Consider the following 144179-nt stretch of genomic DNA (forward strand, 5'->3'; position numbering starts at 1 on the left):
TTTACGAAGAATATGTCCATGAGAAACATTTTAACAGCAACTTATTGGAGGTGCAATTCAGTATTTGCATCCCACTATTTAAAGGATGTTAGAATAACATACGATAAATGTTTCGCTCTTGGACCTTATGTATCAGCGGATACTATGCTGGGAAATGGAGCAGACGCTGATCCTTAAAATTTGTTTTTAATATTTTTAATAATTAGTTTTAATATTGTTGTTGAGTTGTGGGTTGCTTGAAAGGATGTTCGGGGATGACTCCTTTCAATCGTAGTACTAACCCCAATGAGGATCAGGTGATCGGGATTAGTGTCGTGCTCTATGATCATGCAATAGGCAAGGTGTGTGTCATGTAAGTGGATAGACCCCATTGACAAAGATCCTAAGGTTCTGAAGCGTAAGTGGGTAAGACCCCGTTAACAGACCACCAAGAACTCTTAGCATGAGGTCACTACCTCTCGAGGCTCTTGAAGCGATACGGGCTCCTAGGCAGTAGCCATGAAGTCTTTCGCTAACACAGGTAGGAATCAAGGTTTTAATTTTATTACCTACAACATATGTTGTTTCCTGTCTATTTCAGTAGATTAGCTGTCTCTTACCCTCGCCAAAGGTGCCAATCAGCTAAGTATATATCTGACAGGTAAGTTGAATGCATAAAAAATGTTATTGTCATGATACAATAAAGTTTTATGCATACTTACTGGCAGATATATACGGTGTATGGCCCACCCGACCTCCCCTCAGGAGACAGGTGGAAGAGAAAAATCTGTCTTAGAAAACGGGAATGATTCCTATTCCCGCCACCAGCGGCGGGGCGGTAGATCACTGACCTACCTGTAGAGTGTGCCGCGAAATTCGAATTTCTATCTGGGACGACGGAGTCTATAGCTAAGTATATATCTGCCAGGTAAGTATGCATAAAACTTTATTGTATCATGACAATAACATTTTTATGCTCGGTGGTTCTAGCCGAACGCATTCCTTCGTGGAAAGGATTACTTGGCAACTCAGGATGACGAGTCAGCGACAGCTACTGCGTATTGAATTGCCCGAGGCATTTCAGTATCAGCTGCCGCTTTGAGATAGACGGTTGTTTATGTCTTTCTCACCTGCTTTGATTGAATAACAACCGTATCTCTGCCCAACAATCACGGACTTAAGTCTCTGATTAACGGGGATTCTCTCATACATGAATGACCATCTACTGCTGTGAAACGCTAGTATTCATCGTCTTCGGTATTGCGAGAATTTTAAACAGAGATATCTATTCGACTCTCATCTTTCTGTTTACCACCGCATGGTAACAGAATTCTGTAATAGTCTCTTGCTGCATCGTATCCCGATAATGCGAATGATTTTTGCGGAATGTGAGTTTGTCCTCAAAATATCTTGTATTCGGAGGTGTACAATTGTTCATTGTTCACCCCGGATTAGCAGATGTATTGAAGACATCGCCTACTCCCACACCTGCCAGCTCTACTTCCAAACGTTCAGCCCATGAGAAGCAGTTCTTCAAGCGGCTCTCCCCTGTGTTTCATTACTGAAGAACGCCCCGCTTTCATTGCACAACGGACAGCAATGAAATGGCGGTTAGCGTTTTCAGTCATTTGTAAGCACAGGTTTAGAATCTTGAGATTCCTTCTCTCGATTCAGCTGGAAGACGTAGGTTGCATTCATTTGCCTACCTTCGTCTTCAACGTCACATAGTGTTGTTTTCTCCTTAAGCTGAGATTCAACGTCTATGAGATTTTCTTGCCATCAGGGACCTCGGTCTTTTGAAGGCAATTGACTTCGCCTTTTGAGCTTATGCATTAAGAGAATCATCGCCGCGCGTCCGGCATCGGTGACTAACAAATATTTTTATTTGTTTGGTCTCTCAGCATAACTCTTTAAAGGGCGAAGGTCACGTGACTTACCCGGATGCTTGGACAACTTGCCTCTACTGATTCCGAACCAGTCAGTCGGCAGCTGTCGAGAGCGCCCGAGTCAGTTTACGAACTAGCTGTGTGGACTTAGTTCGGTTGTTCCAGAGCAATCATTACTTCGTCTTAATAGCTTGTCAGTATGAGTACTGTACATAACCAAAGTCGAGAAGAGGGATAGGTCATACGACTATTCCCTTCTTTTCGTCTTAGGTAACTGCATGACTTCTCTTGAGTCAAGTCAAGCAAAGGGATGGGGATTTGTGACGCTCTATTTCGTACCGATCTTCGTAGCGAAGACTCAGAACCCTTCGGTAACTGACGATTGGTTCGAGTCCTTCACAATACCCTCCCTAATGGACTTCACCGCCTCCGATACGAAGGCTATGCTGCTTTGTCCTGTGAAGGTGCGACGGAGCTGTCTGAAGAAACTCGACACCCAGGATGAGTGTGGACGCCTCTTCATCATTCTCTCGCGTTCCGCAAGAACTTCTCCGTGGCGCAGGTAATGAAGGCAGGCGCCTGGTCCAACCGGACCGCATGCACCTCCTTCTACCTTCAGGATATTGCCCACAGTTCCTTGGATCTTTTTCCTTGGGAACCGTGGTGGTTGCTCAACACGTTGTGTAGTTAACCCAGACCCTCGCAGGCTGAACAGCATCGAGTCCTGGTGTGACCGTAAGAAATGGATGAGGAATGAGTGTGTGACTGGCTCCTCTTCCCATCTTTTTCTTCCCTCTACCTTTGGGTAGAGGGACACGGTCGTCACCCTACTGGGTAAGGACGAGATGCAGGTGAGCTACTCAATAGAGACATCCTATCCCTTTCAGTAGGGATAGGAGTAAATATCCACCACTTCCTCCAACAAGGGGGAGGAAGTGGATGCCAAATTGAGACAAACCCATCATTTTATGATTGTCTCTTGCAAACAGGAACAAGTTCTTGCTTGCTGGTACGAAGAGATACGCCTTGCCTCTTCTCTTAGTACTTGGCCCAGAGGTCTGACCATTGATCCTGCGTGCACACCCCGATCAATCGGACAGAGGTTTGGATCCCTCCCTTGCTCTTACGACCAGGGAGGCACTCCAGGGTTGGACGAACACCAGTCTGTTCACCAAAAAAGACTCAGATTCCTCCACCAAGAAGTGAGTCTTCCTATTGTTAAGGACCGAGGGTTTGTATTACGTATCGAACAAATGACAATTTGTCGAAAATTGCATTTTTCCTAACTATATAAACCTGAGGTCCTTTACATATAGTCCCACCTCATGCCACCCCTCACTCTGCAACTTTTTGCATGGGCCTAAAGCAAAAGTGATTCTTCACCTCTCGGGCGCGCGGGCGCGCGCACGATCGGACAAGCAGTTAACTACCGTCTCCCCACCCCCTTGTTCGAAGCTTACGACCGTCCCAGCTGCCGCTAGTTACCTTCCTATGTTAAAGGACCTCAGGTTTGTATAGTTAGGAAAAATGCAATTTTCGACAAATTGTCATTTTCATTTTAGGATACGCAGGTAAGTGAAAATTTATTAAAGTAAAAAAAAATGCATAAAATTAATAAACTAAAATCCTCCAAAGTCGTTCTCCGTGTCCGTATCATCAAATACTGCTCTGAATTCTTTGCCATCAAGGCAGTCATCATATTCGTCATCTTCCAGATCTTTGATCATTTCATCTTCATCTCCTGCATCTTCATATAGGACATCGTCAATTCATATGGAAGGCATAGTCTTGTCACCGTGGCGAGCTCCCTGGCGTGGCTTTTAAAGATCTGCCCTTATGCTAATTCTACAACAACAACTGCCCGTGTGTGACAGACCTTTGAATGTCCTTGAGACAAACCCCGAGGCTATAATTATAAGATTATAAGGGGTTTTCATTCCCAGGTACTTTAATCTCCTTCCTAGTTGGCCCTGCTCTCTCTCTCTCTCTCTCTCTCTCTCTCTCTCTCTCTCTCTCTCTCTCTCTCTCTCTCTCTCGAAATCTTACAGCTGTCCGAGCGGAGAGCTTTTTTTATGGGACAACATAGGGCCCTGATTTCGCTTTTTCCATACCTATTTATTTTGTATACGATTGCCCTTTTCTCAGCTGTGAAGTTGATGTCTATCCATGGCTGTGAGGAATAACTTGTAAGTCGGTGTCAAAGTCACTCCACACTTCAGTCAGGCCAAAACTTTGCCATATCGCATTCAAGCAATATTCAAGTCATTGTTTTCCTATCTATTATTTTCTCAGAGAGAGAGAGAGAGAGAGAGAAGAGAGAGAGAGAGAGAGAGAGAGAGAGAGAGAGGAGAGAGAGTCTGTCTGTATACGATTATTTTCTCACTCGTCAAACTTACTGTTATGCTTTATTTCATATTTCCTTGCATCAACCAATTTATTCTATACCCCTACGGGATTATTAAGGGAAAATTCCAAGATATGTGTAGAAGGGAGAACTGCCTCCAGACTGTACAGTCAGTATGGATTTAAATGCACGTGGAACTGGTTGAAATATTCGCAGCAGCACCAAAATGAGATGCCCTGTTGATAGAAATCTGACCTCCGTTTTCTGTTATTGCATGAAAAAAACCTTATCAATCGTGAACCTACGTAATTTATTTAGAATTCTGCGCAACGGAAAAGACAATATTTGATATCTGTAATGGGAGAAATGGTTTTATCTCTGTTGTTGTTATAAATTTGGCAGATATGCGATCAAACAAGCGGGTGGACCAAAACAGCCCAGCCAGAGAGCTCCGCTCATTTTGTAAATACTATTGTTTGGCGTGCTAGGCTTACCCGGTTCATTTGGGTGTGCGCGCTGCAGCTACTGCTACTGGTACTCAAATAATCGCATTTTTCTTACTAATCCAAGAGTTGACCATGGAAAATCCAAGATTAACCAAAAATCCCAAGATAATAAAATAATTGACATATGCCAAGCTTTGGAGTCCTAAAATATTTACTCTGTCTATCAAGAAAAGATACTGATAAATTGAATTGACGGTATCTTTCCTAAGAGAGAGAGAGAGAGAGAGAGGAGAGAGAGAGAGAGAGAGAGAGAGAGAGAGAGAGAGGTATTCTCATGTAATCAGTAAAATACACTAATCAAAACAAAAACTACGTTACTGTATGCAAAGCACACACATCATCGTTAGCTTCCCGTGTGTTACGTGTAAACGTTCATTCTAAGAAATTCACAGAGTAGTATAACTAACACCTGATTGGCTGGTTGGTTAGCCATGGAGATCTGTTATCCAATGACTGCCCTCTCGCTTCTGTTCTATTTATAGATATATGCCATGGATGACACTAGGTTTGAACGTTACCATGTTCGTGATTTTCTGACTGCTGACGGCAAAAATTACTCGATAATTTTCTTAATATAATTATTTCTTCGTGAAAACAATAATATAACGTGATCATTTTAACTTTATTGTATAGTGATATGAAAAATACCAGTGTGTCGTAGCGATGCGTCATCAATATAGTGGTATGAAAATACCACATGGTGTTGTAGCGATACGTAATCACAAAGTACAAATCCTTTTCCGGGACCATCCTCAAAATTTTACGACTCTTCAACTGCAGATCGATATGGTGATATATATTATATAGTCATACTTATTGTTGAAATTCACAATTGAACTGCTGAACATTATTAGATTTTGATTATGTACATATATTTTTTGCGTTTACGGAATGTTTGTTTTGAAAATAATAGCTATTAGTGAACATATGATATTCATTGTCCCACTATTTTATTATAGGTGATCTTAATTATCTCATATTCATGTAACAGTATTATATTAATATTTATTTAAATAAACTGTAATTAATAAATAACAATAATGAAAAACATAAAGGAAAAAAATGTTTTTGCTGCAGTAGTGATGTTTGTTTGATTATGCATCTGACGTTGACCTCACATTTCCGAAATTGAAAAATTCCAAAAACCTAACATCGGAATGTGTGTGTACTGCACATTTTTGTAAACACGCACACAATGTCTACACATTTACTGATAACCCGTTGGTGAAAGACTCAAATTACAGTATTTATTTCTGAGAGAGAGAGAGAGAGAGAGAGAGAGAGAGAGATGATTTAGGACTCCAAGGTGTGTTATTTTTACAATTATTTTATTACTTGGATTCTTTTTTAATCTTGAGATCTTCTATTCAATTCTCGAGATTAGTAAGAAAATTACCGTAACTTCACTAGCAGCAGCACACATCTGAACGACTCGGCCATTAGCACGCTAAACCACCAACCTTATGAACTGACCTCGGAAAAGGAACTCGCATGATACATGAGATACATGACAAAACCACTGTTTATTGGTGAAAATTTTGGGGTCGCATGATATGCGAGATCGCACGTTACTCGAGTATATACGGTAGTTAAACATCAATATTTTACAAATTTATGATTATTAATTTGAAAATATTCGTTATTGAAAAAGTAACTCTATTCCGACTCAAATTTACTAAGTACTAATTATTTTTTGGAATTAGAACGTTCGTTTAAGTCCTGTATTATGACGTCACGACATCTTGGCTTTCGTACCTATTGTAAATAATTGCTTTACTCAACTTTCTTGCAGAACAGTTTATCAGTTATTCATGCAGAGTATCAGCTATTCATTTAATTGTTATAATCGTAATGCGCATAGTATATATCTTTATTATTTACTTTTTGGATATATGAAGATGTTTTACTGCCGGATTATCGCCGTAGTGTGACGCAATCACTTTCGGTCCCTGGGCCTCTGTTTTCGCACCATGAGAAATTATGGGGCCGAATTTGCAATGACCAGAAAGTCGTTAAAAGAGGAAAGTTAGCATTGAGGGGCATATGTTTTGATTGAGAAAAATACAATTGTTCCGATACGTTATACAAACCCTCGGTCCTTTAACAATAGGAGTTCCTTCTCTCTCTTTCCCAGAAAGATTGTGGACGCTGCAGTGAAGCAACGGTGCACTGACGAAAGTGACCGTTTAGTCCACCAGGCAGTCTCGAAGATGGCTGGGCAACCTCGAATGACTGCGGCTAAGCCCAAGAGTTAAGCTAGTGCTTCCTTTGCGGCTAAGACGATCGCTTCGTCGAAGCCGAGAGGAAAGACTCTGCCTTCGACTTCAACTGTAAGGAGTGACCGTAACCAGCCCTCCTCCCAGTCCTCCTCTTGAGGAGGAACCGGAAAGAAGTTGAAGAGAGGAGGGAAATGCTAGGGATGGCGTTCCCCCTCACCTGCTGCCGGAAGGTGGGGGGGTTGCCTAGCGAGCCATTGGGCAACATGGCAACGCTACGGAGCGGAGACCTGGATAGTGAACGTCCTTCGGGAGGGATATTTGCTACCCTTCAAGTCTTGGCCACCCCTCACCTCCAACCCGGTCCATCATCATCAGACGTACATTCCTGGTTCAGCCAAGGACATGGTGCTTCGGCAGGAAGTAAAAACCATGCTGAGCAAATGAGTTGTGGAGATCGTATGGGATCAGTCGCCGGGCTTCTACAGTCGACTTTTCCTGGTGGAGAAGTCCTCGGGGAGCTGGCGCCCAGTGATAGATCTCTCTCCCTTGAACCGATTTGTTCGCCAGACTCGGTTCACGATGGAAACAGCACGGTCAGTGCTAGATTCCATCAGGGAGAACGACTCCATGCTTTCTGTGGATCTGAAGGACGTGTATTTCCAGATACCCATCCACCAATCCTCCAGGAAGTACCTCCGCTTCATCCTCGACGGAACGGTGTACCAATTCAGGGCACTTTGTTTCGGTCTCTCAACCGCCCCACAGGTGTTCACGCGAGTGTTCACTGGTGTCGGCTTGGGCCCACTCGGTAGGGTTACGTCTTCTGAGGTATTTCGATGATTGGTTAGTCCTGGCGAGCTCCGCTCACAGTTGCTACAGGACAGAGATCGACTCCTCGAATTCTGCCGTGATCTGGGGATCGTAGTGAATTACGAGAAGTCAGATCTCGAGCCCAAGCAGAGGATGAAGTACCTAGTCATGCTGATCGATGCGGTAGCAGGGTGAGTCTTCCCCGCAGATTTGCGGATCAGCAGGTTCAGGGAGGCAGCAAGACTGTTCCTGTCCCAACAGGAGCAGCCAGCTCAGCAGTGGCTGGTCGTGATTGGTCACCTGTCGTCTCTCGAGAAGCTAGTCCTTCATGGGCATCTTCACCTGCGGTCTCTTCAATGGAGACTAAAGGAGTGTTGGTCACAGGCAAGATACCCACCTTTCTTCCCCGTGTCCTCACGGAGGAGGTGAGGCAGGACCTAGCCTAGTGGCTGGACGACGGGAACCTCGTAAGAGGAGTGCATCTTCGCACTCCCCCCCCAGAGATGTTGCTGTTCTCAGACGCATTGACCGAGGGATGGGGTGCACACCTGGAGGAGTTGCTGGCTGCTGGTGTGTGTAACCATCATGACAAGCACCTTCACATCAACATCCTGGAGCTCAAGGCGGCGTTTCTCGCTCTCCAAGAGTTTCAAGATCGTCTGGTGGGACACTCAGTGGTGTTGATGAGCGACAACACCACGGTAGTGGCGTACCTCAACAAACAGGGGCCTAGTGTCCCTCCCGTTGCATCAGATGACGTTGCAGCACGAGTGGGCCGAGGCACACTCGGAGAGCTGTCAGACCGCTACATTCCAGGCAAGAGGAATGTGGTGGCGGACAAGCTCAGCCGCCAGGATCAGGTGATAGAAACAGAGTGGTCCCTCCACCCAGACGTGGCAGAAAGGCTCTTCAACCTGTGGGGGCATCCAGTCGTGGATCTGTTTGCCACCCGGCGTAACAGAAAACTCCAGGTTTTCTACTCAGCTGTGCCGGACCCATGGGCAGCTGCAGAGGATGCTCTTCAACACTCGTGGGACAACCTCATCGTGTACGCTTTTTCCCCGTTCTGTCTGATTCGTAAGGTGATCAGCAGGGCGCTGGTCACCCCAAATCTTCGGATGATCCTGGTGGCACCCAAATGGCCTCAGGCCGTTTGGTACCCGGACCTGTTGGCTGTGCTCGCCGAAGCACCGAGAGAGATTCCCCCCTGGCACAACCTCCTATGTCAGCAACACGTAGAACAGTACCACTGGTCGTTTCAGTCCCTGTGTCTTCACGGCTGGCTGTTATCCACCATCTCTTGCGACCAAGAGGCTTTTCTTGCAGCACAGCAACAGAGATGGCTGGGTACCTCAGACAGTCCTCTGCAGGTGTATACCAGGGAAAGTGGTCCGTCTTCTATGGATGGTGTCGTGGACGGGGTCTCTCTCCTCTCAGAGCCACTGTTCAGCAGGTAGCGGATTTCCTCGTTTTCCTTCGCCGAGAGAAGCTCCTCTCCGTCTCCGCAGTTAAGGGATACAGAGCCGCCCTGGCCCTAGTCCTTAAACTGCGAGGAGTGGATATCTCCTCCTCCTTCGAGATCTCCCTCCTTATGAAGAGCTTTGAGAGGTCTTGCCCATCCAGGGAACTCAGGCCTCAGGGATGGGACGTGACTCTCGTCCTTAGGAGTTTGACTCGAAGACCCTTCGAGCCACTCTAAGAGTCGTCAGACAGGGATCTGACCCTCAAGACCCTCTTCCTGCTGGCCCTGGCATCAGCGAAGAGAGTAGGGGAACTTCATGGTCTTTTCTTCGACGTTAAGCATTCTAGGGGATGGGGATCCATGACACTCTATTTCGTCCCGACCTTCATAGCGAACTCAGAATCCTTCGGTCCCTGAATACCGGTTCGACTCTCGCACGATCCCCTCCCTGAAGGACTTCACTGATAATGATGCAGAAGAGATGCTGCTTTGTCCTGTGAGGGCGCTACGGCGCTACCTGAAGAGAACTCGACACCTCAGCCCTGAGTGCCGACGCCTCTTCGTTAGCACCGGGGTTACCAAGAAAGAGGTTTCCAAGAACACTTTCTTTCTGGCTGCGTGAGGTGATCAGGAGGGCGTACGACGCGGATGGTAGTGACGACACTCGTACCCTTCGTCCGAGAGCTCACGAAGTCAGAGGTATTGGTCCAATCCTTGCGGAACTTCTCCATGGCGCAGGTTCTGAAGGCAGGGGTTTGGGCCAACCAGACCACCTTTACTTCCTACTACCTTCGGGATATTACCCACAGGTCCTTGGACACCTTTTCCTTGGGACCCGTGGTGGCTGCTCAATAAGTTGTGTAGCCTACCCAGCACCCGAGCGGACAGAACAGCATCGCATCCTTGTGGGACTGCATGAATGGACGAGTGAAAGAGAGTGTGACTGGCTTCTCTTCCTCCTTCGTTCTTCCTCCTCTACCTGTGGGCAGAGGGCTGCGGTCATCACTACGCTGAACAGGAAGCAGATGCAGGTAAGCTACACGACTGAGCTCCATCCTATCCCTTTCAGTAGGGATAGGAGTGTTTATCCACCACTCCCCAACAAGTGGGGGGAGTGGAAGCCGGCAAGAGACAAACCCATGACTTCATTTTGGCTCTTGAAGTAGAAACTAGTTCTTGTGTATTTGCTATTTATAAGAGGTATGCTTGCCTCCCTCTTATAAATTTGGTCCAGAGGTCTGACCACTGATCCTGCGGTGCACACCCCAATCAGCTGGGCAGAGGCTAGGATCCCTCCCTTTGCTCTTATGACCAGGGAGGGAACCAAGGTCGGACGAACACCAGTCTGTTCATAAGACTCGGATTCCACCCACCAATAAGTGAGTCTTCCTATTGTTAAAGGACCGAGGGTTTGTATATGTATCAGAACAAATAACAATTTGTCGAAAATTGTATTTTTCCTTTCTATACAAACCTGAGGTCCTTTGCACATAGTCCCACCTCATGCCACCCCTCACTGCATTTCCTGGGCCTAAAGCAAAGTGACTCCTCTCCTCGGAGCCGAGCTGACCGCCAACTGCCGGACAAGTAGTTAACTACCGAACCCCCTTGTTCGAAGTTTACGACTGGTTCAATTGCTGCTAAGTACCTTCCTGTTATTAAAGGACCTCAGGTTTTTCATAGTTAGGAAAAATACAATTTGTTCATGAAACTTACCTGTCAGATATATATATAGCTGTATTTTCTGAAGTCCGACAGAATTTTAAAAACTTCCGACACACGCAGTGGTCGGCCAGGTGGTTAGTACCCATTCCCGCCGCTGGGAGGCGGGTATCAGGAACCATTCCCATTTTCTATTCATAATTTTTCTGTGCGCTGGTGCTGAAAACACCTGTTTTCAGTACCTCCGTCTTAGGATTTTGGAAACTTCATTGCCCTAAGTATCCTAATTGTCTTTTGATTATTTACTTGGATTTGTGGCTAGGCATACGCTATCTTAAATTCATTTGAATTTGATTCATTTTTGCATAAAATATCTGAATCTAGTTAGGCTAGTTTCAGACGGGGTTGTCTGCAAAGATAGGGTGTGGCTACCGAAAGCTTCGGTAGATCCGCACTTGGTATGTACGAGGGGTATGGGTCTTGCTTCTTTGTTGAGATTTGTCATGTAAGGAGTGTGAGACTTTGTCTATTCCGTAAGGAAGACGTTATGATTCGTATGTACGCAATAATCAGTAAACATGTCTAATTCCGTAAGGAAGACGTATGATTCGTATGTACGCAATTAATCAGTAAACATGTCTAATTCCGTAAGGAAGACGTATGATTCGTATGTACGCAATTAATCAGTAAACATGTCTAATTCCGTAAGGAAGAACGTATGATTCGTATGTACGTACAATTAATCAGTAACAAAAGTCAGGGTAGTGAACCTGCTAACCTTCCTGTAGACTTTATTTTGCCTAACCCCTGTAGTATGGCCTACGGGCTATGAATATGTCTACGAGAGGTGCTCGCTCTCCTTCATTGCTGGGAAGTGCTACTTCTGTAATGTTATCCTAACCCTGCAGTGTTGCCTTCGGGCCCTAAGCAGTGTCTGTAGTAGGAATTGCCCTTTCTCTGATACTCTTTCGATTCGTATCTTAGAATCGAAAGTGCTTGCTTTAGAGAGTAAAAGTGAAGTGCAGAAGTGCAGTGATACCCCTTGTGTAGTGGAGGGTGCGTCAGATCGGCCTCGTTTCGCCTCTAGGCCGGGACCTCTGCTTGACTCCCAGGGGACCCGGGGAGGGAGCATGTCGAAAGCCTAAGGAGGGTTACAAGGAAACCCCCACGATCTGGCGTGCCTTCGGCAGTTTCTGATGAAAATCCCCAGACTGCCAAAGTGCGTGCTGCCGTGCACGAATCCTGAAAGATTGCTTCTCGTCCTCGAAGCGTCCTCCCCATGCAGGGGTTGGAGCTTTCGGAAGGACTCGCGCCCTCTAAATAGAAGCTTATAGAAGAGGACGCTTCACGTCCTCTCTCTCTCTCTCGTTATGCGTTTCAGTGAGAAGTAAGAAGGCGAACGTCGCCTGAATCGTGTCCGTCTTTCCACCGAGAAATACGTAAGAGAAGTCATAGTAGCAGGAAGCTTTGAGAGCGGACGCCCAGGGACGCTCGGATGGACTCCAGGCGCGCGCGGGTGCACGCCAAGTGCGCGCCAGTGGACGCCAAGTGCGCGCCAGTGGACGCCAAGTGCGCGCCAGTGGACGCCGAGCGCGCTCCAGTGGACGCCGAGCGCGCTCCAGTGGACGCCGAGCGCGCTCCAGTGGACGCCGAGCGTGCACCAGCGCACGCCAGGTGTGTCGCCTGGCTGAACGTTTCTGTTGAACTCTTCAAGCTCTTGTTTTCAGATATGGGCCTAAAGAATGTTTATCTCTACCTCCGGTGATACCTTCTACCTCACTGCAAAGAATGTGAAGTAGGCAGTGCTTCGGAGGAAGTTTAAAGTGAACAGACAACTTCTTCTTCGAAACCCAGCAAGACATCGGGTTTCGTGAATTCAAGAGGTCTCTGTCAATTAATATTGCTTTTCGCATAGGTGGATGGAGTTAAGGAAAGCTCAAGGGAAGATCTCGTTTGCTCTACCGCAACCTTTGCCATTCTGCCAATAAATTTAAGTTGCCACTACCGCAGTCAAGACTTTGCGATAAGGCAGTTACGGGTTATGTAAGGCTCGATGTCCTGCACGTCAGGACTCTCGGCAACGTTCAGTGGGATTCTTGCAAAGGCACTCATCAAAAGGACGCTCTTCAGGAAAGCGCAAGACAGGACTTCCTTTGCCATACTGCCAATAAATTTTAAGCTTTAGCAGGCATTAGTTGTGATACGGGAGAGGAAGCTGGTTGGAGAGTTTCTTCCTCTTCCCAGGATAATTTTGCAAGCTTTTTAGCCCATCTGAAAGGGTTTTTCAGATGATAGATTTTGTTAGTTTCTAGTTGGTACTACGCTGCCGAATTGAACATCGTCGTTCTACCTGCCGTAAGCCCAGTCTCTTAACAGGATTCTTGCCCCTTCCTCGTTGAGACGGGAATCGAAAAAAATTAAATGCTTGACTCCCTGGATTACGTTTTGTCAATTCAGTGACTTTCCCCCATTGACAATATACTTTCGTTTTGTCAAGTAAGTGGGTATCCCCTCATTGACAAAAATATCTCTTTGTCCCGTAAATGGGTTAGTTCTCATTGACAAACATCTCATTAACTTGATATTGCGTAAGCGAATAAGCTCTTATTGACAAGATTCGGAAGAGCTCTCATTCGTCATTCGCAGACTCGTACAAGAAATAGACTTGTAGACTACGTCAATGAACGCTTATGTCCAGTAACATAAGAAGCTTGAGCTGACTGCTTCGATTCTCTTAAGTTTTGTTCATGAAACTTGCCTGTCAGATATGTATGTAGCTGTATTTCCGAATTCAGCTATATATATGTCTGCCAGGTAAGTATGAACAAACTTTATTGTGATATAATTTCATATTTTGCCTTGCGTTATTTTACTTCTGGTTGGTTCAAGTCATATACGCTTGCTGTAGTTACTTCTTCGGATGGCAACCGAGAGGTCTATTGTCTATTTTAAGGACTTTAATCGTTACTCCCTGCAGCCTTCCAGGAGTTTCCGATTTATCTTTTACCGTTGTATGGTAGTGTTCTGACGACACAAACGCATCTATATATTTAGCGTTTTCTGTTTCGCTTAAATAACCAGCTTGAGAGTCTTTCTGCTAAAAAAATAACGGACCTATTTCTTCGTAGAATAGGGTAGCTGGCAACCCAGACATAAAGTTGAGACGACGTTCGTAAGCTGCTGGCTGCTGCTGTCACGTTCTGTCCTCCAGTCCAACCGAGCCAGTAACAGATCGTGCGCTGTCATGCGCGTTAGATTACGTCTCTCTCTCCTGCGGGATTGACTGACTAACCGTATCTCTGTGCTGGCGGTTACGTCTCTCCTGCGGGATTGACTGACTAACTGTATCTCTGCCCTACAATCACGGACTTTAGCCTAAGATTGAGGGGATTTCTTACGTGAATGAATAAACGTTGCATTCGTTTTGCCTTACTATGTTCAACAGAGTTATCTCTTAATCCTTTCGGTGCTCGTTACCGCACGGTATAGAACTACGAGTCTACCGCAACATTGCACTTTTATATGCTCTCCTGCTTAGGCAAAGCGCAGCCTTATTAGGGAAGTAAGCATACTCGGGGAGGGAATGGATGAGCTTGCTGGGGACCATTTCCTTCCTGAAGAAGTTTGTTTCCCCGAATAGACTGCAATTCAGACCACAGTTTTCTCCTACCGGGAAACTGAAATATTATTCAAGATCTAGGAATGATTCTGAACATCTCTCAGTGCGTTTATCACCTGAGGTGATAGAAAGAAGGTGCCGGACATCTGGATAGGGTTTCAGATGTCTTGGATCTTAATCTGAAAGAAGTAAAAGCGATTCGGTAGTCCCTCCAGTCCTCGTAACGAGTTTTGGGAACCAGTGGTCCAGATCAACTCTGATATTCCACAGCTCTCTCATATCTTAAGAAGTATCTTCTCGGTCCCTGTTCGAGTTTACGAGAAAGCCTATTATAACAACAGGCGTAGAATGTAACGATCCTCTAGAGGTTCGTTACAGGATTGCAAAAGTCCGTACGAATCGTCTAGATCGACGGCAGCAACTATTGACTTCCGAGTGGAATCTTTCTTTAGAAGTAAGTTGAGAGTTGTGGAGACTTTAGGGACGCCCTTTCATTCTTCTCTTCGATATGTTGAGGACGAAGAGGCTTCTTTTCTGCTCCCTTATTCTCGATCCGGGATCGGTACCATTAAACGCCATCCTATGATATTGAACGGGGATGGATATTTAGTCTCTTTTCCCCTTTTTTCAATCTCTTAGGAAATGTAATAAGAGGATTTATGACGTCACAGGGAGCGACAATGATGCTGATCGCCCCATGTTGGCCTTCAGGATCCTGGATTCACAGAGGTCCACATACTTCCTAGTTCACTTTCCAAGGACCTTTTCCGAGAGAGTCGGTCTACTCTAACTCGAAAGGTACTATAACTACCTATATACATCTCCGCTCTGAGTCTGACTACGTTCAGGCTATCGAGATGTTGACAGGAATAAGATTACCGTCTTCCATTTCCGTCTGAAGAATGGGATAAGCTGGCAGTCACAACTATTAAAGAATACGCAAATATGTTGTTGACGGCCTTTGGGCTCAGAGATTTGCGTCTGTCAAACAACAAAGCCTTCACGATCTTTGAGTTCTGTGGAATCTCGAACCTCGCTCATCATCTACTTTTTGTCTCACCTGTTTTCTCGGAGTCAGCACTCGTGCGAGATCAGGCGACATAGTAGCCCTGAGTTTCTTGTTGACGAAGTCGGTTGCGTTTATACACCCCCGATGATCGTGTAACATGAGACCAGGTTGGACTGTCAGGCATTCTTCCTTCGGGACTGAATCGCCTTTTTGCTCCTCGCTCCTTTCTCCTGGCACCAGAGCTCGAGTCAGGAGTTGATTTCGCTGACGACGTTGGGTTGCGTTGATACACCCCCAAGGTTTGCTTAGATTGAATCGCCCAGGCAGTCCAGACACTCATCCTTCAGCGAAGATAGTGTGCCTTATGGTCTTCAGGGTACAGCCTTGCTGTCCTTGATTCGTCTGACTGGTCAACTGGTCGGTCACCTGACTTTAGTACAGACGGACTGACTGTGCATGTCCAGATCGAAGCTTTCAATATGGAACTTAGACGTAGTCTGAAGTTCTTGATGTCAAAGCATTCGAACCTCTCCTACCTGTTAACTTCTTGCATGTGATCAGGAAGGCCTTCTTCTAACCACCCTAGATACGACAAAGAGGGTTAGTGAGATTTTAAGCCATCGTCACAAGTTTTGGCTTTAGAGAACACAAGGCGGTGTGCTCTCTAACCCTTAACGTTGGTGGCCTAAGAATGGTAACCCAGTTTTTGTCCTTGGGCCAGAGCTTGGAAGCAAGGATGGCACAAGTTAGTGGGCAGGAGCCAGAGAGAGTCCTGTGCCCTGTCGGGTCTCTCAAGTTTTATCTACATAAAACTCAAGAAAGTCGAAGTCATTCGGGCAATCTGCAGTGTTCCGAAAAAGACCAGACTTGCCCATATCGAAGAACAGCCTGGCTTTAGTGTTAAGGAGTTCTTTCAAAAATGCTCCTTCATTGTGTTTGCACAAAGATTTGAAATCTTATCTGAATGCTCACGAGGTGAGGGCGCGGCCTCGGAAGCATTTCAACAGAGCATGGCACTCAGCAACATCCTGAGTACCATGTTTTAGCGAAGCAACTCTGTGTTCACTTCACACTCCCTGCGAGATGTGAAGATGGCATATGAGATCTGCTGCTCGCTAGGGCCATACGTGTCTGCAGACACAATCTTGGGGGCAAGAAGTACCACTCATCCTATCCTGTAGAAAATGGTTAGGAAGAGCTCTTAATTTAGTTGTTGAGTCGCCGACAACGGCGACTTCTTAACTCTTAAGCCTTAGTTAACACACCTTAACTTTGGCTAGGTTGGTCAGGTGGTGATATATATATTTATATATATATATATATATTTTACTTCTTAGCCCTCATGGTTATGGTCCAATATGGTCTAGTCACGTCGTGGTCTCGCCCCTGTTGACAGATCATCTGGAGTGCACCAGCTATATAGGTCTCTACCATCGCTGGCAAACTCTAGTAGCACAAGCAGACTTACGTGGCAGTAACCACGAAGCCAGCTATGCTAACAGGTGGAACCAAGATGTAAATCATCTGCATGCATTTGTTTCCCAAAATCCTTCTATTCTGTCCCTTCCCACCTCCAAAGGTGGGATTCAGCTATATATATATCTGACAGGTAAGTTTCATGAACAAAATGATATTGTTATGATACAATAAAGTTTGTTCATACTTACTGGCAGATATATATAATCAAGTACCCACCCACCTCCCCTCAGGGACAGTGGAAATAAAAATTATTGAATAGAAAATGGGAATGGTTCCTGATACCCGCCTCCCAGCGGCGGGAATGGGTACTAACACCTGGCCGACCACTGCGTGTGTCGGAAGTTTTTAAAATTCTGTCGGACTTCAGAAAATACAGCTATATATATATATCTGCCAGGTAAGTATGAACAAACTTTATTGTATCATAACAATATCATTTTTCGACAAATTGTTATATTTCCTTTCATAATAGGTTTCCTTAGCCAGTCCCTTCTGGAACATGCAGCTCCCATATGCCTTGCGTATGCATGAAACCATTCCGGAGTGACGATCACTGCAACATGTTCGTTCTCTCGCCCTATTTTACCACCCAAAATCTCCCATTCCCAAAGGGTCCCCGATAAAGATATGAGGTTAATAATAATTGATCGACAATAAACAGCAGCACCTTCTTTCATCAGTAACACTAAAAGTATAGGAACAATCAATTTCCAAGGTAATATTCCGTGCGGAGTTGTTTTATAGTTTTACCCAGGTTAGGGCATAGAGTCCAGAGTTAGGTTAGTTACAGGTAATTTTGGTTACATCATATCCCCGCTTAAATATCTGGGCCTGCTACACAAATGTGAACTACGGTAGCTCTTAGCCCACACTCCATTTGCTCCCAAAATTGCACTCTTACAAAAGTATTCAACTGTCAAGTTTGACTTGTCAGTAGAATTAGGCTATGAACCCCCAAAAAACCATGTATTGTAATGGGACAGAAAGAAACAATATGCAAGCCAATGGCCTATTTGGACTTGTTCCATTTGAATAGGATGCGTCTTCTGAATAGTAATAGTAATCATCTGGAAAACAATTTGAGAAATATTTACCTGATATCTTGTGCTTTGTACCGACACAACTAAAGTTCAATCATAATTTATGTAAACTTTATTATCATAAGAAGCTTGTAGGCCCATTCCCTTTAATAGTACAATGTTTTTTGTAATGAAAAGTTTTCTCTTTTTCAGGGTCCAACTGAGGGCTTGCTGTTGACAGCAGTATTGCCATATGTGATTATGATTGTTTTGCTACCAATTGCCAGCTTTTTCTTTTCCAAGTCCTTCATTTTTCAAGGTAAGATTGTTTATTAACCCTTAAACGCCGACTGGACGTATTTTACGTCGACATTTTTTGTCTCTCGGGTGCCGACTGGACGTATTTTACGTCGACATACAAAAGTTTTTTTAAAAATTCGCGGAAAAATACTTTTAGGCCTACCAGCCGAAAACTCTTGAATCACGCGCCTTGGGGGATGCTGGGAGTTCACGAATCAAGGTGTTGTTTTGTTTACAATCGTTACGCAGGCGCGCAAGCGCGAATTTCTTTCTTGCCGCACTAAAAAGTATCTGTGACACATCTCGGAAATTATTTCGTCACTTTGACATAATTTTTTTATCATTTTAAATTAGCCGTTACATGGAGTATTATATATGAAAATGTGCGCATTTTTATTTAAAATACAACAAAAAAATACTCATGATTGTAGCTTTTATCAGTTTTGAGATATTTTCATATAAATAACGATAAGTGCCAAAATTTCAACCTTTGGTCAACTTTGACTCTACCGAAATGGTCGAAAAACGCAATTGTAAGCTAAAACTCTTATATTTTAGTAATATTCAATCATTTACCTTAATTTTGAAACTAATTGGAAGTCTCTAGCACAATATTTCGATTTATGGTGAATTTATGAAAAAACTTTTTCCTTACGTCCGCACGGTAACTCTTCCGAAAAAAATCATACATGCGATTGTGGTAATGTTTGCACCATTTTAAATTAGCCGTTCATGCACAATACAACTAAAAACAACCCATGGTTGTAGCTTTTATCAATTTTGAAATATTTTCATATAAAAAATGATAAGTGACAAATTTTCAACCTTTGGTCAACTTTGACTCTACCGAAATGGTCGAAAAACGCAATTGTAAGCTAAAACGCTTATATTCTAGTAATATTCAAGCATTTACCTTCATTGTGCAACAAATTGGAAGTCTCAAGCACAATATTTCGATTTATGGTGAAATTATAAAAAAAATTACATTTTCTTTACGTCCGCGCGGTAACTCTTCCGAAAAAAATCATACGTGCGATTGTGGTAATGCTTGCACCATTTTAAATTAGCCGTTACATAAAGTTTTATATATGAAAATGTGCGCAATTTCATGTATAATACAACAAAAAATAGTTGAAGGTTGTAGCTTTTCTCATTTTTGAAATATTTGCATATGAATCACGATAAATACAAAAAAAACCACGTTCGGTCAAATTTGACTCTACCGAAATGGTCGAAAAACGCAATTGTAAGATAAAACTCTTACAGTCTAGTAATATTTAATCATTTTTCTTCATTCTGAAAGAAATTGGAAGTCTCTAGGACAATATTTATATTTATGGTGAATTTTTGAAAAAAATATTTGTTTACGTCCGCACGTTACGAATTCATGCATTATTTTGTGATAATATTTTCTCTGTGTTGCTTTTATCGTTTTACAATGTGTTATATACCAAAATGATCACAATTTAGTGTACATTACAACGAAAAAAAAAGTAACTTGTTATCTTTAACCGTTTAGCGCACGGCGTGATTTAAATACAATTATATATGAAATTTCGTTTTTGCGCTATCATATATCGCATTATTTATATATGATAATGATAATTTTTTTCATTTCTGATGGTTGCATACTAAACTTCAGGCAATGACAAAAAAAGGAGCCAAAAATGAACTCTTAATCTTAAAAACTAAGCGCGCTATGATTTTTTGAAAAAAATATTTTTTCCACTTCCGCGCTCACTCTGAAACTTCTCCGGCACACGGGAGACATTTTTTTTTTTACCGCTTCGGCGTTTAAGGGTTAATGAAAATGAAATAGTTTTCAATTTTAAACTTAAGTTTTCATGTATTTCATTTGATTTTCTAAAATACAAGTTGAAAACCTTGGAAGTGTGTTGTTACGCTAATAGAATCGAAAGATCAGAGATGAGTTTTAGTCTTGAAGTGATTAACTGGTAATTTTCATAGCAGTGCCTGCGAACTTCTATAAAGCAAATGTGAATATTAACATGCTTTTATTTATCTACATATGTCTCCCACACAGACATCTTGAGTTACAACGAGACCACATCCAACGTATACAGCGCCATATGTGCGGTCGTCATCTTGCACATCCTCCTAGCTTTGTTCATATTAAAAGCGTTCAAGGAGACTCCTGTCAAAGGAGCAAAGCAGGATTAAGGCAAGTGTGTGCAGGGTGTTGAGTAAAATGTTGGGTTCAATATTTGTTGGCAGATGTTACTTAAAGAAATTTTTGCTCAGTGCACAGATGTTCATTGAGGTTCTGAAGAAAACTTTTTTTGTAAATTTTTATGATTTTGTCATCAATGTACAATCTACTTTGAAACTAGTGGATTTAGGTTATTAGTATTTGTAAATTATCTTTCTGCCACTCCAGTTGCAGAACAGATGACATTCTTATGAACTTGGAACTGTATTTATAAATTTACAATTTCATCTGTACGTGTATGCCTTTTTCATCCTTATACAGTACGTACACTTGCATTTTACTTGACATGTTGCTTCTTCAAGCCATCATATTAATTTGGGTACCATTGGCATTTTTATATAGTAGATACTGGTCAAACTAATTCAATATACCTCATGTATATACCCCAGGTTGTGTAAAATATGAAGTAGCTACTGGTCGAACTAATTCAATACGTAATATCTCATGTATATATCTTAAGTTGTGTAAAATATGAAATAGCTACTGGTCAGGCTAATTCAATATACCTCGTGTATATATCCCAGGTTGTGTAAGATATGAAGTGGTAATATAACCTCAAAGTAAAAGGCTTGTGTAGGTAAAACATCCGTTAAATATTGGTTTATCTGTGGTGTTCTATTTAGAACAAGTGTTTTAAATTTTGATGTTTTTTTGGGGTTAAATAAAAAAAATTTAGTTTACTTGAAATTTTATCGTATTAAATGAAGAACATGCCTACACAAAATACAATGCTGCTTATAGAAAACCTGCTTGAAACTTCAAGGTACCTCTCAATAAAGGAAAGGAAGATGCAGATAAAATGACCAAATTGCAGCTGATATGACAAGATCAAATATTTATATATTCCTGTCAAAGTTTTCTTTCACTGAAACTCACCACCTTCAGTAACTAATTATATCCCCACTGTCAGATTTTTCTGCTCTTCAGTCACATTTGTTTGTGTCATGGGTATTCAAATAGCCCATATACCCCGGTCTCAGAATGCAGGAAAAAAAAAAACCTACTAAAATAAGACATAAATAATATATTGATATTTTGTTTTGAACCAACAGGGATTGTGAGGCATTGGATATGTCTTTGAAATTTTATCTAGATCTTCAATTCTTGAAGATTTAGATAATTGTGAAATTTTCTAGTTGTAATTTATCAAAGATTGCCTGTGAGTTTAAATTTCATGTATAAGTATTTTGAGTCATATTTTTGTAATTTATCTTGATATTTTCAGGTCCTGTTCGCAATCATATACTACAACACCACAATCGCATCCTAGGTTTAAGGCACAAAATTATCATCATGGAGTTTCTAGCTGAGACAGAGCAGTCGGTTATGACAATTGAACAGATTTTGGTAAGTGTGTGATCAGTAATTTTAATACATTTCTCCTTTATTACCTCACCAAGTGTGGGGATCCACATGAATAGGAAAAATAATTGTATGCAAAATTGAATATTTACTGTTTGAGAAAGGATATGAAGTGTAGTGTGTCTACAAAAAGTACACGTTTATGTAAGACACAGCTAAGCTAAGCATTAAAAGACTGACAGTGTCAAGTTTTAAGTTGATCTTGCTGGAGTACTTAATTTTCCTCAAGGTAAAACAAGGCATATTACTAGCCAAGAAGCCAACATTATTAAAGAAAGCTACTCTGGGCTACATGTAACAGGATGTATGGATATATAATTTAGTTTTCAAAGTCAGCCATGTAGAATGAATATTTAACTAATACAGAACAAATGTAGATGCCCATGTTGTAATTATCATACTTTCCAAATGTTGCTATGTCTGCTTTTGCCTCCTCTTCACTCTCGTGTCCCATTCATTTTCTGTTAGATTCCTTAGCTTTTGTCTCTGCTACCTTTCTGACATTTGCTCCTCACCCCTTCTTGTTAGTATCCTAACCAGGCGCATATTTTGTAGAGCTACATTTTAGGGAAAAGCACTATTTATAGGTGTTTCTTTTTCTTCAATTTTAGGAATTAGGCGACAACAGTCTGGGCATGAAGGTAATTGTGAATACAAAGTACAATGCTTTGATGGGGGTAATCAGTTGCGTGCTTACAGCCAGGCGGCTCTTAACAATAGAAAAGGTTTGTATTACTTGGATTTTTTTTTATTTGTCACCCGTTATGGTTGGTTGTTGGAATGAGGCTTTATCAAAGAATTGCAATTTTTAAGTATTTACAATATGAGTTAGACTCATCTGTATGGAGTGGTGATAACACTATGGCTAAAAGATAAAAGTTATTTCAAGTTGTTGATCTGTAGTCATGTTTCCTTCTACTTTCTATATTTATATTTTATTTTTTCATACATTCAACTTACCTGTCAGATATATACTTAGATATAGACTCCGTTGTCCCCGACAGAAATTCGAATTTCGTGGCACACGCTACAGGTAGGTAGGTCAGGTGATCTACTGTCCTGCTGCTGGGTGGCAGGAATAGGAACCATTACCTTCTAGAACCAGATTTTCTCTGTCGGCCATATTGTAAACATACATTGTTCCGATTACGTAATAACAAACCCTCGGTCCTTTAACAATAGGAAGGTAACTAGCGGCAGCTGGGACTTGGTCGTAAGCTTCGAACAAGGGAGAACGGTAGTTAACTGCTTGTCCGGTCGTGCGCGCCGCGCGCGGGCGGTGAAGATCCACTTTTGCTTTCGGCCGTGGTGTGACAGGACGTGTTCGTCATCGCTCTGCCCGCTATTTTCGTCGTGTGCTTTGGATGTTACAATTTCTTCTGACTGGTTTGTGTGTGGTCTTGAATGAAATTGTAAGTACTTTGTTTTCATTTTTCATTGAGTGAAGATTAATTAATCATGGATCAAGAAGAGCTTTCGCCGCGCCCACCAACTGCCCGTAGAGTGTGTCCCGTTGGAGGGCGTAAATGCGGCGGATTCCGCTCTTCACCCAGATATCGATCCTCATGAGTTATGTTATGGTGTCGGGGGCGCGAATGCTCCCGAACCGAAACCATGTGATGTATGTGTAAATTGGTCCGAGGCGCAGTGGGTGCTGTACGAGGGTAGGAAGAGGCGTAGGTTGACCAAGGAGTCGTCGGAAAGCTCTCCACGACTCCTTTGGTTACGGATACCTCGTCATCCTTCCTGCCTCCAGCTCAGCCCCCACGATTTGCGCCTTCCCTGCGGGGGGGGTGGGGGGGGTTTCGGAGTCCTTCTCCTCACTCGATCCGTCGAGTGTGGAGGAGGGTGCACCGATACCCGGATGTGCAATTGTATTCGGGGTCTTCCGTCCGCTCTGGGTGGGGTTCGTCCTCCCCCAGGCGTAGAGGTGCCCCTCTAACTGACCCGACTGTTCCTCCCTCAGGTGTGCCTTCTGTGAGTGACGACCTTGGACAGGTGTGGGCGTCGTTGGGACTGCAGGGCGCCCCCAGTATCCAGGGCTTGATTCAACGGCTAGCGGGGTCGGCAGTGGTAACTCATGGTGTGGTTACAACTACGACCAATACGGTGTCAACACCAGCGTACGCCGCCCCTCCTCATGTGGTGTATACGCAACACATTGCGTCAGTGACTCCAACGGCGTCAATTCAAATGCCGATCGCTGCCGTGCCTAAGAGGGGCGTGCCGCCGCCACCTGGGTTTTATGTGCTGCCGACGCCCGACTTTCGCTGCCCCAAAAAGTTCGCCCCTGGATCTACCGCCCGTTCCAATGATGAGTTTGGCTGAGATGGAGAGGTCTGTGACGCCGGACTATGCTGCCGTACCTGCCGTACCTGCAGCGAGTGTTGCTGGCCAGCCCCTCGCGCCGCTCCTACGAAGCGCGCGGTGCGGGACTAATGTTGATGTTGCGCTGGTGCTGGTCCTGCTGGTGCTGGTCCTATTGGTGCTGGTCCTGCTGCTGCTGGTCCTGCTGGTGCTTGGTCCTGCTGGTGCTGGTCCTGATGGTGCTGGTCCTGCTGCTGATGTTCCTGCCGCTCCTGCCGTGCCTGCCCCTGCCCACGTCGCGTCTCGTCATGGAGGTCGCTGCACCGGTCTCAGGTCTTTGTTTCCGGACAGGATCAGTCGGGGCGTGTTGCTTCGGCAATTGGCCGACTTTTCGTGGATGGAAGACCTGACGTCCGTCCTGAAGAGAGCTGACGAAGAAGAGGAGGAAGAAGAGGAAGATGTCGTCGTCGTCTTCATCGTCTTCTTCGTCGTCTGTTGCCGCCTCTTCCCCTTCGACTTCTAAGGCTTCCAAGCCTGAAGAAGAAGAAGGCTGCCTCCTCCCCCCCTAAGAAGGCTCCTACGGGAGGACCTTCGAAGGGCCCGTCTCGCTCTGGCTGACGGGGGGTGTTTCTGCTGGTCCTCCTGTTCCTCGGGAAACGGGGGACCCGTCTCCTCTTCTGAGAAGAAGAAGAAGACGGGGACCAAGGATGTGCTGGCTACTGCTGGTGCATCCGCGCCTGGTCTTAGTAGCACTGCTGCTAAGTCAGGTACCGGCTCGACTTCTCGTTCGCGAGAAGGTCCGAGTGTACGGTCTCCTTCGGGCGACCGTGCAGCCAACGTCAAGACGCCTGAGCTTGCTCACCGTCACGACAGAGGCACGGAGCAGAAGACTGTCGAGAGTCGCGCAAGTGACGCTCGCCAGGCCAGCGGCCGCTCTCGTAGCGACCAGCCGGTACCTCGGGTGGACGTGACGGTCTCTGACCGGCCACGGGTTGAGGCTGAGAAGAGGTCCCCTCGACCAACGGCACCAGCTTCGGCTGGTACCAGCGGTTTGACGTGCCGTGAGGACGCCTCACCGGTCTCACCGCGAAAGCGAGCTGCAGATCACCTGACCGCCGCTCCCACCAGGGACCGGACGGAGACGGTGGCCAGCAGCAGCTCGTCTGACGCACGAGATCGGGGTCGACGTGCTCAGTCGAGCCGCTCGCCACAGGTGAGCGGCACGACCAGGCCTGCAGTACGATCCCCACCGCGGGTTGGTGATCGGCTGCAGCCCCCCACGTACGCTGGTCCTGCCAGCGAACGGGGGGTTGGAGCGTCAGGTCTGTCTCTCCTATACCTTCAACTTCCTCGGGCTACACCGGGAAGAGCGAGGTACCTAGGAGTGATCGTGAGAGGTGCGCCGCTCACGATCCCGCCACGACGCCGCACGAACCAGGCATGGTTGTAGGACCAGCCAGGTCGTACGCGCAAGTGGTTGGAGGCGACCGTCAGGGGTCTGTTGCTGTTCCTCCTTCTGAAGGAGGAGGGTCTCGAGAGCTGCTCCTGTTGGAGGGACTGGACGGTCCTTACTCCTCAGGACGCTGTAACTCCTGAGATCCCAGAGGAACTTTGCCCAGGTTATTGCGCTGATTCGTCAGCACAACGACCTGGGGGAAGGATCGCCGCTACCACCATCTGAGCCCACGTCCCGGCTCGAGTCATTTGGGGCCCGAAGAGGGAACCCAAATTGACGGTGGGACTGCCGCGATCGGAGCTTGCAGACTCAGTCCTTGACCAGGTGGAGAATTTCGTCTCAGGACGAGGAGGACTCACTTAAAACGGTCAGGACGGTCTTCCAAGCTACTTCCTCCTCCTCTGCAGCGACAGCGGAAGTTCTACGTGCCATCAGTAGATCCAATACCGCCCAAACAGGTTAACCCGGAGCTAGCTAGGCTAACTCCAGGTGTGTCCCTGCAGCAGCTCCTGTCAGAGAACCTATGGTTCTCGCAGCAGGAGGCACTGGGCCTGGAAGCTACCGCTATGGCAGCTTTCCAGGCAGTCTCTTGGTTGGATCTGTGGTCCCTCACAGTATCCAAGGTCGCGGCCGACGCCGGGGGCGCTGCCCTCGAAGACGACCCCGACTTCAGGAGACTGTGCCAGTCTGGAGGTAGGGCCATCTCCTACCTCGCCCATCAGACGGCAAACCTGTGGGCCAACTTGGTTCTCCGTCGTAGGGACGCTGTCCTTACACGAGTAGCCAAGGGGCCGGGCGTGAAGCGGTAAATGGACTACGTAACGGACCAATGAAGAGTTCCTCCGCTCTCTTTCCCGGAGAGATGGTGGACGCTGCGGTGGAAAGACGGCGCACTGATGACAGTGACCGTCTGGTTCACCAGGCAGTTACGAAGGTTTCTGGGCAACCTCGTACATCTCGGCTAAGCCTAAGAGTTTAGCTAGCGCTTCCTCGGCTGCTAAGACGGCTGCTCCATCGAAGCCCCGAGGAAAGACTCTTCCTGCTTCAACTTCTAGTAAAGGAGGCCGTAACCAGCCCTCCTCCCAGCCCTCCTTTCCCCGAGGAGGGTGCTGGGAAGAAGTCGAAGCGAGGTGGGAAACGCTAGGGACGGCGTTCCCCTCACCAGCTGCCGGAAGTGGGGGGGTGCCTGGCGAGCCATTGGGCAACTTGGCAGCGCTACGGTGCCGAGACCTGGATAGTAGACGTCCTTCGGGAGGGATATCTACTACCCTTCGAATCTCGGCCACCCCTCACCTCCAACCCGGTCCATCTGCAGACATAGTTCTGGGATCCTCAAAGGACGACGCTCTTCGGCCAGGAGATCAAGACCATGCTGACCAAACGAGCTGTAGAAGTCGTAGTGGATCGGTCACCGGGCTTTTACAGCCGCCTTTTCTTAGTGGAAAAGGCATCGGGGGGCTGGCGCCCGGTGATAGATCTCTCTCCCCTGAACCGATTTGTTCGCCATACTCGGTTCAAGATGGAGACGACGTTCCGTGCTGGACTCATCAGGGAGAACGACTTCATTTTTGCTTTCAGTGGACCTGAAGGATGCGTATTTCCAAATACCCATCCATCAGTCCTCCAGAAAGTACCTCCGCTTCATCTTCGACGGGACGGTGTACCAATCAGGGCACTCTGCTTCGGTCTCTCAACCGCCCCACAGGTGTTCACGAGAGTGTTCACGCTGGTGTCTGCTTGGGCCCATTCGCACGGGATACGTCTTCTGAGGTATCTCGACGATTGGCTGGTCCTGGCGAGCTCCCGCTCGCAGTTGCTGCAGGACAGGGATCGACTTCTAAAGTTTTGTCGCGATCTGGGGAGGGATCGTGATAAACTACGAGAAGTCCGATCTCGAACCCAAGCAGAAGATGAAGTACCTGGGTATGCTGATCGATACGGTAGCAGCTCAAGTCCGCCCCGCCGCAGACTTGAGGAATCAGCAAATTCAGGGAGGCAGCCGGCCGGTTCCTGTCTCGGCAGGAACAGGCAGCTCAGCAATGGCAAGTTCGTGATCGGCCACCTGTCGTCTCGAGAAGTTAGTTCCTCACGGACGTCTTCACCTGCGGTCTCTCCAGTGGAGACTAAGGGAGAGTTGGTCACAGGTAAAGGATCCACCTTACTTCCCCGTGCCATCACGGAGAAGGTGAGGCAGGACCTAGCCTGGTGGTGGCTCGACGACAGGGAACCTCTTAAGAGGAGTGCCCCTACGCACTCCCCCCCCGGAGATGCTGCTGTTCTCCAGACGCATCGGAACCGAGGGATGGGGCGCACACCTGGAGGAGTTGCTGGCTGCAGGTGTGTGGGACCATATCACGACAAGCCCACCTTCACATCAATGTCCTGGAACTCAAGGCGGCGTTTTACGCTCTCCAAGAGTTCCAAGACCGCTTGATGGGACACTCAGTGGTGTGATGTCGACAACACCACGGTAGTGGCATACGTCAACAAGCAGGGGGGGCCTAGTGTCTCTCCCGCTACACCAGTTGACGGTTGCAGGTGCACGAGTGGGCCACGGCTCATTCGATAGAGCTGTCAGCAAGCTACATTCCAGGCAAGAGGAATGTAGTAGCGGACAAGCTCAGCCGTCGGGATCAGGTAATAGGGACCGAGTGGTCCCTACACCCAGAAGTGGCGGAAAGGCTCTTCAACCTGTGGGTGGGGGCGTCCGGTCATAGACCTGTTCGCCACCCGGCACAACAAAAAACTTCAAGTTTTTTGCTCAGCCGTGCCGGACCCATGGGCAGCTGCAGAGGACGCTCTTCCAACCACCCCTGGGACAACCTCTTCGTCTACGCCTTTCCTCCCTTTTGTCTGATTCGGAAAGTGATCAGCCGAGCGCTGGTCACTCCCAATCTCAGGATGATCCTGGTGGCTCCCAAACGACCTCAAGCCGTTTGGTATCCGGACCTGCTGGCTCTTCTTGCAGAAGAACCGAGAGAGATGCCCCACTGGCACAACCTTCTAGCCCAGCCACACGTAGAGCGGTACCACCGAGCAGTCCAGTCCCTACAAACTTCACGGGCTGGCTGTTATCCACATCTCTTGCGAACGAGAGGCTTTTCTCGCAGCGCAGCAACAGAGATGGCTGGACACGTCAGACAGTCCTCTGCAGCTGTGTACCAGGGGAAGTGGGCCGTCTTCTGTGGTTGGTGTCGTAGACGGGGTCTATCTCCTCTCAGAGCCACTCTTCAGCAGGTAGCGGATTTCCTCGTATTTCTTCGCCGAGAGAAGCTCCTCTCAGTACCCACAGTTAAAGGATATAGAGCTGCACTGGCACTCGTCCTAAAACTGAGGGGACTGGACATCTCGAACTCGTTCGATATCTCCTTGCTAATGAGGAGCTTCGAAAGGTCTTGCCACCCAGGGAGCTCAGGCCACCTGAGTGGGATGTGACTCTCGTCCTTAGGAGTTTGACTCGAAGACCATTCGAGCCACTCCGAGAGTCGTCAGACAGTGATCTGGACCCTCAAGACCCTCTTCTTGCTGGCCCTGGCATCGGCGAAGAGAGTAGGGGGAACTTCATGGTCTGTCCTTCAATGTTAAACATTCCAGGGGCTGGGGATCTGTGACGCTCGATTTCGTCCCGAATTTCGTAGCTAAGACTCAGAATCCGTCGATCCCTGACGACAGGTTCGAGTCTTTCACAATCCCCTCCCTAATGGATTTCACCGACAACGATAAGGATGAGATGCTGCTTTGTCCTGTGAGGGCGCTACGGCGCTATCTGAAAGAAAAACTCGACACCTCAGGCCTGAGTGTCGACGCCTCTTCGTTAGCACTGGGGTTACCAAGAAAGAAGTATCCAAGAACACGCTTTCTTTCTGGCTGCGTGAGGTGATCAGGAGAGCGTACGAGGCTGATGGTAGTGACGGACATCCGTACGCTCCGACCGAGAGCCACGAAGTCAGACGGTATTGGACCCTCTTTGGCGTTCCGCAAGAACTTCTCCGTGGCGCAGGTCCTGAAGGCAGGTGTCTGGACCAACCAGACTACCTTCACGTCCTTCTACCTTCGGATATTGCCCACAAGTCCTTGGATACTTTTTTCCTTGGGACCTGTGGGTGGCTGCTCAACACGTTGTGTAAGCTTACCCAGCACCCGAGCAGGCAGAACAGCATCGATTCCTGGTGTGACTGTAGGAATGAATGGTTGAATGAGAGTGCGACTGGCTTCTCTTCTCCATCTTTTCTCTCTCTCTACCTGTGGGCAGAGGGTCACGGTCGTCACCATGCTGGAAAGGAATCCGATGCAGGTAAGCTACTCAACCGAGCCCCAATCTATCCCTTTAGTTAGGGATAGAAGCAAATATCCTCCACTCCCCCTCCAACAAGGGGGAAGGAGTGGATGCCTACTTGAGACAAACCCATAACTTTATGTTGGCTCCTGTACAGGAACAAGTTCTTGCAATGCTGGTACGAAGAGATACGCTTGCCTCTCTCTTAGTACTTGGCTCAGAGGTCTGACCATTGATCCTGCGGTGCACACCCCGATCAATCGGACAGAGGTTTGGATCCCTCCCTTGCTCTTACGACCAGGGAGGCATTCCAAGGTTGGACGAACACCAGTCTGTTCACCAAAAAGACTCAGATTCCACCCACCAAGAAGTGAGTCTCCTATTGTTAAAGGACCGAGGGGTTTGTATTACGTATCGGAAACAAATGACAATTTGTCGAAAATTGCATTTTTCCTAACTATACAAACCTGAGGTCCTTTACATATAGTCCCACCTCATACCACCCCTCACTCTGCAACTTTTTGCATGGGCCTAAAGCAAAAGTGATTCTTCACCGCCCGGGCGCGCGGCGCGCGCACGACCGGACAAGCAGTTAACTACCGTTCTCCCCTTGTTCGAAGCTTACGACCGTCCCAGCTGCCGCTAGTTACCTTCCTATTGTTAAAGGACCTCAGGTTTGTATAGTTAGGAAAAATGCAATTTTCGACAAATTGTCATTTTGCGGTACCTCCTGACTTGATTTTCGTGTTTCATCGCCATCGATCTTCTGGGCTGTCTTTTGCAGGGAAGTACTGGGTCTTTGGTTCGGCATACGCTTTTATTAACTTTTTAATGAATTTGACTTCGAAAATTTCGAAGAATATATGACGTGTAACTACCGAAGTTTTGGTAGACACTCACATAGTTTGCAAGAAAGGGAAATATTAATTTTGTTCATGAAACTTACCTGACAGATATATATATATAGCTGTATTCTCCGAAGTCCGACAGAATTTCAAAATTCGCGCACACGCAGTGGGCGGCCAGGTGGTGGTACCCATGTCCCGCCGCTGGGAGGCGGATATCAGGAACTATTCCCATTTTCTATTCATATTTTTTTCTGTCGCCGGTCGGTAAACAACTGTTTACAGACCTCCGCCTAGGATTTTGAAACTTCATTAGCCGCTTAAGTATCCTAATTATTCTTACGATTATTGACTTGGATTTGTGGCTAGGCATACGCTATCGTAAATTTTTCATTGCATTTGATGTCTGAGGCTAGTTAGCCTAGTTTCAGATTTTGTTGTCTGCATGGGGGATGGTGAAGCTACCGGAACTTTCGGTAGACACTCGCTAGTGTATATGGCGTTTTACTTGTTTTCTTGCATAAGTTCAATGTAATTAGTGTAATGCTGTGACTGATTACGGAAGAAGTAGGATTCATGTACGCATTTTAGAGCGTGTTAGAATCAGGAGTTTTCCTCCACAGTAAACAGAAGTTAGAAATAATGAACCTTCTAACCTCCTGTAGATTTTATTTTGCCTAACCCTGTGGTATGGCTTACGGGCCTAGAAGAAGTGTCTGCTAGAGGATTACATCAAGTAATCTTAGACTAAAGTGCTCGCTCTCCAATCAGTGTTTGTGAAGTGTAGTGCCCCTTGTGTTGTGGAGGGGGGCGTCAGATCGGCCCCATAATGCCTCTAGGCCTGGACCTCTGTCGGACTCCCAGGACTCAGGGAGAGGGCATGTCGAAAGCGCAAGAGGGTTACGGGGGGCTCCCCACCGATCTGGCGTCCCTTCGGCAGAACCTGTTGACGCTTCCCAGGCTGCTAAAAGATCGTGCACGCGCACGAATCTTGAAGGATTGCTTCTCGTCCTCCGAGGCGTCCTCCCCGCGCAAGGGTTGGAGCTCTCGGAAGGACTCGCGCCCCTCTAAGAAGCTTTAGAGAAGAGGACGCTTCACGTCCTCTCTCTCGTTAGGAGGGAACGTCAGATCGGCCCCATAACGCCTCTAGGCCCTAGACCTCTGTTTCGGACTCCCAGAAAACCAGGGAGGAGGGCATGTCAAAAGCCGAAGGAGGGAGGGTTTAACGGGTTTTGGTTTTCATGCTGATCTGGCTTCCTTTCGGCAGGTCCTGTTGTCGCTTCCCAGGCTGCCGAAGATCGAGCACGTGCACGAAGCTTCAAGGGTTGTTTCTCGGCCTCCGAGGCATCCTCCCCACACAGGGGTTGGGGCTCTCGGAAGGACTCGCACCCCTAAAGAAGCTTTAGAGAAGAGGACGCTTCACTCCTCTCTCTCGTCACGAGAGGATGAGGAGTAAAGAGACCAACATTTACCTTTTAGAAGAATGCACTGGCTCTTTTTCTAAGGGACATTTAAGGAGGGCTCATTCATCTGCCAGAAGAGTATTTGAGCCTCCTGCGAGGTGAACGTCATGTATATATCATTTATACATTATTAAGGGGAGGCTCATTCATCTTTCCAGAAGAGTGATTTGAGCCTCCTGCGAGTGACCGCTCATGTTACATCATTTATACATTATTAAGGAGGCTCATTCATCTTGCCAGAAGAGTGATTTGAGCCCCCTGAGAGTGAACGCTCATGTATACATCATTTTATACATTATTAAAGAGGCTCATTCATCTGCCAGAAGAGTGATTTGTAGCCTCCTGCGGCCCAGTGAACGCTCATGTATATGAACGCTCATTGTAATATATCACTTGTACATTATTAGGAGGTTCATTCATCTTGCCAGAAGAGTGATTTGAGCCTCCTGCGAGTGAACGCTCATGAAGTTAGAGCTGTTTCAACCTCGCTAGCATTCCAAAAGAATTTGGTAATCAAGGACATTCTTGATTCCACCTTTTGGAGGAGCAACTCAGTATTCGTCTCCTCTCCTCATGGCGCTCCGTATACGTTATGTAACGTTCGCTTTACTTCGAAAAGCAAGCTGATAAGTTTGACGGCCGGCAAGCTGCTTTGCACAGTCAAACAACTTATGTCTCTGGTCGGCATAAGAAGGGCAATTTAGACGTGAGGAAGCTTTTGGAGGTGCTCGACGTCCTATAAGTAGAGACATTCTCCAGGACGCTTCGGCAAGCACCCTTGCGGAAGAGACGAAAGCCATACGTCTTCCTTTAGTGTTCTCACACTTCAGGAGCAGCGGCTGCAGGCTCTCCATGGAGAACTCGCCTGAGGACGTCCCTTAAAAATATTCAACGTCATACGCAAAACGCGGGTTGGTTCGTCATAACATTGAGATGTTGGCAAGGTCGCTAGCCAGGACGCCTCTTGGCGGGCCTTGCATGCATCAAGGCGCTCAACGAGTTCCTCTCTGAAACGTCGTTCAGAAGACTTGGTGTTCTCTGCTCAGACACGGCTCGTAGCTAAGCAGGACGTTTTTTTTGAGGGACGCTCAGCAGGACGCTAAGCAGGACGCTTTTGAGAGCTCTCGGCAGACGCTGTGAGGACGCTCGGCAGGAGCGTCTTTTGAGGACGCATCAGCAGGACGCTTTCCAGGACGCTTTTGAGGACGCTTTTGTGCACATTCGCCAGGACGCTTCGGTGGAAGCTCGGTCAGGACGCCTTTGCGAGAGAAAAGACTTGTAAGGAAAGGCGTTTTATTTGCTGTTCAGGACGTTTCTTAGGACGCTTGACGCTTTATAAACGCTCGTCAAGAGGAGGTTTTTTCAGGACTCTCCACAGGACATTCCTTTACAGAAATTTTTAAAAAGGATTCGGAGTTTAGCGGAGAGACACGACCCGAATTTTTTCTTTGATCCCTCTTTCCTCTTCATCGATTTCTCTGAGAATCGGGAAGATTATATACTCGGATTCCTGGGTGACTTTCCGTCATGTTAAAGGGTTTTCCCCTATTAGCAAAGTGCTAATAGTTTTGTCTAGTAAGGACGTTTTCCCCATTGTCAAGATACTAAACGTTTTGTCATTTAAGTGGGGGACCCCTCATAAATGGGGTAGTTCTCATTGACATAGATTTTAACGTTTTTATCGTTTAAGCGGATAAACTCATTAACAAATTTCGAAGAGCTCTCATTCATTTTTCAGAGGCTCATCCGGGGAGTAAGAAAAAGACTTGTAGACTAGATCCAGAAGTCTTATGTTTCCCATATGAATAAGAACTTTGAACGGTCCTTTTCGAATCCTCGTTTTCCTTTCTTTCTGATGATCTCTATTCGAATATTACTCCCTCTTCTTGGCAGAGTCAAGGAGTTCTTTTAAAAAGTCTCATTCATTAGAACGTGGACAGTCCGTTTTCCTTTCTTTCTCTCTTTCCTCGTCGAGGAAGATGTAGTAGAGAATTAGATGTTCAAATTACTACAATACTTACGTAGTTTATCTTTGCGTCATTTGCTAACGCATGGGTCAAGTCATATACGCATATAGTATTTACCTCTGCGGATAGAAGCCGAAAGAACTGTTGTTCTAATGTATTTATTTGACACTCCCTTCAACCTTCCAAGAAGTTTTTGGAGTAAGAATAACTATTCAGGTATTGTTACGACAACACCAACTCAGATTCTGTATTTAGCGAATTTTGTTTCGTTTAAATATGCCTGCTTGAGAGTTTCCTTTTGCTCGATAATTTCATACCTATCCCTTCGTAAAGGAGTAGCTGGCAACTCAGGCAGATAGTGCGAGACGATGAACAAGGCTGCTGTTACTGTGATGTGATCTACGCAGTACCGGCTAGCTCGGTGTCATGCGCGTTTTGGATTGCGTCTCTCTGCAATACAATCATGGATTTTAGCCTCGGGTTGAGGAAATTTCTAGTAATCATGAATGAACATGCCTTCCGTTTACTTAGAAAATTTCAACAAGATATCTCTTATACTTGTTCGGTGCGGGTTTACCGCACGGTAACAGATCTCTGTACGAATCTACCGCGGCATAGCACTATAATAATGCTCTCCTGCTTATGCAAAGTGCAGCCTTATTTAGGGAAGGAAGCAGGCTGAGTGAGGGAATGGATGAGTTTGCTGGGGACCATTTCCTCGCTGGAGAAGCTTGTTTTCCCTGAATAAACAGCAATTCAGACCTCTACAATTTTTCCTCACGAAGAAATTGGAATAACATCAAAGATCTTGTAATAATTCTAATTTTTCTCAACGGCTTGAGGATCACCTCGGGTGATAGCGTAGGAGGGTGCCAGACATCCGAACAGAGGAACAGATGTTCTGGCACATTGTCTGAAGAATTGGAAGCCAAATTGGTCGGCTCTCCAGTTCCTCGAAGGGTGAGTTTGGATCGAGTGGCCCAAATCATCTCGGATAATTTCTCAGCTCTTTCACAGCTCAAGAACAGAGAATTGGTTATGGGCTTGGCACGGAACGTAACGGTCCTCAAGAGGTTCGTTAAACTAGTGCACGTCCGTGCGGGTCTTCTCGATCGAAGGCAACAACTACTGACGTCTGAGTAATCCTCACTTAGAAGTATTTCGAAAGTGAGGAGAGACTGAGGGCGTCCTTTCGTTAAGTTTTTCGTAATTTTGAAGACGAAGGAGCTTCCTCTTAAGTTGTTCCTTATTCATGATCCTAGAGGATTAGCTTTAGTCGCCACAATGTTGGCCTCTAAGAGGTTGGATTCACAGAGGTCAGGTAATTCAGAGAATTGTCCAAAGACCCTTCCCGAGAGAATCGGTGTAATCTAACTTCGTCACTTAGTGAAGTATCTAATATCTCTCCTCTCTGAGTCTGAAGGCGTTCAGACTATCGAGAAGCGATAAGATCTTCTAGATTAATGGCAGTCTCTTGGCCAAGGCAAAGCAGTGCTGCCTATTTTCAGTGTTCAATCGTGAGGCGGGCCGTTTCTGGATAGTGAAAGGGAAATGACTGTTCCTCCAACTCGACCTCTGTGAATTTCTTTATGGTTCTATCTTTCCGTATGAAGTACGAGATAAGATAGAAGTCCTAACTATTGTAGAATATGCAAATATGTTGTTGACGGCCTCTAGGCTCAGAGATTCGGTTCTGTCAAACAAACAAAGCTTTCACGATCTTTGAGGTCTGGGGAGATCTTGAAATTCTCTGGATCGCAGGTTCCGGCATGGAACTTAGACGTAGTCTGAGTTTCTGATGCCAAAAGCATTTCGAACCTATCCTTTCTGCGAACTTAATACACGTGACCAGAAAGGCTAACATTCTAACCGCTCTAGCCACGGCAAAGAGGGTTAGTGAGCTTTTAGCTATCATCAGAGGTTTTAGCTTTAAAGGACATAATGCGGTCTGTCCTCTAAGCCTTCCGTTCTTGATAAGAACGAAAACCTGTCTAACCCTTGACCCGAAGGTTTGGAGACCAAGGGTATGGCACAAATTATTGGGCAAAGGCATTAGAGAGTCCTGTGCCCTGTCGGGTCTCTCAAGTTTTATCTTAATAAAAAACTATAGTAAGTCGAGGTCAACGGACAATCTGCGGTGTTCCGTAAAGACCAGACTGGTTCATGTCCAAGAACACCCTGGCATTATAGTCAAGGAGTTCTTTTAAGAAGTCTCATTCATTATGTTTGCATAAAGATTTGAGATTTTTTCTTAATATGAATGCTCAAGAGGTGAGGGTGGCGCGGCCTCGGAAGCATTTCAACACAGAGCAATGACACTCAGTAACATCCTGAGTGCCACGCTTTAGCGAAGCAACTCTGTGTTCGCTTCACACTCCCGACGGGATGTGAAGACGACAATTTGAGATCTGTAAGTCGCTAGGACCATACATATCCGTAGATATATTATTGGGGGCAGCAAGCAACCCACGAATCCTAATTCCTATAAAAAGGGAAAAGGGATTTAGGTGGCTGTTAACTTTTGGGAAGGGTTGGGCTCGGCTTGAGGCCGCGTTCCTTTTCGATTTAGCCTAGAAGTTATGGAACTAACTTTTAATAGGTTAGGTCAGGTTGGTGGTGGTTTTAGCTTCGTTAGCCCTCAGAAGTATGGTCATCTGGGTCTAGTCACCATTGTGGTCACGCCCCTGTTGACAGATCATCTAGAGCGCACCAGCATTACAGGTCTCTACCTCGCTGGCAACTCTAGTAACGCAGAAGCAGACTTTAGAGACAGTAATCACGAAGTCGGCTATGCTAACAGGTGAGGAACCAAGATGTATATCATCAACTTAATTTAGTTTCCCAAAAATCCTATTCTGTCTCTTCCCACCATCCGAAGGTGGGATTCAGCTATATATATATCTGTCAGGTAAGTTTCATGAACAAAATGTTATTGTTATAATACAATTAAGTTTGTTCATACTTACCTGGCAGATATATATAATTAAAGTGCCCACCCACCTCCCCTCAGGAGACAGTGGCAACTTGATTAAAAATATGGAATAGAAAATGGGTGAATAGTTCCTGATGATCCCGCCTCCCTCGGCGGTGGGAATGGGTAACCACCACCTGGCGCCCACCACTGCGTGTGCCGCGAATTTTGAAATTCTGTCGGACTTCGGAGAATACAGCTATATATATATCTGCCAGGTAAGTATGAACAAACTTAATTGTATTATAACAATAACATATTTATTCATTAATACGTGTAGGAAGTGTTAGAACTTGATTGAGGAAATATAAAACTCTAACTTCCTACTTTAGGAAGTCAGTAAAGCATATATAAAGAACTTGATTGAGGAAATATAAAACTCTAACTTCCTACTTTAGGAAGTCAGTAAAGCATATAACTTTTTACGCTTCCTTTAGAAGCTTTAATAGCTCTCGTGCTAACGATCAGTTAGAGTATTAACAGTAATAGTAGTTTTTGCATCCTCATCACCTTCTTACTCCACAGAATCTACAAATTCATAATTTGAAGATAAATGGATGTAGCTCAAAATGCGAGCTCTTATAAGGTAAGAAGTGAATTTAGTGCAGTGGAGGGTGCGTTCTGATCGGCCCAGAGGAGAAGGAATGTCGAAAGCCTTACGGAGGTTATGGAGAATCCCCACCGATCAGGCGTCCCCTCGGCAGATTCTGTAGAACGTCCCAGACTGCCAAGTTCGCCATTGGAAAGGCGTCCTAAAATAGTGAAGGGTGCGTTCAATCGGCTCTGTCTCGCTCTCAGGCCTAGACCTCTTCCAAGCTCACAAGCCCAGAGGAGAAGGAATGTCGAAAGCCGCACGGAGGTTTCAGAGAATCCCCAGCGGTCGGGCGTCCCCTCGGCAGGTTCTGTAGTTGCGTCCCAGACTGCCAAGGATAGCCGTTGGAAAGGCATCCTAAAACAGTGCTTTTCGTCATCCGATTCTTCTTCAAAGAAAGGATGGAGTTCGGACAGGCTGTCGAGACCTTCTAAGAGATCATGGAAGTCGCCAGCTTTGGATTCCAGCCCAGAAGAATATCCTCCGAAAAAGAAGAGAAAGGAGGTATTTTCATCAGATGCTCCTTCCCCTACATCGGAAGTGGAAAGAGAAGACGCAGCTACGAAGATCTTGGAACAGATGCAACAGCAGATATCTTCTTTAGTAGGAGTTTTGAAGAAGGATCCTCCCAGAAGAAAGGATAGATTCCTTCCAGTAAAAAGATCCCTTCCGATGGTAGTCTCTGAGAGCTCGGACGAGGCGCCTGCCAGGAGTCTGGCGCCAGCCGGGCTCCAGGCTCCTGTCAGCGCCTACTAGGCAAGAGGATTCTAAAGAAAGGCGCAAAGCGCCTGAAACTCCTACTAGGCGCAAAGCGCCTGGAACGAGGCGCAAAGCGCCTGAAGCTAGGGGCAAAGCGCCCGAATCTCCTTTTTCATTGGACATGGAGTTAGAAGTGGACCGGGAGGCTCCTCTTTGGGACTTTTTGCAGGATCAGTTTTTTCCTGACAGGGTCTCTAGATGTCGCACAGGCGGCCGTAGCCCTTGTCAGGATGTGGCTGGTTCTGTGAGAGGTTTTAAGCATTAAAGACTTTCTCCTGATGGGGACGTTAGTTGTCGCACAGGCGGCCGTCGTCCTTATCAGGATAGTCTTAATGCAAGTAAAGGCAAAGAGCAAGATCGGCCTTCTCCTGGCGGGCACTCAAGATGTCACACAGGTGGCCATAGCCCTTGTCAGGTTAGAGTCGGTACTGCTAAAAGCCCTTCACCTTACGAAAGGAGGCGCTCTCCTCCGGTTGCTCATTCTTCTCCCAACTTGATGGACAGGAAATGGAAAATAGATCGGAATTGGAAGCCAATAAGGGAGCAGGTCTCTCAATTTATAAGACCTTAGCGACCTTTTTTATTGAGAGAATTAGTTCATTACTAGTAAGAGGATATTAAAATCATCCTCCTTCTAAAATAATGCAACCAACCATTTACAGAAAGAGTGGCAATCGTTTGGAAATTGAACAAGATTCGTACGAGCTCTCATTCATTGATTGGAGGCTCTTCCAGATAATAGAGGCGTAGAATACGGCCTTATCTCCAAGAGAATAAAAGCTTGAGAGATTCTCTTCGATCCTCGGTTTTCATTTGCGATCTCTTTCGACTAATACTAATTCGGGTTTATTGATGAAAAGAACGAAGAGAGTAAGATTTCCATTTCTCTGCATCGGAGAGGAAAGAATGTAGTAAGAAGATTTGGTGTATACGACTACTGAATGACAAGTCATATACGCATACCATAGTTGCCTTTGTGGTTCGCTACGGAATTATCTATATCCTTACTGGAATTTCCTAGTAAGGACTTCGCTTAAAAAGTTTGTTACGACAATACCTACTCAGCTTCGGTATTTAACAAAGGTTGTTTGGCTTAAATATGCATTATTGAGAGCTTCCTTAGGCTCGAGAGTAATTTTAAGATATTCCTTCATTGAATGGAGTAACTGGCAACTCAGGAAGAATGCAGCCAGGCAGCGAACGAGACGGCTGTCATTGTAAGCCAATACAGTACCATCCAGTTCTCGGTCATGAGCAGTTGGTTACATCTCTCTCTCCTACGGGATCGAATGGTTAACCGTATATTCCCCCTACAATCATGGACTTAGCCTCGAATTGAGGGGATTTATAGGCAAACATGAATAACATGTTATTCGTTTTGCTAAGGAGTTTTCAATAAAAGATACCTTGTATCCTTGCGGTAATGTTTACCGCAATGTAACAGGATTATAGGAATGAGACAACAATATGAATTTAACACAGTAGAGCTATATATATTATTTGATGCTCTCATGCTTACAGAAGCAAAATAATGGACTTGCTAACTTTTCGATATAGCGAGTTATTAATCGAAGGGTTCAGTAGCCTCTCTGACAGCAGGCTCGGTAACGGCACGGTTCGTTCCTGATTTCGTTACCCATTTAATCGGAAAGGGGTCGCTTACAAGGAACGATGAAATGATTTATTTTAATCACTTAGGCCATTTCCACGACTCTCTCATATCGCAAAGAGCATCGAGAATCTCTTTTTTTCGCCCCTGTTCGCGTTAACAAAAGAGAACCTATTTGGAAAACAGACACGGAACGTAACGATCCTTAAGAGGTTCGATGCAAGATTTTGTAGGTCCGTGAGGACCTTCTCGATCGACGATAATAACTGTTAACGTATGTCTAACATTTATTGGAAAGAGTTGTAAGAACCTGCGGAAAGTCTTCTTCATAGATCTCTTCGCAAGGTAGAAGACGAACAGGCTTCCTATAGACGGCTTCCTTTTCCTCGAACCAAGAGAGGTAGCAATATACGCCATCTTTAATTTAAAAAAGGGGAATAAACTTTAGTCTTTTTTCCCCTAGTTATAAATTCTTAACAGATATTAAGATAAATGGGCATCAAGGAAGAGAGGATGAATGCCTCATTTTGGCCTTAGAGAGGTTGGATTCACAGAGGTCACGTTCTTCTCTCAGCATGTTTCGGAAGGTTTTTCCAAGAGAGTCTGGATATTCTATCAGAATCTATTTTAAATAGACCTAAAAAACCTCTCCACTCTGAGTCTGTCTGGGTGCAGACTGACCAGAAGTAAACATGAATGAGAGGATTCTTCAAGGTAAAGGACAAGAGTCATGCAAAAGGCATAGAATTGCTGCAGATCGTGCCAGATGGAATGGGGAAACTGTCCTCTTCCGATACCTCTGTGAACCACATTGCGGTATTTCTTCCCTTTCAGGGGGAAGAATCACCTTTGTATTTTTCTGCTATCAATGAACCCAGTAAAAGGCTATACTCTGTCTCTACAAGGAGAATTAGAATTAGCAGAGAATTAAGATCTTCGGGATCTTATACGATACCTCTATACGACAAGAGTAGAATATCATTTACTTTGAATGGGATCCTATTTTGGGCCTCAGATTCCGTGTTCCATCAAGATGGAACTGCTCCTCATCAGACTTCTTTGAGAAAGTTTTATGAGGGAATTCTTTGTTTCTCTTGTTCCTAAACGTCCAAGAAGACAAGTGAATTTTTATGCATTGGAATCTCGAATCAGATTCTATGGAGACTCAGCAATGGATTCTTGCCAGCGTAGTATGTCTGGCAAAAGAACTAAAACCCTCTATTCCTGACTCAACGCTTTCAGATAGAGGTTTCGTTGTCCAGGCAGGGTGCTTACGTTTTCATCAACACAGGAAGAAATGGTTTATACGTTTGCCTAAAGAGTCTTTGAAATGCGATGAGGGCTCGAAATGCTTCCCAGAAAGTGTTCAGAGGGATACTATAGAGAGCTAGAAATCAGGAGTTCCCCCAATTTCAGCTCGGAGTCTCCTTCAACTTCCAGGCTCCTTACCTTCCTTCAGGCAAGAAAAGGGAACATTCTGCAACGAGAAACCTCATCAACATGTAAGAAGAGATCTCGTTAGCAACGAAAGTATTCAAGAAGGATCCTCCTTGGAGGAAGACTATATCTCGTACTGTTAGATATCCTATCCTCTATTGGATGTAGCTGACTACAGTCATCTCCCCTTGCCGGAGAGGCCAAAAGCTCAAAGTGGAAGAATTTCTTCCACCCTTCTCCTAGTCTACTGATAAACTATTGAGGTTGTTCAGCACTTTCGGACAATGTAGCGCCAACCAGGCGCCAAATGCCAAAACAGGCGAAAGAACGCCAGAGGCAGACAGTTCCAAGGAACACTGTCATTGTCTGATGCGGAGAAAGAGCGGGCCTACAACCTAGCGCAGATGCGCTAGAGGCGAACAAATCGCACAGATTGTGTCCGATATGGACATCGCCAGACAGCCTCGAGAGACTACCAAGCTTGAAGCTCCAGCAAGTGGGGAGGAACCAGTCAGGCTCCAGGCGCTAATAAGAGCAAACCAGGAGCCAGACACGAAGAGCCTTCCAGGCGTGAGGTGCCAGCCAGGCGCCTTCCAAGCGCGAGACGCCAGCCAGGCTCTAGGTGCCATCCAGGCGCCTACCAGCCTCGAAGCACCAGCTAGGCTCCAGGCTTCATCCAGAAGAGATCCTTTTCAAGGAAGGCCCTGGTCTTCTTTGAATCAAGTATGATCTCTAAAGCACTTCAAGAGTGTCTTGATGATTCCTTCAAACAGCTGAGTATTAAAAGCGCATGAAGTGTGAGCTTTTATGAATTCTTGTTTGTTCCATTACAATATGTCATAAAGGACATATGAGCTGTCACGTATGGGAGATGCAACTTTGGGTTGACCTCCCATTACACGAAGGATGTCTTTTTAACCTATGAGAGATCGTTCTCTCTTGGTTATACGTGTCCGCGGATACATTGCTGGGATAGGGAGCCGACACTGATCCTTAACTAGTGAGTTAATTTGTAGTTTAACTTAGTGATTTTTATTGGGGTTTTTGAAAGGAGTTTGGGGATAACTCTTTTCCAATTAAGCAATAACCCTCGTTTTAGGATCAGGTGATCGGGATCGGTGTTGTGCTCCTTAATTATGCCAATAGGCATAGGTATATTGTCATATAAGTGGATTAGCACCCATTGACAAATGCCAGTAAGGCTCTGCCGAGTAAGTGGAGACCCACAAGAACTCTTGGCCACAGATCACTATCTTGCTAAGGCTCTTGAGACGAAGCAGACTCCTATGCAATGGCTAGGAAGTCAACCCTTCGTCTAGACAGAGAGGAACCAAGGTCTATAAATACCTACAACGTAAGTTGTTTACCTGTCTAATCAGTAATTAGCTGTCTCTTACCCTCCACCAAAGGGTGTCAATCAGCTAAGTATATATCTGACAGGTAAGTTGAATGTATGAAAATGATATTGTTATAATACAATAAAGTTTCATACGTACTTACCTGGCAGATATATACGATTGATGGCCCTCCCAGCCTCCCCGCAGGAGACAGGTGGAAGAGAGAAAATCTGGTTCTAGAAGGTAATGGTTCCTATTCCTGCCACCCAGCGGCGGGACGGTAGATCACCTGACCTACCTACCTGTAGCATGTGCCGCGAAATTCGAATTTCTGTCGGGGACGACGGAGTCTATAGCTAAGTATATATCTGCCAGGTAAGTATGTATGAAACTTTATTGTATTATAACAATATCATGTATAGTGAATTGTCATATTTATTTAGTGCAAGGTAAAGTCCTTGGGTATCCATATTATTTACCGGTGTTGTTTTTAAATAATTTCAGTTATCCGACCCTAAAACTGGAAAGAAATCAATGGGCATGCGGCATTTTCATTTTTCTGAGATTACGAGCGTGGTCGTCATTGGAGTTAACAAGAAGTTCCGTGAAGTGCTCATGAAGGTTTGTGTGTGTGTGTGTTTTCTCTCTCTCTCTCTCTCTCTCTCCATGGCACAACTTTGAGGCTTTCTTCTTCCTGCTACACCTTTCAAACCTTTGTACTCTGATATCCTTTCACTGCTAATTGACCTCATGTTCCATTCCATTCCATTCCATGTACTGTAAGTGCAAGGGATTTAGACATGTTTAAGTAGAATACTGAATGATTTTGGTAATCCCTCAATTTCCCAGACCCCATTATGAAGAAATTTAGTCAGTGTTTAAGCTAAGTCTGGAAAATTTGAAGATATTAGTTTTGAAGATATTAAAACTGGATGCAAATTGAGCCAGTGGATAGTTGTACTTGTTGAGACATAACTAACAGGTCTGAGTTAAGTTGAAAAGGGGCTAAGGGCACTGATCATAAATTTGTGGATGTTTGGTGTCTAATCACAGCCCTGTCCCTTGTTTGTGCTGTACATTACTAACCTTTTAAACTATAATTCAATGTGTGTGGTATTGGAGTTGAATCTTAGATTAAGGGACACTTGACAACTAGGCCACTTCTTTTAATTGGAAATAACAGAAATGGTGTTCTAAAAGGGGCAGTAATTTTTTTTTCATATTGGACAGTAGTATTTTGAAAAATACTAATAAATATTCACGTTGTTAGGATATATATCAGGAAGATAAAAGAGGAAAGCAGCTGTTGATGAAGAAGTTGGTTCCTCCCCATCTTGCTGAGCGGAAAGAGGAGTGTGAGATAGATGAAGATCTATTGCTTGGCCGTGTTGGACACAGTCCTGTGGACCAAAATGGAAGGCAGAATGACGCAAAGCTATCACCACCTCCCCCTCCTCCACCGAAGATACAGCGGCCAGAGAAATGGATCATCATCGATTCCTTAGGCGATGCCTTCAAGAAAGCAGTGAGCATAATTCCCCGGTGGTTAATTACTATTATTCAAATGCCTAAAGTTCTTTACTTGTAATACATAAATTAGATTTACATTTTGCCATTTTATTGTGCAAAGTTGCAGTTATAAAATCTTGTTTTGGCCTTGTAATTATAAGTGAGGCTAGACTCCATTGTTTTTATTTGGAACAGTTTTAAATTAATTATATCAAAGGAACATTTTAAATTAATTTTATCAGAGGAACAGCTTTGAATTGATTTTTTCAGAGGCAAATGATATTTGTAGAACTAGAGTTTAGAAGCTTGCGCAAATAAATGTGTAGCAGATATACATAACTTCTGTTTCTCTATTGGAAAATATATTTGACAGCAATTTATTAACAATTAAAAGTTAAGATTAGAAGCAACTCATGTGTGGTTTAACTAAATTATGACATCAACAACAATACACTGACAAAACAGTGTTTTTTTTATAACAGTAATAATTGTGCATATTCTAATGATTCCTCATTTTTCAGATTGATGTCATTCATTCAGAAAAAGATGTATCTGTAGCAGTTGAAGGGAAGGGCATTGGGCGGTCAGGAACATTAGCTTGGCTAAGCATTGCAACGTCGAGCATCATATTTCTTTTTGACATGGTGAAAATAGGACCATCCAAAGCTTTTGAGGCTGGGCTCAGAGAAGTGCTCGCTGACGGAAGTCTCTTGAAGATCTTGCACGATTGCCGACCTGTTGAAGACATGCTGCACCATCAGTTTCAAATCAACCTCAATAATGTCTTTGATACTCAGGTAAGCATTGTGGCACATAAAAAGATCAAAGGTGTTGGTATTATTCTGGAATAAAGTAGCATGAATTTCAAACTTTTATGGTTGATTAGATTCACTTTTTGCTCTATAAACAATGATTGAAAGAAAATTTGTAGTAATAATCATTCTTTTGGGAAGGTCATCTGACCATGCACTACAATGTATTGTTGTTTACTGTGTTCATGGACTGCTATTTCCCATCAGGGTTCTTACACTCATATTCACTTAACAGATCTATTCATTGCTTTAGAAGTAGTGGCTATGTGTAACATTTTTCCTTCAAAATTTTTTGTGTAGGTAATTTTGTCACAGCAAAACAATCGTGGGTAATGAGGAGAACTGCACACATGCCCCAACCCACCAGGAGTAGGATGTCTTAATCTTTACTACCTTCGCTCTGATGCGAGTTCATGCAGATGCATGCATAGGCTAAAGTATAAGTACAGTACTAATTGGGTTTATGTTCTTTGCAGGCTGCGGAAGTGTACCTTTACATGATAAATCACAAGGAAAGTGCCCCGGTGTTTGCCTCGGGGTTACCAAGTCTTCTAGTTCATTACTTGAACCTCCCCCAGCACCACATCTTTTTCTCCCGTGTTCGGGAAGAGTGTTTAGACGTAAGTATTGTCGTTAGTCATAATAACTTTGTAAATACAATGTAGTACTTTTCTTACTGGGTGAAATTTTAGGTGGCTTGTAGTTATGAAGAAACCTAGAGTCAAAATAGCTTTTTAAACATGGAAAAATTAATTTAACTTCTAATACACAATTTGTAGTTGTTCAGAATTAACTTAAGATTCTTAACTTGAAGGTTAATTATTATTATTAGTTTATCAACAAGGTCCGAGTCTTGTAATTGTTAAACTGGTGCTATAGGCGTAACCAATGCTGTAAGTGTTTAGTGTTAAAAAGGCATAAAAGACTTCGTAATGTAACGAAGATACTTCCTAATAAAGTAGTATGCATAACAAAGGGAATTCTTATAAAATACATGTACTCTAATTATTATTCAGAACATGAACTCTTTACGCATGGCCTTTGGCTTGAAATTCAAACATCCAATGAATAAGGTGATCATTTGAAAAAAAGTAAGGTAGGAAATGCCAGAGGAAGAGATCAGTTACAAGAAAAGAAAAAAACATTAACAAATAAATAAATACATGGAGGTGGAGTAAATTATATAAACAAAGACTTTCTGATGAATTTACTTTTCCTACAGAACTGTGAACTGAATTGATTTGGTGTATTTGTCCTACAGGATGACGAATCAATTTGGTTTGAACGCCCCCTCCCGAATCCCTTGTGCGAAGGTCTGGCCCGCTGTGTGATGTACCTGCGCGAACTACGTTTAATCCTCATGAAATTTATGATGGTCGACCTGGTTCAAATTACAAACTTGTACTTAGGAGCGTTGCGAGACAAGGACTCTGCAACGGTCGGCACCGTTGAGCTACATGTCGTTCCTACTGAGGTGCAGAGGCTCCGTCGCCACCGTCTCAACAACTGCATTAGTGTCCACGACCCATACATCTCGTGTTCTAAGGACACTTTCACGATACTCCCGAGAAGAAAGAGTAAGTAGGAAGTTGTGATGTGGTAGTCTTACTTTTGAATGATATATAGAAACTCCTAGGGTTGCAAGTTGATTTTCTTTATTTAAAGATTCAGCATCTTTGCCAACTTGGCCATTTTAGATTTGTATTCATGGAGCTGTATATAATGCCTTAAAAAGTTCTCTTCTACTGAATCTGGTGTTAGGTCTTGCTTTCAGACATTTGTAACTATTTTTCTAGCCCGTGGGTGGCTTGTAAAACAAATTCAAAGTGGTCTTAAGAGGGTGAGATAATTTAAACTGCAATTTTTGCTTCTTTGTAATTCGTAAGATGGATTCATTGATGTTGCAAATTTTCTATTGAAGTAAGTTATTTTTTCAGCTAAAGTAATAATACGTAAGTAACAATAGGATCATTTACAGTCCTTCACTATTACTGGATGGAAGATAAGGTAGTTTTATTGTCGTGATTTGGATAACGACAGGCAATCAATTCATTTAGTGGAATATTTTATTAAGTACTTGAAATTAATGAAATGGAATATTTTATTTAGCAAGTACTTGACCAATTCATTTAATGGAATATTTGTAAAAACTTGAGAATGTAAATCCATTTTGATAGATTGGCTCATGTTGTAAGAAATTTAACTTCATTTTTATTTTTGGATTTTAAAAAATTTTCTTGGGCATTAGTTAGAATGTGTATGGCACTGCTAGTCTCCAGAATATTTTATGTTTTTCATACCATTATAATACAGGTGGTGTTTGTAAGTTTGCCCCTTTTTTTTGGTAAACAACCTTAGAATTTTGTGATGAGTTGTGAGAGAACTTTATTTTTCTTCTCAAGATTTGATTATTAATAATTTTCGTATTTCTAATGTCAGCTGCTGTAATTATATCGTGTTCTACAAAAGCTGTCACTTATGATTCATATATATAGCGTTTATAGGACATGTCATATTTTAATTTTTATCTTTTAATAATTAAAAGTGTGTTGGTTTTTGTTTATAAAAGTTGTCAAATTTTGTTTTATTATATATATTTTTTGTACATAATTTTTGATGTTTGATAATTTGATATGTTAAATAATTTTTGTTATAATTGGGAAGGATAGTACATGGTTCCTTCAAGTATTTCCAGTAAGTTTTAAAACAAGAATGAGAATTGATTTTAAGATTGCATCTTGCATTGTTGCCATTATCATGCTAATGGTCATGAGATTTAGATCATAAAAGTGCTCAGAAACCATCATTAATTACATTGTACATGTTGAAACAGTGTGTAGTTGGCAACATTTAATTTGTGATTTTTTTTTTATTTTGTCAATTTTTTGTTGCACAAAGTACAAATACATTGTTGCATTTTTTCTTCAGGACAGTTTTTGGTTTTGATTTATTTTTCTTTTTGTTAGATTATAGTGTGTGTTCTACAAAAAATGTCACTTGGCATTTAAAGGATGTCATATTTTGAATTTTTATCTAGTATTAATTAACTGAGTTGGTTTTGTTTATATATATTTTTTTGTACATAAAGTGTAAATGTTTGATATTTTTTGTTATAATTGGGAAATATACATGGTTCTTTCAAGTGTAACATCAAAGTTTTATTGAACCTTTCTAGTAAGTTTTAAATTTAGGAAGTTTTGAAACAAAGGTGAAAACTGTTTTGTTGTTTGACACCATTTATTCAGTTAGTAAAATAGACTTTATTAATGATGTACTGCTTGTTTTGCATTTCCACATCATTGTGACATTTCATATAGTGAAGAAACCTTGCACATTTGTAAATTTTTGTGTGAGATTGAGCTTCAAGATGGAATTACTCTCCATAGAGAACAAGTCTTGTACCCAGTTGAAGTATTCCACCCGTTGAAAAGCAACCTGTTTGCTGAATCTTTATGCTTGGCTTGCATCAGAATGAATTTTCTGCTTTCACCTCTCCTTCGCCGAGTCTTCTGGTAACAGTTACCCATTTAAGCTGCTTTCAACCAAAGGCTACTATGAGTAACTAAACAGTTGTAGTGTTAAACACGAGGTATGGGACACCATAGAAAGGACCTTATTTCCTTGAAGAGCTTGGGAAAAGGTCTGGATTAACAAGAGGTAGAGCCATTGTGGAAGAAAACCCTAAGAAGGAGGATGCACCCAAATTTCAGATCATCAGTCCTGGTAGTGGTGGCAGTCAACTTTTACCTCTAAGTCATGTACATAGTAGGTCCTTCCCTAAAAAGTCAGAATCCATAAGGAGACGATTGTAGGGGTTTTGTTCCGATACGTAATACAAACCATCGGTCCTTTAACAATAGGAAGTAGCTAGCGGCAGCTGGAACGGTCGTAAGCTTCGAACAAGGGGAGAACGGTAGTTAACTGCTTGTCCGATCGTCGCGCGGCCGTGTGAGGATAGGACGTGCTCGTCATCGCTCTGCCCGCTTTGTCGTTTGCTTTGAGTATCAGCCCTCTTTTTCCTAGTGTAATTGAGAGTATATGATTGTAAGTACTTTTACATTTCTTTTGTCATTTGCAATATGAGTGATCAAGAAATGGAGATTTCGCCGCGCCCCCCAGTCGCCCGTAGAGTGTGTCCCGGGCTGGAGGGGCGTAGATGCGGCGGATTTAGATCATTCGTGGATGTAGATCCACATGAGGTTTGTACTCGTTGTCGGGGGCGAGAATGCTCCCGCAACGAGCCATGTATAACGTGTATGAATTGGTCCGAGGCGCAGTGGGTTCTGTACGAGGGCAGGAAGAGACTTAGGCCGCCAAAGAAGTCATCGGAAAGCTCTCCAGTGACTCCTTTGGTAACTGACACTTCGTCTTCTTTCCTGCCTCCCGGTCAGCCCCCACGTTTCGCGCCTTCCCCTGCGGGGGGGGTAGCGGAGTCCTTCTCCTCTCTCGATCCGTCGAGTGTGGAGGAGGGCGCCCGCTACCCGGACGTCCAGTTGTATTCGGGGTCTTCCGTCCGCTCTGGGTGGGGTTCTTCTCCCCCCAGGCGCGAGGAAACCCCTCTGACTAACCCGACTGTTGCTTCCGCAGATGTGCCACCAGCGAAGGACGACCTGGGACAGGTGTGGGAGTCGCTGGGACTGCAGGGAGTGCCTAGTATCCAGGGGTTGATTCAGCGGTTGGCGGGGTCGGCAGTGGTCACTCATGGTACGGTAACCACTACCACTACCACCATATCTACACCAGCGTATGACATGCCGCCGCATGTAATGACGGTGACACCCACGGCTGCAATACACAAACCTATTACTGCCGTACCAAAGAGGATGGTGCCACCGCCACCTGGGTTCTTTGTGTTGCCGACCCCGGACTTCCGCTGCCCTAAGAGTACCCCCCTAGACCTGCCGCCAGTGCCGAGAATGACGGTAGCTGCCGACAGGACGCCTGGCTCTCCTGTGGTTCCTGCCGTGCCTGCCGTACCTGTTGCTGTCCCTGCTGCTCCTTCCTTTTCAGATGCTGTACATGCTGTTCCTGCTGTTCCTGGACCTGTTCCTGTCGTTCCTGCTGTTGGTGGTGCTGCTACAGTCTCAGGTTCTTCCGGACAGGTGCAGTCGGGCCCTGTTGCTTCAGCAACTGCCCCGGCTCCCTCCTGGATGGAAGACCTGACGTCTGTCCTGCGGAGCCTGGCGAAGAAGAAGAGGAAGAAGAGGAAGGTGTCGTCGTCGTCTTCTTCGTCGTCTGCTGCCTCCTCTTCCCCTTCGACTTCTAAGGCTAACAGCCGAAGAAGAAAAGAAGGCTGCCTCCTCCCCCCCTAAGAAGACTCCTTCGGGATCTTCTAAGGGCCCGTCTCGCTCAGGCGAGTCGGGGAGCTCTTCTGCTGGTCCTCCTGTTCCTTCGGGAACGGGGCCCGTCTCTTCCTCTGCAAAGAAGAAGACGACGGGGACCAGAGGTGTACCAGCCTCGGCTGGTACGTCCTCACCTGGTGTTAGCGGTCCTGCCGCTAAATCAGGTTCCGTCTCGGCCGCTTCTCGTTCGCGAGAAGTACCGAGTGGACGCTCTTCCACGGGAGACCGTCCAGCCAAAGTTTTGACGCCCGAGCTCGCTCGCCGTCAAGACCGCGGCGCGGAGCAGAAGACTGGCGAGAGTCGTGCACACGACTCCTCGCCAGGCCAGTGGACGCTCTCGCCAGCGACCAACTGGCTGCCCTCGGGTTGGACGGTGACGGGTCGCTGACCAGCCACGGGTTGAGGCGAGGAAGGGGTCCCCGCGGCCGTCGGTACCAGCGGCTCGACGCGCCGAGAGGACGCTGGCCGGTCTCGCCGCGACAGAGAGCCTAGCAGGTCAACCAGCAACAGCTCGCCTGACGCTAGAGATCAGCGTCAACGTTCTCAGCCGAGCCGCTCGCCCCAGGCGAGCGGCAAGGCTAGGCCTGCTGCTCGATCGCCACCGCGGGTTGTTGACGATCAGCAGCAGCCCTCCACGCACGCTGGTCCTGCGAGCGAGGGGGGAGCGTCAGGTCTGCCTCTCCCGTACCTTCAACCTCCTCGGGCTCACCGGGAGGAGCGAGGTACCGAGGAGTGATCACGAGAGGTGCGCCGCTCGCGATCCCGCTATGACGCCGTATGGCTCAGGCACGGTTCTAGGACCGACCAGAACATACGCGCAAGTAGTTGGAGGTGACCGTCAGGGGTCTGCCGCTGTTCCTCCTTCTGAAGGAGGAGTATCACGGGATCTGTTCTTGCTGGAGGGACTGGACGGTCCTACTCCACAGGACGCAGTCACTCCCGAGATACAGAGGAGCTTTGCAGAGGTCCATTAAGCTGATTCGTCAGCATAATGACCTTGCGGAAGGATCGCCGCTACCACCGGCAGAGCCCACGTCCCGGCTCGAGTCATTTTGGGGTCCTAAGAGGGAACCCAAAATGATGGTGGGGTTACCGCGATCAGAGCTTGCAGACTCAGTCCTGGATCAAGTTGAGAATCTCGTCTCAGGACGGGAGGATTCGCTGAAATCCGGACGGTCTTCTAAGCTGCTTTCCTCCTCCTCTACAGCGTCAGAGGCGATTTTACGTGCCTTCGGAAGACCCGATACTGCCGAAACAGGTTAACCCGGAGTTAGCGAGGCTGACTCCAGGTGTGTTTCCCTGCAGCAGCTCCTGTCGGAGAACCTCTGGTTCTCGCAGCAGGAGGCACTTGCCCTGAAATCTACCGCTATGGCAGCATTCCAGGCAGTCTCTTGGCTGGATTTGTGGTCCCTCACAATATCCAAAGTAGCGGCCGGCTCTGGGAGTTTCTGCTCTCGAAGACGACGCTTCTTTCAGGAGACTGTGCCAGTCTGGAGGAAGAGCGATCTCTTACCTCGCCCATCAGACTGCTAACCTGTGGGCCAACTTGGTTCTTCGACGTAGGGACGCAGTCCTTCCCGAGTGGACCAAGGGGCCGGGCGTGAGGCGGCACTCGGGCTTCGCAATGGACCAATTAGGAGTTCCCCAGCTCTCTTTCCCGGAGAGATGGTGGACGCTGCGGTGAAAGGCGGCGCACTGATGACCGTGACCGCTTAGTTCACCAGGCAGTCTCGAAGGTTACTGGGCAATCTTGAGCGACTGCGGCCAAGCCAAAGAGCTTGGCTAGCGCTTCCACGGCGGCGAAGACGGTTTTCTGCACCCTCGTCCAAACCCCGGTGCGAAGACTCCCGCTGTTTCGACGTCTGCTAAAGGAGGCCGTAACCAGCCCTCCTCCCAGCCCTCCTTTCCCCGAGGAGGTGGTGGGAAGAAGTCGAAACGAGGAGGGAAACGCTAGGGACGGCGTTCCCCCTCACCTGCTGCCAGGAAGTGGGGGTGTGCCTGGCGAGCCATTGGGCAACTTGGCAGCGCTACGGCGCAGAGAACTGGATAGTAGACGTCCTTCGGGAGGGATATCTACTACCCTTCGAGTCTCGGGGCCCCCCCTCATAACAAACCGGTCCAAACCGGTCCACCTACAAACCTATGTCCGGGGATCATCAAAGGACAACGCTCTTCGACAGGAGATCAAGACCATGCTGGCGAAACGAGCTGTAGAAATCGTGGAGGACCAATCACCGGGCTTTTACAGCCGCCTCTTCCTAGTGGAGAAGGCATCCGGTGATAGACCTCTCTCCCCTGAACCGCTTCGTTCGCACGACGCGGTTCACGATGGAGTCGGCACGCTCGGTGCTCGACTCGATCAGGGGGAACGATTTCATGCTTTCAGTGGACTTGAAGGACGCGTATTTTCAAATACCCATCCATCAGTCCTCCAGAAAGTACCTCCGCTTCATCTTCGACGGGACGGTGTACCAATTCAGGGCACTTTGTTTCGGTCTGTCAAACCGCCCCACAGGTACGTTCAGCGAGTGTTCACTCTGGTGTCAGCTTGGACCCCATTCGCACGGGATACGTCTCCTGAGGTATCTCGACGATTGGCTGGTCCTGGCGAGCTCCCGCTCGCAGTTGCTGCAGGACAGAGATCGACTCCTCAAGTTTTGTCGCGATCTGGGGATCGTGATAAACTACGAGAAGTCCGATCTCGAACCCAAGCAGAAGATGAAGTACCTGGTATGCTGATAGACACGGTAGCAGGGCAGGTCTTTCCCGCAGACTTGTGTATCAGCAAATTCAGGGAGGCAGCCGGCCGGTTCCTGTCTCGGCAGGAACAGGCAGCACAGCAATGGCAAGTCGTGATCGGCCATCTGTCGTCACTCGAGAAGTTAGTCCCTCACGGGCGTCTTCACCTGCGGTCTCTCCAGTGGAGGCTAAGGGAGAGTTGGTCTCAGGCCAAGGATCCTCCTTACTTTCCCGTGGCTCTCACGGACAAGGTGAGGCAGGACCTAGCCTGGTGGCTCGACGACAAGAACCTCTTAAGAGGAGTGCCAATACGCACTCCCCCCCCGGAGATGCTTCTGTTCTCAGACGCATCGACCGAGGGATGGGGCGCACACCTGGAGGAGTTGCTGACTGCAGGTGTGTGGGACCATCACGAAAAAGCACCTTCACATCAATGTCCTGGAACTCAAGGCGGCGTTCAACGCTCTCAGAGAATTTCAGGACCGCTTGGTGGGACACTCGGTGGTGTTGATGTGCGACAACACCACAGTAGTGGCATATGTCAACAAGCAGGGGGGGCTAGTGTCTCTTCCGCTCCATCAGTTGACGGTGCAGGTGCACGAGTGGGCCACGGCTCACTCGATAGAGCTGCGGCACGCTACCATTTACCCAGGCAAGAGGAATGTAGTAGCGGACAAGCTCAGCCGTCGGGATCAGGTGATAGGGACCGAATGGTCCCTACACCAGGACGTGGCGGAAAGGGGCTCTTCAACCTGTGGGGGCGACCGGTCGTAGACCTGTTCGCCACCCGGCACAACAGAAAACTTCAGGTTTTCTTTTCAGCCGTGCCGGACCCATGGGCAGCTGCAGAGGACGCTCTCCAACACCCCTGGGACAACCTCTTCGCCTACGCCTTTCCTCCCTTCTGTCTGATTCGGAAAGTGATCAGTCGAGCGCTGGTCACTCCCAATCTCAGAATGATCCTGGTGGCTCCCAAACGGCCTCAAGCCGTTTGGTATCCGGACCTGCTGGCTCTTCTTGCGGACGCACCGAGAGAGCTACCCAATTGGCACAACCTTCTAGCCCAGCCACACGTAGAACGGTACCACCTAGCAGTCCAGTCCCTTCAACTTCACGCGGCTGGCTGTTATCCACCATCTCTTGCGAACGAGAGGCTTTTCTCGCAGCGCAGCAACAGAGATGGCTGGACACGTCCGACAGTCCTCTGCAGCTGTGTACCAGGGAAGTGGGCCGTCTTCTGTGGTTGTGTCGTAGACAGGGTCTGTCTCCTCTGCAGAGCCCCACTCTTCAGCAGGTAGCGGATTGTTTCCTCGTGTTTCTTCTTCGCCGAGAGAAGCTCCTCTCAGTACCCACAGTTAAAAGGATATAGAGCAGCACTGGCGCTCGTCCTAAAACTGAGGGGACTGGACATCTCGAACTCGTTCGAGATTTCCTTGCTAATGAGGAGCTTCGAAAGGTCTTGCCCACCCAGGGAACTCAGGCCCCCTGCGTGGGATGTGACTCTCGTCCTTAGGAGTTTGACTCGAAGACCCTTCGAGCCACTCCGAGAGTCGTCAGACAGGGATCTGACCCTCAAGACCCTCTTCTTGCTGGCCCTGGCATCGGCGAAGAGAGTAGGGGAACTACATGGTCTTTCTTATGATGTTAAACACACCAGAGGCTGGGGATCTGTGACGCTCGATTTCGTCCCGAACTTCGTAGCCAAGACTCAGAATCCGTCGATCCCTGACGACAGGGTTCGAGTCTTTCACGATTTCCCTCCCATTCTGGACTTCACCGATAACAATGCGGATGAGATGCTGCTTTGTCCTGTGAGGGCGCTACGGCGCTATCTGAAGAGAACTCGACACCTCAGGCCTGAGTGTCGACGCCTCTTCGTTAGCACTGGGGTTACCAAGAAAGAAGTTTCCAAGAACACGCTTTCTTTCTGGCTACGTGAGTGATCAGGAGAGCGTACGAGGCTGATGGTAGCGACGACATCCGTACGCTCCGACCGAGAGCCCACGGAAAAGTCGAGGTATCGGACCCTCCTTAGCGTTCCGTAAGAACTTCTCCATGGCGCAGGTCCTGAAGGCAGGTGTCTGGCCAACCAGACCACCTTCACGTCCTTCTACCTTCGGGATATTGCCCACAAGTCCTTGGGATACTTTTTTCTTGGGGACCTGTGGTGGCTGCTCAACACGTTGTGTAAGCTTACCCAGCACCCGAGCAGGCAGAACAGCATCGATTCCCTGTATGACTGGGAGAATGAATGTTGCGAATGAGTGTGTGACTGGCTTCTCTTCACCACTTTCTCTACCTCTACCTGTGGGCAGAGGATACGGTCGTTACCACGCTGGAAGGGAGTCAGATGCAGGTAAGCTACTCGACCGAGCTCCATCCTATCCTTTTAATTAGGGATAGGAGTGTATATCCACCACTTTCTCCTACAAGGGGGAGGAAGTGGATGCCTACATGAGACAAACCCATGACTTTATATTTGCTCATGTACAGGAAAAAGTTCTTACAAATCTGGTACGAAGAGATACGCTTGCCTCTCTCTTAGTACTCGGCCCAGAGGTCTGACCATTGATCCTGCGGTGCACACCCCGATCAATCGGACAGAGGCTTGGATCCCTCCCTCGCTCTTACGACCAGGGAGGCATTCCAGGGATGGACGAAACACCAGTCTGTTCATCTAAAAGACTCAGATTCCTCCCACCAAGAAGTGAGTCTTCCTATTGTTAAAGGACCGATGGTTTGTATTACGTATCGGAACAAATGACAATTTGTCGAAAATTGCATTTTTCCTAACTATACAAACCTGAGGTCCTTTACATATAGTCCCTCCTCATGCCACCCCTCACTCTGCGTATTTTGCATGGGCCAAAAGCAAAAGTGATTTGTTTACCTCCCAGCCGCGCGACGATCGGACAAGCAGTTAACTACCGTTCTCCCCTTGTTCGAAGCTTACGACCGTTCCAGCTGCCGCTAGCTACTTCCTATTGTTAAAGGACCTCAGGTTTGTATAGTTAGGCAAAATGCAATTTTCGACAAATTGTCATTTTCTATATTTTTGCCAGCAAAATGAACAAAAATCATGAAAAATTTTTGGCAATGGAATGTAAAATCCTGCACTGCAGTAGCTAATGCTGAAACTGGCAAGAAAAATGACTTTCATAAAAAAACACATTTAGTTAAAACAAGAAAATGCTACATATACCAGGCCCAGAAGTGATAACAAGCAGCCTTCGAAAAATAAATGGCTTGAAATTTCTGAAACAAAGTTCTTGCTGTAACATTACAATGATAAGTGATACGTCAAACCTGGAAGGCAAAAAGCACTTACAAAAGTCAAAGTCACGCCTTGAAGCATCACAGAAGAATGGTGCCTTGTGAGACAGCAGTGTGGGGGCTAGTGAAGAAATATGGGTTGCACTGTATAGGCTCATATGAACTAAAAAAATACTTGGCTGTAAAGAAAAGGAAATGTTTTAAGACCTAAATCTATGGCTTCAGAAAGTGAAAACTGCCCATTTATAAATTTTATTGGTTTCATTTAGACTTTACACTACACACATGATAAAAAGACAAACACATGTATTATATATAATATATATCTGAAATACTGTTTGCTCTCTATACTCCCTTGATATAAATGCATATGTAATGCATATTTGCATAATATCAGCAATTACAATATGAAAAATATGTAGTTATACATTTTTTGTGGAAATCTGTTGTCAGAAGATAGTAGCCCAGTTAAGGTTAATTTCAAATAGTATTGCACAATCAATCACATATTTTTTTTTTAGGATATGTTACAAAACACCAAAGCCTTAAAGCGGTACACGATTTGCACATCGTAAGATGTATACAAGCGCTTGATACACTGTATACCACTTCTGACATTAGCTTTTTTTTATAAGTTCTGAAGCAAGAAAGAAATCTTAATAATATAAAACATTAAATCAATAATCTTTCCTTGCGGAAACAAACCTCTTCATCTATCTAAACCTGAGTCCCTGATTAAAATTAAAATAGCACTTTGAATGTGTTTTTTTTTCAATTGCTAAAGCTGGTAGATAAATGATAAAACCTTCCCCACTCAACGGCCCCTTCATCTTGTAGTGCATTCTTGACTAACCGACCTGATATTTCATTCACACTGGGGATTATAATCAGGTCATGTTATTAGGCATTCATAACTTTGATGGTCTCTTGTCTTACCTCCTCCAATATCACTGTATGGACGAGAATTTGAAAAGCTATAAGCAATATACTGTAGTCATGTTTCACTTTATAAAGCTCAAATTTCTTAAACCAAGACCCAACAGTAGGATTCTCTTTTGGGAATAATTGTGCAAAATGGCTTTCTGAGCAACTTTTTTTCTTTCATCTTTCTGGTGTCCGTTCATAATTGTGCTTCCTTGATTTAATAGTCTTTGAGCAATCATCCAGACAGTTTCCTTAAGCTTGAGAGACTGTGGAGCATAAAGTATGTCTTGTAGATTCTTTTGTGCCAGGGATATTATACTATGCACTTTGTAGATTCTTCTGTGCCAAGGATATTATACTATGCACTTTGTTCCTTTCCTGACCTTGTTACATGGAAATTCTTGACTTCACTAAGACCATGCTGACTGAAGTCGTGTTGGATTTAAATATTTGTGTGTTCCTTTCACAGTTTGCTACATTATCAGCATCTCTTATCTCTTTTCCACTTTTTGGTGGTCCCAAACTCCAAAAATCGACTCCAAAAATCTTTTAAATAAATTTAGCACCTTTGTTATCAAGGCTTCTGCAATACCCAAGTATAATTGTTTCTTCTGCAGCTGGTTAGACTTCCGAATTACTAACGGGTGTTTGGAGCGTCCAAACTTCAGTTTTTTTCTCCTTCCATTCCTACTTGCTTCTTTTATCTTGCCATCCAACCTTTCTAACTTACATCATTAATGCAACTGTGTAGCTTTCTTTCAGTTTAACCTTCATAACCTTGTTCTTCATCGGATTTATTTTCTGGCTATTTTTCATCTTGGTATCCAGCCAACAATCTTTACAATTCCTCAAGTGCTGAAAGTGTCCCAATGCTTGGCTCATACCCGAAATGTAATTTAAACATAATTCATAATGCAGATGTTTTTGATGTTGATGTTGCTTCCTTCATGCCACATCAAGGCTCTCAATGCTCAGAAGAAAACCAGAGAACAGGATCCAGAACAAAGTTTGGTCATGTCACCGGAAGAGCCTGAACTGTCTGATTCTCAGATATAAAAGTGAGAATTTACACGTTCCTTTAACCAACACCTCTGTTGGTATTGTCTACTTGGATACTTGCCTTCTAGATAGACTGACCAAACAGTACAGCTCAGCAGAGACAATCTTACCACATTCCTCATCCTTATCTCAAGGGGAAAACACAAAGTACAGAAATATAAATGTCCTGAAAATGAGGGTAATTAATATGTGACATTGGCAACATGAAGATGGCACATACATCAGTTATTTCTACTTGAAAAAAGTATTGAAATCATAAAATTTGTAGTCATCTTGTGTTAACTGACATAGTTTTACCTGAATGAAAAAATGAATACTAAGCTTACTTTTAACTATAAAATGCACCGTCAATAATATAAAAAAAAAAATTAACATTTATACCATACTTTACGATAAAAACACAAAGGTAACGAAGTCATTCTTTTGTGTGCAAAATGAAATGTTTACTAATGAAAAAATTACTTAACATTTACAATACTTTACAATAAAAACACAATGGTAACAAAGTCATTCTTTTGTGTGCAAAATTAACAGTTTACCAAAGGCTAGTTGAGTAACCCTTAACAGAACAAGACTTGAGGAACGGACAAAAATATAAAAGTACAAACTTCTGTTTAACATGACAACAATTCACTGCATAAAATGGAAATGGCAAATCAAAAGCTCAAAATACCTTTTACTTTTGATCCATTCCATTTGGTCTTCCTACTGATGTATAAAATTTCTTTGTCTTTTTAAAATTCTCACAAATCATTTGAGAACCAATCCTTTGTGCAAAGCATCATGGGAACCTTATGTGACTCAGTAGTCTTATCAATACTCTGTTCACAAATCTTTACAAAATGGAAAACATTTCTACAAATGTGGAACTAGACTGGCAATATATATTTGGGCTTTTTACATGAGGGGAGGTATGTCATTAATCTCCCAGCTACCGCAGCATTCAGGTATAGACAAGAAGCAAGAGAGATTGTATTCACAGACTAATATGTATACATATAATTCAGCTTAAATATTCATAACAATCATAAATCTTTTGTAAGTCCTTATGCTGTTTATGAGTAAAAAAATAATCATCAATATGTAAAATACCTCTTAAAATCCACAACTGTAATATTGTACGCAGCGACACATTATAATCATGAAGTTATAGGTGTGACACCACTACTCATGTGACCTAGCCTACTGTCAGTTAGTTATTATATAGCCAGACTTATATAACACAGCCAAATGCTACATGGATATACAGTCTGTTACCCTGCTCTCGTTAAATCCATATTACACGACGGTATGCACGTCAACAACCTGGGCCGTTTCGTAACTTTCGAGTGGAAGGAGCCGTCCCTCATTAATAATGACTAGATTTGGGCTCCGCATTCAGTTTTATACAGCACTCCTTGAATGTGAAATATACAGGGAGTCCCCGGGTTTCGACGTTCAGAGGTTAAGGCGCTTTTCAATTATATTCATCAGAAATTCTTTCCTGGGTTATGACGCCTACAACGCTCATCTGGTAGAAGAAATATGACACCAAAAATGCTAAATAATCAATATTTGAAGGCTTTTTGGATAAAAATGCAATAAGAAAGCAGTTTACATAGTTTTGAATGCACCCAAAGCATTAAATGTAAGGTTTTCTTAGGATTTTTGAAGATGTTCTGTCTTATGACGATTTTCGGGTTACAACGCGTCTCAAGAACTGAATTCCCGTCGTAACCCGGGGACTGCTTGTACACAAACATAGTATGTGATGAAATATCTTTTTGATAGAGAGAGCTCTGGTTTAGTATACGTCAAAACACTGAAGATACACTGTAGCTAAATAGGAGTAACAAAATATTTTAACGTAAGATCGTAGCAATACAGCTGAACAGTTTTTCATGCAAAATGAGACAAGAGTATCTTTGCAGAACATATTGTAAATATCTAAAACAAAAAACATTGTACATACAATTTACCTTTCTTTCTTAGGAACTCTAATCACTTTTTCTTAGGAACTAAGTCAGTATCAAATCTGATTACAACAATGCCAGTGAAGTTGTGTGTGATAAACTGAACAGCAAAAAAAAAAAAAAAAAAAAAAAAGTATACATAGATAACTGTACATATTTAGCACCACAAAAAATTGAATTTTTTTTAATCAAACAACCTATTTCAACTGGCCAGTAACTAAATTTACTGATAGATAACCTAATCATAGTCTGGAATGTATTGCAAAAGGGCTGTATTGGTAAAATTACAAAATGTATTCATTACAGAGCAATTATGAAAGGTGTTCAGAAAATGAGAGACATACTCTAGAGAGATATCTGCAACTATGAAATAAGGTCTACAGTATAACCTTCATTTCCTTGTTAGCCTCATTTCATTACAGCTACTTAAAATCTTAGACAACGATATGACGTGGATATGGTCGCTTGGATGCATGAGAATAGAACATTAAGATACAAAATTTCACCTGGTATGCATTCCCTAAAATACTGTATTTTTATAATCATTTCCAGCTCTTTACCACATATATTGCAATTCAGTTTTAAATAACAGAGATGGCTACACAGAACCCACACTGCTTTCCCATTATAGTGGCTTTTATGAAAAATAGCATAGGAAATGAAAACTGCATAATGGCCATTTCTACAAAACATTTTGAAATAATTTCAGCATGGCAGTATTGCTGACTGAAATTTAAACCTGTTTGTGTGTTCTGACGGGAAACTATACAAAGAAAAATTGCATTAGAGGTTTACACTGACCTTGAACATGACCTCCTTATAAGGCGTTCTAAATTCAGAAAATCTGGTCTTCCTAATAGATTTATATTAATGTACTGAATAAATCTCTAATATATATTAGTAGTACAAAAAAGTAATGTTCCTCTCTCTAGTAGTTTTCCTTCCAGCAAGTGCATGAATGTATGTGTTTAACTTGGTAATAATAAGCGATTATAAACATATGATTCTTCTGTCTTACAGTTAAAATATTTAAATTACAGAAGCTTATCATGTGGAAACTGGACCCCAATTACTTTTATCTAAATAAAACTGTAAATGGTAATGCCAACAGATTTCCAGCTGTCAAAATATTGAGATATGTGCAGAGAAGATAGTTGGTTTAAGATTATATATTTATGACTTGACTAAAATGGTAATTATCGTATATAGTAGGCCCTTCTCTGAGAGGGAATTTTGAGTTTGTACACTTAAGACGTGCAGTGTATACTTATAAATAGCCGTGTGGTTATGACATAAAATAGCTGCGAATACTATAAATTAGATAAACATACAAGAAGCCAACACCATTGTGAATAGAAACTGTCATTCTACTTGAAATGTAATGTACAAAATTACAAATTGTACATTTTTTTTCTGCAGTATTTTTAATGTAAATGGTTGTGATGCTTCTTTCATTACTTAACAATAAAATATTTTAATGTTAATCATTGTGCACAAAGGTTGCTTGTGGCAAAATTCTAATTTTACAACAACACCAATTGTGCTTCTTGTTATGTGTATGGTGTAATTGTTGGTGAAATAACCTGTCCAATTCCATCAGGTGATAAATGCACTCAAGACAGATTTATACTGACAGTACATTATAGTGCATGGCTGCCTCCCAGTATTCATACAGGATATATCTGGAGGAAGATTCTTCGATTCATGAACTCTTTAGTTGTAACATCACTACATCCCAAAGTTTATCAGGGGTAAAAAAAAATATTACCTAACCTCAAAAGACCTACCTGACATGTTTTAAAAGAATGCTTGGTGTTCCATTTTACATACATACTATTACCATTTTGTGAGTTATAAACATTGTTCATGGTCAAGGTATAAAGTGTTAGTAAGTGTTGTACTCATGTTGCACACAGTTTTAAAGTGTCTATGCAGTGCAGTGCACACCATTGCTCTACATTTTATCTGTGCCAGTCTCAGCAAACTGAGTCAAGTCAAGAATACAATTGACCACATGAGTGGTCTTCCTATCTGTAAAATCAGTCTCATTGCAAGTCTTTTTTTCCTCTCTTGCTTGTCATTCATATTCCTTCTCATTTCTACAACTTGCTTTCAATTATTACAGAGCAATACCTTCAGACTTCATTTTCTTACAATAATGACAGTATATTTACTAAGGTACTTTCACAATAATTACATCTATAAGTGAAAGTAATACCCTTCATAACAAAATGAAAATAACTGTGCTTATAAAAATAGCTTCTATCCGTTCTCTGATGGCAACTATATTTTTATATTAAAAAGTGTTTATTTCTCCATTTAAAATCTGGTTTATCAGAGAAACTTGAAGTCTTACAAGGAGTCATCCTTTTTTGTGTATAAAAAAAACTGCAATTATATATTTTGTGCACCATTCCCCAAGGAAACTAAGTGGTTAAGTACAAGTTCATTTCACAACACTTACTCAAAAGTATGAACTGATCATTCATCTCGTGCTGATGGCACTCTACCAGTTCTGAACTATCCTTCGGTAATTTGGCCTCTGAAAATACAAACGTATGGACGATAAGTATTCAAAATACAATGGGTACTCTTTATTATGTCCAAAAGTGTACTCTTATGCCCAAATTTTTCCAAAATGTCATGTACAACATATAATTCTTGAGGGTTCCCAAGGACAAAAAGTGCCTGTTACCTGAAGACTATTAAATCTACTGTGTTTTGGTATTGGAAAATCATGGCTTCTATAAGTCTGTTGGGTCATCTCAATAATCCTATAAAAAATTTAAATGTGAAGTAACCGTTGCTGTTTTTACAGTGAAATAAAAAAATGACCCATAATAATACTGATGGCAGTCCACAGTCTGCAGAAAGGAATACTATGCTGGACATTTGTCTGTTTGTAACAAACTGTTCTCATCATGATTGATAAATCCTCCTATATTCATCCTACCAATGCTAAAATTTAAAATGAATAGGCAGCTCAAGCAAATCTGCTCACATTACCAGTCAACTTGGACAAACATAGAATCAAATATCGATAAGGGAGAAATCTGACTGGGTGATGTTATCAGTCATTTGCACAAGTATCCACAGAAGAGAGAGGCTAGTCTACTTTTTCAAATGCACTTGCATTCAGATAAAACTTTCTAGCTATGGAACACAAGGCCCAAATGCAATGAACATACTATTATATAAACGCCTACCACTTTTCCCGCTAGCAACATAATGCCATAATCTGATCTAGGCTGAAATAGACCTGCAGAAAATGAACTTGTAAGTGCATAACAAATTCAAATATTCTTACATATTTTAACGATAATCTTCTTTATCAAAAAATTAAAAATTCTGGTGAATTTTTTTCCCAAGGGGACAATTTCTAACTCAGATTTAAACCCTCTTAAACCTGTTACCACTTCTGCTTTACTAATAAATGCCTCTCGGAACGCAAACCTTGATAAATACACATATAAATCATTTGTGCAAGGTATACATATGCATAAATATAATGCAAATGTATAGTAGGGACCCAGTACCATGAGGTCTTTAAAAGTTGGAAAAAAAAAAAAAAAAGTGCAAGTGAACAACCTCTATTATTATGTTTAATGTCATTATGTTTCGAGAGCAATCACTACAGGTGAATGCACCAATTCTACTTGTTTGTCTGTCATACAATGAAACTGTGGCAACATTGTCAAACAAATACTGTATTTTACTTCCAAGATAATTCACTGTAAAACAGTTAGTCTCACTACAACTGTGTCTAGGAAACAACAGACAATAAATTCTTCAGAGAGCCATAAACAACAGTGTTAAAACGATGGATTTATCTTTCACTTCTCTGTAATGGATTTATTCATTCAGTTCTTCAAGAAAACAAAGATTGTACAAAATATAGCAAAAATTACTAATTGTAATAAATGCAAAGAAAAATTATTATATGAATCGAGTTAATTGTCCTTTCTACTGAACTAAATATCAAAAGTAGTGTACACTGAAGTGAATAATACATAAAAACTTAAATAAAAATATTCCTAAGCAGCTAGAGAAAACCAGGACTAATCGTCTATAGCAACAAGTAAAAAAATATGAATAAAGTTCCAGTAATGAAACAGACTTAATCCTATTCTTACTTAACCAAATTGAGTGAAGTAAATGTACAGTGTATTATATACAAAACAACCTACACATGGACATGTATTTATAAAAAGCACATATTTCAATATTTGCCAAGCTCAAAACTATATTTTCCTAGTCATGAGTACTTCTGTTATATTTATCTTCTTTCAAGTATTCCAATACAACTAGTCATTTTCATAGTTTTGTGAGATGGTATTTGGAAGAATTGTGACCTCAAGTTACTGGGGTACTATACACTTTATATATAAATATATATATATATTTATATGATACACACATATACACCTTTATACGTATTTGTAATCATTCACGCATTTGCTTAGTAATGTGCGATATCTTATTATCTACTCAAAATAATCAATGACAACATTAGCAGTAAAGCAGAGTTTTGGAGAAAGCTTGTGAGATTTTTAAAAAATTTCTGCTACAAAACGTCCAAAACTATTCAAGAACAGTGTCTGTGAGCAGGACCTCGTCTTCGGTGGTCTGCCGGCGAAAATGGGGGTTCGACGTAAGGTAGACCACCATTCCGGCAAAAAAGAGCAAGAGCAGCCCAATCACATTCACGAGAATCCCTTCTGATGGGAACTCACTGTATTTTGGTCCAGGACCGAAGCTGTGAGGAGAGAGAGAGAGAAAAAAAAAAGTTATGTACGTACTACACGAAGAAAGAGGCCGAGTTTGTATAATGGGAAATTAACAGCTTTAAGACTCTCGCTAAGGGGGCCTAAGGGACACTGCAAAGAACTTAAAGTACTGCCTACAATACACTGCACGAAGTGCCTGCATGTCATTACCCTCTATGGGAAACTATTTCAGTACAACTCTTATAATTCATCCTTAAATATATTCAGGGAATACTACTGCTTATATCTTATGTAATAATATGTTAGCTGTATTTGTAATTTTGCAACAAAATATATTAGACAGAACTTCTTGATAAAATTAGCTGTTATTTTTATAAGAAACCCTATGCAGGGTTAGAAATATTCACTTTCAACATTATGTGGCAGGTCCCGAAAATTTTTTAGAATTTTTTTCTTATACCATGGGCAGTTGCTGACCTCCTTACCACTGATGTAATTTGAAAAAAACTTTGGCCCAACTTTAAAGTTCGCCAGGTCTTGCTGTTTTGTTTATGTATATTTAGCCCGTCCTGTGAGGGTTTAAGAGCAAGTAAGTGGTTTAAGCACTCTATCCATAAACAAAAAACCCAAAACAGCGTGAAAAATTCTACAACCTGAAGATACTTACTTCAAGGCAAATATTGCCTTCTCTGTAAGGCCTAAAAGACTAGCACATATTGCGCCCATGAAGATGAGCAGGCCAAAAAACTGATGAACAGGTAAATAGGCTGCCCGGACAGAAGGCCTAAGTCCAGGAAACAGGAATGTTAACAAACCAAACACCCACTGGAAGAACAGAAGAGATAATTTCAGTAAATAATTGAAACAGGTGATTAATCTAACATACTAGAATATACATGGCAGGTATCGTAATTACAGACTGTCTGTCCAAAAATGCAAAACTTGATGACGAAGTCTGCCATTTCCAAATAAGTACATTAGTTCAGGTAAGTGCCCAGTCAATACTGTACACGATTTTGTACAAAGTTAAGTATATCTTAGCTTTACCAGACCACTGAGCTGATTAACAGCTCTCCTAGGCCTGGCCCGAAGGATTAGATATTTTTACGAGGCTAGGAACCAATCGGTCACCTAGCAACGGGACCTACAGCTTATTGTGGGATCCGAACCACACTATATATCGAGAAATGAATTTCTATCGCCAGAAATTAATTCCTCTGATTCTGCGTTGGCCGAGCTGGGAAAACCACTCGTCCAGCGAGGAACTAGATGATTTTGTTCTGACATATAACGTTATTGTCAGGTGAAGTTACTGATAATTTTTGTAAAATGATCATGAAAGGTAATCTCAAAATTCTCAATTAATTATAAACAATTGCAAATTGAAATCACACTCACCTGACACGCAAACAAAATGACAACACTCAAGCCTAGCCAAGAGTGTAAACTGTACATATTGGCAATTGGCTTTTCAGCTAAGTTGTGGGAGTCAAAAGCAGCTACTAATCCTATAACAGAAAATATAAAGGCTCCTAAGTGCATCAGCATGTGAATAATCTTCAACTTCTTCTTTCTCTCGGACCGGAAGCCACGGTATATTAACGCTCCTGAAAAGATACGCACAATAACAGTATATACCGTACTTTATGTCATCAAAAAAACACAGATGTGTAAATACAGTACGTACTATATTTTATTTGTCATCCGAAAAACTCACAGGTAAGCATAGACACAGTGCCATACTTATATCTGTCACATTGCTGACCTGACTTTGAAAAGGATTTTGCTTAACATTTACTCGGCTTCACTCACCATTAGCATAAAGGAAGACAAGGCCAAGGACCATAAGAAATGGATGCCAGTTAAATTCTTTTCCAGGATTACTGCGCCAGGCAAAACCTCCCCTGAACACACCGATCCACACGCCAATTAATGACACGCACAAGATACCTGAGAGGAAAAAGGCACCAAATACGACATATCAGGATATTGCACATTGCTGAAGAATCTGACTTACTTGTGAGTGTAAATGTATAGTGCCTGCATAATGTATCAACATGAGTGATTTTCCACAAAAGTACTATACATAGTACAGTAAAATGGTTAAAATACTGTGTATCATCAAAGCCAAATCTGTAATACAACACAAAAATATAGCAATAAAGCCTTTAAAACTGGTGCCATTAAACAGTTAAAAAGCAGTAATACTGGAGAGGTTTATATAATATAAACCTCTCCAGTATTACTGCTATAGTATTTCAGAGTATTTCACTAAATAAGACACTAAACAAAATAAACTTGAACATTGTAAAATATTAAACACAATGAACATCAAGCCTTATTATGTCCTAGTAGGTTAGAACTTGGAAGTTTTCCAGAAGTACATAGACTCCATCTGAAGGTTCCTTCAAGACTCACCTAACATCTGAGTGAGGGTATAGAGCTTACTGAAGAACGACAAGTTCTGGGCTTCATTCTCCATCTCGTCTATGATCCCTCTTCCGATTAGCGACCCTTCCTCCCCGGACTCCCAGTCACGTCTGAAAAATAAGAGAATATTTAGCGCACACATATATATTACAATTAAATATATCATATATAAATACAGAATCTACGGGTCACATTTTTGGATACACTTGTTATTACAAATCTTAAGATACAAACAGAGAAATTCTAACATACGTGTGTTATGGAAAATAAAGAGAATTATCATTTCAATTTGGCTTGCCCTGTTCTCTTTTGTCATTAGAGAAAAACACAAAGAAATACAACGCCGAGAGTTGGGTATGTGTGTGTGTGTGTATGTCTGCATGCAGAAAGGCACATTTCCTTGACTCATAATCAGTGTTCTTCTAAAAATAATGACGGGGCGTCTTGGGAAATTATATATCTTCCCAGATGTACTCCATTGTGGAGTTACCTTGGATAATGAATGCACAGCTTTGAATTAAAACTTTTGATAACCAAACTGACTGTATCGTTACCATTACAGGGAGCCTGTGATATAAAAGGACACCCTGTTTACTTACCGGAAATACCGAACATTGAAAAGATGTTTGGTTATAAACCCTGGCTATTTATTGTGTTCAAAAATACTGCATATGGGGACTCGAGTTGTACTACTGTCTAATTAAAGATGGTTAAGAATATACTGACCAAAATTAGTGTCATATTTGTTTCGAGAAATGGGCTTGGCTGATATCAGCTTCATTTCAGAGGTTACTAGAGCGGAGCACATGCATATATTAACATGTATGAAAACAAAAATTAGACAAAAATACACATACCGGGAAACTATTAAAAATATAGTAGTGCATTATGCTATATGCTTACCACCTAAACAAGCATGCATAGTTTTGTAAAAAGTTTAATCGTACAAGTGTTATATTTATACGTATACAAGTGGTTCAGTTAAAACTAAATGGTGCTGGGTGCAGACTCTATACAGCATGTTTACGTCATCACTGGTATATCTAAAAAAATGAAGCTTTTCATCGGTTATATATTGTAAAATTATATGCTATAAAAGACATTAAAAGTCCTTCTAAAGCCATCCTATAGAGGACACTTACCTCGGCTGTTTGGGAGAGGCCAACATCCTATGCACCAATTTCAACCCAAAAATTTTTCGTTCGCTTATTCTTTTTCAAGCCACAGAAAGACAAGTCACTTAAGATTCACTTGCTTTGGGTTCAGTGCTTCACGAAGTGACTGAAAATATACCTTTGTAGTGGATATAAAGACAAAAACACACATGGAAACACAATTCAAAATATGAGAGACATTACTCTTTTTGGTAAATTGAAAAGTAAAAAAAAATGTACGCGTGACGTCACAAGGCATGTTAGTGACGTCACTATGTGTGCAAGCGGGAACTCCCAATTAGTCCTAAACTCGACACACATAACACTCAGACCTGGACTCTCTCTCTCTCTCTCTCTCTCTCTCTCTCTCTCTCTCTCTTCTGGAATCAATAATTCTCTCTCTCAAAACACACATCACGATTCACGAAGTATGTCAAGCATAGACGTACGCCATTACGCTACATGATTTAGAACGAGTGAGCGCATTCCACAACGTTAAATTCTCTCTCTCTCTCTCTCTCTCTCTCTCTCTCTCTCTCTCTCTCTCTCTCTCTCTCTCTACGCACTTCCAAGCCATACCTTCCAAGAAGGTACGATCGATAGGCCATTAAACACTTGCTTGGGGCTCGCAATTAAGGATTCAAATGTTATCCTTACGTGCTGTGGTACAGCTTAGAGAGAGAGAGAGAGAGAGAGAGAGAGAGAGAGAGAGAGAGAGAGAGAGAGAGAGAGAGAGAGAACATTTACGGAAACGGAAAAAAAATTAATCAAAAATGACAATATACTTTATATTTTCGTTTATAGGACTAAAGGATTTTATAGAGGAGTTTGATTTTCCCAGAGGGTCAAATTCAAAATCTAATTACACCGAATCAAGGACTTCCCCGGCTTCACGACCAAATTACCACAGGAAGGAGAGAGAGAGAGAGAGAGAGAGAGAGAGAGAGAGAGAGAGAGAGAGAGAGAGCACTTGACTCAGTGTGGCACTATACTCGATCGGGAAATCAAGTGTTTGGGCAAGTGCTAGGTCACACGAGACGTTGGGGCTAATGAATGAAGAGAGAATGAGAGAGAGAGAGAGAGAGAGAGAGAGAGAGAGGAGAGAGAGAGGATTGGCTTCATCATCGGAGTTCGACGAATCCACTATTATCACAGGAGCACCACTCCCGCCACGCCATCCCACCCCAGAGTCATCCAACCCCCCCCCACCCCCCCTCCCCCTCCGACAGACTGTGGGACCGTTGAGCAGCAGCGTGATTATTTTTCTTCTTCTTCTTCTTATCTTTTCGACAAGTAATTGGGCGAGGAAAGAAAGAGGAGGACGATAAAATGAGTAGATAACAAGGAATAATAGATGTACTTCTAGTACTACTGAAGAATAATTTATATATACTTCTAGTACTACTGAAGAATAATTATATATACTTCTAGTACTAGTGCAGAATAATTTTATACTTCTAGTACTATTGTAGAATAATTATATATTTCTAGTATTACTGCACAATAATTGTATATACTTCTATTATAAATTTCTAGTACTACTGCAGAATAATTTTATATACATCTAGTACTACTGAAGAATAATTATAGTAATACGGAATAATTATACATCTAGTACTACTGAAGAATAATTATATATTTTTAGTAATACTGCAGAATAATTATATATTTCTAGTAATACTGCAAAATAATTATGTATACTTTTAGTACTACTGCAGAATAATTGTATATAATTCTAGTACTACTGACGAATAATTATATATTTCTAGTACTATTGCAGAATAATTTTATACTTCTAATACTACTAGCAGAGAGAGAGAGAGAGAGAGAGAGAGAGAGAGAGAGAGAGAGAGAGAGAAACTTTGCAGAGGAGAGCCAGGAACCGCACACATATAGACCAACTGCTCCACCCCTCCAAAAAAAAAAAAAAAAGAGAAAAGAATCAAATACAATAAAAGTTTCAAAATAAACTTTTATACAAAAGTGACGTCCGCAGGCCACCAATGGAATTACTTCATAAAACGCCTGGAAATTGACTTAAGAGTGACCGAGACACGAGCCGGATATAATAAACCTGAAGGGGACGAAGGGAGTTCATGTCCTAAGGGAACGAGGGATGATCACAACGTGTTCAGACACGGTCAATATCAGTGACCTGACATTTGGCTGGATTATCTCTCTCTCTCTCTCTCTCTCTCTCTCTCTCTCTCTCTCTCTACTGCCTGTACAAGGGCTAGCTACTGTCTCCTCGCGAAAATACATTCGTTTTCCTATATATAAAACTACACGTAAGTCCCTTTAAAAAAAAAAAAAAAAAACGAATCACAAAGTTCTCTAAATTTCCAAAAACAAAATAGGTTCGTTTCCCCTAAAGACAAATGTATGATAGGTTCGTTTCCCCTACAACAAAATAGGTTCGTTTTCCAAAACAAAATACGTTCGTTTCCAAAAACAAAATAGGTCCTTTTCCATCTAACAAAATAGGTACATTTCAAAATCAAAATAGGTTCGTTTCCCTTGACAAAATAGGTGCATTTCCGAAATCAAAATAGGTTCGTTATCCCTTAACAAATTGGGTACATTTCCAAAAACAAAATAGGTTCGTTTCCCCTAACAAAATAGGTATATTTTCCAAAATAAAATATGTTTGCTTTTCCTTAATAAAATAGGTTCATTTCCAAAAACAAAATAGGTTTGTTTTCCTTAACAAAATAGGTGCATTTCCCAAATCAAAATAGGTTCGTTTCCCATAACAAAATAGGTACATTTCCAAAAACAAAATAGGTTCATTTCCCGTAATAAAATAGGTATATTTCCCGAAATAAAATATGTTCCCTTTTTCCCTAACAAAATAGGTTCATTTCCCCTAACAAAATAGGTAAATTTCAAAATCAAAATAGGTGCATTTTCCAAATGAAAATAGGTTCGTTTCCCCTAACAAAATAGGTATATTTCCAAAAAAAAAATAGGTTCGTTTCCCCTAACAAAAAAGGTATATTTCCAAAAAAATAGGTTCGTTTCCCCTAACAAAATAGGTATATTTCCAAAAACAAAATAGGTTCATTTCCCCTAACAAAATAGGTATATTTCCAAAAACAAAATAGGTTCGCTTTTCCCTAACAAAATAGTCCCTCGTTTCCCTAAACATTGTATAAGTTCGTCTCCCATAAAAATAAACCTCGTGGTGAAGGACAACCGCACGTATATAAAATCCTCACCTCCCCACCCTCAAAGTATACATCAGTTCTCCTTCTTTAAAAAAAAATACATAAATAACTCCCCCAAAAGTCCCTTCCAGGTGGGGGCTTACTAAGGGGGGGGGGGGGGTTAGGTCGCAGATTGGAAAAAGCAAGGCGGGAGTTAATTAGGTCACAAATCACACGAAGGGGACTGGGGGGAGAGGGAGTGGGTCCCCCACATAATCCCTTCAGGGACTTTGGGGAAGAACAAAGAGGAATTGCTAGGGGGGGGGGGGGAGAGGGCGAGGATTACAATGAAGCTCAAGGGGTGGAATAGGGCGAGAATGGAATGGGAGGAACGAAATTGGAATGGGGATACACGGACGATGATGAATGGGTGACGAAGGGTGATGCAATATAATAAATTCTGTTTTAAACAACAATTGAAAAAAAATTGCACTAAACCAGAAATATTTAAAAAATTCTCAAACTACAATTAAAAAACTGGTGTATTAAACAACAAATATTTAATATTTGTTGTTTAATACACCAGCAATATTAACAAAATTTATTAAACCATTAATAGTTTTCAAAATCATTTGTATTAAACCACAATTAAAATAACTTTTATTAACCCAATTAAAATACTTTTGTATTAAACCAGCAATATTTAAAAAAATTATTAAACCATGATTAGTTTTAAAATCATTTGTATTAAACCACAAATAAACTAAAATTGGTATTAAACCAAATAGTTTTAAAATATTTTGTATTAAACCACAATTAAATAAATTTTGGTATTAAACCATTGTTTTTTTTTAATTTGGTATTGAACCACAAAGTTTTAAAATAATTTGTATTAAACCACAATGAAATAAACTGTGGATTAAACCATTATATTTATAATAATTCTAAAAAGTATACTTCTTTTTGTCAGCAATGACTTAAACCGTACTGCTGCGAGCAAATATATACATAGCTCTTGACGCACGCACGCCTTCCTGATTAACTCGCACATAACTAAAACATAAGTAAACCACTACCGCAAACCAGGGCGGATCCTGAAATAAACCTCCAGTACACAACTGGACTTGATACTAAAACTTCATAATTATGCGTCTACATTGCCTCAGAGTCAAGGCGAAAGGTCTTGTATTCAGCGGTTTCACTTTCCTTGTGGCCACTCTCTCTCTCTCTCTCTCTCTCTCTCTCTCTCTCTCTCTCTCTCTCTCTCTCTCTCTCTCTCAGTTAATCGTCCTGTGGATTCTGGGGCATATGTTTGCAGTCTAAAAATAACCTTCCGTCTAAAACTCTTGGACCTCTCTAAAGGAGATGTACTGTTGCAGTGCTTGCCGGTGACGTCACTGAAAAGAGACTACAATGTACCTGGTGACGTCACTGAAAAGGCACCACAATATACCTGGGAGCTTTTACCCGAGGACTGTAAAAAAAATAAAAGCTAAAAATACAAAAAGAAAGCCAAGAAGCTCGGACGTTCACAAACACGTCGAAGCTTGGAAACAGTAGAGAGCATGTGAGAGAAAAAAAAAACGGTCTTTTAGTTGAAGCCTTACAAGGTGTTAAGTTAAAATGCCTATTACGTTGGTTTGGCAAGACCTAAGACCTAAGAGAGCTTCACCAGTATTCGTTTTCATCTCGACACCTTAATATCAGTCCGAGGGTAGGCCCTATACCTCCTATCAACTACCTAAAATGAGAAATAACCTGGTAACAAGCACTTGTGAGTCTAGGCTTTTTGGCCGCCAAGTCCTGAGGTGAGCACCAGGCCTCTACTTCACCTTATTAACTTAAAATCTGTTCGAGTATGGGCCATTGCTTTGTTGTACCATGAATACAGTACGCCAACTTTGCAAGCATTCAGCACCTGTCACAATGAGTCTGACTATAGATTTTTCCACACGTGAGTAGCTGGGGGTGTAACTTGTGTAACTTGATGCCGAAGCGCTACGGCCTCTGTCGCTTATACACTGTTCAGCGGAGGCCATAGCACAGTTATCTATTAGACCAACGACACCTTTCGGACTCTCTCTCACTCAACCACGGCCCTGGCCCCCCCCCCCCCCCCCCCCCCCCCCCCCCCCCCCCCCCCCCCCCCCTCAGTGCTAGTTGGTAACAACGTGTGAGCATTGCCATTACGTTAAAGTCATAAAGATCTTCCTCTCTACGAGTTATATGAACGATTTACCACCTGTAGGCCCGTTTTCTTTGGCTTGTACATTGCAATCAACCCTTCATTCTACATTTTCAGTTCTCTCCTTCAGGAAATCTTCGAAAGCTCTACTCGCAAGGGCGCCTAAGTTCAGCAACCCTATTGAGCCTGGTCTATCTGCAAAACGAAGCACTGGTGAGTCTAGGTTAGTTTGGAGAGATCTGAAGTCGGCACCAGCAGACCTCGATGTTCACCTCAATACCTTACAATTAGAATAACTTCCAGCAGACAGCCTTGCTAGTGTAAATCGCCAAAAAGCGAGAAATCATCTTCAGGACTAGCTTCCAAAAGGCCTTTTTAGCCAACAAATGATCACTGTCCAGTTTTCAGAACTCAACCGGCATTCTCGCTCGCACTTGGAATACCCACGTGTTGCCAAGAGAGGGCGAATGAAACGTAAACCAGCATTATTGAGAGAGAGAGAGAGAGAGAGAGAGAGAGAGAGAGAGAGAGAGAGAGAGAGAGAATAGCATCCACGCACTCCAGTTTCAAATTCTGGGGGTTACTATATAAAGGCGTGCCTTCATTTCTTCTCAAGTTTCGCGGGTAAGAGTTGGACCTCCACATTCAACAAGACAGGTCGTAGAATAAAAACCACGGAGGGGGGGGGGGGTGTTTACTAAACCTTACGACATCTATAACCATGGACTTCAAATGAACCACAGTTAAAAGAAAGCTCCCAAAAGAAGTCCTCTGTCATATTCCTAAGTTCTGGAAATCAACCGTATTTTCAATCAACCAAGGTAATTCACAAAAAAGCGTTCTATGTCCTATATCCTATTTAAGAGCAGAAATTTGTCTTTACAGAGTAAAGAAACACTTATAGTTCCATCGGTGGCCTTCAAACAATAATAATAATAATAATAATAATAATAATAATAATAATAATAATAATAAAATCACGGCCATATTATATATATATATATATATATATATATATATATATATATATAAATAAAGACATCCTTTATTTTGTTATGACTACCGGTTTCGGAGTAACTGTCTCCATCAACAGGTCTATACAAAAACACAGAAAGAAAAAAAATCACTAAATTACAATCGATCCTTAGAATGATGAAGTAATGTTACACAAAGGTTACATTGTATATATAATATAAAAAAAAGAGTAATGTACAAGCATAAAAAAAGGAAAGGAAGCAATATTAAAAAAAAAGTAAATACCTGCATCATGAAGGCATACAAACATACACACTAAAAATTTAAAAACACAACATCTCCGTGGACCTCACGTTGTTACTGAAGGAAGGTTTCAACTTTAGTGTAAAGAGTAGACTTTCTACTACTATTGCCAGCTCCATGGGGGCCACTCGACTACAGAGAATGGAAAATGAATCTAACCTTAGAAGGTGATCACTATTTTCTGCGTGATCCCGTATGGCACTGAATGATGGTTTTGTTAAAAGCCTGTTTGTCCTAACTGATCTTCCTAAGGCCCCGTCCACACGGCCGAGCTTTGCTCGACGAACTTTGTTCGATGTGACGTCAGAAGCGGAGAAAATGCGGTAAAGTTCTGACTTTTCCCGCTGTTTCTCCGCTTCTGACGTGACATCGGACAAAGTTCGTCGACCAAAGCTCGACCGTATGGACGGGGCTAAGTATTCAAACCATCGTACACGTGCTTGGCGCATTGTCTTTCCCACGTAAATTTGATTACAGCAACTGCACTCGTATTTATAAACAACACGAGACAATGGTACACTTAGGCTTGAACACTACCCTAACATTAACTTGGATAAAATTCTCTTAATTTTTAGTAGTCTATTTTTAACAGAAAAACTCTTATTACCATAGAAAAGCATGTTTAGTGTGTATGTTTGTAAGCCTTCATGATGCAGGTATTTACTTCTTTTAATATTGCTTCCTTTCCTTTTTTTATGCTTGTACATTACTCTTTTTTTTTTTAATTATATATACAATGTAACCTTTGCGTAACATTACTTCATCATTCTGAGGATCGTTTGTAATTTAGTGTTTTTTTTCTTTCTGTGTTTTGGTATAGACCTGATGATGGAGACAGTTACTCCGAAACCGGTAGTCATAACAAAATAAAGGATGTCTTATGTACAAGTGCTGGTTTTACCCTTTCTATCAAGACTCCGTTTTCCAAGGGATAGATCAGTTGCAGATATATTATATATATATATATTATATATATATATATATATATATATAATATATAAATATTATAACATCAAAATAGATAAATGATGTATTAACACATGCATACATGCAAACACATATATGTAAATATATATTATATATATTTTTAACATCAAAATAGACAAATGCAAAATAAATTTATATACATATAATATATATATATATATATATATATATATATATATATATATATATGTGTGTGTGTGTGTGTGTGTATGTATACATGCGTGTGCGTATGTACGTATTATCACACCATACAATTAACATCGTAATAGAAAAATGCAAACAGTGAGCGTAATCGGCCCATAACCATTTACATGAAAATTAACAAACTACTTTTAACTTATGAAGACAGTCACTACACTTGAAATGTCTGCACTAGTAAAAAAAAAAATAAAATGACACTTGTGACAACACAAAAACAACCCTGGTTCGTCATTTTCTTTTGCAAAGTAAACACAAACACACGAACACAGAAGCAAATTCCGTAAACGAATTAAATATCCATCAGGGTTCTCGAGGTGTAACCATATGTCAATAGCCGCGTAGTCTCTTGAGAGTAACTTGGAAGATTTCCTCGATTTCTCTCAACAATTCAAGGGAACAGACTTCGGGGATTTACAACTGAAAGGATTATATATGTACAGCAAAACAGCCCCGGCCGGGAATTATCCGACGAGCGAGAGAGAAATAGAGGGAGGGAGAGAGTGAGAGAGACAGAGAGAGAGGGCTCTTGACTCCCTGACGTCTGATAACCAACTGACTGCTGGGAGCCTGGGACTCAGGCCTCAGCACGGGACCAGGGACTGGACTAGAGGCGGAGCGACAAGACACAAGAGTCAGTCACTGGAATGGGTTCGTCCCGGTGTGGGGTCGGACTTTCAGGTCTGTGGTTCGGATGGAGAAGGAGGAGGAGGATGAATAATTCAATTTTCATTCGGAGGACTTAAAAACTTGATAAACAAAGAAACTTTTTTGTTTTTCACGACGACATATCTCAGCCAAATTAAACTTTTGTTTTTTCTGTCACAACTGAACTGATTCGTTGGATACTTTAACGAATGATTTGACTGAGGTGCTCATCTCAATTCAAAATATACCTGTCTACATCACCATGCAGAATCTGACGAATTTTGGAGTGAGCCACTGGTCTTAATCGTCCAAATAACTTAAGAAAATTTAAAAGTAACCAACTGGTCTCAATCAACCAAATAACTTAATTAATTCAAAAGTAACCCACTGGTCTCAATCAACCAAATAACTTAATTAATTCAAAAGTAACCCACTGGTCTCAATCATCCAACTAACTTTTAAGAGAATTGAAAAGTAATTCAAAAGTAACCCACTGGTCTCAATCGTCCAACTAACTTAGAGAATTGAAAAGTAATTCAAAAGTAACCCACTGGTCTCAATCGTCCAACTAACTTAAGAGACTGCAAAAGTAATTCAAAAATAACCCACTGGTCTTAATCGTCCAACTAACTTAGAGAATTTAAAAGTAATTCAAACTTAACCCACTGGTCTCAATCGTCCAACTAACTCTTAAACGCCTATTGGACGTACTTTACGTCGAGATAAATTGTCTGTCGGGTGCCGATTTAACGTATTTTACGTCGACATAGAAAAGTTTTTTTTTTAAATTAGCGAAGAAATACTTATAGGCCTACTAGCCAAAAGCTTTTGAATCACGCGTCTTGGGGGATGCTGGGAGTTCACGAATCAAGGTGTTGATTTGTTTACAATCGTTACGCAGGCGCGCAAGCGTGAATTTCTTTCTTATCGCACTAAAAAGTATCAGTGACACATCTCGGAAATTATTTCGTCACTTTGACATAATTTTTGCACCATTTTAAATTAGCCGTTACATGGATTATTATATATGAAAATGTGCGCAATTTCATGTAGAATACAACAACAAAATACTCATGATTGTAGCTTTCATCAATTTTGAAATATTTTCATATAAATAACGATGTGCCAAAATTTCAACCTTTGGTCAACTTTGACTCTACCGAAATGGTCGAAAAACGAAATTGTAAGCTAAAACTCTTATATTTTAGTAATATTCAATCATTTACCTTCATTTTGCAACAAATTGGAAGTCTCTAGCACAATATTTCGATTTATGGTGAATTTATGAAAAAAAAACTTTTTCCTTACGTCCGCGCGGTAACTCTTCCGAAAAAAATCATACGTGCTATTGTCGTAATGTTTGGACCATTTTAAATTAGCCGTTACATAAAGTTTTATATATGGAAATGTGCGCAATTTCATGCACAATACAACTAAATACAACCCATGGTTGTAGCTTTTATCAGTTTTGAAATATTTTCATATAAATAACGATAAGTGCCAAAATTTCAACCTTCGGTCAACTTTGACTCTACCGAAATGGTCGAAAAACGCAATTGTAAACTAAAACTCTTATATTTTAGTAATATTCAATAATTTACCTTCATTTTTGCAACAAATTGGAAGTCTCTGGCACAATATTTCGATTTATGGTGAATTTATGAAGAAGAAAAAAAAAAACATTTTCCTTACGTCAGCGCGGTAACTCTTCCGAAAAAATCATACGTGCAATTGTCGTAATGTTTGCAGTTTGCACCATTTCAAATTTGCCTTTACATAAAGTTTTATATATGAAAATGTGCGCAATTTCATGTAGAATATAACAAAATGTAATGTAAGGTTGTAGCTTTTATCATTTTCGAAATATTTGCATATAAATCACGATAAATAAAAAAAAAACCACGTTCGGTCAACTTTGACTCTACCGAAATGGTAAAAAAACGCAATCGTAAGCTAAAATTCTTACAGTCTAGTAATATTCAGTCATTTATCTTCATTTTGAAACAAATTTGAAGTCTCTACCACAATATTTAGATTTATGGTGAATTTAAAAAAAAACTTTCCTTCCCTCCGAGCGCGGATTCTCCGCCGCAAATCTCCGAAATGCGAACGTCGCATTCTCGGAATATTTGCTCCGTTTCATATTAGGCGATTCAAAGAGTTTTATATATGAAACTGTGCGCAATTTCATGTAGAATACAACAAAAAATAATTGAAGATTGTGGCTTTTTTCATTTTCGAAATTGTTTGCATATAAAAAAATATATAAAAAAATTCGACATTCGGTCAACTTTAACTCGTCCGAAATGGTCGAAAACTGCAATTGTAAGCTAAAACTCTTACAGTATAGTAATAATCAATCACTTATCTTCATTTTGAAACAAATTTGAAGTCTCTAGAACAAAATTTAGATTTATGGTGAATTTTTGAAAAAAAAACATTTTTTTACGTCGGCGCGTTACGAATTCATGCATCATTTTGTGAAAATATTTTCTCTGCGTTGCTTTGATCGTTTTACAATGTGTTATATACCAAAATGATCGCAATTTAGTGTAAAATAAAACGAAAAAAAAAATAACTCGTTAGCTTTAACCGTTATGCTCAGAGCGCAATTTGAATACAATTATATATGAAATTTGGTTTTCGCGCTATCATTTATCGCATTATTTATATATGATAATTATATTTTTTCCATTTCTGATGATTGCATACTAGACTTCAGGCAATGGCAAAAAAAAAAGGTCCAAAAATGAACTCTTAATCTTGAAAACTAAGCGCGGTGATATTTTTTGAAAAAAATATTTTTTCCGCTACCGCGCTCACTCTGAGACCCCCAGGCATACGGGAGACGATTTTTAATATACTGCTTAGGTGTTTAAGGGCTAACTTAAGAGAATTCAAAAGTAATTAAAAAATAACCCACTGGTCTCAATCATTCAACTTACTTAGAGAATTTAAAAGTAATTCAAACTTAACCCAATGGTCTCAATCGTCCAACTAACTTACGAGAATTTAAAAGTAATTCAAAAGTAACCCACTGGACTCAATCGTCCAACTAACTTACGAGAATTTGAAAGTAATTCAAAAGTAACCCACTGGTCTTAATCATCCAACTAACTTACGAGAATTTAAAAGTAATTCAAAAGTAACCCACTGGACTCAATCGTCCAACTAACTTAAGAGAATTTAAAAGTTAATTAAAAAGTAACCCCAATTGGCGTTCCTTAAAACGTCCAAACCTTACTAAGAAGGAAGAATTTTTGAAAGTAATTCAAAAGTAACCCACTGGTCTTAATCGTCCAACTAACTTAGAAGAATTTGAAAGTAATTCAAAAGTAACCCACTGGTCTTAATCGGTCCAACGAACTACGAAGAATAAAAGTTTTAAAAATTCAAAAAAACCCACAAAAAAACTGGACTCCCCAATCGTTCCAACTAACTTAAGAGAATTTGCCAAGTAATCAACAAAAGTAACCCACTGGTCTCAATCGTCCAACTAACTTACGAGAATTTGAAAGTAATTCAAAAGTAACCCACTGGACTCAATCGTCCAACTAACTTAAGAGAATTTAAAAGTAATTCAAAAGTAACCCACTGGACTCAATCGTCCAACTAACTTAAGAGAATTAAAAGTAAATTCAAAAGAACCCACTGGTACCTTAAATCTTCCAACTTAATTAGAAGAATTTGAAAGTTAATTCAAACGTAACCCACTGGTCTCAATTTCGGTTCCAAAAAAAAAAAAAAACTACAACTTAAAGAAGAATTTAAAAAGTTAATTCAAAAGTAAACCCACCTGGTCTTAATGTCAATAATTAGAAGAATTGAAAAGTAATTCAAAAAGTCATACCCACTGGGACTCCAACGCCCAACTAACTTAGAGAATTGAAAGTAATTCAAAAAGAACCCACTAGGTCCAACGTTTCCAAACACTAACTTAAAGAGAATTGAAAAGTAATCAAAAAGTTAACCCATGGTCTAATCGGTCCAACTAACTTAAGAGAATGAAAAGAATTCCAAAAGTAAAAAGGAACCCAATAGTCTCAATCGTTCAAACTATACTTAAGAGAATTTAAAAGTTAATTAAAAAGTAACCCCACTGGTCTCAATCATCAACTAACTTATGAGAATTTAAAAGTAATTCAAAAGTAACCAACTTGGTTCTTAATCGTCCAACAACTTAAGAGAATTAAAAGTAATTCAAAGTAACCCACCTGGTTCAATCGTCCAACTAACTTAAGAGAAATTTAAAAAGTAAATTCAAAAGTTTAAACCCATGGTTTCTTAATCCAACTAACTTAAGTGAATTTGAAAAGAATAATTAAAAGTTAACCCACTGGTCTAATCTCCAACTTAACAAGAGAATTTGAAAAGTAATTCAAAAGTAACCACTGGTTCTTAATCGTCCAAACCAACTTAAGAAGAATTTTAAAAGTAATTCAAAAGTAACCCACTGGTCTTAATCGTCCAACTAATTTAAGAGAATTGAAAAGTAATTCAAAAGTAACCCACTGGTCTTAATCGTCCAACTAACTTAAGAGAATTTAAAAGTAATTCAAAAGTAACCCAGGTCCGCAATCGTTCCAACTAACTTAAGAGAAGAAAAAGTAATTCAAAAGAACCCACTGGTTCTTAATCGTTTCCAACTAAACTTAAGGGAATTTGAAAAGTAATTCAAAAAGAAACCCACTGGTCTAATCGTCCAACTAACTTAAGGAAGGAAAAGTAATTCAAAAAGTTAAACCCACTGGTCTTAACGTCCAAACTAACTTAAAGAAGAATAAAAGTAATTCAAAAGTTAACCCACTGGTCTTAATCGTTCCAACTAACAAGCGGGAATTAAAAGTAATTCAAAAGTAAACCCATTGGGTTAATCGTCCAAACTAACTTAGAAATTTAAAAGTAAATTCAAAAGTACCCCTGGTCAAATTCGTCCAACTAACTTAAGAGGAATTGAAAATAATTCAAAGAAAAAACCCACTGGGTTCTTAAGTCCAACCTAACTTTGAAGGGAATTTGAAAGTAATTAAAAGTAACCCACTGGTCTTAATCGTCCAAAATAACTTAGGGAATTTAAAAGTAAATTCAAAACCCGGTAAACACCCACTGGACAACAAAACGTCCCAAACTAACTTAAAGAAGAATTGAAAAAGAATTCAAAAAGTAACCCTCCGCCGTCTTAATCGTTCCAACAATTCAAGAGAAATTTTAAAAGTAATTCCAAAAAGTTAACCCACCTGGGTCCTTAAATCGTCCAACTAACTTATGAGAATTTAAAAGTAATTCAAAAGTAACCCACTGGTCTCAATCGTCCAACTAACTTATGAGAATTTAAAAGTAATTCAAAATAACAGTAACAAAACAATTGTCTCCCAATCATCACTAACTTGGGAAAGAAAATAAAAGTAATCAAGTAACAACTTGGTTTCTATCGTCCAACTAACTTAAGAGAATTGAAAAGTAATTCAAAAGTAACCCACTGGTCTTAATCGTCCAACTAACTTAAAACGAATGAAGTAATCAAAAAGTAAAAGAATTGTCTAATCGCCAACTAATTCAAAGAAGAATTGAAAAAGTAATTCAAAAGTAACCCACTGGTCTCAATCATCCAACTAACTTATGAGAATTTAAAAGTAATTCAAAAGTAACCCACTGGTCTCAATCGTCCAACTAACTTAAGAGAATTTAAAAGTAATTCAAAAGTAACCCACTGGTCTCAATCATCCAACTAACTTATGAGAATTTAAAAGTAATTCAAAAGTAACCCACTGGTCTCAATTGTCAAACTAACTTAAGAGAATATAAAACCAGCGTCCGGAAGAAACTGCATTACACCAAAAATCAGACAAGGAACAGAAAAGTCCGCTCTGAGAGAGAGAGAGAGAGAGAGAGAGAGAGAGAGAGAGAGAGAGAGAGAGAGAGATTCCAAGTGCGGTGCCACCTCGGAATGCAATAAGCGAAATACCAGGGATGATTGAACGGGTACCACCAGACATGCCCAGCACCTTAAACGATTTCTCGAAAATTCCTATAGGGGTGATTTTTCCCACCTTGGGAGGGGGAGGTTGGGGGAAGGGATGGGGTAGGTACATAGTAGGAAATGGATAGGGGGTGGGTGGGGGTAGGGGGGAAGTGAACAGCTTCCTACTCACTTTCGTGCCCATTGATAAAGAATTTCTCAAATGACGTTCTTGGATGGGGGAGGGATAGATAGAAAGGAGTTGGAAGGGGGGAGAGGGGGTAAGGGAGAGAGAGAGAGAAAGAGAGAGAGGGGGGGGGTGTCTGCCCTTCGATAAAGCGAGGTCTCTCTCTCTCGCGATACTTGGGCCGTCAAGAGATGATGGAGGAAATTTGACGATATCGGTAAAATCATCGACTTTCCTCATTTTCGTTCGATCTTGGGATCTCAACAGCTGGGCGGGGAGAGGGTAACAATACCCACTGACACACCAAGACCATACGCGTGTATACATAAATACACAAGCGTATAAACACACACACACATAAATGTCATCTGCAAACCACAGAGAACCCCACAAAGGGCATAAATGATCCACCACTAACCGTTGTCTAGTTTTCACGAAAGGCTGGAACTGACAGGAACAAGCGCTTGTCAAGCCTTCCAGAATTTCCTTGCAGAGATCTACTGACGCCACAAACTGACACAAACGCTTACAGTCTGAATATACTGTTTGTGCTTTAATAGCGAGATTATTATAATTATTATTATCATTATATTATCCAGAAGACTTACAGAACGAACGAACCCACCAAAGAGACCAGTGACTTGAAATTCAAGCTTCCAGAGACTATGTTTGGTGTCAGTTTGAAAGAAGATACAGAAAATAAAAGAAGAAATCGGCTGTTGGAGAATGAAAAGAAAAGATAAAATGTCAAATGAATCAATGAATCGATAAGAGTATGGATTTATTATAGAAATACAAGGTAAATTGTCTCTGGGAGACTTCCAGTCCAAAAAGACCCCTGGAACTGGTTTTTCTCAGATCCAGAGAGAGCACCATACACCAATTTGTGCGCGCCAGTCTGTTGGGGGTAACCTCGGTAAGAGCGGATGGTTTTCGCTTACTCGGGGAGTAAGCCTACAAACTACTTTGCTGTTGTTGTTCGGGCAGGGGGTGGGATAGGCCTATGGAAGAGCCTATAAAAAAAAATGTCTGAAAAAGGTGTTTCGCGTTGAGTTAAAGATACGGGAGTTTTAGGATAGGATGTTTATGATTTATTTATTAGAATGAAAATGCAAACATTAAATCATGTGCGTGTTTAACAGCACAGAACAATTATTTCTAATAAAATACAGCATATTTATTTTAATGTACGTTGGTGAAAGAATGCTCTATTTGACCGTGGATTTTAGCACGTTTTAATTTATGTTAAAAGTTACGAATATAATGTTTACAACTTATGCAAGAGGGGAAAAAATTCTTGCACGCGCCCAGAGTGAGCTGGAGGTCGCATCACGCCTCGTTTTTTTCCCCTCTGGCAAAAAAGCAACCATCACATTGGAAGGACGTCCTTTTTATAATCACTTAATTAAATCAGAGTACTTGCAATGGCTCCATGTCCAACAAACTCTTCCTTTTTATCTTTTAATTACTCACTTTCATCTCGTGATTATTAAGAAACTTCAAGGGAAGTTGCCATCTTGAAAGTGACATATCTATGGGATGGGAAAATTCCCTATTTATTAGATTAGAGTCCTGGAGATGATGATGATGATGATGATGATGATGATGATGATGACAACTTAAACTTCCAAGAGAGAACTTGACAGGAACCTATCGATGAATGTTTCGTATAAGTTACAATCTCCTACCGCCCACAATTACTATGCAAACATACTTATTCCTTCGGGGAATTCACGACTAGAGATCTTTTTAAACCAATTCACAACAAACAAACAGTGTCAACCTACCACTGGATAACAACACTCCACACGTGTGACAAGATCTGAGCGGCGTCCAGATACACAGCTGTTGTGGCACAGAGTGCAACACCAGAAATAAACACAAACGTACAAGTGCACTTCTCGGCCTGATCAAGTTGCCAAATGTTGCCACACGTCTCCAAAATCTCCTTTTCGGCTTCCAGCTTGGAGGATGTACTTACCAGAGAGAGAGAGAGAGAGAGAGAGAGAGAGAGAGAGAGAGAGAGAGAGAGAGAGATACAAGGATTAGGATGTCTCAAAGACTTGTTCGTCCATCCTAAGAGGAGACATCGTGTGCACACTTATCTGTAGGAGCAGGTTTTACTGTGCATTCACGGTGTCCTAATGATTTCGTCTAGCTTTCTTTTAAACTCTTCTACGCTGTTGCTGTTTACAACTTCCGGTGGCAGTTTATTCCACGATTCGCATATCTTGTACGTAAAGAAGTTCCCACAATGGGATGTGTAGTATCTCTTCAGTTCTAGTTTCCATCCATTAATCTTCGTAAAAAAAAATGTGATAAAACTGGACTTCCAACTAACAGGAAAGATAAAAAAAAAAACTCTGCTCAGAACATCTGGCTTCACATGACAGGTGGTGCTGGCTGATTCTAATTAGCAATGGATGCTGCTCAAAATGTTGGATTGCTCAGCTAAGCCCCCTTCCTGTTGCTCATCAGATTGTGCTATTCATTCCTGGGCAATTTCATGATTGAGCATAATTACCAAGGCACAAAAAACGACGAATAGAATGCCTTGCCTGCAATAGCATCTGTATAGCCACTAAGGTATAAGACGTCAATCAATTATAAGGACTTATGGAGGTCATATTCGTATCGTTGTCTAACATAAGCCGCAATTTTATTACTGTTATTATTACTGACGACGTGATGCCATGGCTGTCTGCCTACCTACCAGGGAAGCTTCGAAGAATGTGTCCATTCGTGAGTCAGGAAGATCTGCCTTAAGGAAAGTAATTAAATTGTAAAATTTACGAAAAGAAACGAAGAATGGAAAAGGGGATATTTCCTTCCAGAAATGCTGGAAAATTCCAAATCAACAAAGGTATGGGAGCATGAAATTCTCTCTCCTCTCTCTCTCTCTCTCTCTCTCTCTGTGACAATGAAACTCACTCCTAGCTTGCAACTTGCGTCACAATTTTCTCTCTCTCTCTCCTCTCTCTCTCTCTCACACGCACAAACACACGCTCTCTCTCTCTCTCTCTCTCTCACTCTCTCTCTTATAAAGAAACCTGCTCTTAGCCATCATCAAACGGCAGCGTAAAATCCAGAGTAGAAAAGAGAGATCACATGATCAATGTGATTCCACAGTAATCCTTGGCTCCCTTTGAGACAACACGGTTCCTCCCCTACAATCCTCGAGGATCCTTTTTTTGTAAGTCGGGCATACACGGAAAGGTTACAAAAGGAGCTTTCAAAAAGAACGTATAGTACAGGGGCTCTATAAGCCCTACCTGTTCCAAGGTGTGATCACGAGTGAATACTATAAACACACACACATACATATGTATATATATACATACATACACATACATATATGTATGTATATATATATATATATATATATATAATTGTTGACAACCTTCAACCTCTGGAAAAAGGGAAACATAAGTAGGTAGACAATTCCAGAGCTTGGTAGAAAAGGGAACGAAACAGCCAGTAACCTTTGCTAATGCTAAGAACGAATCTTCCCGGAGGACTGACTGAACTAATACCTGTAAAAAAAAAATGAGCAGAAAAGCAGCTCTTACGCTCATCAGAAAACCATACACCATCACGATCTACCATAATACATCTCTCAGTAACTACAGGAGGGTCAATACATCCTGAATACAGCTTGAGTCACCCTAAATGCTATCTCTACCAGATAACGTATCAGTGGCCGACTCGCTAAATAGCAAGCAGTGGATGTTAGAGATTATCCTCTGCTCAATGTCACAGATGTTAGGGTAAATCAACAGTGTATTAGGTTATAATATTTACCCAATCTGAGCACCATTTCCCCAACATTAAACTGATGCCTTCCGAGGCTACCTCTATTTTTTTGAGGTTAAGAAAAAGCATACTCTATATCTCTCTCTCTAGTTTAGACGCAGCCGGCCTATGCCATAAGGAATGCTGGTGTACCAGACTTCATGACTCTGTCCAAACCCAGAGGTATAAGGGGTTATCGTAACCTGACAGTAAGCTGCACTGGGAGCTTAAAAACACGAGTAGAATTGTTCTACTTCTGAATACTTTGATATAATTTTTCAGGCTTAGTCCTGACGTGAATATCTGAAAAGGGTATAGAGCCAGCATTCTCTCTGTGTCACTCTCTCAAGATATGTAACAAGTAGAATAAACTGCCACCAGAAGTTGTAAACAGCAACAGTGTGGAAGAGTTTAAAAGAAAGCTGGACAAAATCATTTGGACACTGTGAATGCACAGTAACAACTGCTCCTACAGATAAGTGAGCACACGATGTCTCCTCTTAGGATGGACTAACAAGTCTTTGAGACATCCTAACTAATTCTTTGTAACTCCTTGTAACTCACTTTCTGCATCCTTCCTTCATCCACTGTCACACAATTTTAACCTTTCTCTCTCTCTCTCCTTTTTTCTCGCCTTCAACACCATTTGTCGTAAAAACAAGTACAGAAGAAGAAGAAGAAGAAGAAAAAGAAGAAGAAGAAGAAGAAGAAGAAGAAGAAGAAGAAGAAGAAGAAAAAGAAGAAGAAGAGAGAGAGAGAGAGAGAGAGAGAGAGAGAGAGAGAGAGAGAGCGCCTACATAAATGCATCCTTAGTCCGGAATCTGAAGGATCATGGTACACAGTGAACCCTTTCTTCTGCCACAGTTGAATCACTGTGTCATTACTCTCTCTCTCTCTCTCTCTCTCTCTCTCTCTCTCTCTCTCTCTCTCTCCGTTTACTTCACGGGTATCTTTCTCCCTGACCATAGCCTCTTTCTCTCCTAAGCTGCATACACAACACCTTTGCCTTACACCCACTTTCACATCAAACCAGTCACTCACCTTAACACATATACTTAAACATTTCATTTTTATTGAAAGTAAAAAAAATTTTTTTACACACGTATATAAAGAGAGAGAGAGAGAGAGAGAGAGAGAGAGAGAGAGAGAGAGAGAGAGAGAGAGAGAGCACCATATGCTATTCTCTACAACCCTCCATCCGTGCAATAACTACACTCGACTACCCATCAGGTACATATAGTCCACTACCTAAGTCAATACTGGGATGCGGTAGCTAGTCCCACGCCCTGACAGAAGCATCTACAGTAGTATCTATGTATTGGTGGTCCTCCATTCAGGAACTGACCATCCCCAACATTGAATAGTTTTGCACCTATGATATGTATATATAATATATTTAAATTTTATAATATATATAATTATAGTCTGACCACTTGATTTAAATAATTCCATATTTACCCTAAAGGAGGATCTCTCTCTCTCTCTCTCTCTCTCTCTCTCTCTCTCTCTCTCTCTCTCTCCTCTCTCCTCTCTCTCTCTCTCTATATACTATATATATATATATATATATATATATATATATATATATATATGTGTGTGTGTGTGTGTGTGTGTGTGTGTGTGGTGTGTCTCACCACTTGACATTTACCTAATTCCATATTTACTTTAAAAGATATATAATCTTACCTGTTTCAGGCAAATATATTACAGTTTCTAGAAGCAGAAGGCCATAATAGGTCAATAATTATCCCAGACGACAGGTATAATAATAATAATAATAATCTCCACCAAGAACAGGTGTGAATGCCAGCAGCACCAGGTGCAACCATATGGCAGGCACCGCTTCCCGACCAAAACATGAGAGAATATTTTAGCACAGGGACGGAAATTCAAAGACACATCTACCACCAAAAAAAGGTCTGGTTCGAACCGAGGTCAACCTGCATGTAGGTCGTGGGAACCAACGAGCTCGTTTATTTACCGTGGTCGATGAACGCCTTCTTGGAGGTCAAGAAGAAGAAGAAGAACTCGGAACTACTCAGGCACTTGTTGAAGCCGGGGCAAAGGTACTTGCACTGTGCCAGTCTAAAACATATATCGATGAGAACCGCGTGTATGTGTGTGTGACAACTCCCGTCAGCCAATGGCGGGGCGAGACGTTATTTCCCGGCCAATGAGGGCGGCCGTAACATTTCAAACGGGCCAATGGGAGCGTCGCGCGGGAAACTTTGCCGGCAAATGAGAGCCCAAGCTGAGGGAATATTGATCTTCCGTGTATATGTACGTCGTATGCGCGCATCTTCTGCGGGGGAGGAGGATGCAACTTGACATTCTCCTTATCAACTAGTCTGCCGTACGGACAAGAAGGATGCCAGGGGTGCCACGTACGGTGCAGGATCTCATAGGACCTCGCGGCAACGAGGCAAGTGGTGGGGAGTCCCGTGACATGATCCTACGCAGGATGAACCCGCCCCCTCCTAAAAAAAAGGCTCGCTCGCCCGTCCAAGAGAACCAGGAGATAAAATGACGATCCACACTGATATAATATTTTCCTGTCTTTGGCGGAAGCCAGCTGTGAATTGTGAATTCAAGGAGAGAGAGAGAGAGAGAAGAGAGGATAGGAGAGACTTTTCGAGATGGAAGAAAGACGAGAGAGGAGACGAGGGACGAGAGGAGACGATGATGAGAGAGAGAGAGAGAGAGAGAGAGAGAGAGAGAGAGAAACTACTCTTCCGGGACGATATTCAAATCAACTTGAAAACATTCCAGAATGACCTTTGCTTTCAGCTTTCAGCTCCTGCCAAAAGCGTCATGTAGTTACGAGTTACCGTAAAAGAGAGAGAGAGACCTTACCTTACCTTACAGACCTTACATCTTGTTCGGGTTGCCCCAGGTCCCTCAGTGTGAGGCACCTCTAATGTCTACCAGAGAGTTGCTAGTACATCTTCCGGTATATTTTGCATCTTCCAATCTTGGATGGTCTGGGATGCAGTTTAGATATTTGTCGAGCTTATTCTTAAACACATCTACGCTCACTCCTGATATATTCCTCAGATGAGCTGGCAACGCATTGAATAGACGCTGCATTATCGATGCTGGTGCGTAGTGGATTAATGTCCTGTGTGCTTTCCTTATTTTTCCTGGTATAGTTTTGGGCACTATTAATCTACCTCTGCTTGCTCTTTCTGATATTTTTAGTTCCATGATATTTTCTGCTATTCCTTCTATCTGTTTCCATGCCTGAATTATCATGTAGCGTTCTCTTCTCCTTTCTAGACTATATAATTTTAAGAATTGTAGTCTTTCCCAGTAGTCTAGGTCCTTAACTTCTTCTATTCTAGCTGTAAAGGACCTTTGTACACTCTCTATTTGTGCAATATCCTTTTGATAGTGTGGGTACCATATCATATTGCAATATTCAAGTGGACTACGAACATATGTTTTATAAAGCATAATCATGTGTTCAGCTTTTCTTGTTTTGAAGTGCCGTAACAACATTCCCATTTTTGCTTTACATTTTGCCAACAGAGTTGCTATTTGATCATTGCATAACATGTTCCTATTCATCATCACACCAAGGTCTTTAACTGCTTCCTTATTTGTGATGGTCTCATTATTAGGTCCCTTATATGCATATAGCTTTCTTTCTCTGTCTCCATAATTTATTGATTCAAATTTATCAGAGTTAAATACCATCCTATTTACCTCTGCCCAATCATATACTTTGTTAAGGTCTCTTTGTAGAGCGTTCCTATCTTCATCACAAGTAATTTCTCTACTTATTCTTGTGTCATCTGCGAAACTACTCACTCTTGCGGCACACCGGATATTACCTTGGCTTCATCCGATTTCTCGTCGTTTGCAATAACTATCTGTTTTCTGTTGTGTAAAAATTCTTTTAACCATCTTCCTACTTTATCCACGATATTGTGTTTTCTAATTTTCTTCGCTAAATATATTATGGTCTACTTTATCAAAAGCTTTTGCAAAGTCTAAATAAACCACATCTGTTTCATTTCCGCTTTTCATATTTTTGAATATGTTCTCACGGTGGACTAACAGTTGGGTTTGTGTACTTTTTCCGGGTACGAAACCATGTTGTCCTTTATTAAACAAATTATTTTTTATTAAATGTTTCATAATATTTTTCTTCATTACCCTTTCATACACTTTCATAATATGTGATGTTAGACTCACAGGCCTATAATTACTTGCCTCTAGTCTTGATCCACTTTTGAAAGTAGGGGTAATATATGCTAATTTGTGCTCATCATAAATCTTGCCTGTATCTACACTTTGTCTTAATAATATTGCAAGTGGCTTTGCGATAGAATGAACTACTTTCTTTAACAAAATAGCAGGAATTTCCCATCAGGCCCGGCAGCAGCTCCATTTTTAATTTCATTAATAGCCTGCACAATATCAGCTTCATTAATATCTATGTCAGCTAAATATTCACTATTTTCATCCCTTACTTCTATATCATTATCTTCATTATCTATTCTAGGGGTGAATTCTCTTCTTATATCGTTCTGCCAGTATGTTGCAAATTTCCTTTTTTTCATTCGTTAATCTCCCTTCAATTCTCAGAGGGCCTATTTCTCTATTCTTCTTTTATTCATCTTCTTCGCATATGAGTATAATAGTTTGGGGTTTTGCTTGATATTTAATAGGGTTTTTTTCTTCCAAGTCCCGTTTTTCATTTTCTTTTGATTGTATAATCTTTTGTTCTGCATTTTCTATCTTACTTTTTAGTTCTATAACTTTCCATGCATTTTTTTCTTTTGCAAGACCTTTTTTCCACTTTCTGATTTTCTGGAACAAGATTCCTTCTGTCTCTTGGTATGCATGAATGATGTTTACTTTTCTTCTTCGGTAAATATTTTTCCACTATTTTCTCCAATATTATATAATATCTCCGTATTTACCCTTATGTAATCACTTACGAAAATGTTATCCCAATCTTTGTTTAATTCTTCATTAATTTCTGACCATTTTATACTGTAGAAGTTGTATTTTCCATATCCTTCCCACTTTTTCATTTCTTGCTTATCTCTATTTTCACTTGCTTTGGAATGAACTGTTAATTCTATGACATTATGGTCTGAAATACTCGCATTATAAACTATTATTTCTTTAACATAAATTCATCTCGTTCACAAATACTAGGTCTAAAGTATTTTCCTTTCTTGTTGGCAGGTGATTTATTTGTTGAATGTTGTATTCTAGTAGCATATCTAATAGCTTTTCAAATTGCCTCTTATTCTTCTGCACTACTATTACTCTCTTTTTTATATGTATAAGTACAACCACAATCTCCTATTCGTTCTTTCCATTCTACGAAAGGAAAGTTGAAGTCACCAGATAGGAGAATAGTCCAGTCCTTGTGATTTCTACATATATCATCCAATTTTTCAATTATTAAGTCAAACTCTTTAGTATTAGGAGGTCTATATATTACTATGTTCATCAATTTTTCAGATTCAAATTCTACCGCTATTAGTTCACATTCTGAGTTACTATATTTCTCATATATTTTCCTTGTTTTTTGTCTTTCCCATATATTGCGGTTCCCCTTGATTCCTATTTTTTCTATCTGATCTATAAGTTTGGAACCCTTTTATTTGATCATCATTCCCAGTCTCTTGGGAATACCAGGTTTCACTTATATTCATTATATCTATTTTCTTTTCATTTTGGGTTAGTTTTCTTCTAAGTACTCTATTTTTCTTTTTGAGTTACTCGTACTAAACCCTGCGCATTCATCACTATGATGGTTTGCGTGTTTTCTCCTTCATTTAATACTGGTAGTAATAAGGATTTTCCCATGTCTCTTTCCTGTTCTGGTATGTTGTTCTTTTTTTCATTTCCAGAAATTCTGACATTAAAAAATCCAATTTTTCCAATTTTCCATAATATTTGATCTTCCTTCATCATAATTATTCATTTTGTGTCTGAATCTGCAATTTTCTCCGTTTCTGCAATATCCTCTTGCATAATAAATACAGTTATTATCTCTTGAGTAGAATTTCGAGCTGATGCTTTGAATTTTTTTTGCTGACACCTCTGCATATCTCATTGGTGGTTTGCTTTCTCTTTTACCTGATATTCTTGATTTCTCTCTTTATTTGTTTCTTTCTTATTTTGGATTTTATTACTTGGTTGGTTATTTATTTGATTATGATTCATGGCTACAGGGTGCATATATGCATTTTTTGTCGAACTTACATCCTTTTCCTTCTTTTAGGTTTTACATATTTTTGGATGCAGATCTCTGCAATCATCCCCATAAATCCCTCTAAGTATGGCACAGTTTACCATATATTTCATAGTTTTGACATATCTTAGGATGTTTGTAGTAACATCTTTCTCCAAATCTGCAATTCCCTCTTTTCAAAAGGTTGCAGATTTTGTCTTTCTTGTCTATTTTTTCCTCTTTCCCGTCATTGTATAGATCTGGGTAGAGCCTCTTCGGGATTTGCTTTTCTGTTGTCATATCGTAATTTATTTCTTCGTAGGTATGCTGCTTTATTGCCTCATATGTAGTATCAATGAGTATCTCTGCATCCAGAGAGAGAGAGAGAGTAAATGATCAAATTAAAAACAATTTGGCGTAGAAATTTAAGAAAAGCCGCGTGCTATAAGCCTAATCCTCCACACGAGAAAAAAAGAATCACAGATTGAAATCCGAGAAGAGTTAACCGCAGACATCCACCTTTTGCTGGAAGACTGACCTTCAGAAATCTCGCCCACCTTCGGGCAATGAATAGGGGCACTGAAAGGACGCCTCATATACAGGACCGCCTTATACTCTAGTCCTAGTGGGTCTACCAAGGAGACTCTATGGACTACGTCCTGTGGGGGGGGGGGGGGGGGGGGGGGGTCTAAGAGCTTACTAAAAACCGGTCCATTACATAGACGAAGATATTTTAAGGTTCCTCGGACGGGAAGGAGGAAAATTCGTCCGAAATTCCCACATCAAGTCGTTTTCATTAAATTGTCCCGGGATATACACAGATCCTTACTTAACAGTTGAAAGCTAGGCTTACGACGTTAAAGAGGTCCTCCCCTTCTCCCCCAAAAGGAGTTCCTTATGGTCATAATGCACAGGGCAAATGCCCTGGCCACAAGAAGAGCTCTCCCCCCCACCCCCCAAAAGAATAGCTAAACGTATTTGGTTATATGATTCAGGAAGTCGTTAGCTTTCCAAATAAGAACCTTTTTGGGAGTTTTCCGCGTAATTTAAGCAGTTTAATCTAACCACCAACGCCACATACCAGCACAATCTCTCTCTCTCTCTCTCTCTCTCTCTCTCTCTCTCTCTCTCTCTCTCTCTCTCACACACACACCACACACAATTCCTACGTCATCATAACAGACAACAGATTCGATAAAGCGTAATTTCAAAATGATGTTCGTTACCCAAACAATTTTACCCCCAAAAATCAATATTTAGACGTAATAAACTCACTAAATGACCAATTAATTCATGAACGGGTAATAAATAATCTTTAAATAACTGTTATTATAATAAAATTGAATATTATTAAACATCTTACGAAAGTTAGTTCAGCTTTAGGAAAAGTCAACTTATGGCTGTTGGTAGGATCAAGCAGGCTTTAGCACCTGCCTATATGCTTCCAGATAAATAATAATAAACAAACCCAGCAACCAAAATTCCCTACAGGGCTGGAACGGGACACACAAGCACAAACAAACACACACACAAACATTCCTTACTTGATCCTGCAGGAGTCGAACTCGACCACCTCATCCTCCGTCTCTCCATCGCTCAGGAGCGCCGTTCTCTGCGAGATAGGACCCTTCCTCATCACTGCTATGGCTTCTGATTGCATCATCTCAGTGCTGGCAACAACGAGCACGTCGCGAGGGGGAGCGGTGACATTAGAGAAAGGGCGTCTCTGTCTTTCTCTCTATCTTCCTCTCGGTTTTTCAGTCTATTTCTTCCTCAATGGCGCTGAAAATGCACCCCGCCAAAAGGGTGTTGTTTTGTGAAGAATTAGAATGTCTGGTATACTTACGGAACACTTTATAATTGCTGTGTCGTCTGTATACTTTACGATAAGCATGCAATACTTCACACACAACATTGAACAGAACAACTATTGGCTGACCTGCTTATTTTAAGCAGGGGGTTGGGGGAAACGGGGGGGGGGGGGTGGGGGGGGGGGGGGCTGTTAACGAAAGCTAGTGAATACATGCGGGTGGCACAATTATATATACTGGTTTCTGTGACAAAATGCGTGAGGAACTAATGGAAACGCAACACAAACCAAAAATACAAAATATTATGTTAGCAAATGGTGCTCATACACTGAAATGAACAGCAAGAATGTATTGCATTATGAGAAAATATATACAATAGGAACTCACCTTTCCTTGTGACATATACATTGTACAGAAGAAAAAACAAAAGAATAAAGATAAATAAATAAACACAGGACCTTTTTTGCAAGGAAAACGTCTGTTAACGTTCACTGAGTAATAAAAAAAAAAAAACTCATCAATGGAACATCAACCTTTTACAAATACTGCACCATTAGCATCAGTCTTGAATGCGCTTTTGAATTCTCTGGAATATAATAGACCCTTCAACTCCAAAACCTCTACCCAAAATATCTTCCCATAATACCAACCCACCTTGAAAAACACTACCACACATTTTGTCTTTCACCTATATGGGAACTGAAAAGTCTTACTAAACACTGGTGGTAAACAGTCCACATTATAAAGGAATATTCAAAAAGTACTATTCAACATTTCCTACCCTATATGAGATAAATTAAAATGGGTATCATTAACCAGCATTACTAGTAGGTGGTATGTTGTTACCCAACCCCTATAAATAGTTTGGTTTGCATCATAAATGTTCTAATGATTATTTAGCAACTGCACTTAGTCTGATTATAAGCTACAACACTATATAAAATTTCTTATAATTCATTAAATGTTCCTAAATAATTCTCACTGGCAAACTAAATTATATTAGTATTTACTGAGGGTGAAGCTCTTCAACCATCAAAATAAACAATTCAAAATTATTGAATTTTCCGAACTTAAAATGCCATGGAATTACATGACAATGGATTGTGACCCAAACTGTCTTTTTGTCCATAATCTACCCTAACAAAGTAAATTTCTCACTTATTTTAATTGCAATAAGAACTGTACACATGAAATAACTAACTGTGCCTAAGAATTCTGAAAAGGGAACAAGATTTTCTGGTAGAAGTCAACTACAGTATACCCTATAGGCTACCCTACAGTTGGCGTGATTGCCTCGCCTCTCCTCTCAGCAATTTCTGAAGAAGATCAAATTTTTTGGATAATTAACTAGTGCATTTCAAGGTCACTTTCACAGTGCCTAATTTTTTTCTATAAGCTGAGTGGCTCTTTATTAAGATGTTACCCCTTTCAAGATGCTTAGCCACTGATGTACTGTTGTTTCAGTCATTTTTTATAGAAAAGACAAGTCAGGCATATGTTGATACTATGCAAAAGATTTGTTATTCCTTCTATGGTTGAAAGTTGGTATTACACATACAAGTCTCTCACGTTCTAAATAGCAATTCTGCTCAAGGATATTTGCTATTATGGTTTTTTATTAACAAAATATTCTAAACTGCAACTGCAATTCAAACTGATGCCAGAAATGTACAAATGTAAGCCAGAACAGAGGAGGAAAGGTACACAGGTCTTATAGGTATGAAGTGATGTGCTAGTGAATTACATATCGTGTCAGCTGCTCTTGCTTGGATAGAGTGAGCTGTAGAGGCAGCGTATGCGTTTTTAAGCTGGTGGCTGTCCGTACTGTTGCCATGGGCAGTTTTGAGGCGTGGTGGGTATGTACATTCGTTTGTACGGATGTCACAGGTCTGACCGATCGAGGCAGAGGGAAAGACACATTCCTTTGTGATAGGAAGAAAGACGGTTGAGAGAACGCCAAGTGTCGGGAGAAAACCCCCATCTCAACGTATGGCACATATTTTAAATGACTTAGAAACAGTTGCCTTTGAAAAGAAAGAAGTGTGAAGTGTATCTCTTTACTTAATATTGTGTTATAAGAAATGTAACGAATATATCTTTATTACAGATGGGCTCTATACCATGATACTAGAGACGGGATTCCCTAACTTGACTAATACAATGTAACAATTGACATTTTGAGTCTGGGAGAGAAAAATGATGGGGCAGACTTGGGTTTTTATCACTATGACTTATTAATCATTCTGTTCCATTTTATGTTCATCTGCTTTGGGTAATAAATAATATATTTTTGTATTTATGTGAGCTTAATAGCATAGTGACATGCTTGCAGATAGAGGGCGCCTGCTGCCACAGGTAAGAATTGTTAATATGTGTAGTTTTGTCAAAAGGAGGGGCGGGGGTTAAGTGGTGGCGGCAGTGGTTTAACAAGCTTTTTATAAATTTTATAGGCTGTAGGTACACTAACAAAGAGACTGGTGACTAGTTAGACATATATTTTTTGGTAGGAAAAGGGGGTTATAATCATGTCACAGGCAACTCGGGGTTCTTTTTGCTGATTCAATGGTTTAGTGTGGTGTTGAAAGTGTTGGGTTACTTGGGTATCTCTCTGCATCTCAGTGTTAGCCGGTTAGTGATTCATGAAAAGCAGTGTTTTAAAACGTGAGGGGAAAAAGTTTAATTTTTGACATATTAGTGTTTTGCGAGTGTGGTGAATGGGCTACACATATTTGTGATGCGTATACAAATTCGGTTTCCAGTCATATGAAGATGTGAGTGAGTGCATTTTCAAGTTTTCTTTCTTCCTTTTTCCTTCTTTATTTATTTTTTTTTTTTATTTTTTTTTTTCACTTTTATTCATTTTTTTTGTTTGTGATGAATTTACTCGAAGGGGGTTTTTGTTTTGATGTCTCTCAAAATTTGACGGACATTGTAATAATTCATTAAAAGTTCTTCAATAATTCTCACTTGCAAACTAAATTATATTAGTATTTAATGAGGGTGAAGCTCTTCAACCATCAAAATAAAAAATTCAAAAGTTTTATTGAATTTTCCGAACTTAAAATGCCATGGAATTACATGACAATGGATTGTGACCCAAACTGTCTTTTTGTCCATAATCTACCCTAATAAAGTAAATTTCTCACTTATTTTAATTGCAGTAAGAACTGTACAAATTAAATAACTAACTGTGCTTAAGAATTCTGAAAAGGGAACAAGATTTTCCGGTAGAAGTCAACTACAGTATACCCTACAAGCTACCCTATAGTTGGCGTGATTGCCTCGCCTCTCCTCTTACCAATTTCTGAAGAAGTTAAAATTTTTTGGACTATTAACTAGACCATTTCAAGGTCACTTTCACAGTGTCTAATTTTTTTTCTACAAGCTGAGTGTCTCTTTATTAAGATGTTACCCCTTTCAAGATGCTTAGCCACTGATGTACTGTTGTTTCAGTCATTTTTTATAGAAAAGACAAGTCAGGCATATGTTGATACTATGCAAAAGATTTGTTATTCCTTCCATGGTTGAAAGTTGGTATTACACATACCATTCTCTCACGTTCTAAATAGCAATTCTGCTCAGGGATATTTGCTATTATGGTTTTTTATTAACAAAATATTCTAAACTGCAACTGCAATTCAAACTGATGCCAGAAATGTACAAATGTAAGCCAGAACAGAGGAGGAAAGGTACACAGGTCTTATAGGTATGAAGTGATGTGTCAGCTGCTCTTGCTTGGAGACAGAGTGAACTGTAGAGGCAGCCTTCTTGAATGAAAGAATCTGATGCGTATGAGTTTTTAAGCTGGTGGCTGTCCGTACTGTTGCCACAGGCGGTTTTGAGGCGTGGTGGGTATGTACATTCATTTGTATGGATGTCACAGGTCTGACCGATCGAGGCACTTGAGGGAAAGACACATTCCTTTGTGATAGGAAGAAAGACGGTTGAGAGAACGCCAAGTGTCGGGAGAAAACCCCCATCTCAACGTATGGCACATATTTTAAATGACTTAGAAACAGTTGCCTTTGAAAAGAAAGAAGTGTGAAGTGTATCTCTTTACTTAATATTGTGTTATAAGAAATGTAACGAATATATCTTTATTACAGATATGCTCTATACCATGATACTAGAGACGGGATTCCCTAACTTGACTAATACAATGTAACAATTGACATTTTGAGTCTGGGAGAGTGGAATAACTTAATAGTTTTCTTTGTGGGGCAGACTTGGGTTTTTATCACTATGACTTATTAATCATTCTGTTCCATTTTATGTTCATCTGCTTTGGGTAATAAATAGTATATTTTTGTATTTATGTGAGCTTAATAGCATAGTGACATGCTTGCAGATAGAGGGCGCCTGCTGCCACAGGTAAGAATTGTTAATATGTGTAGTTTTGTCAAAAGGGGGGGCGGGGGTTAAGTGGTGGCGGCAGTGGTTTAACAAGCTTTTTATAAATTTTATAGGCTGTAGGTACACTAACAAAGAGACTGGTGACTAGTTAGACATATATTTTTTGGTAGGAAAAGGGGTTATAATCATGTCACAGGCAACTCGGGGTTCTTTTTGCTGATTCAATGGTTTAGTGTGGTGTTGAAAGTGTTGGGTTACTTGGGTATCTCTCTGCATCTCAGTGTTAGCCGGTTAGTGATTCATGAAAAGCAGTGTTTTAAAACGTGAGGGGAAAAAGTTTAATTTTTGACATATTAGTGTTTTGCGAGTGTGGTGAATGGGCTACACATTTTTGTGATGCGTATACAAATTCGGTTTCCAGTCATATGAAGATGTGAGTGAGTGCATTTTCAAGTTTTCTTTCTTCCTTTTTCCTTCTTTATTTTTTTTTTCACTTTTATTCATTTTTTTTGTTTGTGATGAATTTACTCGAAGGGGGTTTTTGTTTTGATGTCTCTCAAAATTTGACGGACATTGTAATAATGTGAGCGAGGGTTTTTGGTTGTTGTGAGTAACGCCCTGAGAGAGAGAGAGAGAGAGAGAGAGAGAGAGAGAGAGAGAGAGAGAGAGAGAGAGAGAGAGAGAATCTGAGTGTCACTGGGTTGGATCGCTTAGTAAGCGTTTTGCACCTTTTTTTCCTTTTTCCATCCCCTCTCTATTTTTTTGTTGTTGTTTTTGTGGGATGATATACTGGGCACGGGGCGCGTTTGTTTTTTGTTATCCATTATTGGGGAAAATTTGTATTAATTTTTCTGGATTGGGTTTTGTGTGTATATAAATACATTGATGTTATTGAGATCGGGGAATCTTATAGAACATAAGAGCTTCCATAAAGAGAGAAAAATGGCGGATGCTAAGACTACCACAAACAGACAATGAATTGGCCGAGTTTCTAAGGTTTTCCCAAGACAGGTAATTTTACAGAAAAACTCTGTGGGGCAGAGTGTCAAGAACCAGCCCCTTTTGGAGATGAATGTAAAATCATAAACAAAAGACAGTCAAATTTTTCAAGGTGTTTCGGTCATTTTCTCAAATTATCTCACCTATGCTGCATTAGGTATATACTACATCATTTTCTGTATTGTTCAGTCAAAAACCTAATCAATAAAAAAATAGCTCCCTGCACTGCTCTATTATAATACCTATTGCTGGTATATCTAAATAAAATATAACGACACAGCATAACTCCGTATTTTGAGCCGAGCATTCTTGCAGCTAGCCTATACCTAGGCATACAGCTGTCCTAGGATAGTACTGACTTATGGTAAACACAGGCTAGGTTAGTCTGACTAGTAATAGGCAGTTGCGCAGCCTTATCCCAACCAAACGCTGACCGGGAGAGGTTCTACGAATATAAATAGACCTAGCCTTTTATATATAATGTCAGGTCCTGACTTACCCAGACCTTACGTACCTAACCTGACTTAATAAGGCACCGTCCTCTGACCTGGCCGGGGGGGGGGGGGGTAATAAGGTGGTAAGCTTTCCATTGGCGGGAATCAGGCCGCGTTAACTAAGGTTTAAAGTGGGGTATCCTGATAAAAAAAATATTAATATGGCACGACATTAAATACTTAACATCTAACCTAACCTAAACCAGGCCCTGGCCTACCTACCTAGTAATAGGATATCTATTAGCCTGAAATACCTAACTAGGTATAGGCTAAGGCTTACCACGGTTACCCTACCTAGGTAGTATATTCAAGAACTAGCCTTACCTTACCTCACCTAAATACCCACAGAGGAAGGCGGGGCATCATCTAAATCGTCTGGGTTTAGAGGCATAAAGATCGTCATATGGGTATAATCTGTTGACGCAAGAGGTCCCCCTTAGCTTTTATTGCATCATCGACAGCTGCGGCCTCTTTTAAACAAGTTCCTTGACATTTACGGGCTTAATTTGACTCTTTCGTTGATTTATTAAGATAAATAGGGTTTATCTCGTCTTACCTGATGCTGGGTTCCATGTGGGATCGTCTCCGTTATGCACAAAATACGAATTAATGCGTCACTGTCACACGACCTTTTAAGAACTTTCAATGTTTAGATTTTTCTTATTGTTGTTTTCGTTGACAAGGAAGGTTGCGTTCAAGAAGGTAATGATGATGATGGCGCGACGAAAACCGAAGCAATCGGCGCTGCGTTCGATTACGATACCCTCGGCTTCGTTCCGTTTCGTTCTTTTCATCTTTGATTTTTATGTTTTTCAAATAACTGGTTAGCACGCTTTTTGCTAAAAAAATGAGCCTAAAAATGATAAGATATTGATCATAAATCAACTATTAAAATTAATGAGGAGGATGCTCTTGAACGAAGCCGAGTAACGTTGTATTATCGGAGAGTGTTTGATAGATTTTCCCGACGATGAATAGGCTGAGTAAATCAGGTTTTCCCAAAGGAAGCTTAGAACGCATGTAATATATTGAACATTATTAACAAAAACAGTTCGTATGTCAACGGACAGTTCTCAGTTTAATCTATGACATCTTATTCGTAAGTTTGAAAACCGGCGATGACTTCCGTTGTATTCTGAAAGTCATCATCATCGACTGTTATCAACATGTGAAGCCCTGATGATAATTTATGACTTCAAAATAAAATTCCATCATAACTGTGTCATAAGGGAGTTCATTTAGGAAATAGTTAGCGTTCTAACCTTTGCTAAAAATAGGAACAACAATATTATCAGTCAGGATGGTTGATTTTAACAACACAAAATAAAACCACCATTGTCTGAACAAGTGTAGATAACGTTTCAAATTGAAACATACAACATACGACCGTATTTCTTTCTGACAGTCCTAGATATTCATGAGACAATGACACCTATGAAATCCAGTAAATAGTATATTAGTATACTACCTTCACAGTTATCTTTCCTCTCAGCAGTAGTATAAGAGTAGAAATTTAATATGTATTGATGTAAATAGTCAATATAATTATAGCAAACTATGTACAGTCCTTGATTGTAGGCCTACGTACCTCATAGTCTCCTCTGGTAACATGTCATCATTATAATCTAATGTCACGTGATGTTACTAAACTAATCTATTATCAGACCATTATCGATCTCAAATATATCTGTCAAGGCTGTGACTGACTCAGGAACGTTATACAGTTATGCCATTGATTTTCCTTGTTTCTCTCTCTTACCTACAGAAGCTTATTTTGTTCATGAAAATATATTTTTCAGCACAGTAGGCACCAGTCAGTGGCGGATTCAGGGGGTGGGAGCATCTAGTAACATGGCCCCCATGGATATCAATAAAACATTTTCATCCGAAAAATCATTATTGGTTGCAAAAATCTGCTTGGTTGATGATTATTTCAAAACTACTACTGTGTGTATACATGTATGCATACGTAAATATATTGATAAATACAGTATATATGAAACAAGCCTGCAAGGGTCATTGACTTGAAAGTCAAGCTTCCAAAGAAAGTGGCGTTAATTTCAAATTAGAGAAAATAAAAGGAAATAAATAAAGAAGGTATCAGTTATTATAATGTAAAAATAATAAAAATTAATAAATTGATAAAAATATAAATAAATTAGTATAATAGAAGGTGAATTATGTGAATTATTTTAGAGTAATAACGCATTGCACAGTTGCTTGAATTTTGAGGTTCTAACTGCATTACACAAATTGATTTTGAATGAATTTTAAAAGTATATTTAACTAACCACTTCACCATCACTTAAATATACGTAGCACCAGTTGAAATAAAAGAAAACACTTTGATCAGCATTAATTCTTCAAAGAGCCAGTGTCAAAATCTTGTTGCGTTAGAAATCACAATTCTAAACAAAACCCCATTTGGTAGAAAAATCAGGCAAAAGCAGTATTGATAATAACTCTGGCAAAGTTAATCCTCACAGCAAATAAAAACCACAGAAGGAACAGAGTTCTGTCCCATGGGAAAAACCTGGCTTACGTTTTTGTTTGTATGGTGTTTTTACGTTGCATGGAACCAGCGGGTATTCAGCAACGGGACCAACGGCTTTACGTGACTTCCGAACCACGTCGAGAGTGAACTTCTATCACCAGAAATACACATCTCTCACTCCTCAATGGAATGGCCGAGAATCGAACCCGCGACCACTGAGGTGGGACGCTAATACCATACCAACCACGCCGCTGAGGCGCTTGAAAAAAAAGAAGGGAATATACTAAGTAAAAAAAAAAAAAACTAATAAAAGACAAAAAAGTGGCACAATATTAACTCCACAAAGGCAAAGAGAGAGAGAAAGGCAGACTGCAACACTGAAGTTTTGGAGTTGTACAATGGAAAGAAGGCAGATATGGAGTGCTCAGATAATGATACCGCCATTCATAGGCAAAAGCGATCTAATCAGATAAAACTTGTTGATGCAAATGGGATTGTTCTGTACAGAATAAGAGGTAAAAACAAAAAATCAATTGCATTTAGTATGCCTCTGCACCAAGGAGGTGCATATGCTACCAATAGACTATCAGACACAACAGTTTACAAGAGATAGCTGCTAATAGGACTGCATCCTTTACCATTACTAATGAGAAAATCTGTATTGTCCAGACACTGGTCAACCCCAAAGAAAACTGCTTTTATAAAAGAAGAGTTGTACTCTACATTAAAGTATCATTATTTTAAAATTTAACTCAAGCTAGAGGATGGCTAAATTATTCATGGTGAAAATATTCAATAAGTGATACAACTGGTGAAAAAATAAACAATGCATTACAGTATGTAAATATATTTTCATTATAAAATATGACAATTGTAGGTAGTGTACACAGAAATCTCAGCATGATGCATGCAATTTGTCAAAACATAAACTCAAAGGGTTTCCCCCTTAACCTAAAATATGCATAAAAAAAATAAAGTTTTGTATGATCTGTCACTAAAGCCTTAATATTCAGCATGAGTGTGACAATCCTACCGATGAATCTCAAGTTCAAAGTGGCAATTAGATGACTGTGAAGATTCCTTGGCTAAGGGGGAGTTCTCTTTCTACCAGACAACAACCACTTCTTTGACAATGTACTTAGGTACCTAGGCACAAGAGATATGTCCCACAAAGAAACTTGTCAAATATAGTTTGCATCTCCAGCAGTCTGCAATTGCAAATTAAGCAAAGGGTCTATGTCTATTTCTTTATTTCTTTAAATCTTCAGCTGAAAACCCTTATGGACAGAGTCAACAGATTTCATAAACACAAGATGGCCCCAAAGGGAAATCAGCCTGGAAAGAAAGAAACATGTTATGGGCAAATGTGATAAAGATGTGGGAACAGAAAATAAAACCAATACACCTGAAACAAATATGACATCACAAGGAAGGTTTTGATCTGAAGAGCTTTCCCTAGCTGGGCGCTTCCTGTCACCTAATTTCCATTCTGGTCTCACCTGAGATTCTGGGGTTTAATTTACCTGCCTAATACCAAAATTAAGGCTTTAGTTTATAAGGACAATGATTTGTGATTTGAACAAATGTAGACTACCAAAATCTGATAAAAAAAAAAAAAAAAAAAACTTTTTTATAATTTACAGCAGCATTAAATGAAAGTGAAAGTTGGCTCAGTTGTCAAGTTTTGTTGCTAATATGACTGTACTATATTACAGATCTTTTATTCATAAGAAAACTGTCACAGAAGATAACTCGCCATAAAAATATTTACAAGATTAAAATCTTTGCTCACACATAAGACCGTTCAGTAAAAGCTCACGAGTTACACTTCTTCACTTTCAATTTAACATCCAGTTGGGTTTATAAAGTTACCAAATTCAAGAACACCAGACACGTTTGTTGGATGCAGTGAAGCTTAAACTCCAACACATGTTGTACGCTGTTGTTTTGGGACTGCCAAGAGCATTGTACATACTTTATAAAGCAATGGCATTGCAATTTAAAAAAAGGCCTAAAGTGTGGAAGTGCCTAAAAAAGGTGAAAAGAAAAGTACCCATCATGTTCAACTACATTTTCTTCACCTCGGAGAGTATGGGTGGTATAGATATCCAGAAGGTAGGAGAAGGTTTTGCAGAGAATCTTAAGGTATAAATTTTATGACGTGCAATGACCAGGCCATTCAAGTTATGCCAAAGACAACAACTCAGCAACAGCAAGGTTGTTGTGACATACTGAGCACAGGAAGAGAATAAAACTTAAAGAACCCGCAACTGTCAAAGAAAAAGAATAAAACATACTTTTATTTGCAACTGACTTTGACAACCAGGGCCACAGCCATGTGCCTTCTTCCCAAAGACCATTGCTATTCTTCTGAACCACTCTGCCACAACGCACTTCCCACCCAAAAAGGATGCTCAACCACCATCTTCAGTCATAATGAGAAACAAAAATAACAAGAACATAAGGTTTATTATAACAAGATTAAAAAATAACTGGTCCTGAAAACTCTTGGACTTCATTTTGAGTAAACTTGTACATCCCACGACAAGGTTTTCATTTGAATATTGCACTTTTTAGTATATTCTGTGTTACATGTACCCAGCATACACTGTTACTCTCTCAAGCATAATAAATATACATTAAACGTATGTGAATTCTGAATTGTTGCAATGAAATACTTGCGTAATTATTTTGTAACAGCAAACTTTACAAGAAATAAATTACTATTACGTAACAGTGCACAAGTATCACTGGCACTATCTTTCTCTCTCTTCTTCTCTAAAATATGTACATACACAAAAATATTCAATGGATGTGATATATGTATCGTTACCAGATACTGTCTGATAACTATGTACTAAATGCTTTGGTACACACATATAAAAACAAATGAATAGCATACCCAAATTAATTATCATCAAAATTGCACACAAAAGGTTTCCTTACAAAAACTGGGGCTTTCTGAGAGTACAATACCACTCCCTGAATCAGTCCAACTTGTGAGTTTTTACTAAAGTTTCTTATATGTCTGCATAAAACTGTCACCCTAAATTAAATCAGCAACTGTAACATGTATATAAAATGGAAATAATTATAAAACTGAGCTCCACTGCAATGGTCCATCTCCATACATGAAAATCTACTAATGCACCAGCAGTTATAAAACTCAGCTATCAAAAACATAAGCTATTTTAATAGAATCTACAATGTTCTTGATACTTTCGGTGAGAAATAATAATAAAGCTACTGTGTTCCTTAAAACCAGAGCGCATCTCCGTCATCCTCTTCCTCTGGCTGTGGATGATTCTGGACAAGCTGCTGGCCTCCCTGACCACCCTCCTCGTCAGAGTCGGACACCGCAAGATCGTTGTTGATGGTGGCATCGTCGTGTGGCTCAGAGGGCATCATGCCTCCCAAGAACTCCACAGAAGGATCATAACTGGCATCCACTTCCATACTGCCACCATCTGCCAGTGCCCCTGGATTCTCCTCTCCTTCCATGCCTTCTTCCCCTTGGTAATAGGAATACTGTGCTGCTAATTGAACCATAGCCTCAGCAGCTCCTTGTGTTTCGTCTGGCCCTTGTTGCTGCTGCATGTAATGGCCATCCTCCAGCTCCAGACCATCAGCTTCCATGCCCTCCCCTGGAATTTCGACTCCTCTTCCTCCAAAGTGATCCTCTTCATCTTCACTGAATTGCAGATCCTCTTCAAGCACAGTTCTGTGTGCTTCTTCCATTCTCCTTCGTTTGGAAGATCCCATCAGTTCCTGCTCTTCGCCATCGCCGTCCACTACGTTGACGTGCTCCTCGTCCTCATCTCCAGAGTAAGTCAGAATGTTGTCGGGAGATCCAAGATTGTGGTCTGGGAGGTCCTGCTCGGGTTCTGCGTAAGTGTAGTTGGTATCATCGTCGGGACCCAGTGAAGTTCCGAGAGAGTCGGTCTCTGCCTGTTCCAAAGCACGTTCTTGAGCCAGAGTAATCTTCTTTTCTAGAGCATCCAGGTGTGACTCGTATTCTGCGAGGCTTTCTCTGCACACTTGTATCAGAATTTCAGCCTTTTGGGTGAAGGCCGAGTCCTGTCCGTTATACCGAACGCTATTTGTCAGGATGAGTTCCATGTCGTGCAAGAACTCAGCACGACTATGGTATTTGTGATTCTTTACTTTTTTAGCGATGGTGGACAGGTCCATTGGATGCTGAATAACCTCATAGTAGTCCTTGACATTCTTCTTATTGACAGGTTTCATGAAAGGCCATGACTCCTGCATGGAGAATAACTTTTGGTTTACGATGTTGTCAAGAATGTAATCAAAGGCAACTTGATCATCGTCATCTAAGAGAGGGTTAATAGCCTTTTCCAATCTCATAAGCTTTTCCTCTTTCTCTGCAAAACGATCAATACAGAGCTCCAACATCTTCTGTGCTGTGACTGTCAATGTGCTCTTTGATCCATTGTAAAGTTTGGAATTCTCCACGATAAGTGAAATGTCTCCCAAAAACTCTTCTCGGCTCTGATATTTCTTCTGCCGGAGATTGTCACGGATAGTGGAGAGATCCATAGGATGATTGACAATGTTGTAATAATCTGGAACTTGTTTGATATTAACTGGAAACAGAAATGGCTGTGCATCTGACATTTCTCTCATCTCATTAAGCATCTCCTCAAAAATAGTTGACAGGGTAATGACAGGATCAATCCTACGCCGATTCACCGACCGTTCTTTTCGCTTCAGGTAATCGCAGTGAACGACAGTTCCTGCTCTGCGTCTCTTTGCATTGCGAACTTGATCTTTAGGGACTTTGAGGACAAGTGATCGTCTCTTGATTTCTTCTGCATGTTTGATGACTTTGGAAGACAACTTAATTTTAGTGCCATCAACATTAATAAGTTCTTCTGATTCCTCAATACCATCCTTCTCCATTTCTTCCTCCTGTTCTTCTGTGATGGCTACACTGACTGGCTGAGAAGCCGCAGTGTTTCCAGCATACATTGGGCATGCCTTGTTGGTACGCATGTGACCCACTTGACCACAGGCCCCACACTTCAGTTTCAAATCTGGCTTCAATTTTGGTTTCTTCTGCTTTGGTGGTGTGGTGATGCCCTTCAGCTGCCTCTCTTGATTCCTTTTGATTCTTCTCAACTGCTCCTGAAGTCGACGACGTTCTCTTTTCATCTCTTCCTTTTGAGTTTCGTCTAACTGGCCAGCGAAGCTCTTTATAAATGCTTCGTCTTTAGATGTTCTTATTTTGACGTAAGTGTCGATGACAGCCGTTTTGCGGACAAATTCCGTTCTCGTGTACTCTTTGCCGTCGCCCGTCTTGAAGGTTCGAGTGATCCTCAACAGACGACCGGGAGTCCCAAAGCCAAACTGGGAATTTTCATCCTCCTCTTTCTTGGTTCCCTTCTTTCTGTCACCATCCTTATCATCTTCCCCCATTATCATTTTCTGAAGTTCCTTTCTCTCCTGTTCTTCTTTCTCAAGAGTCATTTGGGTGGTTGTTTTCTTATTGGCAAGGATATTTTCAATGTACTTTCCTTTCTCTTCCATATCTGAGTCATTGTCCTCTTCTTCTGATGAACCTTCATCAGTGGACAGAACTTCTTCTGATGCCAACACACGATTCTGAAGGTCAAATATGCGTTGACACTCTTCCTTGTACCTTTCCTGATGCTCCGCAATTGAAAACCTGTTACCCCTGGAGAATTTATTCATCCCTTCTTCACCAGCTTTGGCCTTCTCAGTGGACAACGTTCGCACCACATCAATGACTTCCCAGCGAGTCAGCTTCTTGATCTCGTCCTCTGGCACTCCATACTGTCTCAAGAGATTTTGGCATTGTTGAGAGAAAGACGCCGAAGATCAGCATCTGTACCGGTGACTGTTCTCTTGGGTTGTTGTTCCTGTTCTTCCTTATTCTGCGTTGGTTTATTTGGAATACGAATATAAGAAAAGCCCTCACCACACCCAGTTGGATCTGCAGGACCAGTTAACTGAAGAAGACACTTGCCTCTGACGGCCTGAATGTAGGCCCTAGTTGTGTGCCAGGGAGCCACTTTGATTTCGTCGTCTAACTTTTGCGTGTCGTCTTCATTCTCGTCTTCGAGGGCAGAAAGGAATTTGTCACCATAACCGGCATCTTTCAAGCGCTGTTCTGCTGCACACATGCTGAAAAATGCACAGCACTGTTCTGGAGAAACCATTGCTCTGATTTCTTCCTCTGTGGGTAAACGGAATTCAGGTTTTATCACCCACCAGTTACTGTCAACACCCGTGCGTTTGAAATCGGCACAAGGTTTGAGTCGCTTTCTGATAGAACTCTCCGAGTGGGCTGGAAATGCTCGCTTTATTTCATCCATCTTGATTCTTCGTGGCGTATCTTTGCTTTTCCAAAAGAGACGATAGATAAACACCTGCAAAAAGTCTCGTACAAAATTATTGGCTCTTTTCGAATTTGGTCCGGGGACTTCATACAGAGGGCACTCTTGACCGACAGTGAAGAGGCCATCAAGCTCTCGAATGGAGTAGGTATTCCTCGTCCTAATGATCAGGAAATCTGATGGGGGTATCCTGTGCTCATACATGGAAGCTCTGTAAAGATTATTTTCTAGAGTCTGGATACTTTGGCCTGGATGCATGTGGCCTAAGAAGGGTGAAGTGTGGGCATAGGCAGTCTCACCAAATCTAAATTCTGGGGGACCTTTGTCATTTCCAGCTCTCCTCTTGTAATAATTCTTAATTCGCGTTGCCATACCAACTTGTGATAAAAGTGGGGGATATTCCTCACAGTATTCCAGTAGTATAATGTCTCCATCCTTGCCTGTGAGATCTTCCGGAGTTCTCATGAAAAAGACGTCACCACCACCAGATGCTAAACGCTCATTTTCCCTCTGCTTGGCCTTCTTCTTAATTTCCTTGGTCAGTGAAAAGACAGCATGAGGTCCTTGAGTAGACAGGGTTCCGTGCGAATACCTCTTAAGGGGTGGGCGATGGAAAAGACGGAGTTTCTTTTCTCCCATGTACGTTGGAACAAATGGCGGTTGCAGTTCTACAACTGGAGTAGAATGCTGGAGAAGACCTCCCCCCATAGTCATCTTGATGGTCTGCTCAGACGACTTAGGTTGATAAGCTTCATCGTTGGAAATGTTGAAGGGATCCTTGTCGGGGGACTTGGGGGGAGGCGGGGGCGACTCCTCCTCTATTGTTGTGATGACACCGGCCTTGCCCAACAAAATCTTGGATTTCTTGACATGAGGATGAGGAATCTTGACCTTCACTGGAGTATCAGTGCCTTGTGAGAGGGTTGCCGGGTCTACGTCCTCGGGGATGCCGAGAATAATATTTTCGTCATTGGGGTCGAGCGTCAAAACCGTCGGCTCTGGAACAGAGTCCATGCTCTCTGGGTCCCATATAATGTTATCTTCCCATAACCCGTACACAAGTTCCTCATTCTCCACTGGAAATATAGAATACCAGGTATCATCCACTGGTGCTTGACTCTTGCTCTTGCTGGTTTTAGTGGAGGCAAATGAAGTGGCAACTTTAGTGGGTTGACTGAAAGCTTGCGCAGTCCTGTTGTAGCTACTAGGAACCCATCCAGCTGCCATGTTCTTCCGTTTCTGATTCAGTTTGTGCTTGATGTCATCGCCATTCCATATGATATCATCCTCCCAGTTGTATTGGGTCACCATGTGGAAGGAATCATCAGGAAAGTCTTCATCTCCTCCTTCACTCGTGCAGATCTTAATTGGGTTTTCTTCTTTCACAATGTCGGAGCCGTCTTCATTCTTCTCCACTGCTCCATTCTCGTCTTTCAATCTAATCTTGAAGCCATAATCAAAATTACATCCCGCTGCTGGCACGTCAAGCATGTCATACCAAAGCTGGGCCGGGCCATACCTCCAGTCAGCCTCGTGAGGCTTATTGGGGTCGTGTTCGTTCGCCTTATCGCCCTCTCCTTTCTGGTTCCCACTATCCTGATCCTGCTCCTGAGTCTGGGAGAATCGGACGCTGTCGTCGGCCACACACATTTCAGGAGATGGTTCGAGTCCAACTTTAAGTTCGCAAACTTTCGTAAAGTCGGTTACCGACACCTCTTCATTACAATATCCATCGTCACCGCTATTATTTTCTGAAGAGGTAGAGAGAAGCCTTTTCTTCCTCTTGCGCTTCACACCCTTCCAGATCTTGGGCAGGTTAGATATTTTACCGGGACCAAACAACCGTGCAAATCTCAAGACGGAATCTGCCCGAAAATCAGGGAAAATTTCCCTGACATCAATGTTCATATACTTGGAGGGCAGCATAGCAGCCAGAGGAGTGGTCAGTTTTTTACGATCTGCCAGAGATAAGCCTGCTGTTCCTCCTTCAGAGCATCGAGGAAGAGGAGGAGGCGGCATTAATTCCGAGTCTGACTTGTTGACTCCACTTTCTTCTTCGTCAGCATCGTAATCTATGCCGTCATCGCTTGGGTGAGCTAATGTATCATCTTCGGCTGCCTCGTTGATGTCGGAGTAATCTACGGCCGAGGGACTCTTTTCCCCAATCTCTTCTTGCTCTTCCTCGTGGTCTTCATCTTCCTCGTCGTCGTCGTCTTCGCCATCGTCCGTCACTTGGCGAAGTAATGATCCCAAACCCAGTCGAGAGAGGGAGGCCAACTGACGTTTGCATTCTCCGTCAAAGAAGTCTCCTTCCAGCTGTCCGTGAGCATCAATATTGCCAAACAGAAAGCTGGTTAAGGACAGGGTCTGACTTGGGGCATCAGCCCTCTCAATGCTATCATCATCCTCACTTTCACTCATGTCTGTATAATTACAAATACAACTTTCTTTGAAGTTCCAATACCTTTCAATTAATCTACCATTATGTTCCTACAATATAAATTATACATACTGTACTAAAACAGAATGCTAATTGGAGTAAAATGCTGTGGTGTGTCTTGATGGAGTAAATGAAGCAACATGCTTGAGAGAAATTATCTTCTACACTCTTCCTCTCCACACCTTGGTAATTCTTCAATTTTTTATGTCCACACAAAGATCTGTCCCTCTTGACTGGACCTGGAAGATAAACGTCAGTGGCATTAGTTCAGTGAAAAAGTGACTGAACAAAACTGTATCAACAAATTTAGATATGGATGTTGCACAAGAACAGGTTTGCAAAATTACCTTGCTTGGTCTATACTATCTTCCTTTTTCACTAGCATTCTCTATATGGACATGACATAAAAAAAAACTTCTCACTAGTAAGAAATTAAATTCTGTATATCTGGTACAGCTAATTTACAAGCACTTGTTCACTTTGATTCAAATTTTACAAAACAACAAAGAGTGTAGGGTAATTATCAGACCATCAAAACCTAATCTATTATATGATTATGTTTAACAACATTCTTGAATAGCATAACAGCTATGTACTTGCTGATTGAGTAAAGACATATTTCTGGACCCTAGTACATGTATGAAAAAATACCAAATGTCAAAGATACTTTGTATTTTTCCTATACTGTATATACAAACCAGCTCTTTTCCTTGTGCGTTAAATGGGATTTGTATATCTAAGAAAAATGCAAGCTATCTTCAAACTTGGTGGTATCAAAGGGGAAGTACTCCCTCCTGATGACACCATCAAACACTTTTGCTTTTCTCAACTTCTTTCCAGACCTTCTCCACTCCAAGGGGGACAAACTCGTAGTCTTTGCAGGGATGACCAGGATTGCAGGTCCTACCCCTACTGAAGGAAAAATAGCAGTGGGATGCAACACATTCACTCACATCCTTCACACCTCTGTTGTTCACTCTTTTTGGGTAAATCCATACTTCAGCAAAAGAAAATCACCCTCCATACAGAAGGCAGTGAAAATAATAAGCAATGGTTTGCATTCTCACATGAAATGAAGAAACAAGCTCTGGGAATGTGACAAAGGGATACTAGTATAGCCTATATGTCTTCTATCTTTGCATGACCAGGAATATGCATGGTGCAATGCTAAAGGTTAGACCCTTTTCTATTTAAAAGTTAGGTTATATTAAGAAGGGTGCCCAGTGGAGGTACACTGTAACCCTGTAAATGTCCATACTACATTTTCATGCTTTTAAATTATATGGTGATTTTTACTATTGATGCAAATGAACATAACAATTTTTTAAAGTATACATTGTATTTTTCCTAACTATACAAACCTGAGGGACAAGGAGAATTACTTTCTCTTTTTTTCTCAATGTAAAAGACGAAGGGTTTGCATATCGTGTAGGAACAATTCTACTTTATTACCACAACCACTCCCATAAGCACTGTGTTCAGTACCAGCCCCTTGGGAATGAATGTTGAAGCTTAACCAAAAGAGACAGTAAGTGTTTTGGTAACATTAAATATGCAACAGATTTTAGTATTATTTTTGCACAAGACATATTATAGAAACTTCATAGCAGAGCATATAAAACAGCGAAAAATGTAGATTTTTTTTTTATCAAGTAGAGTTCCATTATCTTTCTTAATAAAGCCTTATATATTGTAATTTTAGGGACCAAAATTAGGAAAGAAGGATTTTTGGATAGGGGAAAACACAAATCTATGACATGACCATATTCTAATCCCCTCACGACTAATGGATTTGGGGGATTTTAAGCCCTACATCTGTATTCTTAAGGCAGGGAAAGAATGCAGAACAGGGGGGGGGGGGGGGGGGTCAAACTCCAGAAATTTAAGAATACAGATCTGCAGGTATGAGTTTGTGTTTGGACATGTGGTCTGGCCTAGGCTGCACCTTAACTGCACTAAGCATTTCCAAAAGTAGACCTACCTTGACCTAACCTTACCTAGGATGTAGTGTCCTGGCTTGGCAGGGGCAGTGAAGGAACCCCAAAGTAACAGTGGACATTAAAACAAAGCATACCGTTGAATGGAAAATTTTTGCTTGAACACGCAGCCTGGCCTAGTCTAACATTAAGGGTAATGAACCAAAATCATAATGTCTAACATTTAAGAGTAATGAGCCAAAATCATAACTGTTTATCATGCGATCTTATCAAAAACAGAAAAGAAAGGGCTTATTTTATTCAGAATCACTGAGCCATGTCATGCTGTGACTTCCTCTTGGCAACCATGCAACTACACGCTGGCTGGTAATAAAGGCTTTTTGTCAGCCTTGAAATCTTCTACAGGGAAAATTACATGAAAAACACTAGGGCTAATAGAAACATAGACTAGCCCCAACCTTTACATCTACGAAGGGTACTTTCCAACGCTTCAATGTCGAGGAGTGGTACAGAAGTTAAATAATACAATTTTCCCCACCCAATGATGACCTATCAGGTTTAGAATACAGCCACCTTTGGCAAAGCTAGGCCATGGCATCCAAGGCTTGGTTCGTTGATAAACGAAGGTAAGCCTGGTAAGGGTAAATGACCGAACGGCAACATAGCAACCACCAACCCCGGAATGTGGCCACCCTCCCAAGAAAGTACTCGAATTCACTGCCATGAGCATCAGTCAAGAGTTGTGGCCCATACCAGCAGCACACCGAGACCACTATGTTCCTCTTGAAGTAGTGTTTTCTCCTAAATTACATAATAATGGCATAATTCAAGCGCTTTTTCAGGAAGTGGACGTGTTCTGAGAGAGGTGGCTGCTATGTCGCTGCTCGGTCATTTACCCTACTACAATTTTCCCCACCCAATGATATCAGTTTCCAGGTTGAATACAGAGTAAGGGGTTTAAGGGTGGGGGTGGAGTCACATTTGGCCAGGCTAGGCATAGCGTCCAAGGCTACGTTCGTTGAACGATGAAGGTAAGTCCGGTTAGGTCATGTCCTCTCTGGGGTAGCCCTAGGTATAGGGTAGTTTGCAGAACGAATGAATACCAGGAGGTTAGTTTATATCTGCAGAACATTCCTGTCGTTCTACACTCTCCTAACACCGGCCCCCGCCCTCTATGAAATGCCCACTGCAGAAACGCCCACTACCTACAGCCCTGACCCCACACTCTGCACCCGCAATAATTTCACACCGAGGTCACTCATACATGTTGGATATGTGGGGGTGGGGAGGGGGGGGAAGGAACCAAATGAGGAAAATGATAAGTCTGTAGCCATAACGATATAGCTATATTAGAAATGAGAGCACCTACAGATACGCGGGCAGAAGAAAACCAAAACCAATATGGCGGCGATACCAAAACAACAACAAACAAAGTAGGGAGCGACTACATATCCGCAGACGATCGACTTTTGTGTGCTGTCAGTAAGGCCGTGGGAGAACGGCGCTTCGCGCCTTACACAGCAATTCTGTGTCAAATGGGATAACGTATTATCTCACACCTTCGGCTCCCTAAACAGGCTTCGGCAAGGGGGCATTCTCTCTCCATACCTGTTTAATAAGTACACAGATGCCTTGAATGTCAAATTGAACTCACTCCTAACTGGATGCACTGTCAATGAAACAACTATAAACAACCTCTGTTATGCCGACGATATGGTTTTGATTTCCCCATCAGTGCAAGGTCTACAACGACTCATCGACACTTGCCGCCAATATGCAGAGGAATTTGATATAATCTACAACGAAACCAAGACCCAGTGCATGTCGCTGCTCCCGAGATCGCTTAAGCAGATTGCAGAACCACAAATTTTCCTCGGAAACCATCGGCTGGAATTTGTGCACGAATTTCTGTATTTGGGTCACATTATCACCGACGACCTAAAAGATACGGCAGACATTGAACAGAGGTGTCGTAAACTATATGCAGCTGGCAACATGATCGCAAGGAGGTTTGCCTTCTGTCACCGAGACGTGAAACTGCTGCTCTTCCGCTCGTACTGCTACAGTATCTATGGGTGTTCCCTCTGGACGAACTATACCCGAGAGACCATGAGACGCATCACTGTTGTGCACAATGACATTCTGAGACGCCTCACAAACACTCCCCGCTACCACTCCGTCACACGATGTTCATAGAAAGCCACCTGGACAATTTAAAAATCATTGTTAGGCAAAATGTCCAGTCTGGTAACCCAAGTGAGAAACAGCAGCAACTCGCTCATACAAAGCACCCTAAGGAGTGGAGCAAGATGATCTAAATTGTGGGAAAGATGGGAAAATGAGGCCTTTGTCCCCTAAAGGACTTAAATCTCTGTATTGGCAAGATGTCATCTGCAGTTTTTGCCATTATTACATTTATTGCTGATATTTTGATTTTTCTTTATTACTGTGATTACTATCAAGTTAAAGTTTTTTTTTTTTTAATATTCAATTTTTGTATTTAGCCCTCGGGACCTGACTACTGTAACCACCTAAGGTCTCTAGTTGAAATTTAAGTTATATAATTTGTGCACAAACTGTTATTACTCTCAATGCATATTTTTTTTTCTCACCAATATTATTACTGTTATTACCAGTATTATGATTACTAAATTTTATGCTACCTCAGCTACTTTGTGGATAAGTGCCGATCATTCATTTTCTTTTTCTTTTTTATCATGTCTCATGTATCTAGATTGTGTATGTTACTGTCTGTATTTTGTATATTCAATATGTGTTACTGTCTGCATTTTGTATATTCAATGTATATGGCCCTGAGCTGAAATAAAGCATATTATTATTATTATATTATTGTCCGCATATTTAAAGATTCTTGGCAAGCACGGCATGTTCTGGCAAGAGGTAATGTTGCGCTGCACGCGCTAGCCACAGTGGTTACAGTAAGGCCGTGGCAGAACTACGGGAGCTCCGACCGCCGTGTCAGCCTTCACATCAAGTAGCCCGGGAAACTGGCCCGGGAATCCCCCCCTCGGGGATTAATTGCAGTCGTCCGAGTAAATATTACTTAAAATTCTTGTTCAGTAGGTAAAATTGCATAGAAAAACCGCAACTGCCATAGTCTAAGCCACCACGGAGTACTACCCTAGATCTACCCAAGGAACGTAACCACGGATACGACATCCACTAGGGATTGGGCCGTCCAATGTAGCTATTATGCCATGTTTAGTACTGGACCTTGGGGGTTAATTACAGTCGCCCGAATAAATAGGCTATTACTTAAAATTCTTGTTCAGTAAGTAGGTATACCTACTACCTAGGTAGTAGGAGCTAAAACTGCACAGAAAAACCGCAGCTGCCATAGTCTAGGCCGCTGCGCATAAGTACCCTAGATCTACCATGGCAAATTTATAATTCCCGCATAAAATACCTAGGGCATAAACAGGACGAAGGAAAAATGACTACCCTAAGGTACGCCTTAGGCTATACTACGCTATACCTAGCCTAACGCTGGCGTCGCCGCTAAATAATTCCAATAAGTAAACTACGTCTATAGATTCTATAAGACCTCTACGCATACCTGCAACTTCCGGTTGTCAATATAGATCACCTTATGTGCGTAAATGGTCGTAATTTGTCAAAGGAAGATCAGAGGCTCTTTCGTTTATAGCTGTAACCTTATGACACCGACGTCAGTGGCGTTACTGTTTACATTTCACTGTTGTCTGTCGATCAGCCATAGATATCGAAGAAGACATAGATAGAGGTGACGCAAGTTTTCACCTGACGCCATATTTGATTCATGGGGGTGTCTCTATATAACGTAGAATGAGGATATGGTGTCAAATATATATATCATACCCTAACATCACTTTCTAGTTTGTGTTTACATTTCTGATTTTCATTGATTTGATTGTGATGTTGCCACTTTTAGATAGGCTAGTCTAGTAGTCCTCTTTTGGCATCTGACGTCATGTTTGGTTTGTTTATATGGTGTTTTTACGTTGCATGGAACCAGTGGTTATTTTTTTTTTCATAGCATAGATTGAGAATTTGATGTTAGATCGATATCCTACAATGCCAGCACTTCCTTCTCACTTTATAATTTTTTTAAAATTCTAGTTTACTTATATAGAGCTACTTCTTTACCTGGGTTTGTTAGTCTTTACATTCAATGTTTAGGATGCTGACCAGGCAAGTCTTTTTCTTTCACGTATATGATCTGTTTTTTCAACATTTTTTCTCAACTAATTCAATTTTTGCTTTATTTTTTTTTTTCATTTAAATTTGTATCTAGTTTCCAGCTTATTTAGGCTAGCCTTAATCACTGTTACAGCTTTATGTATTTCCTGCTAACTCTTCCATCATTGTTTAACTTCTATATGATTCCTTATTTCCTCGTTATATTTCCATTTAAAGATTTCGTTTTGCATACTGGTTTACCTATAGTACATTAATTTCGTACTTCACAACTATATGATACACTGTCTCCCATCAGTCTTCATAAGATTTCCTTGTGTGGTGTCATGTTACCTCTTCCACTGGCATTTCTCCTATCTGCTGCTAAAATCAACGGCATTTTTCTTCTTTGTTCTAGTTTTAATTTCAACACGACATACAGCCATTTACCCATTTACCTTTGACTGTTAACCTCCCAAAAATGGTGTACTCTATGATTGCTCCAGAATTGGTTTAAGGATTTCCCCTCCATTTTATTTCTATTTTCTTTATTTGTGTAATATTTTGTCTTATGCTTAAGTCCTAGCTATGATGCACCTTTTTTTTTTTTGGTCTGGATCAATGATATTTATTTAGGCAGTCTAGTTTTTGTGGTACTGTTGGGTTATAGTTATATTGTTAAGACCTCCATTACCTGTTTGGAATGCATTTTTGACAAAAAAATATAGATTATCATTGTCTCTAGAGCACTCACATCATTTTTTTTACTCCAAGCAGAAAAAGTGTGTAAAACTAAGGATACATATACTAAATTTATTTATCTATTTCACTCTATTTATAAAAAATTTAGGTTCCTGGTTGCAAGCTAACTTCGAAATGTAACAGGAGGAAAATCTCACAGTAACACTTTGAAACAATTGTTAGAAGAGGTTGACAGAACTTCAAACCAATCATCTGTTGAAAGTCTAGCAGCTGGGAAAGTTATGCATCAAATAGAATAAAACAGATCTCATATTTTGTATGCTTAACAACTTCCCTTGGAAATATCTCCATTAAATTTTTCTATGTTAATCTGTTGCTAATATGGGCTACAGACTTTTCTGCAACATAAATTTTTTCCTCATTTTTGTTTGGCTGTTATTATGTCTACTGTTTTTATTAAAAAATATTTAAAAAAAAAGATTATCACAACATTACTGACACACCAAAGACTGTCACCACAAACACCAAAGGATATGTGATTTCAAAAGAAGTTAAACAAGAAATATTTTATTATATAAAGCACCTTTAGCTCCAAAAGCATTGTATAGTAAATTAAATATCTGACATACAAAAAACTGCAATCTAGAGAGAAAACTTGCATAAATGGCCTTGAAAACAGATAACTCCTGAAAGACTATAGAATTTATCTTCACAACCAGATGAAAGATACCAAAGGCATGTTGCAATTAGTAATGATATTTCATCCGAATATAAGGAAAACAACACAGGTCTAGTGACACGAATTTCTTTAACAAATAAGAATGATACAGAGTTCTGATTTACATAACCTAAAATTTTGGCCTCTTGTGCAACTTGTAAAATAGAATAAACAATTGTATGTTCCCAATATCCACAGAAAACCAGAAGACTAGTTGATGAATGAGCTACAAGTCAGATTCACATACTTTAGAATGTAATATAACTGAAATATTATAAAATTGTCTTTACAAAAGATTTGGTATTGCAACAAGAACACCCTCCGGGCCATATGTGTCGCATTCACAGAAGTCTTGTACCCTTTTACGACTTGACAAGCCCCTCTGCATATATTTCAACATCTCAAGTAATCAAATCTTTTTAATATAATTTATTGATCCATGGGGCCCAATTCAGGCATCTCCTCCTTTGAAGGATCCTTTTTCTTACAGCCAGAAACGATGTCATCGATCCTCAGGAGAAGAACTGCAGTCTGTAAATATAGAGTAATGAGAAGAATATAGGAAATGTCAAAACTTTTCTGAGTTCTTCCCCTTAACTTACATCTCTCTTACAAAATCAGCTCCTGTTCTTTGTTAAATGAAGTTTATTTTTCAGTCTATGCAAGGCTAGCAAAAATGAGCTTGTTAAAAGAAAAATGGTATACATTTATACCTGTCAAAATGAAAGCTATATAATTGAGGAAAGGAAAATGGGAAAATACAAATTTCCAAAAATATGAGGGCAAGACTTGTTTTTCTTTTATGGCTAGGAAATAATTGAACCCCCTTTCAAATTCCTTTCACATTAAAAGAAAAATAGTTGCTTGGCTTTTGTACTGCAAGATGGAGATGAATAAATGGTAGCAATATATGAGAAAGAGGCCTTGTAAGCCACAAATGCAAAGAAAAATAATTGTCTAATTATTTCACATACTTATTTCTAACACTAAACAGTTCATAAGTAAAGCATAGCAGCTGTGGTCACAGGAACACATACCTCCACGGCAGTCTTATAGACCTGAATTTTCACAGCGAGGGGATCCCATATCCTCAGTGTCCTCATGTCTGCCAGCTCTCCAGTTTCTCCATTTACACCCCAGTAAATTTCCCCACTGGCATGCTTGGCACGCAAATTTGTGAGCAGACGGATAACGTTGCCACCACAGTTCTGGGCTAGCATACGAGGGATTACCTGCAATACAATGCAGTCACTTCAGTAATCATTATTACTTATCCATTAGTTTAAATTTACTCTAAATCATCAAAGATTAAACAATTTAAAAAATTACTTTATACTAACAGAAACATGACTTCCACTATTCATACTTAAGCATCAAAGATAGTAATTTGAACACTAAAGAATTATTCTGTTCACAAAAAGTGGAGGGAACCAACCAACCAGTTTTATATAGTGACAACCCATTCCTCTCGAAATTACTCCTAGCTTTTAACAAAGAGCAGAAAAATATGTACAGAACAAATTTTCTTGCACTATTTTGTAACCAAAACTTTACTACTTTAACTAGTCGTATCATTAACTTCAGAGAAGTATCATTCATTTTTCAACAGTGGACAGCATCCCCAAATCCAAACTTTACCTCCAAGGCCTGAGCCAGCGCTGTGTAGGGCCACTGCTTGACACCCGACACTGACTTGGACTTCTCATGCAGGATGCGAGAGAGAGCCATCTCCACAGCACCACCACCATAAACAAGCTTCGGTTCCATAACAAGATTTCTGGCCACGCCCAGAGCATCTTGGAGGTTCCTCTCAACCTCATTGATGAAATCTTTGCTGGGTCCACGGAGGAGGATTGTACAGGCCTTGGGGTTTTTGCACTGTGTGATGAATGTGTAGTATTCGTCACCAATCTGCAAGTGAAACGGAATAAAAATCTTCAGACATGTCACCGCCTTCACTTCAAAAGTTATAATTCCATGAAAACAAATAAAATATTCAGATTTCTAGGCAGTGAACTAGAGATATTTCAAATTAAAAATGATTTTCCCATTCATAAAAATATACAGTATATATGTAATATACTTGGGTTTTCACTTTATATGATTTTTGCTTATCTTATTACAGGTTATTAAAAAAAACAAGAAAATGACCTCCACCTAGTACATTAATAGGTACTGGCTGCTTTGTACTTTGTGACTAGCATGCCTGTTGAGCCTAAAGATATGTGGGGGATAAGTGATTTTTAAAAAACAAAGTAGTGGGTATTAGGAAAAAAGAAACGAAAAAGGAAAAATGATTAAGGAACTATACTCTAACCTTTCTAATCTCAAAGAGCCCGGCTTCAGTACCAATGTCTTCCTCTTTCAGGTCCGAGGTAATATTAACAATCTTGGCACCACATGCCCTAGCAATCCTGTTGTTATCAGATTTCTTCACCCTGCGAATGCACGTGATGTTAGCCTTGGCTAGGTAGTGCTGTGCTAAGTCAGAGACGCCTCTTTCTGTGATGACAACATCCGGTTCGAAGGAGATGATGTCTGCGCACATGGACTTGATGCTCTCTTCTTCCATTTCCAGCATCTGAAAAGATGTCAATAATGGTCAATACCTGTCAGGGGTAGTACACTAAGTTCACCTCAAGTGGTGCACTACAGGCATTACTTACGGTTCTTTGCAGCGTCCCCACAGCACCTAGCTGCAACCTCTTACATTTCTTTTACTATACCTGTGTTCACATTCTCTACCTTTCCACCCACTCCTGACAATTGTTTCAATATTTTCAACACAGAACGACCCCATATATTCAAGCACTTGGCCTTTGGCCTTAAATTTCATAATCATTCATTCATCAATACTGGTTTATAGCACAACTCGATCATATTCATGGAGAGAAATACATGAGAATTATTATATTACAATCATCATCAAAGCTCGTTACAAACTTACAGCATACACATCCCAAACAAGGACAAAATTGAACAAATTCCTACATCCAAAGAATGCAGTTTGTCTTCACAAAACTCACCTTAGTAAAGTCCATCTCCTCGACAATTTCCACATCTGTCTGTGACTCTCCTTTCTTGAACTCCAAGGCACAGTCGAGAAGGACGATGCGCGGATTCTCGATCCTACGCCTCATTTTCTGGTGAGTGATGTCTTTATTCACCATTATGCCATCCAGTACACAACACTCTTCAATGGTACCACCACGGACCTGGAGATAATTATCCAGAGGAAGGTACAATCCTTTGAATTTGTTAATGATAAAATAATACTATGCTACACCATCTGACCAATGTAGATATTGAAACAATTTATTATTCGAACTGGATTCGGAATCCAGATTTCTTGCAAGCCAACAAAATCAAAATAGTACATTGTAAACTAAATAAATTGCATCAAGAAAGGAATGTGATGGTTGAATTACTTCCCATGTAAATTTCATCTCTGTGCATACAATAAGACTAAAAAGCTGCTGAATTTGAAAACGAAAAACAAATCCTGAGCATTGGGAGAACATGGCATTCCTCCATATCTACCAACTTGGGGAAATCTTCATGTTTTTTTGAAATTCATCAGTTATAAATTTTCATGTATACAGACTAATGTACAAGTTGACAGAAAAAATATTTTAAGTTAAATTTCTACATGAATCAAAACTTGCTACACAACAAAAATATTCAAAGTTCCCTTTAATAATGCAGACGGATGACCTAACACAATAATTTCCTCAAATCATTACCTCACTCCAAAAGGTACGGCTGCCTAAGACCTCCTTGTTGAAATGCAATGCCACAATTTACTGGAAGTAGCAAAAGCATCACTGAGAGGAATGTCCTTTCAGGTACTGCAACGCTGTCAGGACAAATGGAAATTCAAAATGGTTAGGTGCACAAGCATGATATCATTAGTTTAATACTTGCATGGGATACTCTGTAGATCATGCAAATACAGCATTGAGCAATTCTGGAATGGGGTCATTACAAACTGCTCAATTGGATTTACAAGTACTTTTAATAATGGGCCTCCTTGTGTGTGTCTCTTTTAATCACAAACATTGCCAATTCCTTGTCAAATTCATGAAGTCTTAATTCTTGTACTGTATTTGCAAGACTACAATATTTAGCCATATAGTAAATAGTAGATATAAAATTGTATCTACCATGTTAATCAGTGAAGGAAAGTTACTTTTGGAAAGTTAAAAATTCTGTAAACTGACAAGACAGCAAAACAACACTAGGACAGTGAACCCCCACTTTTGGGAGCTTCACTTTTTCATGCTACGTTTTGTTGCAGATTTTTGTGGAACATAACTTCTAATTTTACATGGGAATTTTCACTTATCCACGAATTTTTCTACGGATCGTATCTCTAAAAGTCTCTCTGATTAATTTTTTTTTTTTTAGTAGAGCAACATTGTGGATTCAAGAAATACTGTATTTTTTCATTAAAGGATACATATACTGAAGAGGAGAGAGAGAGAGAGAGGAGAGAGAGAGGAGAGGAGACGAGAGAGAGAGGAGAGAGGAGACGAGAGAGAGAGAGAGAGAGAGAGAGAGAGAGAATTAATTTTTAAATTACACACACACACACACACACACAGTAATAATGCTTCATTATCCTATCATGCTTAAATTATTTCACACACACATGCATAATTCACACTTGGGATTATCAAAAATACTGTATATATATATCTACTACAGTTGATGAACTTTCTGATACTCTGCATTTCCCACCTTTTCGATTCTTGCCCACTTCTTCAGGTCAATTTCCTTGTACCCCTCCTTCTCTGTGGTAATCAATCGGACTGCCTTCAGAGCGATGGAGCAGGCCAAGTCTGCGTACTGGCCCAGGAACTTTGTGCCGATGCAAGACTTCAGGACATCAATCACATGCTGCTCGTCATTGAGGTCAACTGGAACACTGTAAATGGAGTGGAATATAAAACTAGGGGAAAGGCTGAGCTCTGGGACTTAAGAGGTTATTCAGCACTGTAAATGAAATTGAGAGTAGAAAGGTTTCAATTCAGGAGTAGCAAGAGTTTCAACCTCGCAGTTACAACTACGAAAAAATTGTTAGAAGGTGGAGAGAATATAAACAGATATACAGGAAAAGGAATGAAAGAGTTTGCAGCTGGGGGCTGAAGGGATGCTATAAATAACCTTAAGTAATGCATACAGTACACATTGTGAGGTACACTGACGGCACTACTGTAAAAGGATACAAACGCAACATAGTATGGAGAAAATGATGTTATTATGATATAACAAAGTTTCATGTATACTTACCTGGCAGGTATATATAATTAAATTCCCACCCACCTCCCCTCAGGAGACAGGGTTCAGAGAAAAATCTGACGAAAATGGGAATGATTCCGAGCACCAGCGCCACGGGAGCGGGGTGGCGATCACCTGAACTACCAGTGATCTAGCGGTTGCCGCGAGTTTTGAAAATTCTGCCAGTGCGAACAGAGAATATAGCTATATATATACCTGCCAGGTAAGTATACATGAAACTTTGTTATATCATAATAACATCATTTTCATGTATGACACTTACCTGGCAGGTATATATATAGCTGATTGACACATTTGGAGGTGGGTCAAAGACAGCAACATTGTAAGAGTTTTAAAAATTAAAATTCAAAATACTCTTAGATTCCTTACCTGCTAAGGTAGCTGACTTCAGCATTCCTGCCTCTTAGCCTGCTAAACCTTAGTAGCTTCCAACTAGGACGTGACCTATTAGTTGATGAAGCTAAATACAAGGGTCTGACAACTGGACGGGACCAATTTGTTGACAGGAAACCCTAGCCCTCTCTTACCACGGGCATTCATGCTAGGATAAGTTAGACCACCTGAACCACACACAAAACTAACCTAACACACTACACTTCACAGACTGAAGAGGAAATAACCCTCTCAGACAACCATAAAAACAACACCACTTCATTAAAATACCTAGCATGTTAGTAGTTATGGGGTGGAAAATCCTTTGCCCAATACTGCTCCTGAGGATACATATGGACCCAACGTTTGACAATTGTCAAACGTTGTTTTGACGTTTCTAAGGTAATGACTTTGCAAACACTGAATTAGTCCTCCAAAACGTCGTTTTCAATGATATCTTTGAGGGCCATATTCTTTTTAAAAGCCAAGGAAGTAGCTACTGCTCTCACTTTGTGCGCCTTAACCTTAAGGATGCCGAAATTTTCTTCTTGTCATAACATATGAGATTCTTTAATTAGTTCCCTAAGGAAAAAGGCAATAGCATTTTTGGTCATTGCTCTGCTAGGATCCTTCACAGAGCACCACAGTGATTCTGAAGTTCCTCTAATCTTACTGGTTTTCTCCATATAATAGCGCAATGCCCTTACTGGACAAAGAACTCTCTCTTGTTCCTGTCCTACTAAATCTGAAAGACCCATAATTTCAAAAGACCTTGGCCATGGATGAACTGGATTCTCGTTCTTGGCCAAGAACCCCTCCTGAAATGAGCAAACCGCTTTGTCATGTTTCCAGCCAATATGTTTGCTAATTGCTTGCAGCTCACTCACCCTTTTAGCTGTGGCCAAGGCCACCAAAAAGATGGTCTTTTTCGAGATATCTCTCAACGAGGCTTGATCCATCGGTTCGAACTTACTAGTTCCTAAAAATTTCAGGACCACATCGAGATTCCAGGAAGGCGCTCTGTATTGGAGCTCCTTCCTTGTTCCAAAGGACCTTATGAGGTCTCTCAGATCTAGATTATTTGTAATATCTAGACCTCTATGTCTAAATACTGAGGCCAACATACTCCGATACCCTTTAATCGTCTGAGTTGACAATTTTATTTCCTTCTTTAAGTATAAAAGGAAGTCGGCAATTTGGGTCACAGAGGTACTGGATGAAGAAATCTTCCGACTCTTGCACCACTTGCGAAAGATTTCCCACTTCCCCTGGTACACCTTAATAGTAGAGGCTCTTCTAGCTCCGGCCACCGCTCTGGCCGCCTCTCTAGAAAACCCCCTCGCTCTGACAAGTCTTTCGATAGTCTGAACGCAGTCAGACCCAGAGCGAGGGTGTTCTTGTGGTACCTGTTGAAGTGAGGCTGTTTGAGTAGATTCTACTCTTGCTGGAAGTGTCCTTGGTACATCTATTGTCCATTCCAGTACCTCTGTGAACCAATCTCGGGCTGGCCAGTATGGAGCTATGAGAGTCATTCTTGTCCCTTGACTCTCCCTGAATTTCTTCAAAACCTTTCCTAATATCTTGAACGGGGGAAAGGCGTAGACGTCTAGCCCCGTCCAATCTAGAAGAAAGGCGTCTACTGCGACTGCTTGACGGTCTGGGACTGGAGAGCAATAAGTCGTCAATCTCTTTGTCATTGCTGTCGCAAACAAGTCCACCACTGGGCGACCCCATAATTTCCACAGACTCTGGCATACTTCTAAATGAAGAGTCCATTCTGTTGATAGAAGTTGACCTTCCCTGCTCAACAGGTCCGCTCTCACATTCTTCTCCCCTTGAATGAATCTGGTGAGAAGGGTTACGTTTTCCTTCTCTGCCCAAAGAAGGATCTCCTCCGCCAACTTGCAAAGAGAGATTGAATGTGTCCCTCCTTGTTTGCGGATGTACGCCAGAGCTGTGGTATTGTCCGCGTTGACTTGCACCACCTTGTTGCGAATCACCGCGTTGAACTCTTTCAAAGCCAAGAAAATCGCCATCAGTTCCTTCCTGTTTATATGCCAAGCCGCTTCCTCCTTGCTCCAACGACCTGAAACTTCTTGATGTCCAAGAGTCGCTCCCAGCCTGCGTCCGACGCGTCTGAGAACAATACATGGTCTGGGTTCTTTTGCTGGAGAGACGCTCCCTTCGCTAACTTCCCCAGGAGTTAGCCACCACCGCAATTCCTCTTTGATCTTGCGAGGAATTCGAAACAGGAAGGAATCTGGTTGCGATTTTCTTGGCCAGACTTGGTTCAAAAATATTTGTAGGGGTCTCATGTGAAGCCTTCCTAGAGAAACGAACCGTTCCAGGGACGAGAGGGTCCCCAGTAAGCTCATCCACTCTCGTGCTGAACATTGTTCTTTCTCTAGAAAGGCTTGAACTTTCCGGATGCACTGCTCTTGTCTGTTGGGAGACGGAAAAGCCCGAAAAGTCACTGAGGAGATCAGAATCCCCAAATAAACTAGCTCCTGACTGGGGGTCATATTCGACTTTTCTAAGTTCACCATCAACCCTAACTCTTTCGTTAATGTTAACGTCATTTCTAAGTCCTCCAGACATTGCTTTCTTGATTGGGCTCTTATGAGTCAATCGTCCAGGTATAGAGACACTCTTATTCCTAGAATGTGTAGCCACTTCGCCACGCTCGCCATCACTCTTGTAAAAACTTGTGGGGCTGTGCACAGTCCAAAGCAGAGGGCTTTGAACTGAAAGACCCTGTTCTGGATCACAAATCTCAGGTACTTCCTGGATCCTGCATGAATTGGGATATGAAAATATGCGTCTTGAAGGTCCAGGGTAACCATCCAGTCCCCTGGACGTACCGCTGCCAGTACTGAATCGGTCGTCTCCATCGTAAATTTTGTCTTCTCCACAAATAAGTTGAGTTGACTTCCGTCCAGTACTGGTCTCCATCCCCCCGAGGATTTCGCTACTAAAAATGATATTGTTATGATACAATAAAGTTTTATGCATACTTACCTGGCAGGTATATATATAGCTGTATTTTCTGAAGTCCGACAGAATTTTAAAAACTTCCGACACACGCAGTGGTCGGCCAGGTGGTTAGTACCCATTCCCGCCGCTGGGAGGCGGGTATCAGGAACCATTCCCATTTTCTATTCATAATTTTTATTTCCACTGTCCCCTGAGGGGAGGTGGGTGGGTACTTGAATATATATATATCTGCCAGTTAAGTATGAACAAACTTTATTGTATCATAACAATATCATTTTGCTCATGAACTTACCTGTCAGATATATATATATAGTTGAACCCCACCGTTGGAGGTGGGAAGGGACAGAATAGAAGGATTTTGGGACACAAATGCATGCAGATGATTTACATCTTGGTTCCACCTGTTAGCATAGCCGACTTCGTGATTACTGTCACCCAAGTCTGCTTCTGCTTTACTAGAGTTGCCAGCGAGGTAGAGACCTATAAAGCTGGTGCACTCCAGATGATCTGTCAACGGGGGCGTGACCACAATGTGACTAGACCATATTGACCATACCATGAGGGCTAAGAAGTAAAATAAATATATATATATAATTATATATATCACCACCTGACCAACCTAGCCAAAGTTAATGTGTGTTAACTAAGGCTTCAGAGTTAAGAAGTCGCCGTTGTCAGCGACTCCACAACTAAATTAAGAGCTCTTCCTAACCATTTTCTACAGGATAGGATGAGTGGTACTTCTTGCCCCCAAGATTGTGTCTGCAGACACGTATGGCCCTAGCGAGCAGCAGATCTCATATGCCATCTTACATCTCGCAGGGAGTGTGAAGTGAACCCAGAGTTGCTTCGCTAAAACATTGGTACTCAGGATGTTGCTGAGTGCCATGCTCTGTTGAAATGCTTCCGAGGCCGCGCCCTCACCTCGTGAGCATTCAGATAAAAAGATTTCAAATCTTTGTGCAAACACAATGAAGGAGCATTTTTTGAAAGAACTCCTTAACCCTAAAACCAGGGTGTACTTCGATATGGGCAAGTCTGGTCTTTTTCGGAACACTGCAGATTGCCCGACTGACTTCGACTTTCTTGATTTTAAGTAGATAAAACTTGAGAGACCTGACAGGGCACAGGACTCTCTCTGGCTCCTGCCCACTAACTTGTGCCATCCTTGCTTCCAAGATCCTGGCCCAAGGACAAAAAGGGTTTCCATTCTTAGGCCATAACGAAAGGCTTAGAGAGCACACCGCCTTGTGTTCTCTAAAGCCAAAACTTGTGACGATGGCTTAAAATCTCACTAACCCTCTTTGTCGTATCTAGGGTGGTTAGAAGAAGGCCTTCCTGATCACATGCAAGAAGTTAACAGGCAGGAGAGGTTCGAATGCTTTGACATCAAGAACTTCAGACTACGTCTAAGTTCCATATTGAAAGCTTCGATCCGGAAATGCACAGTCTGTACTAAAGTCAGGTGAACGACCAGTTGACCAGTCAGACGAATCAAGGACAGCAAGGCTGTACCCTGAAGACCAAAAGGCACTATTCTTAGCTGAAGGATGAGTGTCTGGACTGCCTGGGCGATTCAATCTAAGCAAACCTTGGGGGGGGTGTATCAACGCAACCCAACGTCGTCCGCAATCGACTTCGTCAATAAGAAACTCAGGGCTACTATATGTCGCCTGATCTCGCACGAGTGTCTGACTCCGAGAAAACAGGCAAGACAAAAAGTAGATGGTGAGCTAGAATCGAGATTCCACAGACCTCAATGATCGTGAAGGTCTTTGTTGTTTGACAGATGCAACTCTGTCAAACAACATTCTCTGTTGTCTGTTCGCACTGGCAGAATTTTCAAAACTCTCGGCAACCGCTAGACCACTGGTAGTTCAGGTGATCTCCCCCACGTTCCCGTGGCGCTGGTACTTGGAACTATTCCCGTTTTCCTCAGATTTTCTCTGAAACCTGTCTCCTGAGGGGAGGAGGGTGGGAATTTAATTATATATACCTGCCAGGTAAGTATGCATAAAACTTTATTGTATCATAACAATATCATTTTTATGCATGACACTTACCTGGCAGGTATATATATAGCTGATTGACACATTTGGAGGTGGGTCACAGACAGCAACATCGTCATAATTCAAAAATCAACTAATTTTTAAAATTATTTATTAAGTTCCTTACCTGCTAAGGTAGCTGACTTCGTAGGTCCTGCCTCTTAGCCTGCTAAACCTTAGTAGCTCTCAACTAGGATGTGACCTGTTTGTTGAGAAAGCTAACAACAAGGGTCTGACAATGGACGGGACCAATTTGTTGACAGGAAACCCTAGCCCTCTCTTACCAGGGGCATTCATGCTAGGATAAGTTAGACCACCTGAACCACACACAAAGCTAACGTAACACATTACACTTCACATACTGAAGAGGAAATAACCCTCTCAGACAACCATAAAAAGAACACCACTTAATTAAAATACCTAGCATGTTAGTAATCTATCGTTGCTGCCGTCGATCGAGACGATTCGTACAGACTTTTGCAATCCTGTAACGAACCTCTAGATGATCGTTACATTCTACACCTGTTGTTATAATAGGCTCTTTCTCGTAAACTCGAACAGGGACCGAGAGAAGATACTTCTTAAGATATGAGAGAGCTGTGGAATATCAGAGTTGATCTGGACCACTGGTTCCCAAAAACTCGTTTCGAGGACTGGAGGGACTACCGAATCGCTTTTACTTCTTTCAGATTAAGATCCAGGACATCTGAAACCCTACCCAGATGTCCGGCACCTTCTTTCTATCACTTCAGGTGATAGCCGCACTGAGAGATGTACAGAATCATTCCTAGATCTTGAATAATATTTCAGTTTCCCGGTAGTAAAAAACTGTGGTCTGCATTGCAGTCTATTCGGGGAAACAAACTTCTTCAAGAAGGAAATGGTCCCCAGCAAGCTCATCCATTCCCTCCCAGAGTATGCTTACTTCCTAATAAGGCTGTGGTTGCCTAAGCAGGAGAGCATATAAAAGTGCAATGTTGCGGTAGACTCGTAGTTCTATACCGTGCGGTAACGAGAACCGAAAGGATTAAGAGATAACTCTGTTGAACATAGTAAAGCAAAACGAATGCAACGTTTATTCATTCACGTAAGAAATCCCCTCAATCGTAGGCTAAAGTCCGTGATTGTAGGACAGATAAACAGTTAGTCAGTCAATCCCGCAGGAGAGACGCAACCGCTAGCACAGAGATAGGTTAGTCAGTCAATCCCGCAGGAGAGAGAGACGTAACCTACCGCGCATGACAGCGCACGATCTGTTACTGGCTCGGATGGACTGGAGGACAGAGTCAGACACAGCGTGACAGCAGCCGCCAGCAGCTTACGAACGTCGTCTCTAACTTTATGTCTGGGTTGCCAGCTACCCTATTCTACGAAGAGATCGGTCCGTTATTTATTGAGCAGAAAGACTCTGAAACTGGTATATTTAAGCGCAACCGACAACGCTAAATATATAGATGCGTTTGTGTCGTCAGAACACTACCATACATCGGTAAAAGATAAATCGGAAACTCCCGGAAGGCTGCAGGGAGTAACGATTAAATGTCCTTAAAATAATAGCCAATAGAGCTCTCGGTTGCCCTCCGAAGCGGTAACTACAGCAAGCGTATATGACTTGAACCAACCAGTAGTAAAATAACGCAAGGCAAAAAATGATATATCACAATAAAGTTTTTTCATACTTACCTGGCAGACATATATATAGCTGAATTCGGAAATACAGCTACATACATATCTGACAGGCAGGTTTCATGAACAAAACTTAGAGAATCGAAGCAGACAGCTCAAGCTTCTTAAGATACTGGACATAAGCGTTCATTGACGTAGTCTACAAGTCTATTTCTTGTACGAGTCTGCGAATGAGGAATGAGAGCTCTTCCGAACCTTGTCCTTATTCGCTTACGCAATATCAAGTTAATGAGATGTTTGTCAATGAGAACTAACCCATTAACGGTACAGAGAGATATTTTGTCAATGAGGGGAGACCCACTTACTTGACAAAACGATAGTATATTGTCAATGGGGGAAAGTCACTGAATTGACAAAACGTAATCCAGGAAGTCGAGCCTTTTATTTTTCGATTCCCGTCTCAAACAAGGAAGGGACAAGAATCCTGTTAAGAGACTGGGCTTACGGTAGGTAGAACGACGATGTTCAATCGGCATGGAAGTCTCGACTAGAAACTAACAAAATCTATCATCTGAAAAACCCTTTCAGATGGTCTAAAAAGCTTTAATTTATTGGCAGTATGGCAAAGGAAGTCCTGTCTTGCGCTTTCCTGAAGAGCGTCCTTTTGATGAGTGCCTTTGCAAGAATCCTACTGAACGTTGCCGAAAATCCTGACGTTCAGGACGTCGAGCCTTTACATAACCCGTAACTGTCTTATCTCAAAGTCTTGACTGAGGTAGAGAAACGAGATCTTCCCTTGAGCTTTCCTTAACTCCCATCCAACCTTTGCGAAAAGCAATATAATATTGACAGAGACCTCTTGAATTCACGAAACCCGAGGTCTTGCTGGGTTTCGAAGACGAAGTTCTGTTCACTTTCTTGAGGCTCAAATCTTAAACAAGAGCTTGAAGAGTTCAACAGAAACGTTCTGGTGCGCGCTCAGCGTCCACTGGCGAGGACGCTCGGCGTCCTGGTGCGCGCTCGGCGGCCACTGGCGAGGACGCTCGGCGTCCGTTCTTCCACTGGTGCGTGCGTCCACATCCGGAGCGTCCGTGTTCAAGCGATCGTCCAAATAAGCATGCAGAAAAGCGTCACGCTCCTGACAGGCGTCAAAACAAGCGAGAGAAACTGCCTTCTTTTTCATATTTCTTGGTGGAAAGACGTACACGTGATCAGGCAACTTTCGCCTTCTTACTTCTCACTGAAACACATAACGAAGGGAGAGGGGACGTGAAGCGGTCCTTTCTTCTATAAAAGCTTCTTAGAGGGCGCGAGTCCTTCCGAGAGCTCCAACCCTTGTGCGGGGAGGACGCCTCGGAGGACGAGAAGCAATCCTTCAGGATTCGTGCATGTGCACGCACTTTGGGCAGTCTGGGGGAGTTTTCATCAGTAAAACTGCCGAAGGGCACGCCAGATCGGTGGGGTTCCCTGTAACCCTCCTTCGGCTTTCGACATGCCCTCATCCCTGGTTCTGGGAGTTCGACAGAGGTCTAGACCTAGAGGCGTTCCAAGGCCGATCTGACGCACCCTCCACTACACCAGGGGCACTGTCACTGCACTTAGCCACTTCACTATGGCTCTCTAAAGCAAGCACTTTCGATTCTAAGTTACGAATCGAAATAGTATAAGAGAAAGGGCAATAACCTCTACAGACACGGTTTTAGGGCCTGAAGGCAACATTACAGGGTTAGGCGTAACAAAAACAGAAGTAGAACTCTTCACAACAATGAAGGAGAGCGATCACCTCTCGCAGACATAGTCATAACCCGTAGGCCATACTATAGCGTTAGGCAAAATAAAGTCTACCGGAAGGTTAGCAGTCTCACTACCCTGACTTTCGTAATTGATTAATTGCGTACATACTAAACAAACTTTTTCCTTACGGAATAAGACACGTTTACTGATTAATTGCGTACATACGAATCATACTTTTTCCTTACGGAAAAAGGAAATTAGACATGTTTACTGATTTAATTGCGCCCCCCAAGTGCGGAACTACCGAAGCTTTCGGTAGACACACCCTATCTTTGCAGACAACACCCTCTGAAACTAGCCTAACTAGATTCAGATATCTTATGCAAAAATGAATCAAATTCAAATCAATTTAAGATAGCGTATGCCTAGCCACAAATCCAAGTAAATAAATTAAAAGACAATTAGGATACTTAGCGGCAAATGAAGTTTCCAAAATCCTAAGCCGGAGGTACTGAAAACAGGTGTTTTCAGTACCGGCGACAGAAAATTTATGAATAGAAAATGGGAATGGTTCCTGATACCCGCCTCCCAGCGGCGGGAATGGGTACTAACCACCTGGCCGACCACTGTGTGTGTCGGAAGTTTTTTAAATTCTGTCGGACTTCAGAAAATACAGCTATATATATACCTGCCAGGTAAGTGTCATGCATAAAAACAGCCGGTTGTAAAATCCCGGAGATAAGTGATCCAGAACAGGTTCTATTGCTCCTTTCTTGAGCATAGAAAGAACTTGTTCTTGTAGTGCTTCTTGTTTCCCTGGATCGCTGTAGTGAGCTCCAAGCTCTCTTGGCGATGTCGCAAGAGGTGGTCTCTTCAGAAAAGGGATCTTGTAACCTTCTTTGGCTTACCTTGACGCCCAAGGATCTGCTCCCTTTTCTTGCCAAATCTCCCAAAACTTCTGGAGTCTGGCACCTACTGATGTCTGAAGGACTTGTTGTTCATTGTTTACTACTGGGTTTCGAACTCCTCTTGGACGGAGCTCTTCTTGCTCTGAAGGCAGGACGAGAAAAGGACTTGCCTCGAAAGGGCTGACTAGCTTTGTCTTGATTCCTTAGGCGTCTTCTTAACCACCTTGTTGGGTAAAAATTTCCTTACCGAAGAAGTTAACAGATCCTGCGTCGCCTTCTGAGTTAGGGAAAGCGAAATATCCTTGATAATATCCGCAGGAAACAATTGATCCCAAAGTGGGGAATAAACCAATTCGGATTTCTGGGCGTTAGAAACGCCCTTAGCAGCAAAAGAGCATAGGAGTGACCTTTTCTTTAAAACTCCTGCGGTGAAAAGAGATGCTAATTCATTCGCGCCATCCCTTAAGGCTTTGTCCATGCAGGACATAATACTGCTTGGGAGTTGAGAAGCCGTTGATTCATTATTTTCCACTGTTTCGTCCCAGAGACCCCCAAGGACCAATCAAGAAATTGAAAAACCTCGAAGGTCCGGAAAATCCCTTTCAAGAGATGATCTAATTCTGATGGAGACCACCACACTTTCGCCGAATTCAAGGCATGTCTGCGGGGAACTGTCACAATGTTGGAAAATCCCCCTGGGAGGAGGCAGGAACTCCCAGGCCGAGATTTTCCCCCGTCGCATACCAAATTCCGGACTTCGATGCCAATTTGGCAGGAGGGAAAGAGAACACAGTCTTGCCCGCCTTCCCTCTTTTCCTTCAAACCACATAATCAATTTCTTTAAGAAGCGCCGAACCTTGTTAGCCGTAATTCGAAAACTTCATCTTCAAAAACGAGGACTTCTTCGGAGTTTTATTCTTGGAGAATTGAGAAAGGGGTGCTGTCGGTAGCTGCAGGCTGAATATCCCCTTCAAAAAGTGAAAGAGGCAATTCGTTAATTCTTAGTAGTGAAGAACGGTGTGCTTCACCCTCTTTTTCTTCCTTCCTCAGTTTCTAAGTCTTCTATTTCCTCTTCTTGCCGAAGACACATCCTGTAAACCAAGGTCTTGCTGCAGAAAATCTTCTCCAACCTCGCGGGAAGAAACCGGCTCCTGCCGCCTGCGTCCTGCATCCTTCTGAGCTCCGAGGGTACGTCCTGCGTCCTGTTCCGGAAGCTTGCGTCCTGCGTCCTGCTCCGGAAACTTGCGTCCTGCTTCCTGTTCTCGTAACTTGCGTCCTGCGTCCTGCTCCCGTAACTTGCGTACTACCCGAGACTCCGAAGCGTGATGAGAAGGAGGCAAACCATCATGCGTCCTTTTAGATGACTTGACGGGGAGAGATGCGTCCTTACGCCTCGTAGGAGGAAGTTCCGATGTTCCCCACGATTTGTTTAACTAAATCGGCTAACCTTCCTTGCATCTCTTCAAGGAAGTTCCTAGTCTCTGTTTCCTGGCGGGAAGTCTGAGCAAGCGGAGAACGACGATGAGAAGGATCATCAAAACGAGAAACTCGATCTTGAGTTCTACGATAAGGAGAAGATATCGGAGATACTGCTCCGTATTCAGAAGGAGGGCTCCTATCCAGAGAACCGTCGTATACATGAGGTCTTGCGTCTTGTCTTGACTTAAAGGATCTCCTTCTTTTAATCGGAACCACCTCTTCCTCATCACTAGAAGAGAAAATCTCGGGACTACTCCACCGTTCTTGAGGGTAACGCTCATCTTGAGAACGACGTACGGTCTATGCGTCCTCTTCAGAGGACGCGAAACTTCCGCATAACGTCCATACTTGCCTGACGCAGCACTATCTGTAGAGGAAAAACACTTCCCAGTGTCGCCTTTTCTATGACGCACTGCTGCAGCCTGGGACGCAACAGGACTGCCTGAAGGGACGACTGATCGTAAGGGAACCCCTCTCGCCTCCCTTCGACTGTCGACATGCCTTCTCCCTTGGGTCTGGGAGCTTGGCAGAGGCCTAGGTCTAGGAGCACGAGTGAGACGATCAGCCGCCCCCTCCACTACACTGACACTTTCAAACGTACCCACTTTGTCTGTAAGACGCTGAATCTGATCGCCATTGACGCAAGGGCGGCAAACACTTTCACATAATTAGTATCCTCAGAAACAGCAGCAGGCGCAGGAGAGACCTGAGGAGAAGGATTAACAACTTCTACTTGGGAAGAAGGGGGAGAAATAACAGAAGTATTCAAGGCCTTACTAGAAGATCCTGACCTCTCACTCCGAGACACCGATCTTCTTACTCTATCCTTTTCTAGTCTCTCAACATATTTGTGAAAGTCTTCCACTCCTTCTCATTTAAACTTTCACACTCATTACATCTATTATCCCAAGTACACAAAACCTCTCTACACTTCTTACATACTGTGTGAGGGTCTACCGAAGCTTTCGGCAGTCTCACCTTGCACCCTTCTTTCATACACACTCGAAATACTATACCAGAATCAGACATTATAATAACTTCCAATCGCGATTGCCAATCCAACTTTCCAATACGATACCCAATAAACCATCCAAGTACAGCGAAAGTCAGCTAACGAGTTTCGAATTCTAGCAGGGAACCAACAACGATGTTGCCGGTTCAGTGGCAGAAAAAAATCTGACGAAAATGGGAATGATTCCGAGCACCAGCGCCACGTGGGACGGAAGGTGGCGATCACCTGAACTACCAGTGATCTAGCGGTTGCCGCGAGTTTTGAAAATTCTGCCAGTGCGAACAGAGAATATAGCTATATATATACCTGCCAGGTAAGTGTCATACATGAAAACTTATGGCACATTGTACCTCATAAATATGGTGTTGAAAGAAGCATTTGTGATGTTAACATAAATAAAACAAATATTATATGTTATAAAAAAATATAACATACATACCACAGCTGCTCATAGAGGGCATTAACAGCATCCTCAAGGGCTTGACTATAGGCCTGGATAATAACAACTGGGTGCATTTTGTGCTGCAAATACTGTTCAGCCACAGCAAGCATCTCACCGGCAAGGACCACAACACTTGTTGTTCCATCACCTACCTGCAAATGGTAGAAAATGCCTTGTACAAAACAAAAGACAATATGGAAACCTTATACAAATTGAAGCCATTTATGGATACACCTTCAACAAAAGCTGTCCCAGTTGCTGAATCATGGAAACAAGATAATCAACTAGGAATAGATGAATGTGGGATTTTGTGTGAACAAAATATTGCAACCATCTAGTAAGAAAAATGTAGAATAAAATTAAATGGTCCTTCAATTCTTTACATGCTTCTCTGTATTTGTGTGGGAATACAGCAAATTAAATTGTTTCAGTTAAAAAGACCTTGAAGTGTAACATCTCATGATCCTAAAAAGAATGTTTAGCTTATTCAGTTTGGAAAGCAATAGTACTATAGTTAAACAATGAAAATCTGAAATATGATATTGTCATGTTACAATAAAGTTTTATACATACTTACCTGACAGATATATACTTAGCTATAGACTCCGTCGTCTCCGACAGAATTTCAAATTTCGCGGCACACGCTACAGGTAGGTCAGGTGATCTACCGCCCTGCCCTGGGTGGCAGGACTAGGAACCATCCCCGTTTTCTAATCAGAATTCTTCTCTTCCACCTGTCTCCTGCGGGGAGGCTGGGTGGGCTATTAATCGTATATCTGTCAGGTAAGTATGTATAAAACTTTATGTAACATGACAAAATATCATTTTATACATTCAACTTCCCTGCCAGATATATACTTAGCTGATTAGCACCCATTGGTGGTGGGTAAGAGACAGCTAACTACTGAAATAGACAGGTAAACAACATATGTTGTAGGTATTTATAAACCTTGGTTCCTACCTTATTAGGCTGAAGACTTCGCGGCTACTGCCTTGGAGTCTGCTTAGCCTCAAGAGCCTCAGCGAGATAATGATCTATGGCTAAGAGTTCTTGTGGGTCTGCCAATGGGGTCTTATCCACTTACTCGGCAGAGCCTAAAGGCCTTTGTCATTGGGTGCTATTCCACTAACATGACAATACACCTTGTTCAAGGAGCACAAAACCGATCCCGATCACCTGATCCTAACATCCATGTTAGTTCTAAGATTGTAAGGAGTTATCCCCGAACTCCTCACAAACAACCAAAAAACTCGAAACATAATTACACTTTCATTACAAAATATACAAAAAAAATTTTGTACTCCCCTACTAGTCATACATACCCTTGATCCCCTACCAGCAATGACATCTGCTCCCAGTGTGACAGTAGTGAGCTTGCTACTAGAAAACCAAGCACATATCTGACAAGAGGGTTTATGTACGATAAAAACACAAAATTAAGGATCAGTCTTTGCTCCAAGACCCAGTACTGTATCTGCTGATACAAAAGGACCTAGCGAGAAGCACTTCTCATAGGTCACTCTCACGTCCTTCAGATAATGAGATGCAAACACTGAATTGCACCTCCAATATGTAGTCTCAATGATATTCTTCAGAGACATATTCTTTTGGAACGCCAAAGACGTTGCTACTGCTCTTACTTCATGCGTCTTGACCTTTAGAAGACCGAAGGATTCCTCCGAGCAGTTCTTGTGAGCGTCCGTAATAACGCTTCTCACAAAGAAAGCCAAGGCGTTCTTGGACATGAGTCGTTTGGGGTTCTTCACTGCACACCAAAGACCTTGTTGCAGCTCCCCATCTGCCTCTTCCTCTCTAAATAGTATTTAAGAGCTCTCACTGGACAGAGAGATCTCTCTATCTCTCTGCCTATACCAGGTTAGATAGGCCTTTTACCTCAAAACTTCTGGGCCAAGGCTTTGATGGGTTTTCGTTCTTTGCAGAAACATTGTCTGGAAAGAATAGATAGCAGCATCTCCTTTGAACCCCACCGTGGAATCCAGAGCGTGTAATTCGCTCGTACCTCGTTGGCTGTAGCGAGAGCCACCAGGAACAAGCATTTCCTAGTGACGTCGCGGAAGGACGCTAGATGTAAAGGTTCGAATTTATCCGATGAGAGAATTTCAGGACCACGTCTAGATTCCAACTAGGTGTTCTAGGAGTAGCTGCTTTCGAAGTCTCAAAAGATCTAATTAGATCGTGTGATCTTTGTCGTTAGCAATGTCCAGGCCTCGATTCCTGAATACTGAAGACAGCATGCTTCGGTATCCTTTTATTGTCGAGACAGATAGGTGTGATTCCTCTCAGAAAGAGGAGGAAATCGGCAATATTCACTATAGAGGTACTGGAGGAGGACAGCTTCTGACCCTTACACCACCTCCTAAAGACTTCCCACTTCGACTGGTATCTCTTCTCGTCGAAGCTCTGCGGGCTCTAGCGATAGAGCCCGCAGCCTTGCGAGAAAAGCCTCTCGCTCTGACAAGTCTTTCGATAGTCGAAAGGCAGTCAGAGCGAGACCTGGAGGTTGTGATGAAACCTCTCGAAGTGGGGTTGTCTGAGTAGATCGTGTCTGTTTGGAAGCGATCTGGGGAAGTCCACTATCCACTCCAGTACCTCCGTGATCCCCCCCCAGTGAAACCATTCCTGGGCTGGCCAAAATGGGGCTATGAGTATCAACTTCGTGCTCTTCGAAGCTACGAACTTCCTGAGCACTTCCCCCAGGAATTTGAACGGGGGAAAGGCGTAAGCGGTCCCACCACACCCGACCAATCCATGAGAAACGCGTCTATTGCGAAGGCTCTCGGATCTTCTACTAGAGAGCAAAAGGTCTCTATTCTTTTGGAGAGGAACGTCGCAAACAGGTCTATGTGAGGTCTCCCCCACAGGGACCAAAGACTTCGACACACTCTTCGTGAAGAGTCCATTCTGTGGGAAGGACCTGGTTTCTCCTGCTTAGTCTGTCGCTCTCACATTCTTGATCCCTTGAACAAACCTTGTGAGGAGAGTTATGCCTCTTTCTTCCGTCCAGGTTAACAGGTGTCTTGTCAACTGATAGAGGGAGAAAGAGTGCGTGCCTCCTTGCTTGGCGTATGTAAGCCAGAGCCGTGGTGTTGTCTGAGTTTATCTGTATCACCCCGTCTCTGACTATCTGTTCGAAGAACTTTAAGGCTAGGTGTATGGCCACAAGTTCCTTGCAATTGATGTGCCAGGACACCTGTTCCTTTGTCCAGGTGCCTGACACCTCCCTTGCTCCCAGCGTCGCTCCCCATCCCGACTCCGAAGCGTCGGTAAACAACACTGGTCTGGGTTCTGCAGGGCAAGCGATACGCCTTCGTTCTTTTGAAGCTGAGGGATCCACCACTTCATATGATCTTTTACCTCTTGTGGAAGTTGGAAGACGTCCGAGAGTTGACCCGTCTTCCAAACTCCACACCTCTTTGAGGAAAAACTGAAGAGGGCGGAGGTGAAGTCTCCCTAGCGAGAAGAACTTTTCCAATGAGGACAGGGTCCCTAGAAGGCTTAGGTAATCCCTCGCTGAGCTGTTCTTTCTTTCTAAGAAGCTCGAGATTCTCGACAAACCTCGAGCGATTCTTTCTCGCGAAGGATTACCCGAAAAACCCCGAGAATCCATCTGAATCCCCAGATAGACCAAGTTCTGGCTGGGGATCAGTTGTGACTTCTCGAGGTTGACGAGCAACCCTAGCGAATCTATCATGTTCCTTGTTACTTCTAAGTCCTCCAAGCACTGACTCTTCGACTTGGCCCTGATCAGCCAGTCGTCCAAGTAGAGGGAGATGTTTATCCCCTCTAGGTGAAGCCATCTTGCTACATTCGCCATCAGGTTGGTGAATACTTGTGGGGCTGTAGACAGTCCGAAGCACAGAGCCCTGAACTGAAAGATCTTGTCTCCTATCACAAAGCGAAGATATTTCTTTGACAAATGGTGAATGGGAACGTGGAAATAGGCGTCTTGCAGGTCCAGAGAGACCATCCAATCTCCTGGGCGAAGCGCCGACATTACAGAGGCGGACGTTTCCATACGAAACTTGTTCTTTTTCTGTACGAAGCGATTCAGAGCGCTTACGTCCAGAACTGGCCTCCACCCCCCCCGATGCCTTTGGTACTAGAAAAAGGCGATTGTAAAAGAAAATCCCGGGGAGTGTGGATCCTGCACAAGTTCGATGGCCTCTTTTTCCCACATTTGCTCCACCATTTGAAGGAGAGTCTTTCGCATTAACGGGTCTCTGTACCTCGCTGACAGTTCCGAGGCGTAGATGTTAGGGGCGGGCGGTCGTCGAAGGGGATTACATATCCCTTCTTCAGGACCGACACTGACCAAAGGTCGGCTCCCCTTTGTGCCCATACTCCTGCAAAGTTCAGGAGTCTGGCGCCCACTGGTGCTTGGAGGAGCAACAAGTCACTTAGATTTCTTGAAGGGCCTAAATGAAGACCTTCCTCTCTTTTCAGAGCTCTTCTTTCTGGCAGGGGGACGAGCCGCTGCACCTCCACGAAAGGGCTGCTGAGTAGGACGAGATTCCTTCTTAACCGTCGCCACTACCGGTCGTCCTTTCTTGGACGTTTGCGTAAGTAGGTCTTGTGTCGCCTTCTCAGTTAGTGAGCGAGATATATCCTTGACTAACTGAGAAGGAAACAGATGATCTGATAGAGGGGCGAACAGTAAGGCAGTCCTCTGGCTCGGAGAAACTCCTTTCGATAAAAGGGAACCATACACTGATCTCTTTTTTTTTTCAGGAGACCAGCACCAAAAAGTGAAGCCACTTCACCCGAACCGTCCTGTACTGCCTTGTCCATGCAGGACAGGACGCTATGGAGAATTTCTGGGTTCTTCAGAAACTCCGGATCCTTAGATTTGTTGGCCAGAACTCCGAGTGACCAATCCAGAAAGTTGAACACCTCTAAAGTGACAAAAAGTCCCTTTAGAAAGTGGTTCAACTCTGAAGTGCTCCACGTCGCTCTGACCGATCCTAAGGAGTGACGTCTAGAGGCCTCCACTAAATTGGCAAAGTCGGCATCTGCAGAGGCAGGTAGAGAAAGACCCATAGTCTCTCCTGTCCCATACCACATACCTCTCTTCCCGTGCAATCTGGAAGGAGGCATGCAGAATACCGTCTTTCCTAACTCCTTCTTGTTGTCCATCCAAGAATCTAAAGAATGGAGCGCCTTCTTCATTGATATCGCAGGCTTCATTTTCAAGAAGGCCGACGATTTAGCCGTAGCTGAGCTCGAAAAGAGCGAACGAGGAGAAGGAGGAGCCGCAGGACTAAGAGAATCTCCAAACTCTTGTAGTAGTAATGAGGCCAAGACTTTGTAACTAGAAAGTCCCACTCATTAGCAGGAGGTTCGTCGTCAGACAACTCGTCTAACCCTCGATCAGACGAAGGAGAAAGTTCACGTTACGTTTTGAGGGAGAGTCCTTCCAAGACCTCCTATGTTCTGAAGGAGAGGAGCTCCTATTTGGCGAAGAGTCATAACCTCCAGGAACGAGTCCCCGACTCTTGACTCCTGGCTCTTGACTCTTGCCTCCTGACTCCTGCCTCCTGGCTCCTGACTCCTGCCTCCTGACTCCTGACTCCTGCCTCCTGACTCCGGACTCCGGAATCCTGACTCCGGGACTCTGGACTCCGACTCCTGGCTCCGTGACTCCTGGCTCCTGCTCCTGGCTCCTGCCTCCTGATCCTGCCTCCTGGACTCCTGGCTCCTGGCTCCTGGCTCCTGCCTCTCCCTGGCCCCGCCCTCTTGCCTCCTGGCTCTTGCCTCCTGGCTCTTGCCTCTTGCCTGGATGCCTCCACACTCTTGGCTCTGGGCTCTTGCCTCCTGGTTGACTCCTCACTCCTGGCTCTTGGCTCCTGCCTCCTGGGTGACTCCTCACTCCTGGCCGGTGCCAGACGTCTGATTGTTCATCCAGGTTCGTACCGGAAACCTCACCTCGGGTAGGAGTATCGATCCTGGAGGTAGATACCTCCATACGTCTGGAGGATCTTTTAATAGGAAGGGAAGTGTCTTTCCTTCTAGGAGGCTCCTTTGACAGGACTCCTACAAACGACGAAATCTGTTCCTGCATCGCCATCATGAACCTCTTAGTAGCCTCCTCTTTATCCTCTTCGGGAGGAGGGGGAAGGAGGAGGGGAGGAGTCCATAGCCTCCACCTCCTGCCTCCTTCTCACTCTGGTTGAAAGAATGGCTCTTCTTGCCTTCTTAACTCCCGATGGAGACTCCTCAGGGAAGTTTTCAGGGCTCGATCAATAGTCGGCGCCCTCCAACTCCTCTTGAGAGGCCGAGATCGATCGGAATCTCTCCAATCACGTCTCGGTGATGAAGATCCCGACGACGAGAAACAC

At 42.0% G+C, this 144179-nt stretch overlaps 4 protein-coding genes across 12 annotated transcripts in view; 1 reads left to right on the top strand and 3 right to left on the bottom strand.

The window, feature by feature from the left end:
* Nucleotides 1–20338: 20338 nt before the first annotated feature.
* LOC135214281 (piRNA biogenesis protein EXD1-like) lies at nucleotides 20339–48374 on the top strand. Its single transcript, XM_064248403.1, has 8 exons — nucleotides 20339–20476; nucleotides 21750–21871; nucleotides 22498–22611; nucleotides 43410–43526; nucleotides 44176–44430; nucleotides 44936–45211; nucleotides 45703–45846; nucleotides 46488–48374. The coding sequence occupies exons 2-8, from the start codon at nucleotides 21818–21820 to the stop codon at nucleotides 46809–46811; spliced, it is 1284 nt and encodes a 427-aa protein (XP_064104473.1). The 5' UTR covers nucleotides 20339–20476; nucleotides 21750–21817; the 3' UTR covers nucleotides 46812–48374.
* An 8442-nt stretch (nucleotides 48375–56816) lies between these two features.
* On the bottom strand, nucleotides 56817–103815 carry LOC135214284 (transmembrane ascorbate-dependent reductase CYB561-like). Of its 9 annotated transcripts, none has more exons than XM_064248405.1 (8): nucleotides 103602–103815; nucleotides 94947–95184; nucleotides 67661–67782; nucleotides 67055–67192; nucleotides 66641–66849; nucleotides 65910–66067; nucleotides 65127–65271; nucleotides 56817–63057 (listed from the first exon to the last, which is right to left on the bottom strand). In XM_064248405.1, exons 2-8 carry the CDS (start codon nucleotides 95063–95065, stop codon nucleotides 63022–63024), a joined length of 927 nt encoding a protein of 308 aa, XP_064104475.1. In that variant the 5' UTR covers nucleotides 95066–95184; nucleotides 103602–103815; the 3' UTR covers nucleotides 56817–63021. The 9 variants fall into 9 exon arrangements, with proteins under 9 accessions (XP_064104475.1, XP_064104476.1, XP_064104480.1 ...); XM_064248406.1 differs by lacking the exon at nucleotides 103602–103815 and adding an exon at nucleotides 101616–101769; XM_064248410.1 differs by lacking the exon at nucleotides 103602–103815 and adding an exon at nucleotides 68815–68953 and having other exon boundaries at nucleotides 94947–94965.
* A 569-nt stretch (nucleotides 103816–104384) lies between these two features.
* Nucleotides 104385–118044, bottom strand: LOC135214283 (transcription initiation factor TFIID subunit 1-like). The gene is given in 3 exon segments (XM_064248404.1): nucleotides 104385–109384; nucleotides 109387–112612; nucleotides 117918–118044. Coding segments are annotated over 2 exon segments (5544 nt in total). The 5' UTR covers nucleotides 112355–112612; nucleotides 117918–118044; the 3' UTR covers nucleotides 104385–106808.
* A 1695-nt stretch (nucleotides 118045–119739) lies between these two features.
* Nucleotides 119740–144179, bottom strand: part of LOC135214286 (T-complex protein 1 subunit gamma-like) — a 31374-nt gene continuing 6934 nt past the window's right edge. The window contains exons 4-10 of the mRNA XM_064248415.1: nucleotides 137820–137974; nucleotides 124647–124833; nucleotides 122933–123121; nucleotides 122224–122487; nucleotides 121545–121817; nucleotides 120944–121138; nucleotides 119740–120437 (exon numbers count right to left, since the gene is read on the bottom strand). Coding sequence (XP_064104485.1) covers nucleotides 120336–120437; nucleotides 120944–121138; nucleotides 121545–121817; nucleotides 122224–122487; nucleotides 122933–123121; nucleotides 124647–124833; nucleotides 137820–137974 — 1365 coding nt within the window. The 3' untranslated portion in view covers nucleotides 119740–120335. The remainder of the gene's footprint in view (nucleotides 120438–120943; nucleotides 121139–121544; nucleotides 121818–122223; nucleotides 122488–122932; nucleotides 123122–124646; nucleotides 124834–137819; nucleotides 137975–144179) is intronic.

This window comes from Macrobrachium nipponense, chromosome 45 (assembly GCF_015104395.2).
Source record: "Macrobrachium nipponense isolate FS-2020 chromosome 45, ASM1510439v2, whole genome shotgun sequence".
In the NCBI taxonomy this organism is placed as follows: Eukaryota; Metazoa; Arthropoda; class Malacostraca; order Decapoda; family Palaemonidae; genus Macrobrachium; species Macrobrachium nipponense.

Bases quoted from the DNA above. Each gene is read 5' to 3' on its own strand.
- LOC135214281 (XM_064248403.1), top strand. From the start codon at position 21,818: ATGGAGTTTCTAGCTGAGACAGAGCAGTCGGTTATGACAATTGAACAG. The intron at 22,612-43,409 runs GTTTGTATTACT...AAATAATTTCAG, and splicing joins GGCTCTTAACAATAGAAAAG to TTATCCGACCCTAAAACTGG. The intron at 45,212-45,702 runs GTAAGCATTGTG...TGTTCTTTGCAG, and splicing joins ATAATGTCTTTGATACTCAG to GCTGCGGAAGTGTACCTTTA.
- LOC135214284 (XM_064248405.1), bottom strand. From the start codon at position 95,065: ATGATGCAATCAGAAGCCATAGCAGTGATGAGGAAGGGTCCTATCTCG. The intron at 66,068-66,640 runs GTGAGTGTGATT...CTGTTCTTCCAG, and splicing joins TCATTTTGTTTGCGTGTCAG to TGGGTGTTTGGTTTGTTAAC. The intron at 63,058-65,126 runs GTCCTGCTCACA...TTGTATTTTCAG, and splicing joins GGCAGACCACCGAAGACGAG to AGGCCAAATTACCGAAGGAT.